The 144,179-nt window shown below is 42.9% G+C and overlaps 4 protein-coding genes, 1 long non-coding RNA gene and 1 pseudogene across 21 annotated transcripts in view; 1 reads left to right on the top strand and 5 right to left on the bottom strand.

Annotated features, from left to right (window-relative positions):
- Lgals12 (galectin 12) overlaps positions 1-7,180 on the bottom strand; it is an 11,433-nt gene extending 4,253 nt beyond the window's left edge. Inside the window, exons 1-7 of one of the 11 annotated variants that reach the window (XM_046445444.2) lie at positions 7,063-7,180; positions 4,898-4,986; positions 4,556-4,769; positions 3,631-3,750; positions 3,071-3,109; positions 2,489-2,515; positions 1,827-1,915 (exon numbers count right to left, since the gene is read on the bottom strand). In XM_046445444.2, the coding sequence (XP_046301400.1) occupies positions 1,827-1,915; positions 2,489-2,515; positions 3,071-3,109; positions 3,631-3,750; positions 4,556-4,769; positions 4,898-4,986; positions 7,063-7,071 (587 nt within the window). In that variant the 5' untranslated portion in view covers positions 7,072-7,180. The other 10 variants (XM_046445436.2, XM_046445437.2, XM_046445439.2 and 7 more) reach the window with 10 other exon arrangements.
- A 22,267-nt stretch (positions 7,181-29,447) lies between these two features.
- On the bottom strand, positions 29,448-40,381 carry LOC124093170 (phospholipase A and acyltransferase 2). Of its 3 annotated transcripts, none has more exons than XM_058579544.1 (6): positions 40,273-40,381; positions 40,014-40,188; positions 37,561-39,566; positions 35,324-35,432; positions 32,194-32,459; positions 29,448-29,733 (listed from the first exon to the last, which is right to left on the bottom strand). In XM_058579544.1, the coding sequence occupies exons 3-6, from the start codon at positions 37,567-37,569 to the stop codon at positions 29,668-29,670; spliced, it is 450 nt and encodes a 149-aa protein (XP_058435527.1). In that variant the 5' UTR covers positions 37,570-39,566; positions 40,014-40,188; positions 40,273-40,381; the 3' UTR covers positions 29,448-29,667. The 3 variants fall into 3 exon arrangements, with proteins under 3 accessions (XP_058435527.1, XP_058435526.1, XP_058435528.1); XM_058579543.1 differs by having other exon boundaries at positions 37,561-37,742; positions 39,459-39,566; positions 40,014-40,380; XM_058579545.1 differs by having other exon boundaries at positions 37,561-37,656; positions 39,459-39,566; positions 40,014-40,380.
- A 7,497-nt stretch (positions 40,382-47,878) lies between these two features.
- Positions 47,879-75,541, bottom strand: LOC124093169 (phospholipase A and acyltransferase 3). 4 transcript variants are annotated; one of them, XM_046445452.2, is made up of 5 exons: positions 75,402-75,541; positions 74,853-74,930; positions 64,259-64,361; positions 61,344-61,612; positions 47,879-49,765 (listed from the first exon to the last, which is right to left on the bottom strand). In XM_046445452.2, exons 2-5 carry the CDS (start codon positions 74,865-74,867, stop codon positions 49,664-49,666), a joined length of 489 nt encoding a protein of 162 aa, XP_046301408.1. In that variant the 5' UTR covers positions 74,868-74,930; positions 75,402-75,541; the 3' UTR covers positions 47,879-49,663. The 4 variants fall into 4 exon arrangements, with proteins under 4 accessions (XP_046301408.1, XP_046301404.1, XP_046301407.1 ...); XM_046445448.2 differs by having other exon boundaries at positions 75,366-75,511; XM_046445451.2 differs by having other exon boundaries at positions 75,284-75,414.
- Positions 75,542-76,206: 665 nt separating this feature from the next.
- On the bottom strand, positions 76,207-80,422 carry LOC124092695 (phosphatidylinositol N-acetylglucosaminyltransferase subunit P-like; annotated as a pseudogene).
- Atl3 (atlastin GTPase 3) lies at positions 80,176-133,796 on the bottom strand. 2 transcript variants are annotated; one of them, XM_046445433.2, is made up of 13 exons: positions 133,642-133,796; positions 118,325-118,539; positions 117,699-117,842; positions 110,948-111,052; positions 110,042-110,092; positions 97,506-97,562; positions 95,849-95,941; positions 94,813-94,951; positions 88,367-88,494; positions 87,738-87,794; positions 86,494-86,565; positions 85,702-86,133; positions 80,176-84,668 (listed from the first exon to the last, which is right to left on the bottom strand). In XM_046445433.2, the coding sequence occupies exons 1-13, from the start codon at positions 133,685-133,687 to the stop codon at positions 84,582-84,584; spliced, it is 1,626 nt and encodes a 541-aa protein (XP_046301389.1). In that variant the 5' UTR covers positions 133,688-133,796; the 3' UTR covers positions 80,176-84,581. The 2 variants fall into 2 exon arrangements, with proteins under 2 accessions (XP_046301389.1, XP_058435525.1); XM_058579542.1 differs by lacking the exon at positions 133,642-133,796 and adding an exon at positions 132,755-133,297.
- Positions 133,797-133,840: 44 nt separating this feature from the next.
- LOC124093172 (uncharacterized) lies at positions 133,841-139,786 on the top strand. Its single transcript, XR_006851864.2, has 3 exons — positions 133,841-134,473; positions 138,957-138,992; positions 139,110-139,786. It is a non-coding gene; the product is annotated as an uncharacterized LOC124093172 (long non-coding RNA).
- The last annotated feature ends 4,393 nt before the right edge of the window (positions 139,787-144,179 follow it).

Genomic DNA, 144,179 nt, shown 5'->3' with positions numbered 1-144,179 from the left:
AAACAAGCAGGAACCCAAAAGGTAATATACCTGAAGACTAGTAAGTCCCTGGAGCACAGTAGGGGTCTTACAGGAGCCAGGGTTTGCCTTTGCCTTAATCCTCACAAACGGCCTGAGCTGAGAGGTTTATGAGCCCACTTCAGTGGTGAGGACAGCAAGCAAGGGGACTGGCTGCTTTACTATGAACAACGGTGCAGCCTCAGACTGCGACGTGAACCAGGATTCATGACTCCAGATTTTGGGGGGCTGGTCTTTCTATGCCTGACATCTTCCTCTCAATAGCACCCCCAGACTCTGTTCCATGACTTCTGAAGGGACCCTCTTTGAAACACCAGCCCTGCAGCTGCTGTGGGCTGGATCCCAGCAGAAGCAGTTGAGAGCAAGAGAGAGGGATGCAGGGGGGTGGGGGGCAGTCCTAGAAGCCTCCTGGGGAGGGCCCCTGGGACTTCCATGGATCCCCACCAAGAAAAGGCCGCCCGTGTTTCCAGCTTTGGAGAGGAGAAGGCAAGGGCTTAGTGTTGGGAAGGAGCCTGAAGCAAGGTGCTGAAGGATGCCCAGGGGCGCAGCTGGAGGACCTGGAGGAAGGTTCTGTGGGGCACAGTACTCTCCAATTTCAAATTCACTCCATATTGAAAAATAGACTTTATGTAAAAGAGGGTTTTCAACTTCTCTTTAGAACTCACCAGAGGATCTGGCATGACTGGGCCCGTGGACATATTCTTCCCACTTCACACCCTTCCCACTCTGGTCCTCCCTACTCATGTGGCCAGTCTGACCTCTGAGGACATGTGCATTCACGGCCATTGGGAAATGGCATTCAGGTTATTTGCTGTGTCACTAATAAAAATGACATGATCTGGAGAAGGATATGAACCTGGCCACATGCTCCAAGGTCTGGGGAGGGAGGTGTGGTCCTGATCTTGGAGCACCTTATCATTTCCCATCACCTTGACATTAACATTCTCCTTTATCTGATAAGGAAACTCAGAGGTGCAGTGACATTCCCAAGCACACACAGTTTACAAGAGTCACTCCTGGCTCTGCAAGGCCTTGCTACCCATGATGTGCTTCATGCCAGCTTCGTAAGTGTGACCAGGAGCACTCAGGGCAGGGTGTAGCACCATCAGCAAGTTAAAAATAAATGAAAATGAAGCTGAGAGCCGAGAGGATGGTGCCCCCACTCCCCTCCTCTGCTTCCCACACTGTGGAGCACTTACCGCGGGTCAGGTACTATTTTAAGAACCAACCTGAGATCAGTTTTATTATTACCCCCTTTACAAATAAGGAAACTGAGGCATGGAGAGGAAAAGTCACTGCCCTAAGTTTGCACAGGTAGTAAGAGTGCTGGCAGTCTGGTTTCCCAAAGCCATAACATCCAATACCTTTCTTCCAGGTAGGCGGGCAGGCCCTTGTCTAGTTAGATTTGAGCAGACTGTCAGGACTTGATCGCCCCCTGGATGACAAGCAAGGAAGCGCAAGTAATGGTCTCCCTCCCAGTCCTGGCTTCCAAGTACTAGCTAGCCCTCCTCTCTGGGGTGTTTTGGCTCTTTCCTAAACCAAGCATGTGTCACTCTGGGAGGCCACCTCCTCTCTCTGGGTCTCTGTCTGTGTTTCCCCTGGGATCCAGATGCAGGGCTGGAGGCTTGACCAGAGGCACCAGGAGGGAAGATGTTACTGCAAGTGGGGCTGCTGGTCCCAGCCTGACCTTCCTAAGCTCTGTGACCTTGGGCTTCTTACCTGCTGCTCCTCCGCCTTCCCATCTGTAAGAAGGGGTGACATGGCAGTGCTGGGAGGTTAAAGGAGGTGATGCTTGGTTGGATACTTACTCCTTTGGCTCTTGCAAGACCAGTCCCCGAACTATGATGACCTGCCCCGGCCAGAGGCCCTGAGGAAGAGCACGTGAGCAGGGCACCTGCTGAAGGAACAAGGGGATGGCTGTGAAGGCTCTGGAAGGGTCTCCTGCCTCTAGGAACACCTGTGAGGGCTACTGTCAGGGGCCAAGGAAGCGCACGGGGACAGGCGAGTTTCTGCCATGGGCTTGCAGCAGGAAGTGCAGCTCTCTTCATTACTAAACCCCTGCTGCTGGCCTGCTGAGAGCTTCCCCTGCCCCCAGGCTGAGCTCAGTGCTCCAGTGTCAGTGCACCATGTGCTTCTCCCATGGCTGTGTCCTGAGCTGCAGTGGCTGCATGGAGGGCTAGGACCAGCTTGTCCCTCTGTCGTAGAGCCTGGCACTGGCCTGGCACACAGGACATCAAATATCTTTTTGCAGAATAAATGGAGAAAAGGTCAAATGAAGGTGGAGTTTCAGCTGCAGCTGCCTGGCTCACCCACAGCCTGCAGGTTCCCATAAAGCAAGGGAAATCCTGAGACCAAGGGCATTTCCCACCACAGGGAGCTCCTCGGCCTCCTATCCAGGTGTCTTCCCAGGCCTGAGGGAGCCCAGAAGAGGCCACACCTCCAGGGGACACAAGGAAGGAGCTTCACTCACCAGCCTGGGACTCTGCAGCAGGAAGGGCTGTCAGGAAAGAAAGGGGCACAAGGAAGCCCTTGGTCATGGGCTGGGAGGGACCCTCTTGCCATTATCCTTCCACACTGGGGTTGCTTTGGTTGTGTCTCTCAGAGCAGCAGGTGAGCGACTGGAGCCCCAGTGGGATCCTCCTGCGTCCGGAGGCCCACCAGCTCTGGGGAAATGGGGGAGAACTGGCCAGTGGGTCAGTCATCCCACACCTTGACCAACTTCTGTCACACAAGGCCAACCCAGCCACCTCTCAGGGTCACTCTGAGGATTGAAAGCTCCAAGCAAAAGTCATCTCCCAGTGGGAATTATGGATCCTGGCCCCTCCTGCCAGCCGCCCATCCCCCCCTCTCCCTAAGCTGGCCCTGGAGAAGGGTTGGGAGAGCCACATCCATGCTGTCCTTGGGCTGACAGGAGCCAGTCCTATCCATGACAACCACAGCAGGAGGGGGGCCAGCTAGGCTCAGTGTAGCTGCAGGTCATGCAGGGGGAGGAGGAGGCTGACCCCATGAGTCTTGACCAACCACAAGGCCAACCTTGCCCCCAGAGACTCACGTATCCAGTGGGATACTCTCTGCTGCCCTCCACAAATGGCTGTCCAGAAAGAGAGGAAAACAATTCTTAAGGCCACCAAAGCCCAGGAGCCACTCATCTGGCCCCCACCTGCCCTGCCCTGCTTCCCACACAGCTCCTCAGTGGCTCCTGAATCTGGTGTGTTGAACCAACCAATTCTAGGCCACCAAAGACTTCCTCAATGAGACTCTCTGGTGACAGGTCACAAAGATCTGCGTTTTTAATAAATCCATCGGGAGAGAATGACAGAGCAGGCGAGCTCAGCCTGTTTGGGCCCCACATGCCGGTTCTTTCCTTCTGTCCTTAGCTCCTAGTGTAAGCCAGACCCCACAGCCAGCATGGACTCCTGCCACCAGCTCCTGGCCTCCCTTTCTACTGTCACCTTCTCATGCACCTCCCTCACATAGGACACCTGGGCTATTTCTGACCTACAGGCCTCCTCTGTCTGCTGCTCTGGGGTAAGTGAGAGGGTCCCAGGTCTGCCCAGGAGTCAGAGGAAGGCAGAGACCAAGACCCCGGGCCTTGGCCCCAAGGGAACTTACACTAATATTCAGGAACCCAACGGCCTTCACCAAGATGTCACCAAATATGCCCAGGGTGTCCACCCGAGACAGTGGGAGCCGGTAGCGGTAGTGGAGAAAGTGCCTTCCGTTTACACTCACCTGGAGAGGCAGACAGCACCAGGCTCAGCAGCAGCTGAGCTAGGCTGGGCTCATAACTGTGTCCCAAGCTCTGCAGGCACCTCTACCTGGAGACTGCCTCTGTGGCTTCACACCAGCTCTGCAGCGTAAGGACACTTACAGATGAGTTTAAGAGAGCTTCCAAGGTCACAAAGCTAGTAGACGGCAGAGCTGGCCCCGTCAGTGCCCGTCCCTGTCCCCGAAGAAGCCCCTCTCCTCTCAGCAGGCAGAGAGCATCATTGCTGTCCCCACTGACAGGGAGGACACCAAGGCTGAAGAGGCCGGTGCTGTCCTATCCTCAGTCCCTCTCGCCCTTCCCGCCTAAGCTGTCTGAAGACCCTCTCATCTTTCTGGCAGGCATCCGTCTCAGAGGCCAAAGTCTAGTGGACAAGTCCCCTCTCCCTGTCCTGTGCAGCTGCTGTAAGATGGGGGTGGATTCCATGAGTGAAGACATCAGTGGGCTTAGAGGGGCAGGGTGTAGCCCAGGGCAGAGCGCCCGCTCAGCACGCACAGGCCCTGGGTTCAGCCCCAGCACCCCCTGCCCCTCCCCTTGAAGGAAAGGCCTTGGAGTCAGCTGGCTTTGATGTGGCAGAGGGGGCCTCTCCACACCCAGACTCCATGGATGTCCAGCAGCCTGTGGGTGCAGGGAGCCTGGAACCAGGTGTGGCAGCTCCTTGGTCCTCTCCTCACAATGCCACCCACCACGGTGACAGGGGGAACTGGCTGAGGGAAGGATGGGTGCAAGGAAACAAGCTCAGGACCCTCGACGCCTGTCCCTTCCATTCACCTTCACCTCCTCATTCCCGAAGAGAAAGAGGATGAGGAAGCTGGCCCCTCTCTGCAGGGCCACGCCAGGCCAGCGGGCCTCCCTTTGCCAGCATCCACTGTGCAGGGTGTTGCAGATGACATGGGGCTTGGTGGTGTGGAAGCGAGGGTTGAAGTGGATGGCGATGTCCGGCTGGGGGTACAGGCTGCAGCCACACTGGAAGTCCACCTGAAACCTGAGGGGGAGGGGCGGCTCTCAAAGTGCTGTCTGGTCAGAGACCCACAGAGATCCCAAAGGCAGACAGGAGCCCCCAGCTCGACGCTGCTGAAGCTGGGCTCCAGCTCCCCTGGTCCCCCCCCTTACCTGTGGGCACGTAGAGGGACCACTCCCTGCAGCATGACCATCTTGCCTGCGTGCAGGCCACCAAAAATGGTTGTGACATACGGAATCACCTGAATGAGGGAAGAGACCCATGCTTTCAGGTTGGAGAAAGACCCGAGGGACCCCATGTCCAGTGCGTGGGGAGGGACAAACAGGACAACTCCACTTCCCTACCCCAAACAGAACCTGTCCTTACAGGAAAAAGTCCTTCCCTCTAAAATCCTCCGCCAACTGCCTGTCATGGACGAGTCTAAGCTACATCACACTGGGGACGCCCCTTCAGTTCCCTTGCAGCCAGCTAGCTGTCCCTAGCTCTTAGGACACAACAGGCTGCTGTGTCCTCAGTGAGACTTGTCATTCACTCAGTGCCACCTGGTGCCCAGAGCCTGGTACTGAAGTTTCTTGGGACAGTTTAATGGCCAGAGAGGGAACTGGAGGCAGAAAGAATGGCAAGTTGGAGCTGAGAGCTGACCCTATGTGGAGCCCTGAAGGGGACCTAACAGTGGCCCTGCTGCCCTCCTGGTCCCTTTCTCCTGGCCTTCCTCCCACCCCCCACACTCTCCCAACCCCCTGCCTCTCCTGGCTATTCCTCCGCCCTCCCTCCACCCTGATGCCTTCTCCAAGCATCATCCTCTTGGTGCCTGAGTTATTCCTTCCCTCCCCTGTCCTCCCAGGGCACTTTGTCCACAGGGCTGCCTTGGCCCTTGGGCCCTGGTGCAGCGGGTCTGGCTGGCTGCTTTCCCTGGGAGGCCACAAGCCCCTCCAGAGCTGAAGCCTGCTCTTTCCCTTGTTGGGCTCAGGCCCAGCCCAGCACAGTGAGGTCTCTGCAGAGCTGTTTGCAGAAGGAGTGTGAATAGCAGAACAGGGCGCCTTCATGCACTGCTGCCAACTCCCAGCAGTGCACAGAAGCCCAAACCAGCCAGAAAGAGCTGAGTCCCCAGCGCTGCCTCCTGGTGACAGGCTCCAGCCTGGGAAGCAAGTAGCCCTGGGGCCCTGTGCAGCTGCTTCAGCCCATTATTCAGGCTTCTGGGAGGAGCCCAGGGCCCCCTCCTGTCAGCATGCCCCTGGCCACCCACAGCTTAGCAGGGCTTCAAGTTCAGTGGTTTCCACTTCCCAGGCCCAGGCAGCGTGTGTAATTAACTGAGCTGCCCTTGGGAGGAGAGGGCCAATTAAGGGAAAGTGATAATTAGTGCTTGCTAGTGGGGGTGTCCCCTGGGGGGTGGGGGGCAGCCTTCTCTAAGCATTGCCTGGCTTCAAGTTCTCATGAACAGGAGGAGGAGGAGAGGGACCCCCCACCCCCATCTCTGACTGGGAGGTTCCCCTGGAACTGTCCCTTCCAGGCTGGAGTGAGGCTACCCTTCCTACTAATCAGCCTCCCCTTCAAAGATCGCACCCACTCCCCATTCCTGCTGGCCTCCCAGCCCAGTAGGGCGCAGCCTCGGCTCCCAGGCTTCACCAAGTTAAAATGTCCATCAGTCACTCACATTCAATTAGCTGCTCAGCCACTGTGCTAAACTCAAGAGAGCCTTCCAGAACCCTGGGCAGGTCCTGGGGAAGCTGGGCCCAAGACTGAGGTCCTCTCACCCCACCCCCCCCACGCAGGAGGAGTCCGCCCAGGAGAAAGGGAAGACCCCTGAGACCCGGGAAGTCCCAGGTGAGGGCAGCTGCTCACCGGGTGGAAGACTGGCGGCTGCAGGATGAAGCAGTCAGGAATCGGGTCCAAGTTTTCCCCAGGTGACATGAGGGGCAGGGCCACTCCTTTTGGGGCTGCGGATCCTGATTCCAGGAGCCCTGCTCCCCTGGATGGGCTCACCTTCCCCTGCCAGGTCCTCAGCGTCCTGGGAGCTCCGCAGCTGTTATTAGTCTCACCTGCGCTCTGCAGGGGCCTAATGCCACCTGGAGCCCATCTGTGGGGCAGCGGGCCACCTGCAGGGCCACACCCGCCCGGTTCTGGTGAAGCAGGACAAAGCCTGCAGCTCTGGCTGGACTGCGGTCGTCCGCGGAAACTCCGTGTCGCGTCCGGGGTGGGACGCTGGCACTAAGCCCCCAAGGAACTGGGCCCCTGGGTCTGAGGCACGTGATCACTTAGAGGGAAGCCAGAGGCTGGCCTCTTTGGGACTGGGAGGATTTGTGTTTTCGGGGCTCACCGGAGTCATCACCGGGTCAGAGCAAGGGCTGGGACACGTGTGCAGGTTCCCGCAGCAGCCCCGCCCCCAGCTTCCTGGACAGCCTGGGGCGGCTTCCCATCCTTCCTCCCCTGGCCACCGAAGGTCTCATCTCTTTCCCTCATTTCCCTGCCCTTTCTCCTCTCTTCTTTTTCCAAGTTTTATAGTCCCCCGTGACTCTATTTCAGCAACAGCTGTACTGCCAAGGAGCAGCTGAGGTCACAAAAAATAAATATATAAATAAGTAAAAGAAAAGAAAGAGCAGCGAGAAAGGGGAGGGAGGCAGGGCCCCCTGAGCTCAGGGAAGGCAGGGAGCTGCAGGGGGGGCAGGTGGCTGCACCTGGGAGACCTGGATTCTTGCTCAGCCGCTGACACATGCACTGTGTGCCCTTGGGCAAGTCTCTTCACCTCTCCGGGCTTCCTTTGTTCACTTGAATACAAACAGGGGACCCCTGCAGTGTCTCACAGCAGCCCTGTGTCTGAGATTGGCCCAGACCTTGGTGTTTTAGGAGGGCCCTTCAGTCCTCTTCAACCTTCAGGAAGACTTGCCCTTTAAACCACAAAGGACAACAAAAATTATGTCCTTTGCAGGAAAATGGATGGAACTGGAGAACATAATTTTGAGCAAAATAAGCCAGACTCTAAGAAATAAGAATTCATATCTTTTTCCCTCACATGTGGAGGCCACAGGAAAAAAACAGGGGAAGGGAGACCAGGATAATGGAAGGGTGACCAGTAGGATAAAGGAGGAGAGCAGGGGAGGGACAAGGGGCGGGTGAAAGGCTACCAGGGAGTCAAACTGATCAAACTGTGTTTCTATGTGTGTGCAAATATACCACAGTGAAACCCGTCATCCTGCATAGTTCAGAGGCACACACACACACACACACACACACAGAGTAGCAAAATTCAACTCTAGGCTGAGTTGGGAGGTCCCTGGATCTGACCACAATGTCTGACTTGGCAGTGTAGAATTCCTGGCAGGACCAGCTGGGCAAAGGGTCAAGTGCATGGGGCAAGAGTCAGCAGTTCCTGGGCTGGAAGTGAGAGTTCACGAGGGTCCTGGAGCCCGTGCTCTTTGGCAGCCTTCACAGCACTTGGAAAGTTGTTGCAAATGCAAAATTTGGGAGTCTCCCCCAGCCCCCCCCCCCCCCCCCCCCCCCCCCCCCCCCCGTGAAGAGGGCTCTCTAGAGACGAGGCCCAGGAGGGAATGTACTTGTTAGCATGGGAAGCTTCGGTTCAGGGCAAAACTGACAGGGCTTTGGGTACTGAGCCCAGGAGTTTGTCCAGATCCTGCAGCAGAAGGTGCTTCTATGGGGAAGTTCCATCAGGGGTGTGTTCAGGAAGAGTATCTACGCACACTGGGAGGAAAAACCAAAGGTGGAGACCAGTTGAGCAAGGACATGGAGCTCTGCATGAAAATCACACCTGGATCCTGGTCCCAGCCTCAGCATCACAGATCTTGTGACCCGTGGTCAGTGGCACCCTTTCCTCCTCCAAGATTCAGTTCTGTTTGCTAAGAAATAAAGAGACAGGATGCATTAATGTGTACGGCTTCCGTAACAAAATAACACCGATTGGTGGATTAAGCAACAGAATTCCATTTCTGAATGTTCTGGAAGCCAGAAGTCCAAGATCAAGGCACAAATGCTATGTAAACAGTTGCTGTATTGTTTAGAGAATAATGACAAGAAATAAAGTCTATAAATATTCAATAAAGACACAATTTTTTGATTTTTGCAATTTGGGGGATCCAATCTGGACCTTGTGCATGATAGGCAAATGCTCTACTACTGAGCACCTACTCAGCACCTAATTTAAAAAAAAAATTTTTTTTCAATCTTTGCTTGACTGAATTCAAGTATGCAGAACCTGCAGAGATGGAGGGCTGACTGTATATCTAAATAATTATAATTGACTAAAGATGAATATCAAGAAAATACAAAGAGCTCCTGAAAATCAATAAGAAGATAATTTCCAAGTATTTTCCAATACTATGTTGTGGATTTTCTCTTAATACAATGTCAAAACAAACATCCCAGATAGACAAATGTGCTTTGGAACCCCATTTTTAGGTGAACGCATTGAAGTCCACTGCTTTGATCTACTAGAATTTATTCAACCATTTCTTATTAGTGTTTCCTATAGAGATATAGCTCAGTGGTACAGCACCCTGTGTTCAATCCCCTGCCGGGAAAAAAAAAACATGGAAAAAGAAAACGAATTAATAAATTACAGTTCTATACAACAATACATGTATATCATGGAAATGACTTTGAAAGAAGAACGTTGCACAAAGCAAGACACAGCATGATACCATTTCTCTTCATCTGTTTGGTATGTTATAAGAGAATAACTTATGAACAACAAGAGATTTATTTCCTGCAGGAGGCTGAGAAGCCCAAGACCCATACAGCACATTCAGTGTCTGGTGTGGATCCAACTCCTGGTTCACAGACAGCCGCCTCTACATTCTCACATGATGGAAGGGCATACCCAGCCTTCTAGGGGCCTCCTTGGTAAGCATACTAATCCTCTTCACCAGGGGCCTGCTTTCATGACCTGGTTTCTTCCCAGAGGCCTCAACTACAAAGACCATCTCCTTGGGGGTTGATGTGTCAGCCTATGAATTTGGGGAAGTCACATTATATCCCACCACACATCATTTTCAATACAGTTCCAAATATGTCAAACAAAACAGCGTATGCAGGATACAAAGAGAGTGTTTAGAAACTTAAAGAGAAAGAGCAAGGCAGGAGCATGAGGACGCACTTGCAGTCCCAGATACTCCAGAGGCTGAGGCAGGAGGATGGCTGGAGCCCAGGAGTTTGAGGCCAGCCTGGGCATCATAGCAAGACCCCATCTCAAAAAACCAAACCAAACCAATGAACCAAAACTGATAAACACAAAACCCATAAACACAAAACTCAGGTGTGGGGGGCAGGGATGTGGGGTACAGAAGGAAGGCAGGTACTATCTGTATTTCCCCCAAATAAGACCTCCCTCGGCCTTCATTTTGCACCAATCATTGATTCCTAATCATTGTTGTAATTAGGAGGAGCAGATAGTGACAAGAGGAAGGACAGCACTTATTTATTCCTTCAAATGCATGCACGATCACCACAGTAAAACCCCAGCAAACCAACCCTGTTCCTGCAGGCTGAATTCCCCCATGCTCACTGGTCCCATCAAGATGACACCTTGCTCTGGCCAGCAGAGACCTGAAGATGACAGCAAAGGCCAGGACCAACGCTGCCACCACTAATGCCATGAGTGTGTTAGTGACCTGCGGCAAAGGAGAAGGGGACAGGGTCACAGTCGACATCCGGAGTCTGAGCAGGGATTCACAGACAAGGAGCCTGCAGCTCAGGAAAGACCCAGGATCCCTGTCCTCTTCACCACATCACAGGGGAACAACTATTAGCAGGAAGTGGGGATCCCAAGAGGTCAGGCCACCAGGAGGGCAGGAGGTGCCTGGTCAGGAAGGAAGGAATGCAGGAAGAGACCCAGGCATGAAATATACCAATCTCAAAGGAGGAAAACTGGACGTTAGATACAGCAATGACAACAGATTTCATTCAGTCACCAATGGCAGTTAGCAGGGCTCTGCTGCAATCTGTGCAGAGGTGACAGGTGCTTCCAAGGGAGATGGAGGAGCAGAGGTGGGCAAGTGGGGGTCCCTAGAGTCAGGGAGGTGAAGAATGATGGGGGTGGTCTCTGTAAGGCAGTGAGGCGGCTAAACGTGCTCCCTGGCAGTCGTTGTATACCCTGAGCTCTGCAGCTCTCCCAAGGTCACTGTTCTACAGAGAGAGAGGACAAGAGCTAGACACATTGGAGTGCCTTTGCCCAGAGACCCATCGGAAGAGAAGAGAAGAACGAGAGGGAGCCGGAAGGGCAAGTTAATGACATACCCGTAGAAAAGGTTCAAAAATAGAGACACCAGGCAAGAAGACAAATAAATAGAACTGTCACCAGTGAAACCACCACCTTGCTTGAGTTCAAACCCCCCAGAAGCACAGCAGAAGGTCAGCCACCCCTTAAAACTGGGGTCTCCCACAATGTTCCCTGGGACTTTGCCCAACCTTTGGAAATGGTTTCAGGTACACGACAAAGCAGCCCACACCACCTCCCAGAATGTCACCACTCGGGCCAAACATATGTCTACCCACCCCCTCAGCTGACAAGAGGCGGGGGGACCCATCAGTAGGGTCACTTCGGGGAACTATGGCCCCAAGCCAGACAGCATCACTGCCCTTGGCACCATCAATAAGGTTGAGATGTGCCAGGACCTGCCCATCCTGCCTGGCTTCGAACTCAAGGATGGGTCAGACCCAAGGCGATCCCTGCGGTGTGTTTTGTTCATGTCTAAAATAAAGGATGTGAGTTCTAAAGGACCCATGAGTTCCCATGTCCCTGATGGAGTCAGCAGAGTGGTTTAGAGTCAGTAGACGGCTGAGTCCCACTCCAGCTTACTAACCTGTGCCCAGAAAAAAACGTCATTCAACCTCTCTAGACAGGACCAATGGGAGCCTCAGCAGGGTTAGGGTCACATGCTGAAATAGTGAGGAAGGGCCAGCAGAAAGACTAAGACCTCATTCAGGACCCCAGGACCCATGGCCCATGCCCAACTCACTCACAGTGTGTCATTAAGAAGGTTCCTTCTGGGCTGGGGCTGGAGCTCAGTGGTAGAGCGCTTGCCTAGCATGTGTGAGGCCCTGGGTTCGAATCTCAACACCACATATAAATAAATAAAATAAAGGTCCATTGACAATTACAAAAAATTTAAAATATAAAAGAAGGTTTCTTCCCATCCTGCGACCCCATGCTCATCATTTAGAAATTGAAGAAATTGGGCCAGGTAGTGGTCACACCCTCCAGCTCTAAATTCTCTGATTTTCTCTATAGAGGTGTTATGATTTGAATGTAGGGTGTCCCCAAAAGTTCATAATATAAGAAATTTCAGAGATGAAATGATTGGATTGTGAGAGCAAATCAGAGGATTAATCCACTGGACTGGATTAACATAGTGGTGACTGTGGGCAGGTGGGGTGTGGCTGGAGGAGGAAGATCCTATTTTGTCCCTGGGGGGTTCATATTTTGTCCATGGTGAGCAGTGTACTCCCTGACCAGGTTTTCTGGTTGCCCATCTTTCCGCCATGATGATCTATCTGCCTCACCTCAGGCCCCGAGCAGTGGAGTCAGACCAACTTTTCCTCCTTCAGTTGTTCTTGTCAGATCTTTTGGTCACAGAACAGAAAAGCTGTCTAAAACGAAAGGAACCTATCCTCTCTCACTCCTGGGAAGTGGCAACAAGACCGTGACAAAAGGATTCAGCTCACAGATGTCACGAAACACTAGAAACCACCCACCCCCTCACCCCTGCTCCTAGAACAGCTCTGGGTGTTCTGGTTCCCAGAGAACAGGTCACAGGCTGAGGTCACACCTGGTGCCGGTGGGTGACTCCACAGCGCAGCTCATTCACACAGTGCTTGCTCCCTGAACTCTTATTTAAACTCCATAAGCCAACCACTCATCTCAGACATGCCTGGGCACCATTTCTTTGGTCCTGTTGTTCATGACAAGGGCAATCCAGCCTTTGTAGGTAAATCCCCCTGATTAGTATTTTGGACTATTGTTGTTACCAGGGATTGAACCCGAATGAACCCAGGGGCGCTTGGCCATTGAGCTAAATCTACAGGCCTTTCTATTTTTTTTTTTTTTTTTTTCCTGAGACAGGGTCTTGCTGAGTCATTTAGCACTCTGCTAAATTGCTGAGGCTGATTTTGAACTTGCAATCCTCCTGCCTCAGCCTCTCAAACCACTGGGATTATAGGTGTGGGCCACCACCCCCAGGTCCCCTAATATTTTGGGGGGATTCACCTGCATTTAGGGGTTTTTGTTTTAGAATAACAGAAACCCCATTTGGGGATTTTTTTTGGAGAAGTACCTTATAGAAGGTACTTCTCCTTATCACCACTTTTGGGGAAACCCCAGCTATGGGTAGAACTGGGCAGATTCTAAGGGAACTTTTCTATTTCTGCATTGTGGTAATGGCTGCATGATTATGAACATTTGTGAGTACTTAGAGAATTGTATACTAAAACACGTATATTTTATGATTTGTAAACTCCTCCTTAACATGTTTAACTTTAAAAAATGAAATTTGAGCTAGTTGTGGTGGCCTATATCTATAGTCCCAGGTATCAGGAGGCTGAGGCAGGAAGATCACAAGCTTCACTCCAGTCTGGGCAGCTTAGCAAGACCCTGCCTCAAAATTTTAAAAAAAATATATTAAAAGGTACTGGAGATGTAGCCTGATGTAGAGCATTTGCCAAGCAGGTGTGAAGCCCTGAGTTTTATCCCTGAACCAAATGGGAAAATCTCACTAAATTTGAACATATGCATTTGAGAAGAAACCATAATGGGGGTCACAGTCACACTATACCCGAAAACAAAGTCCCACAATCATAAAATCAAACCTTAAAACTATCTTGAATTCCACAAAATGTTGCCTTTGATGATGATCCATAAACTACTTTTGCTTCAACTCGACCTTACAGCTTCCTATCCCATGAACTTCAGACAAGTAAGTTCTCGCAGCATTAAGAACTTGAGTGACTACAAGTCTCTAGTAGCCAATCATCACAGACAAATGTCCACTTTCTCATTCATGCTTTAAAAACTGAGCCATAACTGAGGGAAGCTGAGATTCTGCCATCAGTTTGAAGTACCCCCATCCATGAACTGTTCACAAATATCCAAAAGGGTGAGCAACAGACTTTTAAATTTCTCTAACTTGGTATGATTTCATGTTTGACCGTTCTGGTGTCAGAGTGGGATCTGAAGGCTGCATGCCTGCTGGGCCCAGAGGTCAGTGAGTAACCAGGTGCTGTTACCCAAAGAGTCCATGGTGCCCACTGATTTCTTGCTCACTACAGAGTTCTAGGGTCTGGGTCAGACCCAAGATCAACTCTTTTTGCATTTTGACCTCTCTGATTTTTCTGTGTGCATACCTGGGTTTCATTGCAGATTCTTTGGTAAGTCACCATTTGGGGAGAATACGGAGAAACCCCACCATTCCTGTGATTCTAGACCTTGGCAGAAGTATTGAAATTTCTACAGGTATAGTCATTTTAAGGAGTTTAAAGGCAAAGATGGGTTCTACCTGGTTTAAAACACTTGCCCCACTACCTCATATTAAAAAATTCTTCTTGAAGCCTGTGACCCAGGAATCTCTGATATTAACTTGTTCATATGATAGTGGGCACAGGGAATGCTCAAAAATTGCCAGAAGAGTTTAGTGGGATATGCAGCTGGAGCTTCTGATGACCATACTAGGTAGGCTTCCCGAGAAGGAATTAAAAGGCCCAGGAAGTTGTGATAGCATGATTAGAAGATGTTAGTCAGCTTTATGTCACTGTCACCAAAACACCAGACAGGAACAACTCAAAGGAGAAAAGATTTATTTTGGCTCACAATTTCAGAGTTTCAGTCCAGGGTGGGCTGACTCCATTGCTCTGGCCTGAGATGAGGCAGAACATCAGGGACCGTGGTGTGGTGGAGGAAAGCGGCTCTGCTTCTGTCAGATGGGAAGCCAGGAGCAAGAAATGGGAAGGAGCCAGGGGTAGGTCAGGGAAATTACTTATATCCCCAGAGTCCTCCTGCTGTGCAAAGCTGACTATCCCCTGCATGCCCAGCACTTCTCGGCCAGCAAACTAACATTCCAAGAGATCCTGTGCCGGCCCGTCAGTCCTTCATATTCTTTGCTGTAACTCTTCAAACTCCCCTCCCCTCCTGCCTTTACCCAAGGAAGCAGAGATTCGTCACTGTGTTGAACTGATTTCTCAAATTTGACTCCCGCAACAGATTCATAGGAAACCCCATTAGCCGAGCTAACATTACTATTCTATGTTGATGACTTTTACACCAAAACTTCTGAGGAAAAATATCAAATTGGGTATGCTGTGTGAATCATAGGAAAGAGTCCTTCCTCGATTTGTAATTCTGTACAACCTGCAGAGATATTTGCCCTCACTTGAGCCAGTGAATTAGCCAAAGATAAGACGGAAATTATTCTTACTGGTAGTAGGTATGCTTTCAGAGTACTGTATGATTTTCGTATTTTGTGAATAAAGAGGGTATTTTTGGCCTATTTTTTAATTTGTTCTAATTAGTTATACATGATAGTAGAAAGCATTTTGATACACTGTACACAAATGGAACACAACTTCTCCTTTCCCTGGTATACACAGTACAGTCACACCAGTAGTGTAGTCATACATGTATATAGGGTAATAATGTCTGTCTCATTCTACTGTCCTTCATATCCCCACAACCTCACCCCTCTCCTCACTCCCCTCTACACAATCCAAAGTTCCTTCATTCTAATACCCACTCCCCACTATGAATCAGCATCCACTTATCAGAGAAAACTTTCAGCCTTTGGTTTTCTGGAACTGGCTTATTTCACTTAAGCATGATATTCTCTAGTTCCATCCATTTAGCTGCAAATGCCATAATTTCATTCTTCTTTAAGGCTGAGAAATATTCCATTGTATATATGTCCACATTTTCTTCATCCATTCATCTGTTGAAGGGCATCTGGGTTGGTTCCATAGTTGAGCTATTGTGAATTGAGCTGCTATAAACATTGATGTGACTGTGTCATTATAGCATGCTGATTTTAAATATTTTGGGTATAAATTGAAGAGCAGACAGCTGAGTCAAATGGTGATTCCATTCTAAGTTTTCTAAAGAATTTCCATACTGCTTTCCATAGTGGTTGCACCAATTTGCAGTCTCACCAGCAATATATGAGTGTACCTTTTTCCTCACATCCTCGCCAACACTTATTATTGCTTGTATTCTTGATAATTGTCATGATAGTAAAATGCATTTTGATAGATCATACATAAATGGAGTACAATTTCTCATTTTTCTGGTTGTACATGATGTAAGTCACACTGGTCATGTAGTCATATATGTACATAGGGTAATAATGTCCAATTCATTCTACTGTTCTTCCTACCCCATACCCTTCCCCTCCCTTCACTCCCCTCCATTTAACCTAAAGTAACTCTATTTTTCCACAGCCACCACCCCTCCTTATTGTGAATTAGCATCTGTGTATCAGAGAAAACATTCAGCCTTTGGCTCTTTGGGATTGGCTTATTTCATTTAGCATGATATTTCCAGCTCCATCCATTTCCCAGCAAATGCCATAATTTTATTCTTCTTTAAGGCTGAGTGTGGGAGACCAAATTTGCATGTGACTGGGTCACACTCCCCGGCTGGGTGCTGAGGCGCTCAGTCACAGAAATGTGGCAGAGTTTTCCCCACCCTTCTTGGGTTTGAGGATCGGTGTCTCGTGCATGGGTTTGTCTTGCTACACCCCCGTGAGTGAAGCTATGCTCACCTATTCCTTTTTAATATAGCCCCTTGCCCTGTTTAGGATAGAATCTTCCATGGAAGTGCCTTGTGTGTGTCCCCTTCTCTACTGTGCCCTTGGGTGTGGCCTACTCAGGTGTCAGTCAACCTGCTGACAGTGGACATCATGAAGCTAGACTCAGCCCCCTGAAACCTGACCCCTTTCCTCATTTGAATAGCTTCTCCTCAATAAAAGGGGTCAGCACGTGCTCTCACTCTCTCTCTTTCTGCAGACCCTTAAGGTCAGAGGAGCCATCACAGCGACTCCAAAGAAAAATGTATTTGTGTCTCTTGTGTGGTTATTTTGCACAGCCCAGTTAGCCCGGTTCAACTGGAGTGACCCCTGAGCCTTTTAGGCGTGTGAACAGAAACCCGGCAGCTGAGTAATATTTCATTTTCTATATATACCATATTTTCTTTATCCATTCATCTGTTGAAGGGCACCTAGTTTGGTTGCATAGATTAGCTGTTGTGAATTGGGATGCTATAAACATTGATGTTGCTGCATCACTGTATTATGCTGATTTTAAGTTCTTTGAGTATATCTCACAAGGATGAGATAGCTGAGTCAAATGGTGGTTTCATTCCAAGAAAAAAAAGAAGGTATTTTTTTTTTCCCCTTAAACAAATGTTTTAATTGGCCATGTGATTTTGTTTTTCAGGTACCAAAAGCAATGGTTTGCCCAAATTAGAAAAATAATAAACACCACAAGCCAGTGAGCATGCAAACAAAAGCTCTAAATTGGGATTATTTCCTGGTCTGCCTTGTTGATTGTCATTCTCCAAATTCTCTTGGTCCAAGTGGGCCTGTGGCTAGGCAGGTTCTGGTTTTCTCTCCCGCTCTGTGGCTGTCTTCAAGTCAGGTCAGAGTGGTAGTGATCAGCCAGGTCAAGAAGGTATTCTTAACATCAGATATGCCTATAAAAATGAGCATGGAGTTGCTGATTACCTCACTAAACTATTGTTACCCTCACTCTGACATAAAAAATGAAGCTCATTTTCACAAAACAGGTCACAAATCTCAAGGAAATGCTGTCTAAGTTCTGTGCAAAGACTCCTACCCAAGAAATCGACTCAACTCATAAAACTATGTACCCTGAATAAAGTCCATCCAAAGGACATAAAGGAAGTTCAACATTGACAACAAAGATATGCTCCTAAAACTGAAAATAAGTGAATAAATAAATACAAACTAGTCCCAGGACTCTAGGAAGGCCCAGACCACCACTAGGGGTCTCCCAACCCCTGGATTCGCTACTCTTCTGAGCATTCCATTCCCTCTTCATGGCGTCCATAAAATGACTCAAAACTCAGCAAAATACTTTTGGAGGAACCCCACAACATGTCAGTATTTCACTTGTCATATCTATAATCCTGAGAGATCATTGAAGTAGCCCCAGGAACATCTCCCACACTTTCAGGCCCATTCAAACACTTATACATGGCCTTCCTTCAGTTGCTTACCTGTATGAACATATCAACATACACTTGTAAGAAGACACATGTTTCCTGGAAGGATAGAAGTTCTTCCAGGCCAAAAGTACAATGCAGTTACTGTAACTAGAGTTATTTGAAAATGATTTTCCACCTTGAGAAATGAAATTTCAAGTGATAGAGTCTCACCTTATTGGATAAATTGTAGAACAACTAAGATTATTCATTACTATCCTCCTCAATAGTAATAGGCATTCCTATCCTCCTCAATCTTGAATATAGGTTAAAAGCATAAATGGCACTATAAAAATTGACATTGGAAAAATTAAGTGACATCATGAAATTACACTGGCCTACATGGCTGTCTCTAGCTCTATGAAGATGAGATCAACACATTTTGGAAAACATTAAGTTGATACCTTATGAAATCATCACTGGGTGACCCAGGTCCTTATGTTTTGCAAACTCTGATATGATCCAACATTATAAAGCACTAATGCAACATTCGAAAGCTTATTTGCAGCAGAGCAAATGACCTTCAAGGAAAAAAAAAAGAGGGTATAACATCAGATAACATGCCTCTGTAAAAAAGAACATGGAGTTGCTGATTACCTCACTAGACTATTGCCTGGTGAGTATTGCCGCAGTCTGGCTGGGCACAATTCAGGAGCCACTTGTCAAAAGAAACGAACTTTATTTTTAGAACACACACACCACACCACACAGCTCCTCAGGAAAACCTTCAGAGCCCAACTGCCACCACCAGCTTCCCCAAGCCTCTCCACCTCCCCCACTCCTCCTGCTCTTGAGGCTGATTGGCTATGGTCGCATGGGCAGAGCCAAAAACAGTCCCCCAATGAGCAGCTCCGTGGTCTGAAAGGGCGGGGAAACAGCCCAATGAGCATCACCACAGAGGAGCCAATCAGTTGGCAGCTAGAAGTTGCTGGGGCCACTGTGAGCCAATCATCAACTGGCAGCTGGAAGTTTGCTGGCAGCTGGAAGTTTGCTGGGGCCCCTTCGGCTGTGGCTCTCAACAGAGTATTTTGTACTCAATACGTTAGAACCTGGTTACATACTGTTAATTAAAAGCCATCAGTAGAAAGGACCCTAAAGGGTTCTTTTAACCTCTCACACAGAGTCGCATTATATGATATTGAACCTTAGGTCCATGACTCTCAACTAAGAAAAGCTTCTTGGACCCTTGGGCCCTTGGATTGTCAATCCACAAATGACTTAAAGTCAGGATATGCAAGGGAAATTTTTCCCAGAAGTATATAAAAACATGAGGTAGATAGCTCCTGCCGAAGAACTCAGAACCAACTCCCACTGGGCTTTCTTTCTTTGATTTTGTTGTTATTGTTGTTGTTGTTGTTGTTTTATTTGTTGTGCTGGGGATTGAACCCAGAACCTCACACATAGACAACTGAGCTAAGCCCCAAACCTCCCTCTCATTTTTCCAGGACTTCTTCTTACTTCCATAATAATTATTGCAGACCTGCTACTTTGCAAACTAACGCAAAGTGTTTTAACTTGTCTTTCCACTTCTCTTGGAGACCTTGACTACATAAGCTGAATATCCACCAAACTCTCCTATCCAACACGTAGCCTCTCTTAATAACCTAAATGATTGCTACTGCTGGGAGCCATTAGCCAAGTAGGTATGACAATTTCCTTGCCAGGATACCCCATGTTGCAGTGACATTGAATGTAGGTGACCTTGCTCAAGGACCAGGGCGGATTAGGGTGTTCCCGGTTTAGGATAATCGGGTTTAGGGCGTTACAGGTTTAAGATTATTCCTGCTGGGAATAGGGCGTGTCCTGCTGCCTGAGTTCCCCTTGAGTTCTCACGGGATTCAGACAGTATTTTTTGGGAGATAGAAGCCCAGTGGGAGTGGATTTGGGCAGAGAACGAGGATTTCCCCAGAACGTGATTATAGACGGCTGGTGTGAGTTCGGGAATAAAGAGTTGCTGTTTGAATCTACAAGCTGTGTGGTGGCTCGTGATTGTGTGCCCAGCCAGACTGCGGCATTTGTGCCCAGCCAGTAGTCATCTAAGTGAGTGGGAGTTAACATTAGAACCCACTCCCATAGGTGCCTATGGGACCAATTTGGGATGGCGGCCCTTCAGAAATGTTTGGCATCCTCCCCCTGACAGAGTCATTCACATAATGCTCACTGCCAGCTGAGGTGGCTTTGGAAAGAACCGTCGGAAGCCAAGGGCTAGCCCATACGGCTGGAGAGCTTGTTTCTGCCAAGCCATCTGCATGCACAGAAAACCTTGATGGCATGGGACGTGACATACACAAGGTCCTGGACTTGCTCTATAATCCACCTTTTGGTTTGATTCAGATGGTAGAGACAGGACTGTTGCATACAATGATGCAGAAATAAAATTAGAAAGTGACAGTGACACCCTCAAACACACCCGTAAGGAACTCACTGAAACCATTTGTAAGTTCAATGGAAACTGTATGAATTTTTCATAACAGTTTTTCATGCTGTGTAGACCAATATTCAGGGCACATCTGGAATGTGAGCAAATCATATTTAATTGGGGATAGAATTCTTAGAAAATGTTATCAAATTCATAAAAGTGGTTTCATCCTCTATCCTGATTTAAACCACAGTCATTCAAACTGGCAATATGCCAATGACATGACGAATAATTGTCATCATCCTAACACTCCTGATTGGTGGGGGTCCACCTTCTCTCTCTCTCTCTCCCTCTCTATACTGTATACAAAGGTTTTCCATCAAGAGGTCTAGGCGCTGCAGACTGCGGGTATCTCTCACCCCAAATGTCAAAATGCCAAATTTTTAACATAAAATATCCCTCCATCAATGAATTACTCAAGAGCTTCCAAAGCCAATCATGAAAAGGAACACTGGATTTCATTCTTTCCTTGACTGGGAACCTCTAAATTAGAAAAATCCCTGACCAATATTTTTACAAGTCCTGAAAAGAGTTCTGATGCTTTAAATTCTCCTCAAGTAATACAACCTTACAAAAAAGAAGCACAGCGCAGCACTGCCTGCAATCCCAGCAGCTGGGGAGGCTGAGGCAGGAGGATAGTGAGTTCAAAGCCAGTCTCAGCAACTTAGTGAGGCCCTGAGTAACTCAGGGAGACCCTGTCTCTAAATAAAATGTAAAAAAGGGCGGGGAATGTGGCTCAGAGGTTAAGGAACCCTGAGTTCAATCTCTGGTACCAAAAAAAGCAGTTTAGCTTCACTACTCCATTTATTCAGGCCAAGAGGAAACTAAACCCCTACGACCTGGTGTGAAGAGGCTGCTGCTTTGAGGCACCAGTGTGCTACCCCACCCAAGCCCCAATTAAGTCTCTCTCTTCTGACACCCACTTATCGATGTCACATCCTGGGCAGTCCACACAGCATGGGGTGGGAGGGCAGGGGCAGCTCAGCATCCTCACTGTGGGGCTTGGGGAGGAAGCAAGGACCAGCCCGATGCCCTCTTCAGGCTCTTAGGGAGACAGAGCTGTGGGTGAGCACACAGGGGGACTGGAACCAAAACTGGGAGACTCCGTGTTCAGGATCCACAGTGTCACTGCAGACCCGCTACTTCCACAGCCCATGCTGTTCCTGTGGACACGTGGCCTCTCTCAGCATCTCCATGCCAATGTCCTTGGGGTTGCAGAGGGACACTCTTCAAGGTCTTCCTGATCCTCATTCTGGAGGAAGAGAGCAGGGGTGGGCTCAGCTAGTTCCCTCCCATCCCCACTGGCCAGAGCCTCGTGGGCAGCCCCATCTTGGCCACTCTGGACATCTTTGGGTGGCTGACCTTGAACCAGGTGACCTCAGTTGGCCCATGGATACCAGCCCATTTTAACAACATCAGCTCCATTTCTGAACAGGAGGATTTGAAGGGATGGCAGGTGAGGAGGGGACAGGGACTACCTGGAGTGTGAAGGGCAGAGCGGAAAGCAAGGCCACTGTCCTTGTGCTGGGACTTATAGCTCTTCAGCTAATCCAATGTGCTCCAAGTCAGAAACTCAGGCCCAGGAGCCATACGTGAGAGGAGGCAGCAACCAAGGTGGGTCCAGCTGTGCCTTCAAATGCTGAGCAGGCCAGGGGGCCAGTGTGCTCCCCCTGGGCAGAGAACGGGGCAGAGTCAGAGCCCAGGCCCAGCCTGCTGGGAACACTGGGCACCGCATCAACGAGCTGCAGACCCAGCACTTTGTAGTTTTCATTATTTTGAGATACGTTCCTGCTAAATTGCCAAGGCTGGCCTCAAACTTGAGATCTTCCTGTCTCCGTCTCCTAAACTTCTGGAATGACACCTGTGCACCACTGTGTACATTATATTAGCTTGAATGTTGAAAACATAAAAATTCTACTGTTGTATAAGAGTGGATTTTCTGTGGGAGACAATGGGTTCTTTTCAAGGCACATCTCCTTTCTGTGTCCATGGGGCTTGAGTACGGGTCTTGGGCTGGGGAGGGGAGGCACTGAGAGTGGTGTGTGAAGGGAGACAGGTCCCTGGTGTAGAAGGCGTGTATCTGGGCCTTGGGGGCTGGGCTCACACTCCGTCCACACTCAGCCTGCATTCTGGGCTTCTGGTTGGTGAGCTTCTTCCTTGCCTGCCTCTCTGTGAGGAGAGTTTGGGTCTCTCCAAGCCCCAGAGAACACCCCTGTCCCTCTTCTTCCTTCCACAAGCCTTTCCTCCCAGTTCAAGGTGATTCTCGCCTCACCCTGTGATCCCGGAAGTGTCTAACCGTGACTTTCTGTTAGAGAAGTTCTAAGCAGGGCTGAATCCAGCTCTTTCATGGTAATTAGTAAAGGAAGAGGCCAGGTTCATGTAATTATTGGAAATGGAACAGATCCTGGAAGGAATTGCCCTGTCCCCAGGAAAACTCCTGCCCTGTGTCCTCATGGAGGCAGAGGCTCAACCTCAGAGCTCAGCTCCTTTCTGCTCACAGTGCCCTGGCCATGACCTTGGGCAACTCAGGATGGTAGGGAAACTCCCTCCTGCTGTCTCAGTCTTGCTGGGGCTTGATGGACAGGCTGACTCAGGCTGGGGTGCAGGAGGAGGTGGACAGAGGCCTGGCTCTGCTCAAGTCCAAGTCAGGCCCCGAGATGGATCTTGGAGATGCAGGGAGGGAGGCCAAGCCCCTGGGAGATTTTCTCCTGGAGGCTGGAGGGAGCTCAGACAGGCACAGGGAATTGTGGCCCATCCTGTTCCTTGCATGATGGGCTCTGTAACCTGGGTCCCCGAGAGGGCCAGTTGAGCCAGAGGGCAGTGAGGCACCTGGTGGGAAGGGGTGTGGGTGGGAATGGGAAGAGGGGGAGTGGGCATGGGGAGGGGGTTAGGGCAGGGAGACCCAGGAGTGCTGAAGAGCCGAGGCCAGAGGGAGCACTAGGTGAGTGGAGGTCGAGGCCCTGGGTGGACCTGGGGACAGAGCCCAGGGAGGGGAGGAAGTATTGGTGAGGAAGGGCATGTGGGTCTGGGGGACTGGGTATGGGGCAGTAGGGACAGGAGGTGGGGAAGCTGGCAGGAGGCTATGGGGGTCAGAGAAGCAAGAAGGGAACTGCCCTGATTAAGTTAGTAGACAGGAGGTGGAGGAGGAAAGGAATCAGGAGAGACTCCTGGGGTCTGCAGGGACTGGACTTTGGGATTGGAGGTGGTGGCAGTGTAGGCTATGGGGCTGAGGGAGGTGGGTGTGGGGCAGGAGGAGGACTTAGGATGACCCCTCTTTTGGTATTGGGGAGCCTGGAATGAGAGTAGGGAGAGAGATCTCATCCATCAGATTAAGCATGAAGAGAAAAAGAAAAAGTATTGATTCTTGACACTGCGGTGCCCCGCCTGGAATGTTGAGAGTGAGGACAGAGGCAGGGAACAAAAAGCAGAGGGGAACATGTTATGACCAGCTCAGCTGTTTATTCAGAAACCAGAGGGGTAATGGGGGATGAAGAAAGCACAAACAGACACACACAGAGAAAAAGCTGAGGTTCAGTGGTAAAGCCAAGCCCTGGGGAGGCTTGACTGACACCAGAGCTAGCTCAGCTCATTTATCATATAGGTTCTGTCATCACAAGATTATTTGTGAGATAGTTTTAGCAAAGCAGGCAGTCTGAAGTGCTGAGAGCCATAGCCAAGTAAAAATGATGCATGGCATTTTTGGTTGTAAGGTGACGCCAGCAAGCCATTGAGTTGATATGATTATGTTAAGATCTGCATTCAATTGGATATTAGACCCCTGCTGTCCACCTTGGCCTGCTTCGGGACTCCTGGAGAGTTCCCATTGGTTGGGGAAGTGCAGTAGGAGGGAATTCCAGAGGAGGGATTTCCTGTTGGTGTGTGTGTCCCAGGAGAACGCCGCGTGTGTGGGTATATTTCCCGGGAGCATACAGGGTATTGGCGGGAGTTTCAAAAATAAAGTTTGTTCCTGTTTGAGTGGCTCATGAGTTTGTGCCCAGCCAGACTGCAGCACTGAAGGACACAGCAAAACTTGCAAGACATCATGGTCCTCTTGTTATGCCTAGAATTCTCTACCCCCAGGAGTTGGTGTCTGAATCCAAGTTTCCTTACAAATTTAAAAAAAATTAAGATCATCCAACATATATTTTCTCAAAAAAATAGGGTTAAACTAGCATGGTTTTGGTTTTAATTTGTAGAGGACAGCCAGCACTGCAAAAGCAGTTAAACACTGAGAAATGACTTGATGAATATTTTTTACTTGACCAGGAAAATTAGCAAAAGTCACCTGTCAAATATGTAAGGATGATAGTTAGAATCAATGTCGTTGTTCAACTGAAAAGGGTATCATAGTGGAAAAATGCTCAGCTCCCATCAAATGTATGACTTGACCTCTGTCTTAATAATAAGCTGAGCAATAAAATTATGAAATGAAATAAAAGATTTTGGAGGAGAGTGAGCAAGATCGAGCCCCTCAATAATTTCTGAAGACTGTCATATGGCCCCTGTAGGGGTGTGACAAGTAGGAAATATTAACACCTGTATAGACTTCTGTATGTTAATCTTAGTAAGCTGTGTAGTCACAATGGCAGTTTCAACCTTTGCTAATGTAGCCCTTGTTTCTGGAGTGAGCTGTCAAGGAGAGGCCCGAGAGGGATCTCCACATAAGATGTCACATAAAAGGCTCCAATCTGTAGTAGATAATTGTAGGTTAGACCATAACCAGTTAATATCTCCCAGTAATTTTTGAAAATCATTGAGAATATGTAAAGCATTTCTTCTAATTTATAAATTTCATGGACGAATTGTGTGTCCTTTAATGAAACTGTCCAAATATTGGAAAGGAGAGGCTTTTTGTACTTTTGTAAGGCACTAACAGACAAGAGTTATAAGGTTTACAAGGAAAACACAAAATGAAATGAACAAAGAGTAAAAACATATTGAGTTTGAATAATAGCTATGAACCAAGAAATATAATTTTTAAAATACCAAATTTTTATCTTAAACTTTAGTTTGAAGAATACCAGCTTGGTAAATGTTCTTTTAGATCTTATACTTTACAGACTTGTATACTTGGAAGGCATGAATACTCTTAGAATACTAAGAGGCCAGTAACACAATAACTTTTTGTTTTATTTATGTATTTTTATGTGGCATTGAGAATCGAACCCAGCACCTTGAATGTGCTTGGCAAGTGCTCTACTGCTTAACCACAACCCCAGCTCCCCAAGTTTAGTTTTTAAGGAAAAATTTTGACTCTGGAATGTAGGGTAAAACTCTAAAATAACAGTGCTTATTTAACCAGAGTTAGACAAACAATAATTTCTTTAAGACTAGTTTACCTAGAAAAACTTGTGAGTTAGTAATTTTAAAGACATTTTTATTTTTATCTGTTTATTTCATTTAAATTCAACTTCTTTTTTAAATTATGTGAACTAAAATATATTTGGATCCATTTCTTGTTTAAATTTTAATGTATGAGTGCACATTTATCTATATGTCAACTTTAATACTATGTACATCATACATGAACACAAACACATATGTAGAAACAACACAATACTCAGGTGTGCACACATACACAAAACGGACCAGAAACAAAGATTTTGTAACTTTTTTGTAAGTGGAGTTTGACAGGTAGGAGGCAATGTTACTGATGTTTATTAAAGCCTCTATTAGAATTATTTTATTCTAAATAGAAATTAGAGTCTATCAGACTTTTATATTATGACTTAAATATAGGATAGGCTTGTACAGTTGGAAATGACACGTGTAAAAACCTAACAGCCATGACAGACACTGAAAACAAAGATTCAGACAGCTGGCCATTTGTCCTTGATGGCTATCAGATCTACCCCTAACACCACTGTGTCTATGTCCTTTTTTGGATTTAGTAAAAGGGTTTTTTTTAGTGTGAGAGTTGACCCTTGAAAAAATGGCCTCTGAACAAAGACAGAATATTAAAAAAAAAAACTTTATAGTTCAATAAAATAAGACTAATCAGAAAATACAATAATTTAGGCATACAAGATCAAATGTGAATTTACCATAAAATCATCAGCTTAAAAACATAACATTAAAAAAATGAGTTCTAAAAAAATACACAGCTGCATTCCTAGGAAAAGAGCATAAAGAACATCTTTATCAGGTCATATTTAGTTCAGATTAGAGTCAGTTCACAGAGTAAAAGAATGTGGGAGCCTGTGAAATCCTTAGAAAAAGGTTTTTAATAAAAAGAAAGTTTGTACATTTGGAATCTTTCCATTTTTCCTCCCAATGCTGTAACATTAGGGAGCAACTTGTTATGAAAACAGGGTGGTAACGCTGAAAAGATAGCCAGCCAAGCCACAAACAGCTTGAACTTAAACCTAGCACTTTTTTCCTTTTGTCTTAACTGGTTCTCTGTAAGTCTTACCAATCTTGTAGGCTCTGTAGGCCTTCACAATTTACATTTTAAATTTAAGAGTAGCAGAGAGAGAGATATAATAGAAACTAAGGAATAAGGAAAGCCACTTTTATTTTAGTTCGAGAAGCAATACCTCATGCATAGAGCATTTTAACTAACTTTTTTTGTAAAATTATTGTTTAAGGCATGGTGCTATGGTTTATGTTTTTTTCTGGGGAGCCCCTTTCTTCTTTTTTTATTTCTCAATCCTTTAGCATTATTTTAAGCAGGGCACCAATTGCCCATGTTTCTACAGTTACCACTCCATCTTTAGAGAATGAGGGGCAAGTTTCAACAATGAATTTTAATAACTGTGGTAACTGTGCCTTCCTTGGTTTAAGCATAGACTTAAGCAGAAGCATAGCAACATAGAGATCCCTTTCTTTAGATCCAGCATTTCCCATTTTTCAACCTGACTAAGAACACCCTCCTCATCTCTCTTTCACTGCAGTGGCTACTAATTCAGGAGTGCCCCCACATCTGACCAATAAAGAAGATCCCATGTGTCTGCTCCCTGTTTGGGTGCCAACTTCCACCACCAGCAAAGCTGTGAATTCAGAAACAGAAGGGGCCATAAGGGGGTGAAGAACAGAGAAAAGGCTGGGGCTCAGAAGGAAGGGCTGAGTTCTGTGAGGCTTGACTGACACCAGAGCTAGCTGAGCATGTTTTATTATGGTTTTGTCATCAGAAAGTTATTTTTGAGACATTTTTAGCAAAACAGGCAGTCCAAAGGATGTAGTGAATCTTGTGAGACATTGAGGTCATCTTGTTATGCCTAGAATTCTCTGCCCCCAGGAGTTGGTGTCTGAATCCAAGTGTCCTTACAATTAAAAAAAAAATTAAGATCATCCAACATATATTTTCTCACAAAAATAAGATTAAACTAGAACTCAATAACAGAAGAATATGAGAATAATCCCCAATACTTGCAGTTGAACACTATGCTTCTAAATAACCCATCCATCAAATAGGAAGTCTCCATGGGCATTAAAACATATTTGAAGTGACCAGAAGTCACAATACAGAATATCAATATTTGTGAGGCATCGCTAGTACAGTACTGAGAAGGAACTTTATAGAACTCAATGTATATATTAGGAGAGAAGAAAATTGAAATTCAGCATACTGAGTTCCCACTTGAAGAAATTAGAAAAGAGTAAATAAGTCCAAAATATGCAAAAGGAAGAGAATAATGAAGATAAGAGCAGCAATCCATAAGATGAGCAATAGAGAAAATCAGTAAAGCCAAAAGTTGGCTCTTCTAAAAAGAAACAATAAAACTCCAGACAGACTGACAGAGGTAAAAAGGAAAACAACACAAATTCCAATATTAAGAGTGAAGGAGGGGCTTTCAAAAAAGATCTGGAGACATTAAATGAGAATAAAATAATATCATAATAAAATTTAACAACTTGGATTCAATGGACCGATTTCTTAAAAATCATAACTGACCAAAACGCATCTAGATGAAATAGATTCTCTTAATAGTTCTGCAAGTGTTGAATGGATTCTATTTTTAGTTTATAATCTCTTGTAAAGAAAGATACAGTTTAAATGCCTGGCCTGGCAATTAGAGGAGGGAACAGTCCCATTCCATGAAACTTTCTCAGGAAACAGAAAAGGGAACACTTCATCTCATCCATTTACAGTAAGATGCCAATCGGACAACTGAGTATTATAAAATAAAACTAGAGATCAACGTCTCTCATGAACACAGATGTAAAAGTCTTCAACATCAGCAGATCAAATTCAGCTCTTTTCAAAATGAACACTACGCGATGACCCTGTGGACTTCATCACAGTGATGCAAGGGTGACTCTTTGAAAATCAAACATGCAATATGCCATATTAACAGCATAAGGACCAAAAGTCACATGGTCATATCAACTGCTGCAGAAAAAGCCTTTGACAAAATTCAATATCCACTCATAATTTTAAAAAAACTCTCAGCACCAATGGAAATATATATATATGGAAGCCCTGAAGAATAGAGTAAGGGAAACAGGAGGAGGGAGAATACCGAGGAATTATGATTTGTAGGTACATGAATATGTCACAGTGAAAACCCACCCTCTCCCAGCCACTCCTCCAGATTCTGGGGAGACGGTGGGGGACGAACTGGCCTCCCATGCCAGCACAGAGATGCTGAGACAATAGAGGACCTGATGGTCACTCGGGCCAGCAACTGGGCTGTACTGTGGAGGGAGCTCAGCCAACATGAGCACAGCCACCAGCTACCTTTCCCGGTGACCTCTCACGCTGCCTCTTCATATGACCTTAGGGAAACTGTATTAGAACATGGGCTTGGAAGGGACAGACTAAATCGAAGCCACAGCACCTGGGAAATCCAAGATCAAGGTGCTGTACACATGGTGTCTAGAGATCTTCTCCCAGACAGGCAGTGGGCCCCTTCTCACTAGTGCTGCACATGGCAGAGGGAGGGAAAGAGAGCTCTGGTCTCCCTTCTTCTTCTTAGAAGGACACTAACCCCACCCCAGGGGTCCTACCCTCAGCACCTCCTCTAAACCTAGTGACCCCCAATGACACCACCTCCAAACTCCATCACATTGAGGGTTAGGGCATCAACAAATGAATTTGGGGTAGGAGAGAACACAAACATTGAGACCATGGCATTGTGCAACAAGCTCTTTAATAGTATTCCTGCTATGCAGCATTTCACTCAGAAACCAGCTTCCTGTGCTTTGATTCGGCTCCACTAACCCAAGTGCTCATGATTACAAAAGAGAGTGAAATCTGTAAACCAGCTTGCTCAAATCCCCCAGAGTTAACTGGTGCCGCCAACCTAAGGCCTTGGATTTACTGGTTGTTCCGCAGTATTCCGGCCCCCATCCTAAAGAGGAATCTTGGAGCACCAAAAACAAGCCCAATAAAGAGCTGTGATGATTCCACTAAGCACCTGCAACAGAAGAGAAGAGGGTGGGGTGTCACACTCGACCTCAGGAGTCTGAGCAGAGATATGGGGACAAGGAACCTGCAGCTCAGGAAAGACCCATGATCCCTGTCCTCTTCACCACATCCCAGAAGAAACACTATGAGCAGGGAGGTGAGGGGTGTTTCAAAGGGAGATGGGGAATGGAGCAAGGGGGACGAGCAGGGGTCCCTAGAGTCAGGGAGGTAAAAAGTGATGAAGGGTGACCCAGTAAAGGCAATGAGGCCGCTGAGTGATCTCCCTGGCACCACTGAGGTTCAGATTGTACCGTCCAATGGATGCAGCAGGAGGCCCTGGCTTTTCTGATGAATGATTCCAAAGGAATCCCTCTCAGTCTTTGCAGAAAGACACTTCTGAGTTGTAAGGCCTCAGTGTCTATGTGATCTTCCTCCCTCTCAATCTGCATCTCTCAGAGTCAGAGGAAGGATTCCTATTTAAAGTCTGTTTTAGTAAATGCACTGAGACAGGGAGGCCTTGCAACTATCATCTGCTGTTGGTTAGAAAAAAATAGTACATTTTCCTGAGAGACAGAACATTCTCATGCAGGCATTTGAAGGGGATTGTTCCTTGAGACAGAGATTCATGTTCCAGGGGCCCTGCTAGAGGTTAGTGGTCTATCAGAGCAAAGTGTGGGCAGAGTCACTGGGGGCCCAGAGTTCTGCAGGGCTCACAGCACACTGTGTACAGAGAGGGAAGGAGGTCAGAAGAGAAGGAAGGAGGGAGTGGGAAACGACAGGCAAGTCATTGAGAGGTTCAATTCAAGCAAGGCTGGGATACTCAGTGGGCACCTCCCCAAAGAGGTGCCCACTGAGTGCCCCAGCCTTGCTTGAATTGAACTCTCAGAAGCACAGCAGAGAGCCAACCACCCCTAAAATACCCAGGGGTGAGGAATGATCCTTGGGGCTTTTGTACAACTTTGAAGTGGTTTCAGATGCAGGAAAAGGTACCCTCCCAACCCACCCCCAGCACACCTCCCCTGGGTCCAGACACATGTCTACCCTCCCAGCTGACAGGAGAGAAACCCACTCAGCAAGATCACAGCAACAAAGCAGGTCTCACTGCACCCCAGTGCCCAGAGCTGACTGGCAGTTCTCAGTTACCAGCTTGGCTCCAGCCTGGGGCCCTGGCTTCTGGAAGCATGGATTTTCCCCGCCCATCTCCCCTCTTCACCACAGCCCTTCTCCTACCTTACCAAAAAAGAGCCAGTCCCTCCCCTGTCCTGAACCTGTGGGGCACAGGCCAAGATGCAAACATCCCTGGACACCAAGAAGGGAGGATTCAAGACCTCTCCAACAGAGAGGTCTCCAGTGAGGCATGGTGACACCTGCCTGTAATCCCAGCAGCTAGGGAGACTGAGGCAGGAGGATCACAAATTCAAGTTTAGCTTCAACAACTTAGTGCAGTCCTAAATTAAATTAGAGAGACCCTGTCTTTTGGATAAAATATAAAAATGGCTCACTGGTTAAGTACCCCTGGTCGAAGTCTGGTACCAACCCCCACACACAAACCAAAACACATACACACAAAAACCAATCCAACACAGAAACAATGTGAGGTGGTATCATGATGATGGGCATTAATATCAACATGAACTGAAGAATCGTCAGTTTTTGACTAGAAAAAATTGTCTGATTTGACTGACAGTTTTACAATAAAACCGGGCTTGGCTATTTAAATTATGCAGAAGACATTTTTCACTCATTAAATAAGCTGATTGTGTAATTCCAAGGTTGTCAAGAAAAATTGTAATGAAATCATGGGTACAAAATGCACAAAATTACATCATTTGTTAATATTTTACCTTTATGATTTTTTAAATGTTTAATTGTTACTTAAAAATGTATAATGTAATATTTCTTAGGGTTTTTTGGGGGGGTTGTTTGTTTTTGGTTTTAGGGGTTTGTGTGTGTGTGTGTGTGTGTGTGTATGTGTGTATTTGGTGCTGGGAATTGAACTCAGGGTCTCATGCACTCTAGGCAAGTGCCCTGCCACTGAACTACAGCCCCAGTACTTCAAGTTCTTTTAAACCAAGACTTGCTACCCAGCGTCCCGTTGGTCAAATCTCCTATTTCTACAAAAGTAGATAAATGAAAAGAAATAAAGTTTTTTGGAACACAGCCTCACCTCTGGTTTACAGAGTCAATGGCTGCTCCCAGGCTACAGAGCAACCCTGGCAGAGTAAGGAGAGGGACCAGCTGGCCCACAAAAGCTGAAGTGTTCCTGTTGACCTTGTGCAGGAAAAATGGGCACAACATGACCAGGGTCCCCTTCTCCTGGACCCCACTGCTCACTCTGCCAGTTTCCCTGACCCCTGATCATGGGCAATGTCCAACTCAGGTTGCACTGCCAGCCCTCAGCAGGTGCCCAGCCCCTGTGAGCTGGGGAATGGTCTAGTGTCAGGGAAGGGGACACAGGCTGAGGACACACCTGGTCACTGCGGGAAACTCTGTAGCGCAGCGCATTCACAAAGTGCTCACAGTTGTTGCTGGTCACTGAATAGGAGACTTCCTTCCCGACCATTTTCTCTGCCTGCTGGACAATTTTCTGGGGCGGCAGTGGGTCATACTCCTCATCGTTCTTGTTATTGATCCGGTACGCATCTCCTCCAGCCACCACGGACAGCAGCTCCTTTGTCACTATGGCTGTGTCACCGAGGACGGTGAAACTGTTCACGCCACTTCCTGCCACGTCACCTGTGGAAACAGTGGACTCAGGCCTGGGCAGGGCCACAGTGGCTCAGAGCTGGCCCCAAGCCAGAGAGCCTCAGTGCCAAATTGGGAGAGTAAGTGATTTTCAGAAAGTTTTGTCCTCCTCCTCTGGACAGCGTCCTCCCCAGCGCTCATTCCCAGCTGGAGCAGTGCTGTAAGCAGCCCTCCACCCAGGGGTGGCTCAGGGCGGCTGCAATGCTTTCACTGCCTCCCTCTACCTGGGAAATCTTAGTGTCCTGGGACCTGACTTGGGCATGGACATTTACTCTACCATTAATTCCTTTCATATGATTCACATGGGAGGTCCTGGAGTCCTGTGTTGAAGGAATCAGAACTAAAATTAGAAAATGAAAATGAAACCTTCAAATATGCTACTAAGAAACTCGCTGAAACCATCGTTGAAATCAATAGAATCTCTGTGAGTACATGGAGTGTTTCTGTAGTAGCATTATATGAGGCAGAGGGCCGGTGTGCACACGGTACAGACCAATATTCACAGAAAAGGAGTCAATCATATTTATTTGGGGAGAGAATTTGTGAAAATTTTTATCAAATTTATAAAAATGTATTATGCTTTCCCCTGTTTAAAGCACTGTTGATCACCTGACATTGTGCCAATGCCAAGATGACCAGAATAATCACGATATTCCTAACACACTACCTGGGAACACACACTCTCCCTGTATCTTTCACATTGGATTATTCATTATTTGTGGTAATAAGATATACAAAGGTTTCCAATCTAAGGGAGCTGGATGCTGCAACCTGGGATGTCTCTCACCCCCAATAAAAACATATGACTTTTGAAATGTATAAAATATTCCTCCATAAGTGAATTTTTCAAGAAATTCCAAAGCCAATCACGAGAAAAAGTAGATATTATTTTTTGTCAGCACACCCTTTATTTAAGTGGAAAACTCTGAATTAGAAAAATCCATGACCAAAAAAAAAAAAATCCAAGGCCTAAAATAAAGTTCTAACAACACATTAAATTCTCTTCAGGGAAGACAGCCTGACATAAGCAGTTGAGCTTCAAAACTCCATAACAAAAGGGTTTTCAATAGCCTAACTGCTCCACAGGAAGGAACTGAAGCTCTTACTGTGGAAAAGGCTGCTTCTAAGACAATGAACGTGGGGTGGGAACCCAGACTCTTAAGGATCTAAAAAATGGATCCAGGTAATTCGTGGGACCAAGGAGACCTGCTCATTGGACACACCTCCCAAATCAATTGATTAACTCTGGGCTCCTGAAGACCTGGCTTTGGAATGTTCTCCAAGCCCTCGGTATTCTTCTCCACCTAGTTGCACTAACAGCATTCTGTACGAGTGGTTCTTCTCAAGGAGGTGAAGTTTGTCAGAAGCCATGCACTTTTCAGATGACCTCTGTGAGCAGATGATCTGTATGAGCACTAAGACATGAAATCTGTATTCACATGAACCCTATGAAGGATCTGCTGAGTCCTGGTTTACCATCTACAAAGGTCTCCTGAAAAACAAACATCCAGTATCCAAGAGTAATCTTGGGGATTGTTAAACAGAAATGGAAAGGAGGCAGCAGACTGAATGTAGACCAAAACCCCTTAGCCAGCCATGGTGTGGGGCACCTGCCTGTAATCTCAGACACTCGCGAAGCTGAGGCAGGAGGAGGCCAGTCTGAGGCCAGCCCAAGCAATGCAGTGAGACTCTGACTCAAAGGAAAATTTTAAAAGGGCTGGGGTATAGCTCATGGTTAGAGCACCCTGGGTTCAATCCCCAGGGCTTCATCCAAACAAAACAAACCAACAAGAACAAAGGGCCCATCTCATGCAGCCCTAACTGGACACTGTCCTGATTTCCCCAGAGCCAGCTCTAACCCAGACAGACCTCCCTCTCCTGCTGTGAGCAGGACCTTGCTGCTGTCCCAGGGGTTAGACACCAACCACGGAGCACCCGCAGCAGCACAGCCTAAGGAGGCCAGGTTCCTAGTGGCCAGGCTCAGGGACAAATGCACTCCCTCAATGACGCTTTAACAGTTGAGTGTGAGCACTGCTGTGAGCTGAGCTCTTTGTCATTTTCTGTTCAAAGTCTCTGAGTTTGTGAGCTGCCGTAGGTGCCACAGAAGGTCTCAATGTCTCTCACTCGACTGACTTCCTTATGTGCACACAGGTGCATGTCCACACCAGCTCTCCTAGTGACTTGAAGGACTGGACAGTGTTCCTCTGTGTGCAGGTGAGTGGAGTTTCCAGCATGTCCGCGTGTCCCTTAAAGCCATGATGCTGGGACAGAGAGGGAGGAGGCCCACACCTGGCCAGGCCCTGCACAGGCTCTCCCTGCCCTCCTTCATTTCTCTCCCTCACGGCCTGGGAGACAGGAATTCCTATCCCTGCTCTTCTGAGGTAAAGCTGAACTGAGTGAGGTGAAGCCACATGCTCAGGTCACACAGTCAGGAGGCAGAGGAGCAGGATTCCAGGCTGGTCCTGGGGAGGTTGGAGGCCCACACCTGTCCATTGCACTCTGCAGCCAGGTATAAACTCGTGGAAAGATCAACTCCTTCTACTGTTGTTTGACCTTGCAGAACTCCACAGACACAGGGTATTGAATATTTGGAAGGAATATCATCAACTATAGTAGATTCAACAGGGACTGAACTACACTCTAAAATGGACACAGGTGGACTGTCTCTCCTGAACTCACTGGTAAGGAGGACTAGCAGGAGACACAGCCACAGGAGACACAGTCCCAGCATGACTCATTTAGTAATGCTGATTGAGCACCTGCTCTGCCAGCCAGCAGGAGGACCAGCACATAACTCTGTCTGTGTTCTTACTCTTTACCTCAACCCTTGTGTTTAATAGAGAAACCATACTTACTTGGTGAAGCGAGATGCACCACATAACCTTTTCCCACATAGATGGCCCAGTGCTCAAAGCCACCACGAAAAATTTCAATTAGGTCTCCACGTTTTGGTTTTCTTCTGTCCTGCAACAAAAGAATCATACACAGATAGAGGAGGCCTTTGTATGGAATGTTCTAAAACCTGACCTGCAAGGAGCCCCAACCCAGTCCTACAGAATCCCTGTGCTCATCACCTGAGGAATCAGAAAGGAGAGACCTCTCTTCACACGAGTGGGAAGCCTCTCCTCTCCATTTACCATGTGCTTGCTATCCTGGGAATGCACTCAGGACCAAGGAGGAGATGGGAAGGGTGTCTCTGAGGGACCATGGCAGTAGGTCTGCAGCACAGCGTGTGGGGCGGTGATGTGCGCCAGCTGCAGAGAGCATATTTTATGCACAGAGAATGTTTGAATCAGCAAATGTCGATATGATTCCCAAGAAGGTCCAAAACGCATCGTTAAAGGTCACCAGCCATGAGCCTGGGCTTCAGTGATGCTTATGAGGTACAGAGCACCCACGTGTAGACCCCAACCTGCCAAACACTGCAGAACAGTTGACCCCACTGTCCATCATCCTTCGAGCAAGAACTACCATCACCCTCCTCGACAGATGAGAAGACTAGGTCTCAGGATGGTTAGGTGACTTGCCTAGAGAGCAGAAGAGCCAGAGGAAACCAAGATCTCAGGGTTTCCCAGAAGGTTTCAGACAAGCTGGGGCAGCTGGAGTCTGGGCTCCAGGCCAAAATCAAGAAAAAGAAAGACAGGATGTGTTTGGGAGTCAGAGGGGGAGGGGTTCTCTTCTGAAGTTCGCATGAGTGAGTTGCATTTCTGGGACACTCTGAGGCAACCATCCCTCCCCCACTCAGCTGAGCCCAGCCTCTGGCCCAGTGCACCCTGCCAGGGAGCTGAGCTGCTGCAGAGACAGGTGAGGGTGCAGCGGCCTGGAGGAGGTGGGAGATCTCCTGGGAGTTCAAGTCCTTGGCAGCAAGGATCAGGAGTCAGCTTGACCCAAGGTGGGCCGATTGGAGCATCAGAAAGATACTAACTGCCAGCAGTGGTCAGGCATGGCTGTAGTCCCAGTGATATGGGAGCCGTGGCAGGAGGATAAAAAGTTTGAGGTCAGCCTGGGCAACTAGGAGACCTGGCCTCATAATGAAGATTAAAATGGGCTGGGGGTGTAGCTTAATGGTAGAGCACTTGCCTAGCTTGCACGAGGTCCTGCTTTCAATCCCTAGTACTGAAAAAATAATAACCACACATGTATTGAAGCACATCGAACTGGTTCTAGTAAACACAATTAAGCAAAGGAAAAGATTCAAGTATGTCTTAGATGAACTGTTCTCAGGGAACCCAATTAAAAGCTACCATAAAACCTAAAGCTACAAATCAATATTTACAAGGTAGCTATATACATGTGCAAATGCATAGAAATATATATCGCGGGGCAGGCCCCAAGCTGCTTCAGGGAAAGGAGACAGAGCAGGGAGCCTGGGAGAAGGGCTGCCATCCTTCACGCTCTTGGCTTTGACTTTAATTTTGGTCTTTCTTTCGCTTTTTTAAATTCTCTTTCCACGTTTTATTGGTGCTTTATACTTGTGCATAATGGTGAGCGTTTTGTTGAATATACACACATGCACCCCATATAGCAATATATTTTGGCAAATAGCACTCCCCAACACCTCCCCATCCCTCCCCTCCTCCCACCCCTTGGTCCCTTTCCTCTCTTGATCTCCCTTGGATTTTCTGCTTTGGGTTTCTTAAATAAGGCAAATACATTCACATTTTTTGTGGAATTAATTAAATTAAACACAAAACTAAAGGCTTTGGAATCAAAACCCTCCTCCACCTTTGGACACTCCCCACTCTGATCCTCACTGGAATCTCATTCTCCGTTTCCTCCTTTACAACCTGTTTCTTGAAGGCTGGTTTGGGTAAAGTAAAGCCTTCAGTGAGGTGCCAGGAGGCAGCCAGCACTCAGGAGACCAAACTCCACACAGCAGCTGAGGCAGGGAAGCCTCTGGGCTCTTGGACCCAAACCATGGTTCCTTTCCTGCTGTTCAAGAGCCCCATACCTGCAGCCCACCTGCCCCGCCCCATCCCTGTCCCCTCTACACCTGAGCTGTACCCAACAAGTACAAAAGACATATTCCTGCTAACAGACTGTCATTGTTGCTTTTTAAATGAAAGCTTTAAAACCCTTTCTGAAGACTCACCTGAGCCATCCTTCTGTCCAGAAGTATTGTGTGGTGCTGACTAGATGTCCAGACTTCTTTTATTTAGCTTTTAAGTTTCATTTTTCTGTAACTCCTCTGTATTGTTATGCAAGCATAACAATACGGGAAAACATAGATCAAAGTTTGTGGAGAGAAGATGAGCCCCCAGCCATAGCCTGATCCTGTGGGTGTCAGCAAAAGCCAAGCCTGAGAAACATTCCTTGCCAAGAGCTGAAGATGTTATCAGCCTTGACTACTCAGCTCTGATGCTAACAGTTATCAGACTTCCAGTAGATTTGGACGTCCTGGGTGCAGCAGGATGTTCCCAGCACTGGAACAGTAGGATAACTGCACAAGTGTTTCTAGCTCTGTAACTTTTTAGTCCACAAAGAAGCCTCTTGATAACTCACAACCTTGAAATTTACAGTGCCCTGGAGTTTCACTGCCTGATGATGAGACCCTACGTAATAAACTTGCAGAGCTAGTTCTGGGTCACTGTTCCTCCAACAGAGTGCTGTGTCCCACCTGGCCCCAGGTTTGCTTAAAAATGTCTCTGCATTTTTCTCCATCCCCAGTCTCTCCTGCTTGAGATCCTTTGTTGATGCTGCACAGGTCGTGACAAAATTCACATAAAATATTTAATCATCCAACAAGTGCAAGGCACACATCCAGGACACAGTCAGGTATGGAAATCAGTGGGGGAGGGGGGAAATCAGAGCTCAATGTGCATTCAGGAGGATTCAGTGGCATCTCTGGTCCGGGGGACATTCCAAAATCTCCAGGTTTCAGGGAGAGAGGAGAGCAAGTAAAACAAGCAAGTTGGGTGGGTGTGGGGAAGGCAGGACGGAGGAACAGAGCCACAGGGTAGGGTTTCAAGGGCGAGAGAGGGGCTCTGAGGACACAGACACACCCCACAATGAGGACCCAGAATCACCAGAACACTTGAACATTTCCACCCACTTCAACGCCAACCACAGGCCTACCAGGGACAGGCCACCAGAGATGCATTCCCCACACCCTGGAAACCCAGGGAAACTGCGTGGCCAGAGGATGGAAAGAAACACTCCCTTCCTCTCACCCCCAGATCAGAAGCGCATTCATTCTAGCCCAAGAGAAACCCAAACCCTTATTAATTGGTGAAGAGGCTCCTGCTTTGAAGCACCAGAGTGCTACCCCACCCAAGCCCCAAATAAGTCTCTCTCTTCTGACACCCACTTATCGATGTCACATCCTGGGCAGTCCACACAGCAAGGGGTGGGAGGGACTGGGGGCAGCTCAACATCCTCACTGTGGGGCTTGGGGAGGAAGCAAGGACCACCTCAATCCCTCTTCAGGCTCTTGGGGAGACAGAGCTGTGGGGTGAACACAAGGGAACTGGAACTGAAAGTGGGAAACTCCGTGTTCAGGACCCACAGTGTCACTGCAGACATGCTACTCCCGCAACCCATGTTGCTCCTGTGGACATGTGGCCTCTCTCAGCCTCTCCACCCTGATGTCCTGTAGATTTCAGATGAACCCTCCTCAAGGTCTTCTCCATCCTCATTATGGAGAGAAAAACTGGGGATGGGCTCAGATAATTCCCTTACTTCCCCACTGGATCCCACTGGATATCTTTGGGTGGCTGACCTTCAACCAGGTGATCTTAGTTTATTCTGCTATAACCAGGATGCCCAGATCTACTGGAAGTCTGGTAACTGTTAGCATCAGAGCTGAGTTGTCAAGACCGATAACATCCTCAGCTCTCAGCAAAGAATGTTTCCCAGGCTTGGTTTTTGCTGACACCACAGGATCAGCATTGGTACCCTTAGTACCCACATTACAGTCCCATCTATTGAGCAGGAGGACTTGGTGGGCCTGCTGGCTGAAGGGATGACAGGTGAGGCGGGCACAGGGACTACCTGGAGTGTGCAGGTTGGAGGAGGAAGCAAGGTCACAGTCCTCGTATCAGATCTTGTATCTCTTCAGCTAATCCAATGTGCTCAGTGCCAGAAACTCAGTCTCAGGAGCTACATGAGAGGAGTTAGCAAAGAAGGTGGGTCCAGCTGGAATGCTGCCTGTCCTGAGCTAGAGAGGCTTCTCACCTGCGTCAAGAGAGGCCTCTCCTCTCTGATTCCTACAGGTGATGAGCAGAGAACTCTGTAGGCCTAGGTTTGGGTTTCTTGCAGGCCAGATTCTAGAACAAAGGCCACCCCCAATCTGTGGTCTTATTTTTCTGTTACAGGACAGAACACAACCAAACCTTGGAGAACAAATTGAAATTTCTTGGTACCCTTAATGCACACTGGGCCATCTATATAGGGAAAGCCAATGTGGTCCATATGACTCCACCAAGTAAGCCTGGTTTCTCTATTAAACACAAGGGTGAGATCACAAGTATGAATGCAGGCAGAGGTATGGGCTGGTCCTCACGCTGGCTGGCACAGCAGGCACTCAATCACTCAATCAGCACTTACTGAATGAATCACGCTCTTTCCCTGTGGCTGTGTCTCCTGCTAGTCCTCCTTATCAGTGAGTTCAGGGAGAGACAGTCCACCTGTGTCCATTTTAGAGTGCAATTCAGACCCAGTTAATCCTGCTGTAGTTGATGAGCATCCCTCCAAAGGTCCAGTCCCCTGTGTCTGTGGAGTTCTGCAAGGTCAAACAACAGTAGCAGGAGTTGATCCTTCCAAGAGTTTATAGTCAATTTTGACCAGCTTGATCTTAAACACCTACCAAAAACAGTTAATCCAAAACACAGTCATTCCTGGGAGTAATGAAGGACAAGAACAGCTAGAAAAGATGTTGAGAGCCACAGCCAAAGGGGCCCCAGCAAACTTCCAGCTGCCAGCAAACTTCCAGCTGCTGGCTGATGATTGGCTCACAGCGGCCCCAGCAACATCTAGCTGATTGGCTCCTCGGCCCCAGCAACATCTAGCTGATTGGCTCCTCTGCGGTGATGCTCATTGGACTGTTTCCCTGCCCTTTCAGACCACGGAGCTGCTCATTGGGGGACTTTTTTGGCTCCGCCCACGTGACCCAGCCAATCGGCCTCAAGAGCAGGAGGATTGTGGGAGGTGGGGAGAAGCTTGTGTGGGAGAGAGAGGCTTGGGGAAAGCCGGTGGTGGCAGTTGAGGCTCTGAGGGTTTTTCCTGAGAGACTATTTTGTTTGTCCTGTGTGGTTCTAAAAATAAAGTTAGTTTCTTTTGACAAGTGGCTCCTGATTGTGCCCAGCCAGACTGCGGCAAAAGAGGAGACAGCAACTAGCCAACAGTCTTCATGGGGAATGTTCAGTCAAGTATGGCCTTGGCTCCTCCCCCTCGCAGGACCCCTATTAGTCCTCTTTATGTTTCTCCTAATAGGACCATGTCTAATAAATTGCCTACAGAAGTTCCTGCAAGATCAGATACACAAATTCACCAACCAGTCAATCAACTACTTCTTTAAGATTACCAGCCCCTGATGCCCAAGACGGAGACCTATGACTCATGACCAACTCCTCTAGCTCCAGAGACTCTGCCCCCACCTAAAACCCTCTCTAACCCCTTTTCCAGATTTTACAATCCCTCTTTCACTTCCTAGGAATGAGAACACTCTCCAGCAGGTCCACTCTGCTTATTCTTTCTGCTCTACAGTATCCCCACAAGGAAGCATCAAACCTAAACTCCCCACACCTCAGATGAGGAGCCACTAGCCAGGCAAAGACTGGTACATCAACTTCACTCATGTGCCTAGACACAAAAAGCTTCACTACCTACTTACTTTGGTTGATACTTTTTCAGGTTGGATAGAAGCCTTCCCTATCTCCAGGGAAATTGCTGACACCATTGCTTCCATCCTCATTGAGGAGATCATTCCCAGGTTCAGACTTCCCACCTCCACCCAGTCAGACAGCGGTCCAGTCCTCACTTCCCAGGGAACACGCAGACCAATGCCTTCCTGTGCCATTCATTGCCTCAATCCCGGGACAACCACAAACTGAATTGGACCCTCTTCAACTGGGTGACTCAGTCTTACTTCAGGAACTGCATTCTCAATCATTGGACGAGACCCCAAACAGTCATACTTACTATCCCAATGGTAACCAAGCATTTAGATACTCTCTCTGGTACCATGTCTCCTACCTTAAAAAGGTACCTGTTCCAAATGTCCAGTCCTGGACTTCCACCACGCCCACCAAACTCAAAATTTCTCACCAACCCTCGTCTTCTTTTACTAATCATTAATCTCTCTCAAGTTTCTATCCCAACCACAGATGGCGCTTTAACATCCAAGCGACATGGCACCAGGATGACACCACCCACTCTCAGTTTATGGGTCAAGGTGATTGTCCTTCCACTGGCTGCAATCGGGCTGTCACCCTTACCATTACCGGATTCAACCAAGCCACCTCCAATACTTCCTAGAGTCCCTACAACAGGACCAATGGCTGATACCAAGAATCTCCTCCATCCAGAACTGGTTTGATGCCATCGACGACTTGTGGCTTCAAGGAACTTTTATGGACTTTACCCCTACCAAAGTAGTTATCTATAGCCACTGAGTGTCATTTTGGGCTGCCCTGGTGTTCTCAGACCTGCCCCCTGAACATTCTTCCACTTTCCCTCCTAGGTCCTATGCCACCCACCATTAAGCAGGAAGTAGCCAGAGGACTTTACGCTGTTCCCCATGTCACTTAGAAAAACAAAAAGGGAAAAATGTTAGGTGAAGGACAGGCTGAGTAAGCTGTCTGCAGGGCATACCAAACAAAGTCAGCTGCAGGATGACCTGGCCACTCAAACCCTCTGTCTGGTTCTTTATCAACTATCGCTTCAAACCCAAATGCCCAAGCCCCGGCTCTTGGCTGAACACTCAACCCGCTGCTCAAGGCCGAACACGTAACCCCCCCTTGTGCCAACAAGGCAGCTTGCAGACCCAGAGACCTCATTAGATTTGGGCTATAAAAACTCCCTCCTGCCGGGCCCCTCTCTCTCTTGCTTTCTCTGTCTCTCTCCTGCACGCGCTTCCTCTCTCTCTCTCTCTCTCTCTCTCTCTTCTCCTCTGTTGCACTGCTGCAATAAAGAGCTCTTGGTTGCTCTGAGTGTTGTGGTCACTTTTCTTTCATTTTTTATTTTTGTTTTTGTTTTAAATCTTGTAATAGCATTAAATAGGGCTGAGCATGAGTGATGATTCGTTGTGGATTGGAAGGAGTAGGATTGCAAGTAGTAGGTGACCACAAGAAGCTCTAGGACACTTGCTCATTTTTGCCTCCTCTGCCCCATACTGGGGAGGCCTCTTGCCTAAGGCCATACTGAAAGAGAGAGTACCATAACATTAGCACCGGTATCCAGTATCCCTGTAATTGGGTGCTCATTTAAGCAAAGAGTTAATTTAGGTCTACCTTCAGTAATTAGTAAACATGCTCCAATGACAGCAGAGCCAAACCTTGTATTTCCCCTTTCATTTAAAGGTTGTTGAGCAGAAACATAGGGAATCACAATCAACTGAGCAATAGAGGAGCCTTTGGAGAGGCTTAAGGGCATATGGGACCACATTTAGACATATATTGTACCGGTATAATCAAAATTAGTTACTCCCAGAACAACAAATTCTCCTCTTTAGCATTATGAGAACAAGACACAAGTAATCCAAAAGTATTGGGGCTGGGGATGTGGCTCAAGCGGTAGCATGCTCGCCTGGCATGCGTGCGGCCCGGGTTCGATCCTCAGCTCCTCAGCACCACATACAAACAAAGATGTTGTGTCCGCCGATAACTAAAAAATAAAAATATTAAAAAAAAAAAACAAAAGTATTGGATAAGGGTTTCTGATTCTGAGTAATAATTTTTATATATCTCCCTAGGAAGTTGCACTTGGGCATTTGCAATAGTAATTAAAGTTAGAACTCCCTCTAGTGGCATGAAAGGATTTCTGCAAGGATGTTTTCTTTGAACTGGAAACATCTGTGTCAGAGGCTGAAAAAAACGGATCCCCTCCTTTTGCCCTGGGGTTGGTACATTGTAATTCGTTAAATACAACAAAAGGTAATTGTTCATGCTCCAGTTGACAAGCGGTATTTAGCCTAATAGGAAAAACAGCTAAACTATGAGATTTTCATTCCTCCTGTATTTGCTGCATACTTTCAGTTAAAGGGGATTTATGTGGGGGCGGGGTGATTGGTTGCTGCTAGGGCAGGAGCAGTGGTGGATGATTTAAAGGGGCCACGCATTCGACCACTGAGTCACATCCCCAGCCCTATTTTGTATTATATTTAGAGACAGGGTCTCACTGAGTTGCTTAGCACCTTGCTTTTGCTGAGGCTGACTTTAAATTCGAAATCCTCATGCCTCAGTCTCCTGAGCCACTGGGATTACAGGCATACATCACCACACCCAACCCAATATCATTGACTTTTTAAGTGTATAAATTTCACCAAAATTTTCCAATTTCTTGTCATGAAGTTATTTATTGATATTTCATGTTGGTTCCAGCTCATCGGCATCTGTACTTAACACCCTCTCTTTTATTCCTAAAATGTTAATGTTCTCTATTTTATATTCTTGATTGGATTCATTTGATTTTGTTGTAGTCTTTTTACTTTATTTCTGCTAATTATTAATTTGCACTTTTTTCCTTAATGTGAAGATTGATACTACAAATATCTTCCTGAGCATCCCTTTGCTGCATGGGTAAAATACTGATATCCAGTATTTGTATGATCATTTATTTCTAAATATTACCCAATTTCTATTGTTTCCTTCTTTGATTCCTAGTTTACCTAGCAGTATGTTGTAAATTTTCTGAAAGTGTGAGCTCTTCCCAGCTATGTCTTTGTTACGGATCCCAACGTAACTGCACTACACTTGGAAAAGATTATCTCAATGAACTAATCCCACAAAATGTGTTGAGACTTCTTTAAGGCTCAGGATACAATTTTCCTAAATATTCCTTCATGTGAAGTTTAAAAAGAATCCGTATTCCACAATCATACTACATGTATCCATTAAATCAGCTTGTTGGTAAAATTTTTCAGATTTTCTATATCTTTGCATGTCTTTATTTAGTTCCTAAGAGAAGGGTTGTGGGGAGCCACTCTGAATGATTCATGTCATTAATCTTGGAGCAGAGAGGCTTCGACTGTCACTACAGTGACTTGGACATTGGACTTGTAGTGACTTGGACATTGCCCTATCCCAGAAGTTTGAGGACAAGTCTTCAGATGTAGGCATCGCTCTACAGCCCTTGGGTCGAATTACACTCACCTTTCAGTGTAATTCCACCTCTTCTTACCTTTTTTGGATGGAACTTTGTAAGAATGAGGGTCCTTTCAATAAAAGCCCACTTCCAAACCTGTTCTCTCCCCCTCTCTCCGTCTCCCTCTCTCCGTCTCCCTCTCTCCCTCTCCCTCTCTCCAGCCTCTGTGACTTTCCCTTGCTCTCCCATTTGGGGAGCTTGAGGCCGAGATAGGAGGAGCCATCCTGAAACCTGTTTAAAGGTAAAGTTTGTGTCTGTGTTTTATTTGGTGTCCCTGGAAATTCACACGAGTGACCTTAAGTTCAGCTGCCTCTGCAGGTCAGGAGCAGCAAAGGTATTTAGTTCCCCAGTATGATGGTATGATTTGCCAGTTTCCCTTGTAATCTGCGAAGATTTTCGTTATGTATTTTAAGACTATTAGATACAAACAGAGAGTTGACATATATTGATCCTGAGTTGGAACTTTAATCAGAACACTTTTATCCTAATAACTTTTGCCATAAATGCTATATTTTCTGGTATCATTATACTAGCTTTTGGTTAGTTTGTATACTAAATTTTTCAATAAAGTAAATTTATTTTTCCTTTCAGTGATAACCTTTAGCCTATACTCTTTTTTATTATTGGTACAAATTATTTACACAGAATGGTGAGTTTCATTGTGGTTTATTTGTATAGACATAAAAACACAACTTGATGGATTTACTCCCTGGCACCTCCCCCAACCTCCACCACCCCTCCTCCTCCTCCCCCCCACCTGCTTCCCCTAACCCAGTGGTCTCCCTTCTACTTTTCTGGCAATCCTTTCCCCCTGCTTTTTCCTTCAAGCTTAGGAGAGAAAACATGAGGGTTTTCTGAGTTTAACTTATTTTGCTCAAATTCATGGTCTCTGTTTTGGTTCATTTTCCTGAAAATAACAATTATTTTTCTCTTTATGGCTGAATAAAACTCCTTTGTATACAGATTTTCTTTATCCATTCATCTGCTGGTGGGCACCTAGGCTGATTTCATAACCCGGCTACTGTGAATTGCGCCAATATACGTGGGTATGCATGCACCTCTGACGTATGCTGACTTTAATTCTTTTGGATAAACATCAAGGAGTGGTAAAGCTAGATCATATGATAGATCTATTTTAGATTGTTGAGAAACCTCTGTACCAGTTTCCATAGTGGCTGTACCAATTTACAATGACAACAACAGTGTACAAGAAAGGTCTTGAAATGTGGCTCAGTGGGTAAGTGCCCCTGAGTTCAATCCCTGGTACCCAAACCCCCCCAAAAAAAATTCTTTCCCCCATCCCCCACTCCTCCCCAGGTTCACCAGTGTTTATTGTCATGCGTATTCTTGAGTAAGATGGAATCTCAGTATAGTTTTGATTTGCATTTCCCTGATGACTAAAGATGTTGAACATTTTTTCATGTATTTCTTTTTCATTTGTATTTCTTCTTTGAGAATTACCTGTTCAGTTCATTTACACATTTATTGATTAGGTTTGGGGGGGGGGGTTGTTGTTGTTGTTTTGTTTTGGTTTTGCTTTTGGTTTTGGGTTTTTTTGGTGTTGAGTTTTTGAGTTCTTTGTGTTTTCTGGACAGTAATCTTCTGTTGGAAGAGTAGCTGCAAAGAGTGTCTCCCATTCTGTAGATCACCTCTTCACTGTTGTTTCCTTTGCTGTGCAGAAGCTTTTTAGTTTGATGCTCTCCTATTTATTGATTCTTGCTCTTATTTTCTGAGTTGTATGGGTCCTATTCAGAAGTCTTTACCTGCACCTGTATGTTGAAGTGTTCTCCATTTTTCCTTCTAACAGTTCCAAAGACATCACAATACCCAATTTCAAATAATATTTCAAAGCCGTAGTAACAAAAACAGATACATGGACCAAAGGAGCAGAACAGAAGATGCAAACACATACAGCTACAGTCATCTGACTTTTGCAAAAGTGACAAAAACATTCATTGGAGGAAAAATAAAGCACTTTTAACAAATGGTGTTGGGAAAACTGGATATACATATAGACTGAATAAAATTAAAAACCTCTCTCCCACCCATACAAAAGTCAACTCAAATGGACCAAAGTCCTAAGTATCCTAATTTTTTAGTATTTGCTTAGCATATCTCTTTTATCCTTTTAATTTTTAAATAGTTATAATTTATCTAAATAAATTTGTCTTATTTTATTTAATTTTAAATTTTAGATATTATTGAAGACGTTTGCTAATTTAAAATATTTAACATAAAAAAATACTAGAAAATTTACTATAGTTACTATCCACGCACCATACTACTGCCTCAATTTAAAACTTTATTTTTTAAAAAATAAAATAAAAACTAAGCAAAACCACCCAGCACAAGGCCACACGCCTGTAATCCCAGAAGCTCAGAGGCTGAGACAGGAGAATCGCAAGATCAAAGCCCAGCCTCAGCAAGAGTGAACTGCTAAGCAACTCAGTGAGACCCTGTCTCTAAATAAAATACAAAATAGAGCTGGGGATGTGGCTCAGTGGTCAAGTGCCCCTGAGTTTAATACCCGCTACAAAAAAAGAAAAAGCAAATTAAATAAAACATTATTTTACCATATTTGCTTTATCTCTTTTCTTAAATTAGGACATATGTTAACATAAGCTTAATACTATTATCACACAATAAAATTAATAATTCCTTAGTATTCTTTAATACCCAGAATAAATTTGAATTTTCCAATTATCTCAAATTGCTTTTATAGTTTTTGTTTTTTTATAGTTGTTTTTGACATTTGCTTTTTGTCAACTATTTCTTTCAGCACAGAACAGCATTCACACACCCCAAATTTTTCTCCTCAATAGCATTAACTTTATTAAGACATCAGACCAGTTGCCATGTAAAGTTTAAACCAGGGTCTGAGACAAAACTCGATTCTGTTTCTGGAGGTGGAGTCAGCATACGCTACAGCCTCTGCAGCTGAGAAAGCACTTTGGTGTTGGCAGCTAATCACAGCAGGGCATGCCTGCCAGCTCCCCTCCAGGAGGACCCAGGGTGGCAGGTGGCAAAGCCAGATTCTTCTCCACTACTATCAAGCAATTTCTTTGCAGGTTCTTGTCTCACAAATTCAAAAAAAGGACAACAACAGAAGGCAGAGTGAAAAAGAGTAAGATTTATTAAAACGTGAAGAAAAGAGACTGAACTCTCGCAGGACAAGAGAGTACCCGATAGCGAGTTGCCATTGGAGTATACTAGTCCAGGGGTTTATATAGCTCTTGGCCAACACTGTTGGTCCAAATTTATGCTAAGCAGGCCTTGGAAAAGTACCAATGCTATTGGCTGGCCCTTGAGTCTGAACTTTCCTGTAACCTCCATTCAGGCTCACCCCCACTCTGTGCACCGGGCCTTCAGGGGAATGTAGAGTGCCTATCTTATCCAAAATGACCATCCTTTTCATCTCAGTCATTGTGTTCTTATATTTTAAGTGTGTCTATTATGAACTGTATTTGTAGACTCATCTCTAAATCCAGTGTAATGTTTGTCTTTTACTTTGCAAGTTTAGTTCACTTGCAAAATACTTACTGTGATTATCAATATATTTGCAATTAGTTCCTCCATTTTATCCAGTTATTTCCATACACCACTTTTTGTATGTAAATTTTCCTCCTTTATTTTTCACTTTTTAAAGATTGAAGAGCATATGTTCTGTTTTGCTTGAGTTTGTCCTCATTCTTTTTCCATCCATCCCCTCATTATTAGTTTGGAAGTTACACTCTGTGTTTCCCTTTTATCTTAAGCCAGAGGAAAAAGGGTTTAAGAAGACCCACTTTTTGAGTTTGGCCTGTCTCTTAGGTTTGGGGAGCTTGTGAGCTCTAATGAGACACATCAACAGGGCTGAGTCAGAAAGGAAACTGGACTGGAAACAAAGTATTCTCTCAACACTGGTCCTTGAGAGTACTGCTTATCTTGCACCAGATGTGGGCAAGGCAGGAGGGCCATCTGTAAATCCTGTCCAGACTTGCTATGGACAGGATGGTCCCCAGATAACCAGGGGCAAAGAAGGAAACATTCCAAGCAAGTAAAAGGAAGCATGCCCTTAAGAAGGAAGGACAGTCCGCCCCAGCAGTATTTCCAAAGAACCCACAACAGCCCCTTCAGAGAACAGGTCACTCTGAACATCTACAAAATCCATTAAGCCATAACAGATGTCAAATGACCAACAATGGAAGGTGATACCTTATCCCAGCCCTTCCCATGAGGACTTGGCAGCAGGGAGGGGTAGGGGGCCAGGACCAGCCACTCCCCAAGCTCTAAGACTGCCTTTGTACCGTGTGACCCTGAGCCATCCTGCATGGCTGATTGGCCTGATGGAAGTTACCTGACCCAAAGGCAGCCAATGGGTAGGCTGAGCTGTGTGGTGACGAGCCAATCAGATTCTCAGGAACTTGCGCTTGGGAGCATAGAGCTGCCCGAAGTGGGCAAAGAGGATGCTAAGCTGAGGTGGGAAGAGAAGGCGGGTGGGAATATGGGACGCCAGGCTTGGAGGTCATGGCAAGCAGAAGTGGAGAGGAAGCCAAAGCACTGAGGAGGCAGAAGAGACAAGGCAGTGTGTCCTGACTCCCAGAACTCCCCTTTGGGAGATCACCGGAGTGAGCCTCTGATTTCTGCAATGAAGAACACAATCTTCAGAGAGAGAGAAAATCATAGAAGGGAGTCTCCTGGAACACAGTCCAGCTCGTCCCTACATGGACTTCACACCAAGTGTCAGTGCTGCATTTCCCCCCAAAAAAATCCTCTCTTATTGTGCTCTATTTTATTCTGTGAAAATAAGCCTTATTATAAATCAGAATGAAATCCACAAACCAAACCCGAAACTCTCTAGCAAAACAAGACCTTCTGGACTATAAAGGCATTCCTGACAGGACAGTCACTTCAACTTATTGCTTTTGCTTCTTGTTTCTTGAGAACATGACTCCAATGAGGCCCACGGCTGCCAAGCCCACTCCTGCGATGCCAGCTGCCATGATGACATCTCTGACCTGCAACAGAGAAGGGGTGAGTCAGACTCTAGTGGCAGGAATCCAGAGCAAGCTGTATGTTCAACAGGATCGTGCAGCTCAGGGCACCTCCATGCCCTTGGTCTCCCTTCACCAAACTCAGGAACCAACCAACAAATGTTGGAAGAGCAGAGGAGAGAGTTGGATGGGAAAAGAATCAGTGGGTGTAGCCAGCTGGCCTGGACTTCACAGAAACCCGAAAGTGAGAAACTCAATTCATCCTGTGGCTATTTAAAGAATATAAATCCTCAGCGGGTGACAGTGGATGACGTCAGAATGGTCAAAATACTGGCCAGCTACTGGGAAGCTCTTGAAGCCAGTGTGAAGTCAGGAACTTGTTATTGACAACGCAATAAAATATGACCTGCATGAGAACAGTGACCTCACCCCTCACTGGACCAGCACCTGGTCCAGTCAGGCATGGAGATGCTCTTTGTGTTTCTTTTTTTTTTTTAAGGAAAAAAAAAACTTTATGTTTAAATTCTGATCTATGCATAAAAAATCATTTTTATTTCATGGTTAAACTTAGTACAAAAACGACAATAATGTTAACTCGGAAGATTTCAACAGAAATCTATTCAGATTCATTTACTCCTGTAAGGCTAATATATAAAGAAACAAACATTCACACATTTTACTAAAATTTTCAGTAAATAATTCTAGCCATAATACTTATTGCAAAATTAAAAGTTCAAAAATTGTGTGTGGTTTTATAGCAATTACAACTTGTAATGAAAACACTAAGCCAAATTTCTCTGATCTAACCAGAACAACCCAAGTTAAAGACAAACCCACATAAATCCAGTTAACTCATACTAGACTCAGGTTCCAAAAACCACATTGGAGAAAAGATAGCATATTCAACAGATGGTGCTGGGAAAACTGGAAATCCATATGTAGTAGAATAAAATTTAACCCCTATCTCTCACCCTGCACAAAACTCAAGGCCTAGGAATTAGACTAATAACCCTGCACATACTAGGGAAAATGTAGGTCCAACAGCCCATGATGTGAGCTCAGGAACCAACTTCTCAACAAGACTCTTAAAGCACAAGAAGTAAAATCAAAAATCAACAAATGGGATGGCATCGAAATAAAAGGCTTCTTCACAGCAAAGGAAACAATCAAGAGCATGGAGAGAGAACCTACAGAATAGGAGACAATCTTTACCACCTGCACCTCAGGTAGGTGTTAATTTCCAGGATATACAACGAATTCAAAAACTTAACACAAAAAAAACCAAAAAATCCATAAATGGGCAAAGGAAGTAAACAGACATATCTCAAAAGAAGAAACATGAACAGTCAACAAATAAATTTAAAAATGTTCAACATTGCTAGCAATTAGAGAAATGCAAATTAAAACTACGCTGAGATTTCGTCTCACTCCAAGAAGAATGGCGGTTATCAAGAATACATAACAGGGGCTGGGGATGTGGCTCAAGCGGTAGCGCGCTCGCCTGGCGTGCGTGCAGCCCGGGCTCGATCCTCAGCACCACATACCAACAAAGATGTTGTGTCCGCCGAAAACTAAAAAATAAATATTAAAATTCTCTCTCTCTCTCTCTCTCTCTCTCTCTCTCTCTTAAAAAAAAAAGAATACATAACAGTAAATGTTGGTGAGAAAGCAGGGGAAATGGTGCACTTATACATTGTTGGTGGGACTGCAAATTGATGCAACCACTCTGAAAAGCAGTGTGGAGATTCCTCAAAAAACTAGGAATGGAACCACCATTTGTTCCAGTTATCCCACTTCTCGGTACATATCCAAAGGACTTAAAATGGGCATAATATAGTGACACAGCCACATCAATGATTATAGAAGCTCAATTCACAATAGCTAAGCTATGGCGCAAAACTAGGTTTCCCTTTAAGAGATGAGTGGATAAAGAAATTGTAGTAGAGCAAAAGATAGCAATACTGGAAGCTCTCAAAAAGCCCACAAGGATCTCATTCATCACAATGAAACTCAAAATTAATGAAGTACTTCCCACCCCCATTCACTGAGAGCTTCTGTTAGGTAGCAATCATCCACCCTTAATCATAAGAAGGAAGGTTCAACGGAAGTACCACACATCTAAAATTAAAGACAGAGAGGAAAACAAACATTTTAAAACGTCATCTGGCTGGGCACGGTAGTGCAGGACTGTAATCCCAGCGGCTCAGAAAGCAGGGGCAGGAATATCACAAGTTCAAAGCCAGTCTCAGCAATGGTGAGGAGCTAAGCAACTCAGTGAGGACCTGTCTCTAAATAAAATATAAAATAAGGCTGAAGAATGTGGCTCAGTGGTCAAGTAACCCTGAGTTCAATCCCTGGTACTCACCCCCCCCCCCAAAAAAAAAGTCATCTGGAGAAATAAATCATATCTAGAAAAGAAACCACTTTTTAAAAACTATTAATAGAGAACACAGGACATATTGCATTCAATAAATAAGTACACAGTACTATAAAAATAATAGAAATTGAGAAAACAAACAGTTCATAGAAAATAAAAATATGATAGAAGCGACAAACTCAGTAGGAAAGTTGAAAGATGAGAAATTTCTCAGAATAGAAGCCAAAGATTTAAAAAATATAGAGAATAATCCAACCAGCCCAAAATCTGAATAATACAAATTCCAGAAAAAGAAACAGGGAAGAAAAAAATTAAAAATTAAATAATTCATGCTGGGCACTGTGGCACACTCCTGTAATCCCACTGACTCAGGCAGCTGAGACAGGACGATCATGAGTTCAAAGCCAGCCTCAGCAATTTAGCAAGGTGCTGAGCAACCCAGTGAGACCCTGTCTCTAAATAAAATACAAAATAGGGCTGGGATGTGGCTCGGTGGTTGAGTGCCCCTGAGTTCAATCCCCAATGAGCTCCACGCCCCCACCAACAAAAAATATATATATATATATGTATATTATGAATTAAAAAAATAGGGCCAGGCATGGTGGTGCACACCTGTAATCCCAGCAGCTCTGGAGGCTGAGGCAGGAGAATCTCGAGTTCAAAGCCAGCCTCAGCAACATTGAGGCACTATATAACTCAGTGATGTCTCTAAATAAAATACAAAATGGGGCTGGGGATGTGGTTCAGTGGTTGAGTGCCCCTAGGTTCAATCTGTGATACAAAAAAAAAAAAATTAATTTAAAAACTTTTCCAGAAAAAAAAAAGAAATAAAGAGGCCCAGGAATTTGATACAATACTTTATCATAGTAAAACTTCAAACATGAACATTATGTCTACAATACTAGAAAGGCAAGAAAAGCGATGATGAAATCATCACACAATTAATGCAAAAACAACCCATCTCAGAAGACAAGCACTTAAGCATCCTAGGAAAGGGCCACAAGAAAACGTTGCTAAGTTTTTGACATGTCTGTCATGCCGGAAATCAAACCCAGGGCCTCTAGCAAGCTTGGCAAGTGCTCTACCATCGAACTACATCCCCAGCCCATTTGTTGCTAATTCATAACACAGACAGCTGTGCTGATGCAGACACAGAAGCAATTGATTACGGCTCTGGTACCTTGGCTTTGTCCAGTAATGGGTCATTGCTTTAAGAGGATGGACACATACACACACACACACACACACACACACACCTCAGACTCCTCCTCTGTTTAAAACATTCCCATTTACCTTTTTCTTTTGTGTGTGTGGTGCTAAGCATTGAATCCAGGGCCTTGTGCATGCAAGACAAGCACTCTACCAACTGAGCTATATGCCCAGACTCCCATTTACCTTTGACCTCTGATCTTCAATCTGGTTTAACTCCAGTGCCTAAACATCCACTCAACATGTGATTGACATGTCAGACTTCAGAAGTCTGTCTATTCAGTAACCGAATTTAGTACAGCTGTTCTTTCACCTCAGCATTCAAATATGTTTGGTGTACAAAACACTGTGAAGGTGACACTGGAGGACGGTCTGTCTGCTGCTGACTGAACCGTGGCAGCAGGACATGAGCCCAGTAGCACTCAGAGCTTCAGACTCAATGCAGATCAAGAGCCTCTACGTGTGAGTGCCTAGGATATGATCTGAAGCTTGGAAACCAGTGCCAGGCAGAGGTCTGCTGCCCTCATTTACAGTTTGGCTAGAGGTTCAGTGTATCTGGTGGCCCTTTCCCCGACTTTCTTCCAGTCTCTGAGCCATAGTGTCCTCCCATCCATGTCAGCCCTTGGTGTTGTATAGCACAGCAGCAACACGGAAAGCAAGAAAACTGAATAGAAATGATCCAGATCAATGAGCCACAGTGAGAGAGTCCAGGCTCCCTACTTCTGGCATTATCCAAGGTCCAATTCCAGGGCAGCCCCTGAGACAATGCAAAGGGACAGCAAAGGGTCCCCATATAGACCAACTGTCCCCAGTGAAGGCTCCGCGTCCCAAGTCAACAAAACTGTTGTCTCTCCCACCAAAGGCATGAAAGAGTGTCACAAACGGATCAAGAAAACTCACCCTAAAACCAAGCCAGTCTCTTAAGCAGAATCCGAGCTGCCATGGAAAACATTGTATCTTTCATGCCAAGAAGTTCAATGAAGACAGCACACCAAGAAACTCAGAAACAAAAAGGATGAAAATGTGCACCTGGCACACAAAACCTGCACCCCAACATGACATGGCCAATGGTCTTATTGCCACTCGAAGCAGAGAGCTTACCCAGATGGATGGATGGATGGATGCATGGATGGATATAAATATGGATTAAAAAAAAATTCCTATATAACCAATGTAGAGACGGATTTGAGGGCTGCAGTAGTTTTTTTGTTTTTTTGTTTGTTTGTTTCATGCTGCTCAGACTTATCTGGGCCATAAACATGTCCATCATAGCCGTGTGCACATCAGCAAACACCAGTGAAATCAACAACACAAAGTGCCTAAAACTAGGTTCTCAGCAGCCAGAACTCATGTTAGAAGGGTCTGATGGAGCTACCAACCAGAGGTGTGACTGCTGGTCTTTCTTTCTTTTCTTTCTTTCTCTTTCTTTCTTTCTTTCTTTCTTTCTTTCTTGTTCATGGACCTTTGTTTTATTCATTTATTTATATACAGTGCTGAGATTTGAACCCAGTGCCTCACACATGCTAGACAAGTGTCTACCACTGAGCCACAACCCAGCCCCTCACACTTCTTCTAAGATATGGTTTTGTGGCAGCTGTGGTTCTGCGGGGTTACCTTGCCAGGAAGCCTGCATACTGTCACTTGCGTCCAGTGCTTTCCTTGCTGAGCTCTTGTGTCAGGGGGGGAGAAATGACCTGCAGATGATGCCGGAGGAACAATATGGCCCCAGTTCTTTACAGAACCTCATGGTCTGAGAGCAAACGCCAGTGCAGCTGATTCATACAAAAGACACGTTGTCAGGGAAAACAACAATATCCTCATTGTTTGTGCTCCAGCTTTGTACATAGTCAAAAAGTGTGATTAAATACAAGAAAGCGGTATCTAGTGGCCCTGATAGTGCAGACATTTTGGGGAAAACAATCTGTCCACGAATCAGCGCCACCTGCAGATGCCATTGATAATGTGCACTGCAGAGGGGTCCGCCCAGACCTGGCTGATGCTACAGGGATTCTGATGGGGAAAGGGCTACATGAGGTGGATCACAGGTCTTTAACTCAGAATCTTGTCAAAGAGAAAATTGTCTCTCTTTAGAAATGTTAAGAAATCTTATCTTTTTTTTTCCCCAAGTGGGCAAACCGAGATTCTGTCATTACTGACAGCTGTTTATGTGACATAGCTCTTCTGAGTTGAATCCAGATTTAGTGATGTCTAAATCGTTTCTTTTTAATGATTTTTTTTTAGAGAGAGAGAGAGAGAGAGAGAGAATTTTAATATTTATTTTTTAGTTTTCGTCAGACACAACATCTTTGTTTGTATGTGGTGCTGAGGATCGAACCCGGGCCGCACGCATGCCAGGCAAGCGCGCTACCTCTTGAGCCACATCCCCAGCCCCTCTAAATCGTTTTTTGAAAAGGAAATTCTACTGTGCTTCCTTCACATTGAGCAATGTTTGAAGTGGATTTAAAAAGAAGCGGAGGGAATGGGGTTGTGGCTCAGTGGTGGAGCACTTGCCAAGAAAGGATGAGGCACCGGGGTCCATCCTCAGCACTATATCAAATAAATAGTATAAAAAATACAATAACATTTTTTAAAAAAAGAAAAGAAAAAGCAGAAAAGAGTAGTGCTATTCTAAAAGCAACCTGATATAGACTTAGAGTTTATAAAACAAAAAGTTATAAAATATATGTATAGAAATTGTCCTTTCTTCAATCATCAAGAATACAGGCAACAATAAATAAATGTTGGTGAAGATGTGGGGAAAAGGTACACTCACACATTGCTGGTGGGACTGCAAATTAGTGCAACCACGATGGAAAGCAGTATGGAGATTCCTCAGAAAACTTGGAATGGAACCAACATTTGACCCAGTTACCCACTCCTCAGTTTATACCCAAAGGACTTAAAATCAGCATAGTACAGTAATGCAGCCACATCAATGTTTATAGCAGCTCAATTCACAATATCTAAACTATGGAACCAACCTAGGTGTCCTTCAATAGATGAATGGATAAAGAAAATGTGGTATGTCTACTCAATGGAATATTACTCAGCTTTAAAGAAGAGTGAAATTATGGCCTTTGCCAGTAAATGGATGGAGTTGGAGAATATCAGGCTAAGCAAAATAAGCCAATCCAAAAAAAAAAAAAAAAAAAGGCCAAATGTTTTCTCTAACATGCAGATGCTAATTCATAATAAAGTGGTAGGGGAGACTAGAGAAGAATAGTATTACCTTAGATTAGGTAGAGAGAAGTGATGAGAGGGAAGGGGAAGGGATATGGGGACAGGAAAGACGGTGGAATGAAACAGACATTATTACTTTGGGTATATATGTGACTACATGACCAATATGATTCTACAATATGTACACTCAGAAAAGTGAGAAATTATATCCCATCTATGAATGATATATCAAAGTGCATAAATGCATTCTACTGTCATGTATAACTAATTAAAACAAATTTTAAAATTAATAAAAAAGAAAAAAGTTTTAAAAAGAGAAATTGGCCTTTCTTTACAGTAACATTAAAGTACTACCTCACAGTTTATCCAGATGGACTGTCCACATTTTCAATCTTAATATTTTATCTAATTCAGACTAGACTTCACTGTAAGTGCAGCTCCGAGTTGGTGGAGGTATTTTTTCGTTTGTTTGTTTTGGGGTTTTTTGTTTGTTTGTTTGTTTGTTTGTTTTTAGTATAACTCAATGCAAAGGCTTCTCTACAGAGATTTACTAAAATACACTTTGTGAAGCCCAAGTATTTTTAAGTGGATAGAAAGTAGAAAAACCTGTTCCTAGAATGCTCTTAGGCATGTAAGGCACAGATTGCATTTTAATTTAAATCCATTGCTTCACTTTTTTTTTTTTTCTGAGAAGTTAGATAAGTCCTAAGTACTCTGTTGATAGAAATCTGACCTGCTGCAAAGAGCCAGTGCAGACAATGATTCATCAGATTCTTAAAAACAAAAATGCCTTCATGAGTCAATGACAGGGACAGTCATGGCTTTTGACAGCATTTGTGAAGAAAAATGCGGCTGGACTTTTTCCCATTTTTACTAATTTGGCCATCTTTAGTGAGAGGGACACCTGGGGAGGTTACATTTTAATTTGGCTCACCAGCAGGTATTATAGTTGCCGCAGTCTGGCTGGGCACAATCAGGAGCCACTTGTCAAAAGAAACTAACTTTATTTTTAGAACCACACACGCCAAACAAAACAGCCTCTCAGGAAAAACCCTCAGAGCCTCAACTGCCACCACCGGCTTTCCACAAGCCTCTCTCTCCCACCCAAGCTTCTCTCCACCTCCCACAATCCTCCTGCTCTTGAGGCCGATTGGCTGGGTCACGTGGGCGGAGCCAAAAAAGTCCCCCAATGAGCAGCTCCGTGGTCTGAAAGGGCAGGGAAACAGCCCAATGAGCATCACCGCAGAGGAGCCAATCAGCTAGATGTTGCTGGGGCCGCTGTGATCCAATCATCAGCCGGCAGCTGGAAGTTTGCTGGGGCCCCTTCGGCTGTGGCTCTCAACAATAGTCATGACTCCCCTGGGCTGGGGGTCCTCAAATGGGAACAATTTTGCCCCAGGAAGAAATGTAGCAATGCCTACGGACATTGTTGGTCTGGGGTGGGATGCTCCTGGTGTCACAGTCACGAAGAATTATCTGGCCCAAAATTGTCAACAGCCACTGAGGTTCCGAAACCTACATCCTAGATCAAAAGAGTAAAGAGGAAATCTTTGCAACAAAACAGGTGGCACTTCTCTTGGTTTTATATTATATTCTGGTTTCACTTTCTGTGATGGGTGGATTAAGTGGATTGGTTTGTTGCACCGTCATTATGTTGGATGGATCAGTTGAGGCTAAAGCCACATGAAGAAAAGGGTGTCGTGTGCAGTTCGTGTTGTTTCATTTCACAACAAGAGTAGAATTATCGTTTATAAAAAGAAGAAATGGTAGAAAATGTTTCCTGGTTATTTCACTATCTCAAGATTTGAAATTTCATTTAAATGTTCTAAATATCATTTGTGCCTAATGATATACATATTTTACTAAACTGTGTAACAATTTGGCAGTAAGAAAAATGTTCTACTTACAGAAACTTGTGGATCTGTCCATTATTCTATTAATAGAACCCAAGAATAGATAAAAATGAGATGAATAGGATTTATTTTGCAAATCTTCCTAATGTACACCCTTGATTTTATGGAAAATCTTGCTGTTTCCCAAGGTTGTATTGTAATCTATATTTGGAGTTTATTGCTATATAGATATAGGGAAATTTACCTGAAGAGGAAATCATACATGATTGACTTTTATGCAATATCAGTAATGATAACACTGAATCTTTTAAGTGTGAAGTTTCTCTTTTTCATGCTGATAATCACTACTAAATTTTAAGATGAAACTTTCATTATACCTAAATCTGCCAATGAATGTTAGTTTTCTAATCCAAAAAGATCAACAAATGAAAAACAGGAAAAAGAAGATAAAATAATCAGGAGAGCAATCCAGGGTCCAACATCCCAAGAGCAGGAGTCCCAGAGAAGTCAAAATGGAAAATTTCCCAGAATTAAAAGAAATGAGTCTCTAGATTTAAAGGAATCACCAAGTATTCAGCACAATAGATGAAACAGACCCACCCAAGGCACATCATAGTGAAAAAAAGATAAGATTCCATAGCTCTGGGGAAAAAAAAATTGAGCCACATTTAAAGGCTCAAAAATAGAATGGTTTCAGTGACACCCACCTGTAATCCCAGTGGCTTGAGAGGCTGAGACAGGAGGATCGTGAGTTCAAAGCCAGCCTCAGCAAAATCGAGGTGCTAAGCAACTCAGTGAGACCCTGTCTCTAAATAGAATACAAAATAGGGCTGGGGATGTGGCTCAGTAGTCCAGTGCCCCTGAGTTCATTCCCCAGTACCAAAAAAAAAAATTTTTTTGCATGGTTTCTGACTCCATCGCCACCATAACAAAATCTAGACAGTGAATCAATGCCTTCAAAAAAAAATTGATTTGCAACCTAGAGTTCTACACTTAGCCAAACTGTCAATCAAATGTGAGGGCAAACCAAAGACATTTTTAGGCACCCGAGCTCTTTTCACAATGCACTATTTTTCAATAAACTATTAGGGAAACTAGTCCAACGAAAACAAGGAAGTAAACCAAGAGAGAGAAAGATGTGAGCTTCAGAGGATAAAAACATCAGTGCAGGAGAGAAGTGCCTGGGATCTTTAGGAGGCTAGCGAAGAAATGACAGCCGTGTTACTTAGAAGTCAAATGGTTTTTTCTTGCCCCACCTCCCCCCCCAAACTCACACTGGGGATGGAACCCTGGCCTCACACATGCTAGCCAAGCACTCTACCACCGAGTTACCTCCTCAGCCCAGGACACTGTTTTGAAGACCATTAGCCCCAATAAACAGATGTGCTGAGTGCCATCTCCCCCAGACCCCTTCTTGCTTTGCATCATCTTTTGAACCTGCCACATCCAGGTCCTAGTGAAGTTCCTCGCATGGTCCTGCACACTGACGTCTTTTATCAACTCTCAGGGAAGTGGAAGCCAGACTGCAACCCAGGGACCTAGGAGTCCACCCCACACACAAGCAGCAATCTACTTAGCATGCACTTGCCACTCGATTTCTGTATGAATCAGCCTTAACAGTCATATGTATAAACAGCTGACAGACAATAATAACCCAACAAGTTGAGAAAAACAATATGAAGATACCCACTGGAAGACATCTAAAATCTCATGATAGACAGAACATGAAGCTACCAACCACTTTGGGGGTCAATGCAGCAAGTACAGATGTTGGCAGCGTCTGAGGGAAAGCTGAGACTGATCCTTGTAGGTGGCGCTGGTGAGTGCCTCCCCATCCGAGTCACTGTGGCCCCGATAGGCCAGTGGACAAGGCACAGGGGAACCAGGCAAATAAGAACAAGATGAGGACCAGCAGGACCACTCCACTAGTACAACAGTTTACTGAGCCAGCTCTGCACTAAGCAGAAAGACCTTCTAAGCTAATTCCTATGGAAATCCTCCAGGAACAGTTATCACTTGTTCTTTACTCAAGTTGGGGGACTTGGCTAAATCTCTCAAGGTCAAACAAATCTCCCAAGGTCAGACAGCTGACAAAAGGCAGGCCTCAGATCCAGCCCAGGTCGGCCTGACTTCAGGAGCCCATGCTGTTGACCACCACCCTGACCAAAAACAAAGGAATGGATCTCAAAAAATAAAAATGAACCACCAGACTGATTTTAACCTCATCATTCATTGAAGGAAAAAAATCATATTTTTCTGCATCAACAATCATATAAGAACTTTTTCCAAGAATGTGCTCATCAAAAAGCGGGGCGGGAAGTAGCAATCAAAGTGGGGCACAGGGAGAACAGGAAGGAGAAAAAGAGACCCAAGAGAGCGGGCAGGGCCAAAAGCAGACCAAGTAAAGGAACATAACTGCATCCCCTGGGAGGCCCTGGGGCCTCCTGGACTCCCTCTTGGACTTCAGCTGGGCTGAGGAGAGTGCCACTGGTAAGCCCGAGGAGCCTGGTCACACAGATCTCGGCCACCTCTGCTATTCATTGGTGTAGGCACATTTGACTCCAAGGAAAAGACAGGTGCAGGTCTGGAGACCCAACAGAGCTTTGTCGGATGAAATGAACGGCCACAGACAGTTACAGAAACACTGGAAGCCTCCGTTTTCCCATCTGTTAAGTGGGAATAATAGAACCTCCAGGCTCCAGAGGTTCATCCCAGGGCCAGACACCAGGGAGGGCTCAGGAAAGAGGCTGATCACCATGGCCATGACTTCCTTTCTTGGCCATCACGTCCCTAACAGCACTGACCTGCGTTGCCACCATGTCTGACTGTCCTCCCACCCCGACTGTGACACCCTTGAGGACAGGAAGCACATCTCTGCTGTGTTGTTTTGTTCGGCCCTTTCTCTCCCCCCACACTGATGCCCAGCCACTGTCAGCTGGGAATGGTCTGGTTCCTGGGATGGGGACACAGGCTGAGGACACACCTGGTCACTGCGGGCAACTCCGTAGCGCAGCTCATTCACAAAGTGCTCGCAGTTCTCGCTGGTCAGCTTGTAGAGGACCTCCTGCCCCACCAGCTCCTCCGCCCGCTGGATGATTTTGCTGGGGGGCAGCGGGGAGTACTTGTCGTCGTGCTTGTTATTGACCTGGTACTTGTCTCTCCCCGCCACGTCGTACAGCAGCTCCTTCTTCACTAGGGCCTTGTCCGTCAGGGCGGACATGATGCTGGCCGCACCCGCTCCTGCCACTTCACCTGAGGATCCACAAAGGGGAAACAGAGAAGGGGTCCAGGAAAGGGCCCCAGAGTCTCAGAACTGTCCCCAGCTGAGCATCTGCCCTTGGCACCAGAAGGGTACAGACATGACTGTGTGGCTTTGGAGAGGGCGTGTGGTCTCTGTGTCCTGGTTTTCTTACCTAAAGTAAGGACTAGTGAAGTTCCAGGATTTATTATAATTTTTGTTAGCCTAGAGAAGCTGGTTTTCTGTGCCCTTGACAACTACCTTGCCCTCTTAATTATGCAAATATGAACTTTGAACACACCTTTTCTTCTTAGAGAATACTGTGAATCTTTTGTGATTCCATCAGGGCTACAACTCTTGGACCTCAGGACACTGAGGACAGAGAAAAGTTGACTGATTTCAGGAGCAGTCCCCACCTTCTGGGAGCAAAGGGACCAAAGCCCTATAACTGCTTCCTAGGTGTGATGCTAAGGAGGGCCCCTAGGGACACCAGCAGTCCTGGCCAAGGCCCAGAGGCTACAGCTGATGCCAGCACAGACCCAGCAGCTCCCAATCCAGCCACCTGCATCGTGGGCAGGGGCATGCACTAGGTATAGTCACTGAAAAAGTATGTGTGCACCCAAGAGGTGGACGCAGGAGCCCGGGAGCACCCCAAGAGGAAGCCCACTGGTAAAGAGCCTCTGTAGCCCTGCCAGAATCAGGCCCCCCAGGTGCAGCAATAGCAACCCCCCTCAACTGGGCAGGACAGCCTTCAACTGTGACACCATGTGACAGCAACAAGCAGTGGCAGCAAGGGCTAATCAGATTCCAGATCCTGCTCTGCTCGGCTTTCCAGAAAGGACAACAGCCCTCTGCCCTGAGTACAATCCTGAGATCTTTAGAAAGTCAGGGGAATTCAGAGTTAGTGGTCAGAGGAGGTGATGCTGGAGAGTCGCTGAAGTAAATGAGAGCCAGGTGGCCTCGTTCGAGGCCTGAGTGTGTAGACAGGCTGCGCCCTTGAGGCTCAGCCACCCACCCGCAGCCCACAGGTCGGGTGGGGAACAGGGCTGGGACTAGGTGAGGCAAGCAACGTGATGTGGCACAATATTTAGCAGGTACCAGCTCTCAGCGACATGCACGACAGCAGCAACACCTAGGTAAGGGCTTCCTTAAACCCTGTCCCCTCGGTGCCACCCTGGCGTGTGACACACTGCACCTGGGCTGACCCTCAGAGGCTCTGGGTTCTGATTCTGGCTCCATGACTGACGGCCTGAGTGGTCTGCACATGTGACTTTGCTTTGCTGGGCCAATGCTGAGCAAACACACATTTTCTATTAAAGAAAACAGTAAGAAAGGGCATGTGGGTTAGCAAACAACCCATGACTGGACACAGAAACGTCCAAGTGGGCAGCAGAGCATGGTGCTTAAAGGCACAGAAGCCACAGCTGGGCTGCCAGGCCCTAAGTCCCAGTGGCTGAAAGGCAAGAGTCAGCTGTTATTTTTATGTATTAAGAACCAGGAAGAGGACGCCAAGCAAGAGGGACAGCAAAAGCCAAAAGACCCCACCAAGGGAAGAGCGTGGCAGGCCCGAGGGGCAGCAAGGAAGCCACCATGGCTGCCACCTAGAGGCCCAGGAAGAGAGACCAGAGGATGAGGCCCAGAGAGGCAGGCCCCACGTCTACAGGACAGACTATGGTTTCTAAGTTAACCAGAATCTGTTTCTACATATAAGGGAAAGGCCAATGGAGATTTTTTCTTTTGGGGTGCCAGGGATGGCACCCTGGGCCTTCCTCATGCTAAACATGTGCACTACCACTGAGCTACACCTGAGTCACTGGGTGAGAATTTTAAAGAGAGAGTTGCATGACTGATGTATCCTTTAGAACCATCCAGTTGGATGCAGATTCTGCTCATGCAGATCCTGGTGGTTTGGTTAATCAGGGGTGGGGAAGAGGACATCCACTCTGGCTACTCCATTAATTAAGGCCATTAGTTAAGAGTAAAGAGATGAACAAAAGACACATTCAGGAATGTCCACACCAGCTCTGTTCAAAGCGGCCAAAAACTGGGCCCACTCTGATGGCAGATGGTTCTTTCCAGTTCACTGACTTACCCTCTACTGCATCTGTGTGCTTGGCTATATTTGTGCTGTTTTCCAGTTTAAGTAAAAAGCTTAAGAAAGGGGATGGGGAATTCTCATTACCATACTCCACGGTAAGTGTTTCTTAGCCTCAGTTTACAAATAAACCAACCAAGGCTGGAAAGCCCAAATGAACTCATAACCAAGTCTGTCTGCCTGACACCTGCGTTCTTTCCAGGAGTCTTTGCTTAAAAGCAGAGCTGCCAGGCTGGGGATTTAGCTCAGTTAGTAGAGTGCTTGCCTCCCACGCCCAAGGCCATGGGTTCAATCCCCAGCACCCCACATACAAAAAAAAGCAGAGCTGCCTCCTTGGATGCTTCTTCAGCCCCTTTCCAAGAACCCCTGGGACTGCAAGGAGCAGAGTTTGAAAACCACTGCCCCACTCCAAACGGCCTAACTGCCTCCTGGTAACAGGAACAAAACCCCAGTTGGGGAGCAAGAAGGAATTTGGAGCTGCCTGTTATGTGCAGTTCTCCCATCCCCCTCTCCTAGCCCCTAGGCCCAGCACAGCCCAGCACAGCGGAGGCCTGGGTGCCCTTACTTGGGGGTGCCAGGTGGACCACATATCCATCGCCAATGTAGATCACCCAGTGTCTGTAGAAAGGACGGAAAATCTCAATCAGGTCTCCAGGCTTGGGCTCTGGCTGGAAAAAGCAAGAAGAGGGATGTTAGTGGTGGCATGAGACCTTGGAACCAGGGGTGGGGCGCCATCAGGAGGGTTCAGTCAGCAGTTCCCAGCATCAGGTCAGCAGGACATGTGTCCCAAGCCCTGCCCTGCTAGTCTGATGCAGGTCCACCTCACAAGCCTGAGCTCCAGTCCTGCAGGGACCACAGACCTGCCTCCCCACAAAACCCACCCTGACCTTACAAATTACAAACTGCAAATCAGAAAGGTTTGTTATCTGGATCTCTGTCTCATTGTGACTCTTTCTAGGAATATTCTAAACGAACTGTTACTCTGAGCCGAGCATTTTATTTCACACGCATGCCTCAATAAATCCACGCACCCATCCTATAAGGTGAGTACTGTCTATCCTGAACCCCATCTATAAGGGAGGAAATCTCCTATAAGGCTCAGAGATGTGCGTGAATTTGCACAAAGCCACACAGCTCGTGAGTGACATGGCCAGGACTCAACATCAGGCAGGCTAATCCCCAGGTCCATGTCTTGACTACACACAGACTGTCAGGCTACCGTCACTGGTTGTTTTGACTAGAACTGCCACCTGAGGCTGTCCAGTATACAGGGTATCCCCACAGGCACCCCAACCTGGCCAAGGGCCCTACAGAGAACCGGGATGGGCCTAAGGTAATGAGGTGCTCCTGGCTGCTCAGCACAAAGAGAAGGGCCATGAGTGCTCAGGTGAGTGTGTGGAGCCTAGGCAGTGGGAGAGAGCACGCCTGAGTGGACATGTGTGTGAACACGTGAACATGAGTATGTGTGTTTGTGTGTGTGTGTGTGTGTGTGTGTGAAGAAGGTGGGAAGGGTGCTGTAGATGCTCCCAAGTCCCTGCCTGTTAGGGGAACATGGGGTAGAATTTGAGAAAACTTCAGAGAGGTTCAAGATCACACCCACCCACAACACTGACACCCCAGGGTCAGACCTGTGCTGTGCACTGGGGGTGGGGAGTTTCCCACTCTGACCAGAGTTGGGGTGGGGTAGCCTCTGCGGCCCAGGCCAATCATAGACTCTAATGATCAAGGAAACCTACCCCCAGGACGTCTGGAGACAGGCCCATGCACCTGGTTCCAACCACTCTGTCCTTTGCTAAGGCCCCATCTGCAGGCAGGACCAGCACCGCCTTCCACACAGTGAAGACACGGAGAGGGGCTCCGACCTGCTTTCTCCTAGGAGTACAGGGGCTGCCCACATTCCATGCCAGCACCCCCAAAATAAATAAGAAGTAAAAAGTAGAGGACTCATGGGCTGGGGTTGTGGCTCAGCGATACAGCACTTGCCTTGCATGTGTGAGGCACTGGGTTCGATTCTCAGCACCACATATAAATAAACGAATAAAATAAAGGTCCATCAACAATCAAAAAAAATATTGAAAAAAAAAAAAAAGTAGAGGACTCCCATATGGAGTCCTATGCCCTAGTTAAAAGTAGGGAGTTGATGTCTACAGGGCAACATGGGGGGTCTCAAGGTGCTAGGGATGGAGCCCAGGGCCTCAAACATGCTAAGCACGTGCACTACCCCTGAGGTGCACCCCAGCCCCAGAGGGACTTTAAAACAGTGCCTACTGGGAAAATGAAGGTGCACTCGGTCACACAACATCACTTAAGTAAACTAAAGGCCCACAGACCCACAGCAACACCGAGGCACTAAGCAACTCAGTGAGACCCTGTCTCTAAATAAAATACAAAATAGGCCTGGGGATGTGGCTCAGCGGTCGAGTGCCCCTAAGTTCAATCCCCAGGACCCCCCCCAAAAAAGAAGGGACCCAAGAAGACAGGGTGCCATAAACTAAGGATATGCATAATTTACCCTCTTCCACCAAAATCCAATCAGAAAAGCAATTACCTAATGACACACATACGCCTGCCCTGCTGAGTCATAATTAAGAATTCAAAACCTCATGTGCTCAATATAAAGGTACAAAAATTACCGTCCAGAGCCAAATTTGGCCCTCTGCTTTTGTATGGCCAGCCGGAAAGCTCAAAATGTTTCTTACAGTTTTAAGTAGCTGAGGAAGAGTCCAAAGAGAATATCTTTTCACACAGGAAATTCAAATTTCATCGTCTGTGAGGTGTTCTGGGAACGTGAATGCACTCACACATTCACCTTCTGTCTGCGGCTGCTTGCTCTCTGCGACAGCAGGGTTGAGACGTTGTGGCAGCCACCATCTCAACTGTAAAACCTACAATGTTTACTACCTGGGCCTTTAGGGAAAATGTTTGCCAACCTCTGTCATGAAAGGACCCGCAGCTCTCCCAGGGATCCAGGCAAGTGACAAAAGGCTTGGCTCAGCAGAGCACCGCCAGACACGGGAACAGGCTGCCTCCTCGAGGGAAGGGCTCAGGGGACCCCCAGCTGCACAGACCCTCCTACGCAGCACACTCGGTAACAATGGCCAGCTGAGACTCTGCTCACCCATGGGATTTCACCACAAAAAGCCTTTCTCTCCCCACAAAAGCAGAGTGACAAAGGCTGTGTGACAGGCATTTTCCTTAGCAAGCAAACTGAGGGGCAATCTCTGGCCTCTGAAATTCATAATGGAAACAACCCAAACGAGGGTTAAGGGAGAAGGTGGGTCACAGCAGCAGACATGGAAATCATCAAAATCAGCAAGTTGGAAGGCATTATTATTCCATCTTTGCTTAAAGTGCATTTATAATTAAAATGTATTATACACTATTATGATCCGAGGAAACATACCAAACTATCGCAAATTGTACACAGTAAGTGACTGAGATTCAAGGAGTTTTAAACTTTATGTTCTATAATTTGATTTGTTTGAACTTTTCAAGTATAATTACTTTGATAATGAAAAATTTTTAAGATTTTTAAATAGGAAAAATACCCTCATGCTGATGAACTTGTATTTTTTAGTTGGATAATATAGATTGTATGTTACTAAACCTCATGAAACTTTGTCCCAATTAGAGGCATTAATTTTCTTTTGAATTATTTTCTACTTTTAAAAAATGTTTAAATAAGCATGAATTCATTTTAGAATTGGAAAAAAAAAACAGGATTGAACAAACACCAGTGTGTTTGTTCAATCAATCAAAATTTGATTTTGGGTAATTCATCCAAACACTGTCATGCCAAAAAATTAGAAATACATAGCCAGGTATAGTGTAATCCCAGCAACTTGGGAGGCTACGACAGGAGGATCCCAAGTTCAAGGCCAGCCTGGACAACTTAGAGAGGCCCTAAGCAACTTAATGAGAACCTGTCTCAAAATTAAAAAATAAAAGGTCTGGGAATGTAGTTCAGTGGGTTCAATCCCCAGTACCAAAAGATAACGCACACACGCACATGAGCACACACACACACATGCAAAGCAAAAATATTAGAAAGATATAGGTATTTAGATAGATCAAATATATATGTGCACATATATACATAAATATATACATATGTTTATATATTTTTAATATATTTGTTGAAATTTATTTGCTGAAATATATAAATATCTCTCTCAACATCCTAAAAGACATTCACTCTGGAGAGAGCTAAGGGTGATCCTTCATTTCTCCAAAAATTTCTAGATTTTATGTCACATTTTCAAGTATATAACACACTTCCCAACATTTTATTATAAAAAAAATTTTCAAACATACGATTTGAGTTTTCAAATGTTTAAAAGTGAAAGAAGATTTTAAATGAACATCTATAGACCTGATACTATATTTGCTTTATCACACAACATACGTCCATCTTTTTGTTTCTGTTGTACTGTATCTTCAAATTTTATTGTTGTTGTCGTTGTTGTTTTAAGTCATTTAAGAGCTCAAGCAATGAGGGAGTCCAAGGTAATGACAAGAGCGAGAAGATGCACCTGTGATGTGCTCTGACCATAAGCTTTACAGCTCCCTATAAATTACCATCCATAGCCATACCCTGGGTTCCTGCCTCCTCCTCCCCAGCATGAATGACAGGAGAACGGATTGCTAACATGCAAAATCACCTTTGGGTTTTTTTTGTTTTGTTTTTATTATTTTGTTACCAGGGATTGAACCTGTGGGGCACTTTTCCACTGAGCCATATCCCCAGCCCTTTTTAATTTTTATTTTGAGACAGGGTCCCACTAAATTGCTGAGACTGCCTCAATCTTGGGATCCTCTTGCCTCAGCCTCCAGAATTGCTGGGATTACAGCAATTACAGCACCACCATGCTCAGCTCATCCCACATTTTTAACAAATCCCAATGAATTAAGTGGCCAATAATATCCCTGAGAATCCCCTCACTTTGAGGGTGTCCACCTCTGCCTTGGAGGATCAAGGGACTCATGCATTTACTCATTCACTCCCCAGGTACTCTCTGAGCCGTGTACCAGGCACCAGGCACCTGGGCTTTGTCTATGAGCAAAAGCAAAGATGCCTGCCTTCATGGAGCTGTCATTCAGGGACAGGAAGAAAGACAGTGGAAAAAAAAAAAAACTTAGTAAATAAGCAAATCATCAGCTGGGCCCTGTGGTGCATGCTTGTGATCCCAGCAGCTCTGGAGGCTGAGGCAGGAGGATCTTGAGTTCAGCAACTTAGCAAGGCCCTGTCACTAAATAAAAAAATAAAATAGAGTTGGGGATGCAGCTCAGTGGTTAAGGCCCCTGAGTTCAATCCCTGATACCAAAAAAGAAAAGAAAAGAAGGCCAGCAATGGGGGTGGAGGGCAAGAGTGGCAGCGTAGAGGGTCACAGGGCCACAGAGGTGGCAGTGCAGCACCTGCCACCGCTCTAAGGCCTTTGACCCTGACTGATAGGGGCCCCTTCAAGGTGTGGAACACGGAGAGACAGGACCCACCACAGGGTCCCTCTGGCTGCTGCCCTTGAAAGAGACCACACAGGGCATGAGGAGGAAGAAGGAGACCAGGGCGACAGCTCAGACAGGCTGGGCGGAAGTACTGGACGCTGCATCCACTTTGAAGGTACAGCCGATGAGGAGGGGTATGGAGGAAAGAGGAGTCAGATGACCCCAAGGCACTTGGCCAGAGCAGCTGGGGGCAGATAAGCCGGCTCAGGGAGGCTGGGCTGAAAGGCCTGTTAGGAGCCACTGAAGAGGCCAGGGCAGCTGCTGCATGGAAAGTCTGGCCCACAGGAAGTGTGCTGGGACGAGGGCCCCCGACCTTCACGAGAGTTGGAGGTGAAAGCCTGGCTGATGTGGGCTTCAGCGCCAGTGAGGGAGAAGAACTGGAAGTGAAGCAGCCCCTGGGATTTCTGCTGCCGTCTTAAAAGAGGAAGGGGAACTTGTAGGTGGTAAAACAGAATTCGAACCCAGATCTAGAGATACCCAAGTCCTACACACTGCACTGCCCTCAGAGAAGGCAGTGGACAGGAAGTGGCCCGTAGAGAGGCAAGTCCACGAGGGTGGGGCAGACTGGGAGGCAGGGCAGCGGGATCCAGAGGAGCCCCGTGCTGTGGTGGGGGGAAACTCAGAGGCTCTTGGGGTGTGGCCAGAGCAGGATCCCGGGGTCAGAGCCCAGGCCTGATACGTCGCTCAAGTTCCCGGATGATTCCCCTGTGCACCTCAGAGTGAGACTCAGAACAGGTGATGTCTGAAGGGGACAGCGGGTCAGACTAGAAGTTAGGCGGAGACGGTGCACAGGCCTCATTTCACAGGCGGGGTAATAAGGCGGGGTGGGGGGAGTCACCCCAAAGTGGCAAGGCTGGAATATGCACCCCAGCCTATTCCCACCTCCTGCAAGAAGAAAGGAGACAGCCTGGCAGACTTTACCCCCTGCAGTCCCAGTCCCTGCAGAATGACCCCCATTCACTCTGTGACTCTGACTCAGTACAAGACCCCAGCTGTGGGCACCAGCAGGCCAGGGTGGAACGTGAGGGCGCTTCTAGAACAATTTCCAAGCCAAGGGGTGAAGCAAAACAAAAAGAATGTTTTTCTTTCACTCAAGGCCATTTTCAGGAAGCATCCTAACCCACCCAGGCACCAAAGTCTTCTCAGGGTTTGGGGGTTTTGTTTCTTTTTTTTTTTTTTTTTTGCTACTAGGGGTTGAACTCAGGGGCACTCAACCACTGGGCCACATCCCCAGCCCTATTTTGTATTTTACTTAGAGACAGGGTCTCAGTGAGTTGCTTAGAGCCTTGCTGTTGCGGAGGCTGGCTTTGACCTCAAGATCCTCCTGCCTCAGCCTCCCGAGCTGCTAGGATTACAGGCGTGTGCCACTGCTCCCGGCTGCTTGTGTTTCTTTATGAAATATTTCAAGAGTATGAAAACTAGAGAAAGTAGGAAAATGTTTAAACTTCTATGTTTTTTTCTAGATGGATTAAATTTTCAGAAACAGCAAGTGATTATAATTAGGGCTCCCAGATCACCAGGCTCCGCTACTTACTAGCAGTACAGCCCTGGGCCCGCTCACCGGCTTCTCCCAGCCGGTGTCCTCAGCCGTTAACCAGGGACACTGACAGCACCTGATTCTTGGGATCGTCCTGAGCATCAAATGAGGCAATAGCTGTAAGACGCTCAGCTCAGGCAGGACGCTCACTGCAAATGGCAGCTTCCGCTGCCACCGGGTCTGAGGGTGTGGTTGTTTGTTCTTTTTGCTTAGAAAAGTCAGCTCAGGAAGCAGCTAGAGGTTGTGAGGCTCAGAGGCACTCCCCAACTTTCTGCTCAACCACAATCTGGGGTGAACGTGGAAATCCCTCACCATGCCTCTTTCACTTTTGACACTCTGGGGGAAATGTCTAGAATTTTATGATAAAGAGGGAAGTCTGAGTGGAACATAGAATGGACTTTCCAGCAGAGAGCTGGGAGTTTTTTGCCAAGGTTTTTGGGAAAAGAAACCCATGGGGAGCTTAGTTAGCATCAGTCAGTCTGAGGCTGCATCCAGAGAAGCAGAACCCAGACCACCCTTGGAAGGCCTCCTCTGAGCCCCTCTGTGCTCTATTGCTGTGTGACTTTCAGGAATCACTTAACCTCTCTGAGCTTTCTAGTTAAACAGGACGATCCATCCAGCAGAGTCTGTGTAAGGAATAACTGAGATAATGGGGTGAACACTATAATGCCACTTAAACCAACAAGAGGCAGACTCGGTGACTCTGGCTGTGTTGAAACAGGAGAGGTGGGTGAAGGGGAACAAGAAAGGGGCCTGATTGCCTGGACTTGTCAGCATCAGGCCCAGAGAAAATATGGATGAGAGTTAAACAAGAGCTGGCCAGACACATGGTCCCTTCCCTCACTGCCCTGTGCCCAGGCCTCCCAGGGTCAGGGTAGAACAGTGGCATCTGCAACAGGCGCCAGGCCCAAGCTCAGCAGCCAAAGGTCACAGGCTTCCTAGAAAAAGAAGGCAAAACTCATCTTCCCTCCCAGGCTCTCCACACTCACCCCCAGGCTGTTCCCAAGAGGGCAACCCTCACCCCTTCCATGTCAGGGTGCCTGGCTCTCACCACCACCACCAGGCCCTGCTGGGGTCTTCACATAAGGAATCCTTACAACAGCCCTATTGTACATACCGGGAAACTGAGCCCAGAGACGGGAACTAACTTATCCCAGGTCTCTCAGCTTCCTAGGAAGCAGTGCCGGAAGTCACTGCAGCTCTCATACAATGGACAGCAAGCTTGGTATTTAGGAATATAAAAAAGGAAACAAAAAGTAAAGTCTTCTTTTGGAAATTAAATCTGCAAACAGGGAAACTGTATACCAGGTGGTCCGATTATTTGGAACCTAACTCAGGAAGATGGGAAAACTCCTCCAATGTGCCTTCGCTAGGCTACACGGTTCAATGGAAAGCCCACGGCTTTGAAAGCCTGGAGACCCACAAATTGTGCAGGATATTTTACATAAATTTTATTAAGAATTCACAATATTTTAGAGAGTAAGTGGTATTCTTCATTTTATGCCTGAAAACCAATATATGGATAACACGTAATAGGTGGATCATAAGAAAAGGCCAGGCATGGTGGCGCACACCTGTAATCCCAGCAGCTCTGGAGGCTGAGGCAGGAGGATCACGAGTTCAAAATTAGTCTCAGTGATGGCGAGGCCCTAAGCAACTCAGTGAGACCCCGTCTCTAAATAAAATATAAAACAGGGCTGGGGATGTGGTTCAGTGGTCAAGTGCCCCTTGGTTCAATTCCCAGTATCAGGAAAAAAAAAAAAAAAAAAAAGGCCGAGTTCTTCACGTGTAGCTAATTCACAGGGAGGTGCCGACATCCCAGAACAGCTCGGCTCCCATGAGGGGCCTCACCTCTGCACTGCTGCTCTCTAGACCTGCCCTTTGCCAATCACCTGGCAAAATCCCATTCCCCCCTCCAGATGGCTCCCGTCTCTACTCCCGCACGCCTCCCAGACTCCCCAGAAGAGCAGCATGTGTATGGGATGACTGGAACTGGCTGGACTGCGCCAGGGGAAGGCATGAGCAGCTCCATGCCCAGCCCGACAACTAGGCTTAAGCAGCACGCTGGCAGCCAGGGCTCCGCCTAATTCACCAGCCTCCACCTGGCACAGAAGACATTCTCAGCAGAGGTTTATGGCCTGGAGGGACATGTGGCTATCCCTGAGCCTCTCTCAGCCCCTCTGGAGTGCACAGAAAGCCCTGCAAGGACCTGAAGCCCCAAATCAACTGGAGAAGTCCCCTCTTCTTCCTTCTCCCCTTTGCACCTTAACTAGGTCTGCAGAGATTCTCCAGAACACCTGGCAAACTTAGGCGGTACAGCAGCGAAAAGGGGAGTCTGGATTCGGGCAATGGAATCACTTCTTCACATTAAAAGGCCTCGGTTGGGTTTCAGTTTCAATTTGGGCTTTTGTTTCCTTGCAGCGGCTGGGTCAACAAGCCAGACTCCAGGATGGAGTGGGTGGAGGAGAAAGGAAAAGACCCACACCTTCTAGCAGATTTGGAACACACAGAGATGGGCCTCAAGTCTCCACTCTTCAGCATCTCCCCATGCCCTGGAACAGTGATTTGCTGCTGGCTCCACCGCCCTGTTGTGGGATGGCTAGAATCGTTGGGCTGGGCCTAAGGGAAGGGGTGATCAGTTTCCATTCTCCACTCGAGAGGAGAGTTGAGTTACTGTTGAGATTTAATCGTCATCATCATCATCATCACCTCCAGTTGGCACATTTTAATTTCTTAATCTTTAAAAATTGTTCCACCAACGTGGAAGTTAAATCAGAGAACACACAGTTATGTCGTCAGCCCCCAACACACACAGACTCGGCACACATGTCTGTTTCGATGGTTTCCTAACAGCTCAGCAGAGTTCAAGTTCACTTCATACACAGATTATGTCACCAACCCCTACAGTTGTTTAAATCTCCCTATGTTCAAACAGAAAACAAAACAGTCTGGTCTCCAGAAGAAACTAAGAGTGACCAAGAACTAGACTCTCATTCTAGAGTTAGAGATGAAAGAAATGTCGAGGTTCCTGAGCATTTAGTCATTTTCCCTGATTTTTGTACAAGAAGAAAAATTGGGGGAATTTTGCCACATAAAAGAAAAACGTATGGTGAATTTTCTGGTTTAGATGTTTTAGTGAATATGTTTTGAATGTGGGGACATTAAATTATAGCATTATAATTTTTCATTACTGTGATCAACCTTCATATAAGAATAAATTTTCCCTTTTTTCAGTTTTTAGTAACTAAAAACTACTAATCCATTACTTTTTTCTGGGTTTTTTTTTTTTTTTTTTTTTTTGCTATTACCTTTATTTTTCATTTTTTAACCTCATGCTTCCATACACAAAGTCCGATAAAAGAAAATGTTCACTGTCCACATTTCTTTTCTGGCTGCTATTATCATTCATTTTATGACTATTGCTGAAAGTAATGTTGTCAGAGGAGAGGGATATTAAAAAGTGTCACACATGCCAGGTATGCCCAGCTCTTTACTTGGATTGAAATAATAATGATGACGACTCGGGCATTCAATATGTGTGCCAAGTATTGTTCAGAGCACTTCCTAAATTTTAAGTGATATTCATTCTGGGGTACAGAGTGAATTTGAACTGGATCGAAATCCCAGTGAGGTACTTGATGACCTATCACAAAAATCTGTTCTCTAACTACTCTGCTGGTTTGCCTAGATGACGGGAAGCCTCTGCAAAGCCCCCTATCCCACATCACAGGTTAGAAAGACCAACAGCGGGACTGGGAATGTGCTAGCAGAGCTGGTCACCACGCAGTCAGCTGACTGGGGGAGGCCCCTGCGCAGCAGGTCCAGCCTCAGACACTGAGGCCCAGGAGCTCGGTCGACAGGCTCTGTCGACCAGAAAGGCAGCCCTTGTCTTTAATGGAGAGACCTCTCCCTTTACTGCCTCCCTGTTCCCGAGGGTCCTGCCTTCCACTAGGGCTGACTCAGGCAGGGCAGCCCCCAACCTGACCACGCGTTGCACGAGAAGTCCTGAGAAAATTCCAACAGTCCCCAGGCACGAGGATCCTCCCTCCAGGCAAGAGGACTCAACAAATTACCATTAAGACACGACCCGGCCCCCATGCTCCCGGGCCCCCACACTTACAATGGGCGCGCGCATCTTCTTTCGCGACGTGGACCCTCGATGTCAGGCTCGATTTCACTTTATCAGTGGCCGTAATGCCTGAGGAAAGGGGAGCAGGAATGCATTAGGTCACCAACAAGAAACAGCGTCCTCAAGACCCCAGAAGCCAGCGGCTTCTAGCCTGGAGCCCTTGCGAGGTTCGTCGCTGACCCCTCGGAATAACCACCTGACTCCCCACCCCCCGAGACTGCGGTGGGCCCCCCCAAGCCCTGCACTGGACTTGTCCCTTGCAGGGGTCTGGATGGTTCACCTGAATGGTCCGCTCGGGGTTGGAAAGTCAGCGGCGACTGTCACGCCAACGGGGCCACTGCACCCGCCCTCGGTGCTCCCCCTCCTCCGCGCTCGCGGTCCCCGCCCGCGTCCCCGGCGGCCGCAGCTGCTCGGCTGCTCACCTAACTTGTTTACTCCCGCTCCACTCAACTGCTGTCTCCCAGGCAGCCCTCGGGGACCGCGAGAGGCACCCAAGCTTCTCACCTTTCCTGACGTCCCAGAAACAATCGCTCCACCCACCTGGCGGACTTGGGAGGCAGGCCAGCGGCCGCAGCAAAGGAACCAGCTTAATGGCCGCAGAGCCCTGGCCAGCGCGAGGTCACCCCGCCCCTCCCCCGTGACTGGCTAATGACAGCCTGACCGAGCTCCTGACCCAACCCCTACAGACAGCTGGAAGCCTCCCGCTCCGGCGGCCGGCAGGGCGGTCTCTCTCCACGCCCTCCTCTGACCGGAGGCTGCAAGTATTTAACCACAGGTTGTGTTGCATTTGATCTTTGTATACACAGCACACTGAAGTGTTGGGATCGATTTACTTATCTCCTCTAGAGAAGTATAGTTTAAAAAGTGACAGTGTAAATAAAATAAATATATGTGTGTGTGTGTGTGTGTATAGATCCTGTTCTTCTCTATTTTAACTTAAAGGCACTTAAAACAACAGGTGCAAGAAGATCATTCTAACCTCTTTTTTTTGGGGGGGGGGAATAATATTTTATTTAATCTATTATTAATGAATATTTGAAAACATTTACAATATTAATTAAAATTTACCTGGGCTGGGGGTTGTGGCTCAGTGGTAGAGCGCTTGCCTAGCACAGGTGAGGCGCTGGGTTTGATCCTCAGCACCACATATAAATAAATTAATGAAATAAACTTGTCCATCTACAACTAAATATATATATATATATATATATATATATATATATATATATATATATATATATATATATATAAAATTTGCCTAAGAGAAGGAAAACTTCCTTTTTTACATTTCAATATTAATAATAAGATATCAATATAACTATGGTCAGAATCATTGTCAAAAACATCATGCTTGACACAATTCAGTTTTTGTATAATGTTCCTTGCCTGCAAGAAAGTACATTTGATTTACTTCTCTCTTAGGAATATCTCTTAATGCTAGGATGGCCCCTTCTTGGTACTTCTTCAGCTGTTGATTTTTTAGCATAGTAATCTGTGATTGTATGAATGGAGTTGAGTGGAGAAGTACTTATCCTGTTAATTCCAAATAAGAGTACATAATCAGTTACTATAGTAATAAGAAGATAGAGAGATAATTCGACCGCCCGCTATTTTTGAGGCAACTAGATTGAGCCTAAAGAGTTTAGCCAAGATTCAGGAATAGGAGCCCACATAAGATAAAGCAAGAGGCCAAACTGGGAGCTTAAGAAAAGAACAAAGCCATAAATTGCATGGCAACAGTGAATTTTCCACCATTTTTCCTGGGGCTTTGGACAATCTCAGAGCCCACTTCTCTGCATAAGCATTGGCTAGGGAGTTACAGTTGGGGAGGAAGAGACCAACTCCAAGGTCTTTTAAGTTTCTTAGAAGCAGATGAGCAGGGCACAGTGGCACATACCTCCAGAGACCCTGGAGGCTCAGGCAGGAGGATCAGGTTGGAAGCCAGCTTCAGCAACTTAGTGAGACCACATCTCAAAATAGAAAGGGCTGGTGTAGTAGCTCAGCAGTAGAGAGCCTGTGGGTTCAATTGCCAGCACAGCAAGGAAGAAAAGAAGAGAGGAAGGGAGAAAGGAAGGGAGCAAGGAGATGAAATTCCTACGTCAAAGCATTCTCCCTGTACTAGAAGGAAGAGCAACACCTTTCCTCAAGAAAGAAAGAGAATTCAAATGGAAAAGAATTCTGTATAGACCTTGTAAAATAAGACTTCAGGGCTGAGGATGGGCTCAGCCATAGAGCAATACCCTGGATTTGATCCCCAGCACTGAAAAAAAAAAAAAAAGCAACTAATGATGATGATAATAACGCTTTTATATTTTAAGTCTCCCCACTTAATTTAGGTGCTTCTTTGTCTGAGTCAGTGTGTAAGGAACTGACTCTGCTTTGGGGGTCTTCATTTCTTTATGAAATCTCCTGTGCCACAGAAAACTGTATTAAAGACATTTTGTATGCTTTTCCCCCGCTATCCTATCTTGTGTCAGTTTTATTCTCAAGTCCAGCCAGGACCCTGAGGGTGGAGGTGGAGTTTTGCTCCTTCCTATAAAACTGTATTAAATGTAAAGCTACTGAAAGACAAGAAAGGAATCAGATGTGGCACACACCTGTAGTCCCTGCTGCTAGGAGGCTGAGGCAGGAAGACCACTTAATCCCGGGAGTCTGGGGCCACCCTGAGCAACATAGCAATACCCCCACTCACTGGGTCTTAAGCCATAGGATACCATTACCCTCCACAGAACCTGACACAACAGCAGGTAAACGAGTGATTGAAAAGATGAACAGCCACACACAGGCCTTTCCTCTGCACTGAATTCTGACTCCCTAAAAGTAGAGCCAGCTTCTTTTGTCTCTCTACTCCTGCCATTGCATGCCAGCACTGAGCCTTGGAGTCAGGATGCTTGGGACAAATCCTGCCCCTGACCCTTGGTGATTGTAGGGCCCAAGGCAGAGTTCCCTCTTAGTCTGTTTGCTAATCTGTAAAATGGGGTGATATTAGATAACACATAAGAATACATTCCCCAAAGGGAGAGCCACACGTGAAATGATGCTTATAAAGTGCTGAGCCTGATGACTGGCATGTGGAAAATTCTTGGAAAATCCTTGATTGGGACACACAGGCTATTATTAACATGAGAAGAGTCACATGCTCATCATCACATGATATTCACCAGCTTCCTGGGAAGAAGAGTCAGAGGTAATATAAATAAATGTTAGTTTTATGTATATTATTACTCAACCAACCCATTGCTGAGCACATTGAGCTAGTGACTGTCAGATCAGCCCAGGCGGCAGTGACCAAAGGAGGCAGATTTAAAAGGGCCGCCGAATGAGGCTTTATTGAGACATCATTCCAGGGCGGAACTCTATCAGACCCACAGAGTGGACAGGAGAAGGGTCTGAGGAGAAACCGCGCAGAAGCTTGACAGGACTGGACTTTTATGGGGCTTACAGCAGGAAGGGAAGGGCTTGGGACAGGAAAAGGTGTTTTTAGGGCCCCTTGTCCCTTTGGAGTTGGTCAGGGGAGTTGGCTGAACTCCAGGATTGGCCAGGGGGTCCTGCTGATTGACAGGCGTTTCCGAGGGCGCCTGATTGATGTTCCTTTCCCGCAGCTGCTTTATTCTAATTCGCCTCTTAAGTCGCCACCACCGACCTAACAGTGCCCTTTTGTTGTTGCTTTTGCAAGTGCTGGGGATGGGCCCCAGGGCCTCATGCATGCAAGGCAAGTGCTGTACCTCCAAGCTACATCCCCAGCCCGAGAAGTTCTGTCTTAAGGAAACCAAACAGACTCTGCCTCTCCTCACCCTCTGCTTCCAGAAGGGTCTAAATGTTACCTCCCTTACCCTTTGTCCTATTGCTGTGCCAGACAAAAGCAAATAAAGACAAAAGGCTGGGAGTGCAGCTTGGGGCTATAAATTTTTACTTTTTTTACAGCTTAAAAGAGGAACTCTTGGGCCGGGGTTGTGGCTCATTGGTAGAGCGCTTGCCTGGCACGTGTGAGGCACTGGGTTCAATCCTCAACACCACATAAAAATAAAGGTATTGTATCCATCTACAACTAAATATTAAAAAAAAAAAGGAGCTCTGTAAGAAGGCCCCAGATCTTAGTGAGAAACTGCTACTTGATGCTATCACCATCACTAGCGAGACTATCCACTTTAATCTGTTTTGTATTGCTTATAATAGATACCTGAGAATGGATAATTTATGCAGGAAAAGTTTATTTGGCCTACAGTTCTGGAGACTCATAAGTCCAAGACCATAATACCAGCTTCTGCTTGGCATCTGGCAATGGACTTATACTGCATCATAACATGGTAAGGACATTACATGGCAAGAGACAGCAAGAATCTAAAGAACCCATTAATCCATGAAGGGGCTGATCCATTCATGGAGCTTCTGCCCAGTCACCTCCCAAAGCTTCCACATTTCAAATACCATTAACATCTGACTTCGGGGATTCAGTTTCCAAAATATGAAATTTGGGGAACATTTTTAAACCTTAATACCCCTACACCAAGGGAAGTGAACAGAATAGAACCAATATCTGACCCTAAAGCTTCAACATAGCTCAGCTAGGGAGCCCCATTCTTCTGAAAAGGGAAATACTAGTTTTTAAGTGTTTGCTGTCTTCTCCACGCTTATGTCCTAAAGAGGATGGATTCAAGAATCCACTGTTCTTAGTCTGAATGAGTAACTGAGCAAGGGGAAAACAGCTCAAGGCTAAATTGATGTGCAGGCAAGAAACATTCCTTGGGGCAGGGTAGAGAGGAAGGCCAAGACAAAGGAGGGAAAAGGGAGAGGGTGAGGAGAGAGCAAAAGCAGGTAAGATGCATTTAAGGGGAGGCTTGAATGTTCCAGATGCTTCTTTACACACTAGGAACAGATTCTGTGGTGACATGAGGGACTCTATTGATTAACAACTCAAAACGGAAATACTCCTTAGGGAAAAAGCATTCATCAGCCAAATGAATCAGCCAGAAGGGAAACCTTTCAGCAGAGCTTTGCCTCCCACCCTCCCCATATCCAAAAAGGAACCATTTAAGCTGTTGCCTCCAAACAGGGCAACCAAATCAAAGTGCTACATATCCAAAGGTTCTCACAAGTCCACGTTACTGTACATAAAGTTTCCCTTCACTTTTAAGCTGCTGTGCCAACAGTACTATGATAATAAACACCAGATCATGATGACTGTGGGACTGAGAAAGCTGGCTGACAAGAACCACACACAACCCCTCGACAGATCTCTCCCACCGAGATTCTACTCCCTTTGCCAATCTCACACTCACAGGTCCTTACATGCTACAGAACAAGAAAAACAAGCAACAAGGTACTGTGATCTTTATTCCATTAAATGACTGGGAGTAAAACAGAAACATGCTTTTAATATACTAATAGCATAATCTCATTCCATTGCACTTTTTAAAAACTATATTAAAATTTGAAGCCATCCAAAGGCAAGGATCTAGCAGAACGTAATTTTAACAAGTCATTTTTTAAAGAAAAGAAAAACAAAACTGAGGAACATTTGTATATGTTCAAGATTTAACCCCTTTAAGGTTTACATCCATGATAGCTTTTGTCCATCTGAATTAGAAAGCTTTGGGAATCACTACAACCTTCCTTTCATCTTAAAAACATTACATTTAAATTTTATTTGTCACATGAAATTCCTTCACAAAGAAACATTTTTTGTTTTTCAAAACCCTTCTGCCTCTTGATCTTAGAAAGTTCCTGATATGGGGTACTTCAGCTGCTAATTATCTGTTTTAATCCCATCCTCCTTTTTTTGTTCATTATTTTTATTTGTAGTTTGTTTTCTGTGTGATTTAGGAATTTGAGTCACAGTGCTGAATTTGGCTTTTTAAAAGAAAAACGGTTATCAAAATTACATTTAAAAAAATCCTAATTATACTGTTAGTATATAGGATACTTGTTACATTCGTTTCTCTTAGAAGGCACTATGACGATTTTGAAGAACAATCCTCTGGATTAAGGCACCCTTATTATTCTGAACACAGTAAACCCTTGGTGATTGTAGCTGACAGGAGACCGCTGATCCTGAACCTCAAGTTAAGAGCTGTCCACCTGCCTCCAGACAACACCAAATTTTCCTTTATTGGTACTTTCCACCCTCTGGGTTAGTCTCCTTGTGGTCTCTGAATCACAATGTTTATAAAAGTGAAGATTCCATGGACATAGCCCAGACCAACAGAGGCAATCCCTGGGTATAAAGCTGAGGATCACAAAGTCTTAAATGCACTCCAAGGTAGATGAGAACCACTACCCAAAATACAGCTACAATGAGACTTTTCATAACAGGAGGAAAATTGCTCAAGTGCAATCTTTTACAATGGGCTTCTAAATGTCATTTAAAAAAATTACAGATAGTTTGTACTTTTAATAACTGAAGCTTATCTTCATTATGCCCTTATGCCTTGACTAAAATTTTGTTGGATCCAAATGTAAACTGAAATGACACAGCCCATGTTGGCTACCTTCAGTGGAAACATCAAATCATCCTGAGCTACATTCCAATAGTTCTACAAAGGAAAAAAAAAAAAAAAAAAGATCAGTTCTATGAAGAAGACTTACATATGTTTCATCTTTTTTTTTTTTTTTTAATCCTGGGGGAGGGCTATTTTATTGTTTTTGTCTGGGTGAAATCAACCTACCTAATTTCTCTAGAACTCTCATACATATCTGTGCTCAACCAAACATACCCTATCCAAGGCACCATTTTCATAAGCCAGGTTAGAAACATTGTGTTGACTTGCTAGAGAAAGTACTCCAAGTACAAGGCAGTGTTTTTGTTTTTTTGCCCAAAGTAAGAGGAAAAAAATAGAATAAATAAAACAAACAATAAGCAATTTTGTTAAAACATAAACCACCATGGAATAAGCAGATTTTTTTGGTATACTGCTTTAAAAAAAAAGTGACAACTGTGAAGATTTTTATCACCATACAGTATAACAGTTTGCCCTGTCTACAAACTTATCTAGAAATATTTCTCAGTGAAAGACTCAAAACTTCGATTCTACTATTTTAACTATAAGCAAATTGGAAGTATTAAAACTGGCATGCCGGGTGCGGTGGCTCAAGCCTATAATCCCAGCGGCTCGGGAGGCTGAGGCAGGAGGACTGCAAGTTCAAAACCAGCCTCAGCAATAGCAAGGTGCTAAGCAACTCAGTGAGACTCTGTCTCTAAATAAAATACAAAATAGAGCTGGGGATGGGACTCAGTGGTTGAGTGCCCTTGAGTTCAATCCCTAGCACCCCCCCACAAAAAAAAAAATTGGCAATTTCTCCTGAAATGAGTTATTTTAATGGAATTTTTAAAAAAATTTCCACGTACAGTTTAATAAAAATGTGCTCCACATATTGTTAAGAAAGTGCAAATTAACGATGTGTGCATGAATGTCCACCAGCAGTGACAGAGCAGTGAACACTGACTCTTACACAATAGCCCAAAGCAAAGCAAAGACTGGAGGGGGAAAAAAATGGAAAAGACATTTTCAACCTGGTTATAAGCAATGAGAAGACATCATTCATGAAAAGGTTGATATAAAATCATCAATTTACTGTTAAAAGAGAAAAGAGGCCAAAAAAAGAGGCCAAAGAACTGTCACACAAAACTTTACATAAACACTTTCCAGAGGCAGAGTAAGGTAACTAAAAACAATGAAAAAAACTCAGAGTAATTCTTGTAAAGGTTGTTCCTGTAGAAGACCAAAACAGAAATGGTGAATTAAACAGGAACAAAATCCTAAGACATTATTAAATCATATACTTTTTAAAAAAGAAACAAAATACTTCTGTATTAGAATAAAGAGATGCATCATCATCCTTTGTCACTTTTAAATGTAGAACCACTTTGGACAATTATTCTGAAATCTGTAAATTTACTTAGATGTAAATTTACTTATAGAATTTATTAAAATTTTAGTTATCAGCAAGGCCTATAAGTATGAACCTTCAGAGAGATGAGAAGTCACCTCAAAATGCACCAAAATTTCTAAAGTGAGCTTTCAATTTATTAGTCAAAGCTTGGTTATCACTCAGATGCAAGTGTAACAGCTTTTAGAACAAGCTGAAATTTTTCTAAAATGTTAACAGAAAATGAATAAAATAGCAAGAACTTCAAGACAAGATGGTATGTAAATATGAAAATATGTAAAAGACTTGGAATTAATTCAGGATTTATAAAAATACTTGAGAGGTAAAGTGTTTTGTCAAAAGAAAATTCCCTGACAGCAACTGAATGCTATACTTTCTTTTTTCTCCTTTCCATTCATACTTCATGTATATAAAATTTTCAGTCAGGTGTTGCCTAAGCCCTCCAACCTCCCTCCCACAACAAAAATCAAATTATCTTAAAAATTAAGGTTCATATACCTGAATGTTTATATAAATACTTGTAGGCAAGTTTTAAAATCTGCAATTCACCATTATAAATCAAAGAAAACAAAGCAACCAACAGATAAAACTTTTTCATCTCATAAAGTAAATTTTTTAAAAAATTCATAGATAATTCTAGATATTATCTATATTTGGGTAGGACTTTGGTCCTTCCTAAGCCAAAGTTATTCTAAAGCTACCAGACTAATGAACACTAAAAGTAAATACAGGAAGACTCATGAAGTGAAATTAACAATTTTAGCTTCGTTATTAAGCACATTAGTGCATAGAAGAATATAAATAAACAGTTTGGGCAAAGACTTTAAGTCAGGTAATTCAATTATTAATTACTGTTAAGTCACTTGAAAAAGGACATTAAAGGCATTAATATTTGGTAGTCTTTCCTCTAATCCTTAGTATAAAGTTCTATGCTCATGCAAAACTCAAAAACAAAATATCTCAAATGACAATTTTGTTTGAGAGCTACGTATAACATATATATGTTATAAAAAAAACGAAGGCACAAGTTCAAGTGACTGACAAACGTTCACAGGTTCATTCAAACTCAGCTTTTTCATTAAAGTATCCATTCTCATTCCTCTTATTATGGGCTACTCCGGCTTTTCAGGCATGTTTACCTCTGTACTAAAAGCCATAGGAACAAAAAATAAAGCAGATTCAACAAAACTACCAAGCTATCAAGTAAAAGACCTTATATTCTAAAGTATGTATATTTAAATATGATATGGTTTTCCCATGGCATATGGCAAACAGAATCTTAAAATTATAAATAAGATTTTAAAAGTGTAGTGGCATCATTTTCAGTTAGTCTTTAGTTCTGAAGCTTCTCCAAGTTTTGTAAACTTTTTAAAAAAGGAAACTGTCTCAAATGAGTAAGGTATGCAAGAATTGACAAGTTTCACCCACAATAGCACATTTTCATGAGGTTATCCTCCATCTCTTCCCCTTTGTGTCCACAAAAGCATGGATTCAATCTTAAAAGGCACTAGAGTGGCACATAAAAGACTTAAAAGCTGCATTTCCACATTTTTCTTTAGCTTCCCCCACTGCCTATAAAGTGCACAAAGCAGAGAATAACAAGAGAGATATGGACTTGGATCTAAGAGCAAGAAAAGGAATGCTTCCAACAGAAATGGAAATGTGTTTAAGAATTTGAAACCACAGAAGAGGTCAGTTCATTTATTGCAGTTCCCTGTTGCAGCTCTTGTCAGATGGTTTCCGATCTGCCCTTCCTCTGGACCTGGATCCAGGGCCATGAAGAGATCCAAGAATCCAGGAACTGGTCGGGCTCCTGCTGGATCTGTTAAGATGCTATTGAGTTTTTTTATCCATAGGTGGTCTCCCAACAACTGCATCCCTCACAGCAGCTTGAGTAGAATTACCAATATGAGAAGAAACCTGCAAAAGTCCATTTATTCAATATGTAAGTTAATGAAATACAACACAGAACCCAAGACAGTCCTTAGAAATAAACTTTCCTCATCAGTATGCTGCCAAAAGAAGGAAAATGAGAATGCAGGGTGAGGGGAGGCTATGGCAGCAGCTAACTCCCAAGAGTCAGTGGAGCATCTGCCCCCATAGCTGGGGAAGTGTGGGTGGCTTGCCTGGCTTCATATGCTACTTGACCTAACTGATCTGTTCATGTTACTCAGGAAAAGAAACAAGCCAGGCTCAAAGATCTATAAGATTTGGGGCTAGGATTGTGGCTCAGTGGTAGAGCACTTGCCTCACACGTGTGAGGCACTGGGTTTGATCCTCAGCACCAAGTAAAAGTAAAAATAAATAAAGATACTGTATCCATCTATAATAAAAAAATAAAAATAAAAAAGATCTATAAAATTGGAGAACATGCCAATGCCAAAAGCCACTGGCTTTTTTTTTTTTTGGTTGTAGTTGGACACAATATCTTTATGTGGTGCTGAGGATCGAACCCAGTGCCTCACACATGCAAGGTGGGCGCTCTACCAATGAGGTTCAGCCCCAGCCCAAGGCTCTGGCTTTTTGCAAGATTTTTTAAATGAAGGAGAGGCCATTTTCTAACCCAATAGGATTCAAAACAGAACATTTTGTTGAGTTCTTATTTTTTTCAAAGCTCTTGATTTTTCATGAAACAAATTAATCAGGGGAGTGGGCATAGAAGAGAATTACACTGGAATTGTGCTTAAAGAGCATGTAATTTTAAAAGTGTCCCACGAGGAACAAATACATCCAAGTTCAAAACTTTTTGCATCAAAGACTAATTTTAGGCAAGGAAACAAAATATTAGGAACATTAATATTCTAAAGAAAAATAATATATAAAATCCATCATAAAAAAATGAACAAGGTAAGTTTCTCATGCTTCGTTTCACTATGAAATTCTCCCAAACTGAGATATAACAGAAACACAAATATCTGTCCATTATCAACTCTCAGCCAGCAAAAACACTTACCTGCTCTAACACATATGCAGCACAAAAGTCAATAGCTCCGCCCAGCTCTCGATATTGACCAGAATACCTGATGTACCCCCAAGTAAGGAGCGCTATTAACAGCAGTCCAACCATACAGTTGAACAGTTGGGCCACAATCTCAAGACCAATGAAGCCGGTGAGGCCTGAGGCTATGTACAAAATCACAATGACTGTGAACAGCACTGCAGGGGTTCGGAGAGTACTAAAGACATTCTTGCTACCATTGTGCCTGCAGAAGTTTTCATAGAGTTCCTTGATTTCTGCCTCCAGCTCCTGCTGGTAGCGAAAGCTAAAATCCTTCCCACCCATCTTCTTGGTCTTCTTAAATTGGTCCAGAGCCAGTTGTCTGAATTCACAGTGCTTCTCCTCTAAAATGTCAGGAGACATATAAGGTTTCTCTCCCCCACAAACCTAAAAAGAATAAAAATGGCATACTGAAAATCCCTTCAAAAACAAGTGCTGAATAAAACAAGTGAAAAGACATAGAAGATGTTTTAAAATATTAGAACTTAATGTTAGAGAGACGATGATCAAGGCTAATAAAGTCACTTAAACCACCAGAGTACTAGTAATTGGAAAGAGCAGCTGCACTGTAATAAAACCTTGGTTAGAAATGTTAATAATCAGAAGGCCCCGATCACCAGGTGGACCTGAAAACAGCTCTGCTGCCTCATCAGAAGATGCACTAAGCAGGATCGAGTTTGGACTTTTCAATTAAGCAACAATGCACAGGGTACACATATTTCAGAAAAAGGAATATGCAGCACATACCTTCTCCATGCTATTATAATAAATGTCCTTGGCAGAGGCTGCAGCTGCTAAATTGTTGGCTTCAGCAGTGGCCTTTTAAGAAATGAAAGCATAAATTACAAATCCTTCCATTTTACCAAGTAAAAACCATCCCTTACCTTCTTTTTACCAAGTAAAAACCATCCCTTACCTTCTTCCCCATTCGTTTTTTTTACTGACCTTTTGCTGTTTTTTAATTGACCTTCTGCTATTTTTCAGGTCTTCATATATCATCAATTAATGAATAAATTACACCTTTTCTACCAAACTTTCTACCAAAACATGTTTCTTTGATCTAAAATCTTTAGCATGAATTAAAGTCAAGGAAAACATCATTTCCTTTGCTTCAACTTTAAATGTAAAAAAAATAGATGAAAGCTGTAATCCTAGCAGCTCAGGAGGCTGAGGCAGGACTGCAAGTTCAAAGCCAGCCTCAGCAACTTAGCAAGGCTCTAAGCAACTCAGTGAGAACCTGTCTCTAAATAAAATGTAAAAAAACAGCTGAAGATGTGGCTTAGTGGTTAAGTACCCCTGGTACCAAAAAAAGAAAGGCTTGAGCTATGAATATAGCTTAGTGGTACAGAATTTGTCTAGCTTTGATAATGCCCTAGGTTCAATCCCCAGCACCACAAAAAAAAAAAGAAAGAAAAGAAAAGAAATAGATGCAAATAAACACACACACACACACACACACACACATATCTTTATGATGTCAATCACAGGCTCTACCTACCTTTTTGAAAATGTTTTGCTACTAAAGAAATCAGTATTTGGCAATAAATGCCCTTATGTTCAGCAAATGAAGTCAGAAAGTGTTTCAAACAAATGATTTTTTTCTACTTGAAAATAAAAAACCTGAACAGTGTGCATCGTAAGTAGACAAGTCAAGACATGTCCTACTGAAGTAAACCCCAGATGACTAGAAGTCACTTGTCTAGTACAGTGGGTATGCTTCGCCTGGGGATAATGAAGCAATGTTTCCCAAAGTTTATGTGGGAGGAAGAACAGGAAGGAGAGGTCAACCTGTTTTAACTGCACCACTGTGAATGAAGACAAGAAAACCAAAAGGCACCCACAATGCAGCAAGGTGTGCTAAACATCAACATATCTAGCATTATGGGAAAGGCGAGTTGTTTCATTCTCTTCTTACAGGATTCTGTTTTACTGTAACTGCAACAACTTGAGCAATTAAAGGATACCATTTAAGATATCAAAGGACTGATTACCTGAAGCATGGATTTGGGGTGAGGCAGATCTTCTCCTTGATAAATTTTAATATATGCCTTAGAATATAAACATAAGAATTATTATGAGAAAAGTCATTCTGTCATAGTTTAATCATGCTCTAATTTTTTGAAATGGGGACCGTACAACTGCAATTTCCTAAAGACCTACATCAACAACCAGGAATTAGCAAAAACACAACACACCTTTGAGCGCATGTTAGCATTTTTATCTAAAAATGTTCTCAAGCAGCAAAAGCCTAGCAATCCTTTCCCAGACTCCCCATGCACACTGGTCTCACCACAACCTGGGCAGAGAGACCATCCGCCTGGAGGTAGTCGGGTCACAACTTCCTACCCATCTCCTGTCCACACCATCTTCCTTGAAGAACCATCTTCCTTATGCAACTGTAAACACTCCTCAAAGAGAGTGCAAAGAACATCCATTTGGTTCCTAGACCCAGACTGCCACCCAGCGGCCCATTCTGGGAAGGGCACTGAGGTCTCAAAATGCATTTCACCATCTCCTCCAGGAAATTTTGAAGTTTCAGAATATTAAAATTCAGGATGGTTTACAACCTAGATTCGTTTTATCAAAAATCAAACAGTTTAAATATAAAACCCATGTTTACCTTAAAATATTCCAACAGTCCGCGGCAGGTAACTTTTGAGCCATTGATCTCCTTTTCCATTAACTTAGATGGATTTAATACATATGGTATCAGCGCCTGCAACTGCTCTTTGAATTCACCAGCAATATCTGTTCACAGAACCATGAAGAAGGAGACAAGAATCCAAACAGCCTTATTCAACCAAAGTGAGCATAAACACAAACTTCATAGTGTATCCAATTATTTTAACATTTGCTTGCTGAAAAGTAGTGAGAGGAATCCCAGATTATATGCATGTTTGATACTTCCTGGATAGTACCAGGATGCTGACAGATCTCTGTTCAAATGCACCTCTATTTGTCTCCTTCCCTTCTGGCATGTGAAGTCCTCTCTAGTTCAGAAAAGAATATATAAAATATTCTTATCCTGGTTTCCATTCTGGGATATTCAGTCTACTTCCTAACTGTTCAAGAAATTTCAATTTTTAAAACAATGTTACTAATAAGATCTCAGAAACTAATAAACAGCCAGGCAAAGTGGCGCACACCTGTAACCTCAGTGACTCAGGAGGTTGAGATAGGAGGATAGCAAGTTCAAGGTCAGGCTCAATTTCTTGGTGAGACCCAGTCTCAAAATTAAAAAAAAGGGGGGGGGGCTGTGGATGTGGTTCAGTGGTAAAGTGCCCTGGGTTCAATCACCAGCACCCCACCCCCCCCAAAAAAAAAAACTAACCCACATAAACAACCTTTCAAGTTGTCTCAGGCTTTTGCTGCACCCTCTCACTAGCCCTTGATATCAACCGGAAATCACTGTTCATTAATATGCTTTATTTTTGTTAACATTTAAGAGATAGAAGAGGTAGAAGCCCCTATGCCTCATGCTGTTATTTCCTATTATCTCCTCAGATAACTCTCTGGGCTACCTCAAGATGAAAAAAACCATTGTGTCAGGAAAGGTGACAGACGCTTTACAGGTTCTACAAAGTTCCCACAGAGGATTCAGGAAGGTGATCAAACAAGAGCTAGTTCCTTAAAGTGAAAATTAGCCTCTCCAACAGTAAAGAAGCAAAACTAAAAGACAAATCTTATTTGTATAATCTTCTAACATCTTCCTGAGTTCCCAACTTCCAGCTGAAAATAAAGTAGGCTGGAATTCATAACAAGGTAAGAATTCTTTAACACCCCACAAACCTAACTATAATATTAAAATTTAAAGCACAAAATTTCAAGAAAAGAAATGAGACAAATTTCTTATAAACTTGCATTAAAAAAGTATCTGCCATTCATAATAATGGTACACACCTGTAATTCCAGCAACTAGGGAGGTTGAGGCAGGAGGATCCCAAGTTCAAGGTCAACCTGGGCAAATTAGTGAGACCGTGTCTCAAAGTAAAATTTTTAAAAAGGCTGGGGATATAGCTCAGTGGCAGAGCATTTGCCTAGTATGCACAAAGCCATGGGTTCATTTCCCAGTAAAACAAAAAATAAAAGATAAATCCTATGTAAATTCATATTTGCTTGCACATACTAAAGAAACTCTGGAAGCTTATAAAAAATGGGAGACTTTTCACCAAAAGCTTAACTCTTTTTGGAATTTTAAACATAGGAATGTATTATCTATTTAAATTGTTTTATGGTTTCAATTTTTATCATACTGAAAGACTGTTCCAAAAAAAATTTCATGCAGGGAACTGGCAGGATACAGGTACTACAGATTGCATTTTACCAACATTTACAGATCCTAAGCCATTCATGTTTCTATGAATGTTATACCATTATTTCAAATCAGAACAGACAAAAACTATATACCAACAGAGATAAGCTCTGTCTCTCATGATGTCAAAGATTGTGCTCTACAAACCTTTCTGTTTAATTTCTAACTAAACAGTAACTAAATTCATCTCCCTACTACAGTAGTTAGGAAAAGACATTTTTCTTTATACTAATGACAAAGTCAAATTGGGTCTGATGAAATGGGGTCTTAAAAAGCAGCTAAATCTCCTAGCTAATTAATACAAGCAGGCAGCAGCAGCTCAGTTTCTATTACACCACAAATGAAGGTGGTATTTGGTAGCTGTTTAAGTAGTCAAATCTTTAAAAGTATAGTAAAATAAAACCACTAAAACAATTCCTAAAAGATTTGAGGAAACATCTGTAGAAATGGCTTCTTACGAAATTTAAATTTTCTATAGAAACTACATTAAGGTTCTCCAAAGAATTACCCCTAACCATTCTAAGGTTGGCTTTTCCAACTTATATGGAATTAAGACTATGAACACTAAATCAAATAATTACACAAGTAAACTTCAGATAATACAACATACAGGGGTTTTTTGGTTTTGTTTTGTTTTGTTTTGGTGCTGGGGATTTGAATCCAGGGTCTTGTGCATGAGAGGCAAGCACCCAACCAACTAAGCTATATCCCCAACCCCAACATCCAGGTTTTTTAACTCTTGAGAAATACATCAGCTCTACTTACAGGCGTCTTGTGAAAAAGGCTGTGGGTCTTAGGCCAGCACAGGCCAAACACTCAAAAAAGTCACCTGTTGTTTGCAATGTAGCATCTACTCTAGACTCAAAATGCTTCAATGTGGTTAAAAGGTTTCCTAAAATTACAAAATATCCATCTCCGATTCTAAAAAGTACAGTCATGCATCACTTAACAGCAGGGAGACAATCTGAAAACTTTTTTTTTTTTTTAAGTTGAAGGTGGACACAATACCTTTATTTTATTTATTTATTTTTACTTGGTGCTGAGGATCAAACCCAGTGCTTCACATGTGCTAGGCGAGTGCTCTACCACTGAGTCACAATCCCAGCCCCTGAGAACTGTTTCATTAAGCAATTTCCTCTTGTGAGCTCATGGATCGTTCTTACACAAGTCTGCATGGGATAGCCTACTACATATGTAGGCTATATAAAAATATATATGGAACCATGTATATTTTGGGACCACTGGGTATACAGTCTGTCACTGACTGAAATGTCATTATGTGGCACATGACTATACATAAACTTTCGAAGAACTAAAACAATTCTTTTTTTTTTTTTTTTTTTGGTACTGGGGATTGAACTCAAGGGCTTGACCACTGAGACACATTCCCAGCCCTATTTTGTATTTTATTTAGAGACAGGGTCTCACAGAGTTGCTTAGTGCCTGGACTTTGCTGAGGCTGGCTTTGAACTCTCGATCCTCCTACCACAGCCCCGGATTACAGACGTGCGCCACCACGCCCAGCCCTAAAAGAATTCTTCACAAGCAATCCTCATAGACACAGAGGACTATTTAACTAATGACATTTTTTAAATAAAGCAAAAAAAGGAAATCATTTTTCAAATCTTTCTATTGAAAAAGTACTTAAAAAAACATATGTATATTAAAACAGGATCATACTACATATGGTACTGAGCAATCTTTTTACATTTAATAATTTATCATGAAAATCTTTCTTTGTAAATACATATAGATCTACCTATATACCTTATCCTTTTTTTTTTTTTAGTTGTAGTTGGACACAAAACTTTTATTTCACTTATTTATTTTTATGTGGCACTGAGGATGGAATCCAGGGTCTCACTCAACTGCTGAGCCACAACCCCAGTCCAATATCTTATCCTTTTTAAGGATCACATTTTATTCCTCTGTACCGAGGTACTTTAATTTAACCAATTCCTGATAAACATACATTTGGGTTGTTTCTAACTACTCTCCATAATTATAATACTAGTGAAGTTTTAGCCTTGGACATACATTTTTTTCCACTGATTTGGAAAACTCCTTGGATAAATTCCTAAAAGGAGAATACTGGATATCAAAGAATACAGACATTTTAAATTTTGATACTGCCCCAGTACTACAAAGTTTATAGCTCATACCAACACATTTGTGCTTTGATTATTGTGATGCTGCCCGTGTTTTCATTAACATATTCTGACCATTTTTTGTTTTGCTTTTTGCAGTGCTGGGGATCAAACCCAAGTCCTCACGCTAGGCAAACATTCTATCACTGAGCTCTATACCTCCAGCCCTATATTTATTCATTTATTTATTTAAAGTTGTAAATGGACACAATACCTTTATTTACTTACATGTGGTGTTGAGGATCGAACCCAGTGCCTCACATGTGCTAGGCAAGCACTCTACCACTGAGCCACAACCCCAGTCCCCCTATATTTATTCCTGAACTTACTCTCTCATGTAATAAAGAAAGACCTAGCTGGGCACGGTGGGGCACACCAGGAATCCCAGCAGCTCGGGAGGCTGAGGCAGAAGAATTGGGAGTTCCAAGCCAGCCTCAGCAAAAAACTAAGCAACGGAAACCCTGTCTCTAAGTAAAATATAAAACAGAGCTGGGGATGTGGCTCAGTGGTTGAGTGTCCTTGAGTTCAATCCCAAGTACTCCCAAAAATTTTTTTTAAATTAAAAAAGGGCTAAGATGTAGCTCAGTGGTAAAGTGCTCCTGGGTTTAATCCCCCAATACCAAAACAAAAATACACACACACATACATATATATAACCTACACACAGATACATGCAAATTCACGCTCAACTTTTTCTCCCTACCTAACTCTGAAAATTCCTTCACAACTGCTTTTATTAGGTAAGAGATTTCTAACTCATGTTTGCCTAAGCAGATTTCTCTCCCAAAGCCAGATCTTTTTTAATATTTATTTTTTAGTTGTAATTGGACACAACACCTTTTTTTTGTTGTTGTTTATTTTTTTAATGTGGTGCTAAGGATCTAACCCAGGGTTTCGCACTTGTGAGGCGAGAGCTCTACAACTGAGCCACAATCCCAACCCCAAAGCCAGATCTTAATCATGGATTTTTCAATCACAATATAACAGTCTGCAAGTTTCCTCTTCAAGAATGCTGCCAACAACTTAAAATTATCATATAAATAACAAATAGAAGGTCAAGATTAACCTCTAAAAGTGGGTTCCTTTTGCAATACTAAGATCAGCTAGACTGTAAGTCTTGAATTGGTTAAGTACATTCATTTTCTTGGATCCACTAAATCAAATAAAGTGAAAAATGATGCATTTTATATTTAATATGAAGCTATGAAAACCTTCTACTTTGAAAGGCAAGTTCCTCTGGTAACTAAATAGTACATATCCTCTGAAAAACTTCCCATAAACAACAAAGAATTTCTATTTCTGGACAGTACAGCTTTGGGACATCAGAATCTGGAATGTGAATCTGCCCTACACTTTCACTGAGCACTTTGAATTACTTAACATGCCTAATTTTTACCAATTTCTTCATCTGTAAGTTAAGGGAAATGACATCAACTTCATTAAATTATTGGGAGCCTCAGTATGAAAGCACCTTGCATAGCAATGGCAACTCAGCTAGGTCTCCAAAACTAGTAGCTATTATTATCAACACTTTACCAGGAACTGAGCAGCTTATAAACAAACTACTCAGCTTAGCACATGCAAACTGTGGGCCAGCCACTAAATGACTTAATGAATGAGGAACAAAATGCCTTGATGAATAAGGAACAAAAATAAGATAATGGAACCTAAGAGTCCCAATTTTTAATTCCTCTATCCTGCCATCCACTTCCTGATATTAAAACTTGACCTGGCAGGTTTTGTTATAATCACAACATGAAAACAACACGCATCATGGTACCTTTACTTGGGAAGATAACTTCACTTGATAAATAGCCTTCCTTTATTTAGCACTTCCATATCTATTTTTTCATTGTTTTTTGTAATAGCAGATTAAGAGCATTTATTTATTTTATTTGTTAATTTTTAAGTGGTGCTAAGGATCAAACCCAGTGCCTCACACACGCTAGGCAAGCAGTCTGCCACTGAACTATAGCCCCAGCCCCTCACTTCCATCTCTTGTAAATCAATAATTATAACATCTCTTAGAAAGATCATTGATGGATATAACCATCACAATTTCAGATGAAGAAATTAGGGTAAACTAATTCTTTTTTTTCAGTTGTAGTTGGACATAATACCTTTATTTATTTATATGTGGTGCTGAGGATTGAACCCAGAGCCTAGGCGGGCGCTCTACCGCTAAGCCACAACCCCAGCCACGGTAAACTAATTCTGATGGTCACATTAAGTCAAGAGCAAAATGTGAACTGGACTCTAAATACTATTTTTTCTAATAGACTATTCTATTTCTCTTAAGCATTCACTACTTGATCGCTTTTGGTATCAGGGATTGAACTCGGAGGCATTTAACCACTGAGCCACATCCCTAGCACTTTTTATATTCTGAGAGAGGGTCTCACTAAATTTCTTAGGACCTTGCTAAATTGCTGAGGCTGGCTTTAAACTTGCAATCCTCCTGCCTCACCCTCCCAAGCCATTGGGATTACAGGCTTGAGCCACCACACCTGGCCAACTATTCACTTGATTTTTAATTGACATTTATTGGTCATTACTTAATTCCAAAGATCAAGTCACATGTTTAGAGTAACAACATCTGTAACACACCTTGCAATTTCCCATCAAAATCAGGACTTGTGGCCACCTGGAGTCCTGGATGTGGTAAGAGAAAACAGGTAACATCGGAGAAACATGAGTGGATGTGATTTCGAACATTCTGAATTTCTTCATGTTGATGTTCCTTCACCTGCCAATGAAGAACAACTATTTATCAACCAAAGACTATTTGGTTTTCTTCACTAAGAACCATTAGAATGGAGACAAAGGAAAGATTTCCCAGCTGTGATGGATTACATACACCAATAAAAAAAAACCTGAGAACCCCAAGAAGCAGTAAATGCATGAATGTGATTAACCATGCTTGACTCTCCCATAGCTAACTAAGAAGAGGTACTAAAGAAAAACATGAGTACACAGGCCTGGGGTTGTGGCTCAGTGGAAGAGCGCTTACCTAACATTTGTGAGGCATTGGGTTCAAACCTCAGCACCCATTAAATAAATAAATAAATAATTTAAAAAGAGTACTGTGCAGTGCTTAAGAACAGAGATTCTATAGGATGGAAGGAGGATCTAACCAGTTAATAGTGATTAAAGACTCCTGTGCTTTGGTTTTGGGGGAACAGGCTAGGTCTGTTTATATCTATGTCAAAACAAATATGAATTTTGAATAAAATAACAGAACTAAAATTCTGAATATAACATTCTAAAGACACATATAGAACCTGGTTTAAAATGTGAAATGGAGATTATAAACACACTTGGGTTTTTGCTCAAAGTTCTTCTCTACATATCTCTGTGCATTTCATACCCAGGTTCTTTTGATTTTTTTGGTGGTGCTGGGGATTGAACCCAGGGCCTTGTGCATACACGGCAAGTACTCTACCAACTGAGCTATATCCCCAGCCCCCACCCAGGTTCTTTTATATCATGAATAAATTATGTTAGTTTGTGCTGAGATTCACACATATATTAATACATTTAGTATCATTTTCAATTATCTGTTTTAAATACAAAGAGCCAAAGGCAAATAAGAAAGCTGTCAATACTTTTAGAAAATTCCCCAGGAGATTTTCTTTCCAATTACCTGTAAACGCTTATCCAAAAATGCCATTCCTCCTTGTAGTCCATAGCTGTATTCATAGGGGAAACTCCAGTCTCGAACCAAAAACATCAGTGTCTATTTAGAAAAAAGAGAACATATAACATGGCATAAATGCATTTTCAAGATAATAATGGCAGTAGTTCTTTGCTTAATGCTGACTTCTACAAAGGAGGCAAGGACATATACTGAACGATTTTTCTGTTCTACAAATGACACGTTTAAGCCAAATGTGAGGTCAATGTATCCCATCTGTTATTTTCATTCCTACAGATTAACAGAAATAAAAAAGACTGCCAAGAAAACATTAAATTTGGGCTGAAGGTAGGGCTGAGTGATAGAGCATTTGACTAGCATGTGTGAGAACCTGCGTTTAATTCCCAGCACAGAAAAAAAAAAAGGAAACATTAAATTCAAATCTTTGCCCTAAAGGCAAGTAGGAGGCATGTAGTAAAGAAAGAACAAAAAAAAAAAAAAATGACATGGCACCAGCTAATCATAAGATCAGATCTGTTACTTACATTAGAAAAGGAAAAGAAACAGCCAGGCTTGGAACACATCTGTAGTCTCAGCACTCCTGAGACTGAGGCAGGATGATCTCTTGAGCCCATAAGTTTTATCACCAGCCTGGGCAACATTAGCAAAACCCTCAACCAAAAAAAAAAGGCCAGGTACACTGGCACATGTCTGTAATCCCAGTTACTCAGGAAACTGAGACAGGAGAATCACAAGTTTGAGGCCAGCCTCAGCAACTAAGCAAGACCCTGTCTCAAAAGAAAAAAGAAAAAGGACTTGGAATGTAGGCTCAATGGTAAAGCAGTAAAGCATCCCTGAGTTTAATCCCCAGTACCAAAACAAAGAAGGAAGGAAAAGAAATAATGTTCACATATTAAGGCACCTCTAGTCTTACTGAGGTTACTGTGCTTTCTCAAGAAACAATTAGCTAATGCAGAGGTCAGCAAATGATTTCTATAAAAGGCAAGAGAGTAAATATTTTAAATAGCTCCTCAACTCTGCTACTGTAACAGGAAAGCAGCCATAGCTGACACATAAACATGTGCTATGTCCCACTAACACTTCAGCTATTGCTGATGTCTGAACTTCAGATAATTTACATGTCTTAAATATTATTCCTATTTTCATTTTTTTTCCCAACCATTAAAATATATAAAAACAAGGGCTGGGAGCCAGGTGCAATGGCACATGCCTGTAATCTCAGCAGCTTGGAAAGCTAAGGCAGGAGGATCACAAGTTCAAAGCCAGCCTCAGCAAAAATGAAGCACTAAGCAACTCAGTGAGACCCTGTCTATAAATAAAATACAAAATAGGGCTGGAGATGCTGCTCAGTGGTCAAGTACCCCTGAGTTCAATCCCTAGTACCAAAAATAAAAAATAAAACCAGGACTGGGGATGTAGCTCTGTGGTAGAACATTGGCCTACCATGCATAAGGCTGTGTGTTCAATCCCCAGCACTGCAAAAAATTAAAATGTGTGTGTGTGTGTGTGTGTGTGTGTCTGTGTGTATGGCTCACAGGTCATATAAAAACAGGCAACAGGCCACATTTAGCCTGTGAGCTATCATTTGCTGATTTATTTTAACTAAAAACAAAGATACATATTACATTCATAGTTAATAATTTACCTGGAAGGGTTTTTGGGAAATTTCATCCATTGCCAGACGACCGTATTCTGTGAAGAGCTTTAAAAAAAGAAGAGCTTTGGTTTGTAAAGCAAAATAACTTAAAATAATTCTATGTTATTCTTTAGAAAAGTATTTATTTAACAGACTGGATACTACTAATATTAAAACCAAAGTTCTATAGTTTTAAAAGACCACAGAAGCTATGAACCTTAAAATAATCTTGGTGATTCCCCTCTCTCTCATATCCCAATTCATTAGTCAAACCAGAATCCAACCACTGAGTACTTCCACATGGGCTAGAATACTGCAACAGCCTTCTAACTGGTCTCCCCACCTCAGCCCTTGCCTCCCCATGGACTATTCTCAAGACAGCAGTCACAGTAGCTCTGCTATACATAATGTTAGAACATAGCATGACTCTGCTCACAACTCTGTCAACCTCACTTAGTATTAAAACTAGTATTAGTATATTAAATTAGTATATTAAAACTATATTGTGATCCAGACACATTGGTTCCTCTCACACTATGCCTCAAACACACTGGGCACAAAGCTCCCTCAGGGACTTTATTCTGGTTCCTCCTTCTGCTGCAGTGTTCTTGCCCCCATACATATCCTTGGGTTCCAAGTACAGTGGCACACATGTGTAATCCCAGCAACTTGTGAGGCTGACACAGGAAGATCATGAGTTAAAAGCCAGACTCATGAGACCCTGTCTCAAAATAAAATATAAAAAAGGGCTGGGCATGCGGCTCATGGTTAAGCACCCCTGGGTTCGCTCCGAGGTACAAAAAAAAAATTATTGGGATTGGCTCCCTTGATTCTTAAGGTCTTTACTCAAATAGTCCTTCTGAACAAACTTTCCATAACCATATACCTAAAAAGATTACAACTCTCCACACAGTATTTCCTAATCCATGTCCTTTTTATTTTTCTAACATTAACCATTATCTAATATACTACATCTCAATACTTGTCTTGAATAGTGTCAATCTTCACAACAAACATTTAAACCACAGGAGGGCAAGAACATCTGCCAGTTCTGTATTTTGTAACAAGAAGCAGCAAGAAAAGTACAGGGCCATAGTATTCATGACATTCAAATGACTGAATCAATGATTCAAGTTGAGAGTTTACATTTACCCGTTGTTTTTTTTTGTGAAGTCTCACTAAAAGTATAACAAAATGATATTTAAAAGTATAACAAAGTGATATTTAAAAGTTAGAAATTGGGGTCTGTCACATGACTGTAATTTCAGTGGCTCAGGAGTCTGAGACAGGAGGATCATGAGTTCATGCCAGCCTCAGCAAAAGCGAGGCATTACACAACTCAGTGAAACCCTCTGTCTAAATAAAATACAAAATAGGGTTGGGGAGGTGGTTCAGTGGTCCAGTGCCCCCCGAGTTCAATCTCCAGTACCAAAACAAAACAAAGCTATAAACTGGGGCGGGGGATAGCTCAGCAATAGAACACTTGCTTAGCATGTGTGAGGACCTTGGTTCTTTCCTCAGCACTCCAAAATAAATAAATAGAAATTATAAACTCAGAGACAGACAGAGTGTCTGTAATGTCAGACAGACCCTGTAATGTCAGCAACTTGGGAGGCTAAGACAGGAGGATAGCAAGTTTGAGGCCAGTCTCAACAATTTTAGCAAGACCCAATCTCAAAAAATAAAAAGGGCTGGGCTGGAGAATCTAGCTCAGTGGTAGAGCACCCTTGAGTTCAAAATTCCTACTACCAAAAAAAAAAAAAATCATAAACTCACAGGATAAAAGGGATGGGAAATAACATGACAGCAAATAGAACTATCAAAACACTCTGAAAGAAAGAGACAGATAACTGTCAAATGTTAGCTTTCTATGCCCTGTAAGAATTCTGTGAGAGGAAAGAACCAATAAGAAATAAGCAGATTCTCTTAGGAGAATCCCTTAAAGGCTCAGAAATTATCAATGTGCAGTTACCTTGCAGAAGAGATGTGAAGAATGGGGCTGACAACTATAGAAATGTTTGCAAATCTCTTCAGAGAGCACCTAAACCCCCAGATTCCCATCCACTCAGCCCCATGTTCTCCGGACTACCACAGATGATGAAAGGTATACTGTCTAGAGAGCATAAATAAACAAAAATCCTAGCCTTGGACACCAAGCTCAGATGGGCTTAGGAATGAGTCCACTACCTTACTGGACACCAGTACTTAAGTCAAAGTGAGTGAGTCAGAGACTCCCATGGAAAGCAGCACCCTTTAGTAAAGCAAAAGTTCTGAGGGGGGTAACAAGACAGTTCCTACCCTCTCCAGGGAGTTCAACTCATAGCCTATCAGCAATTAAAGGCGTGGTATGTGCCTTACTCATCCACATACAACCTTACTAGCTTCAGAAACCACATGCATCATTAGGGCAGGATGATCCCACCAGCCTGTCCCAGGCAAACAAAGGATAAAACTATTGAGGAATCCCCAAAGTCGCATATTCACAAGAAGTGTTACTTGTCATGATTTGTGTTCTTTTCCATTTCCTACCTATGTGCTCTTTTAACAGCTACAGCAACTCATCCCTATCACAGGGCAAAGATGTTTATGTAGGGCATAGAATTAGTGTGACAGATAACATTTGGCACCTGGATGACTGGCTGACTATCCCTTCCTCAAGGTTAAAGTGCTCACCAAGGAAAAGAAAAACACCTTCTAAAATTCATATAAAGGCAATTAATATTCCTAAACTCAAACCCACCCATTCCATGAGAATAAGACTGGCTCTCTCCTCTTGTCTGGAAAGCCAGCTTGACACTCTCTTGGTCAGTGCTGTGTCTCTCACTGGAACAAAACATCCCAATGAAGAGTCTGATTTCTGCTGCAGCTGTGCCTTTATCTGAGTCTTCTGATGGGGAGTACAAGAACCTGCCCAGCTGGTTAAAAAAAAAAAAAAAAAAAAAACGCACATGCTGAGATGGGACTCCTTAGCCCTCTCATTCTACTGGAAGATCAAAGAAATCTCTGGGGAAAATGACAGCCCAAGAATAAACTTCTGCAAAGACAAATATTTAGGAGTTGTCAACAAAATAGTTAGTAATCTTACCCAATCACTATGATCCACACCAATACATAAGACCTGCCCTCTTACCAAGTTCCCACTCTTAAATACAGACACCCAAAGACCATCACACATTTGAGAAAATCCTAAAGCAGCAAAGACAAAATCATGTCATTTTCAAATTTCTTTCTTTTCAGGGATAGGGTTGTGGCTCAGCCGTAGAGCGCTCGCCTAGCACATGTGAGGCCCTGGGTACGGATCTTCAGAACCATATATAAAAAAAATAAGTTCACCTACAACTAAAAAAAAAAAAAAAATTTAATTTCTTTCTTTTCATTTTCTGTTCTTTAACACCTATTATTAACATGCTAAAATTCTCCTGAATTGATCCTTTTTCTGTTGTGTGCCCTCCCTGCTCCTTCACATTCCTCACTCTAGCTCCTTCCATCCTCACTCCCCCACTCTAAGTTTTTCTCTCCTCTCTCTCCTTCACTCCCTCCTCCCCTTTCTCCTTCACTCCCTCCCTCCTTCCTGGTTTCTACTCTTTGTATATTTATTCAACCTACTGGGAAATTTTTCTCCAATTTATATTCTAACTCCTCCCCTACTGAATCTTTCATTTTTATTCTTATAGTTCTAATTTCCAGATCTTTTTTTTATTTCTGAATGTTGCTTTTTAATATCATTCTGTTATTTTTCAGTTGCAACATCTTATCTCTTTGAGGATACAAATTTACCAGATAAGAAAAAACCCACACTGGGGCTGGGGCAGTAGCTCATTGGTAGAGCGCCCACCTCCCACTAGTGAGGCACTGGGTTCGATTCTCAGCACCACATAAAAATAAATAAAGATATTAAAAAAAGAAAAAGAGGGCTGGGGATGTGGCTCAAGCGGTAGCACGCTTGCCTGGCATGCTTGCGGCCCGGGTTCGATCCTCAGCACCACATACAAACAAAGATGTTGTGTCTGCCGAAAAACTAAAAATAAATAAATAAATAAATATTTTAAGAAAGAAAGAAAAAGAAAAAGCCAACACTAAGTCACTTTACCATGAATGCATACCAAGAATTCAGACCTTACAAACTCCAGAAAGAAAACACGTCACATACAAAGAAACAGGAATGAGATAACTCAAGACTTAGCAGCAACAGTGGATACTGGAAGACAATGAAACCATACCTTCACAATTCTAAGAGAAAATAATTCCATTCTATAAGTTTAGGATAAAATTAAAATATTCTTAGAAGACCTCAAAAAAAGTTTCCTCTTTTAGAGAATGGATAGTTAGGAGTGAATAATCCAAAGATTAAACAGGACCCAACTGAGTAAAGTGAAATGAAATTGCCAGGATGGTGGCAAAGGAAGACTGTTGGATGAGAGCTATCCACCAGGCAAGCAAGCAGCAGTCCAGACTCCAGCACCACTCAACTCCTAGATGTAAGGCCTCCCCAGGAATGATAAAACAACCCAGAAGTATTTAGATCATGCTGAAAAGTTTAAATGAGTTTGAGATTGGTTGAATCCATGGATGCAGTACTTAAACAGAGACATGGATGCATATATACCAACAAAATGACAAATAATGGGCTTTTTAAACATTTTTTAATCTATTCTTTTTAGTTACATGACAGTAGAATGCATTTTGACATATCATACATGTATGAAGTATAGCTTCCTGTTTTTATGGTTTGTACATGATGTGGAGTTACACTGGTAATGTATTCATATATGAACATAGGAAAGTTATATCTGATTTATTCTACTGTCCTTCCTAATCCTATCCCTCCTCCCTTCCATTCATTCCCCTTTGTCTAATCCAGTGAACTTTTATTCTTCCCTCCTCCCCGGCCCCTGCCCTTATTATGTGTTAGCATCCACATATCAGAACGTTCAGCCTTTGGTTAATTGGGAATAGCTTATTTCACTTAGCATGACAGTCTCCCATTCCATCCATTTACCAGCAAAGGTCATAAAATCATTCTTCTTTTTGGCTGAGTAATATTCCTTGTGTATACATACCACATTTTCTTTATCTATTCATCTATTGAAGGGCACCTAGGTTGCCTCATAGCTTGGCTATTATGAAGTGTGCTGCTATTGATATTGATGTGGTCGTGTCACTAGAGTATGCTGATTTTAAATCCTTTGGTTTATACCAAGGAGTGGAATAACTGGGTCAAATGGTGGTTCCATTCCAAGTTCTCTGAGGAATCTCCATACTCCTTTCCAGAGCGGTTGCCTCAATTTGCAGTCCCACCAGCAATGTATGAGTGTACCTTTTCCCCCACATACTTGCCAACATTTATTGTTATTCGTATTCTTAATAATTGGTATTCTGCCTGGAGTGTGATGAAATCTCAGTGTAGTTTTAATTTGCATTTCTCTATCTGCTAGAGATGTTGAATATTTTTTCATATATTTGTTGACCAATCGTATTTCTTCTTCTGCAAAGTGCCTATTCAGTTCCTTTGCCAATTTATTTATTAGGTTATGGGGGGGAGGTTGGTGTTAAATGTTTGAATTCTTTATATGTCCTAGAGATTAATGCTCTATCTGAGGTGCGGGTGGCAAAGATTTTGTCCCATTCTGTAGGCACTCTCTTCATATTTTTGATTGTTTTCTTTGCTGTTAAATTTTTTAGTTTCATTCCATCCCATTTATTAATTCTTGGTTTTACTTCTTGTATTTTAGGAATCTTATTGAGGAATTCAGTTCCTAAGCTGACATGATGGAGATTTGGGCTTACTTTTTTTTTTTTTTTTAATATTTTTTTAGTTGTTGATGGACTTTTTTTTTTTTCACTTATTTGTATGTGATATTGAGAATCGAACCCAGTGCCTCACACATGCTAGGCAAGCGCGCTACCGCTGAACCACAACCCCCAATCCCATGGGCTTACTTTTTCTTCTGGTAGGTGCAGGGTCTCTGATAATACCTAAGGTTCTTGATCTACTTTGAGTTTTGTGCAGGTTGAGAGACAGGAGTCTAATTTCATTTTGCTAGATATGAGTTTCCAGTTTTCCAGCACCATTTGTTGAAGAAGCTAACTTTTCTCCAATGTGTGTTTATGATGCCTTTGTCTAATATGAGATAACTATTTATGTGGGTTTGATTCTGTGTCTTCTATTCTGTACCATTGGTCTACATGACTGGTTTTGTGCCAATACCAGGCCGTTTTTGTTACTATAGCTCTGTAGTATAATTTATGGTCTGGAATTGATATTCCAGCTTCACTTTTCTCACTAAGGATTGCTTTGCCTAGGGCTGGGGATACAGCTCAGTTGGTAAAGTGCTTGCCTCACATTCACTGGGTTCAATCCCCAGCACCACAAAAAAAATAAAATAAAAAAGGATTGCTCTGGCTATTCTGGGCCTCTTATTTTTCCAAATGAATTTTGTGACGGCTTTTCTTATTTCTATGGAGAATGTCACTGGAATATAATAGGAATTGCATTAAATCTGTTTAGGACTTTCGGTAGTATGAACATTTTGACAATATTAACTCTGAATAATGGTCATTTTTTAACCAAAAATTATGATATAATTATTAGGATAATAAAAGGAGGGAAACTGGGGGTAAAGAGTGAAAGGAATAACCAGACATGGTGATACGTATCTATAATCCCAGTGGCTCAGGAGGCGGAGGCAAAGGGATTAAGAGCTCAAAGCCAGCAATTTAGCGAGGCCCTAAGCAACTCAGCGAGACCCTGTCTCTAAATAAAATATAAAAAAGGAGGCGGGCACAGTGGCACACGCCTGTAATTCCAGTAGTTCAGGAGGCTGAGGCAGGAGGATTGTTAAGTTCAAGGCTAGCCTCAGCAATGGCGAGGCACTAAGCAACTCAGTGAGAACCTTGACTCAAAAAAAAATACAAAATATGGCTGAGGATGCAGTGAGTGCCCCTGAGTTCAATCCCAGGTACCAAAAAAAAAAAAGTTAAAGATCAGCCTAAGCAACTTAGTGAGACTCTGTCTCACTATGGAGATGTGGCTCAGTGGTTAAATGCCCCTGGGTTCAATCTCAATACCAAAAAAAAAAAAAAAAGCTGAGCACAGTGGCAAACACCTGTAAACCCATCAGCTTGGGAGGCTGAGGCAGGAAGATCACAAGTTCAAAGCCAGCAAGGCACTCGATGAGCAACTCGGTGAGACCCTGTCTCTAAATAAACATATAAAATAGGGCTGGGAATGAGGCTCAGTGGTCAAGTGTACCTGAGTTCAATCCCCAGTATCTCCAAAAAATAAAAAAAATAAAGAGTGGAGGGAATAAAGAAAACTGAATCTTAATTTTATGTATTATTAATATTTAAATTTTTAAAATACAAAATGAGGGGCTAAGGCTGTAGCTGAGTGGTAGAGTGCTTGCCTGACCTGCCTGTGGCCCTGGGTTCCATCAACAGCACAATCAATCAATCAATAAATAAAAATTTTAAAGCAGCGGTATAATCATGTTCTTATCTAGAAGCATGCCAGGCGCAGTGGTGCACACCTATAATCCCAGGGGCTTGGGAGACTGAGGAAGGAGAATTGCAAGTTCAAAGCCAGCCTCAGCAACTTAGTAAGGCTCTGAGAAACTCAGCAAGATCCTGTCTCAAAATAAAAAATAAAAAGGGCTAGGATGTGTCAATGGTTAAGCATCCTTGGGTTTAATGCTCCATACAAAAGAAAAAAAAAAAAAAACTCAAAGCAGAAAACAACCAAAAGCACTACAAGAGGTTGCCTCTGAAAAGACAGCCTTGTCAGAAAACAGTAGGGAGGTTCCTCAAAAAATTTAAAAAAGAGGCTGGGCATGGTGGCCTATGCCTATAATCCCAGCAACCTGGAAGGTTGAGCCTGGAGGATCTCAAGTTCAAGGCCAGCCTGGGCAACTTAGGAAAACAAATATCCTCAGCAATTTAATGAGACCCTGTCCCTTCTACCCACCAAAATAAAAGAGACTAGGGATGGAGCTCAGTGGTAAAGTGCTCCTGAGTTCAATCAGCCATACCAAAAAAAAAAGAAAACATAACTACCACATGCTCTAGAAATATCCAAAGGAAATGAAATCAGTATGTTGAAAGTAATGTATTCCTGCATCTGGTTAAATCTTTTTTGTGTCTCATACTGTTGTTTTATTTTGTGTGTGTGTGTCTGGTATTGAGAATGAGAATCAAATCCAGGACCTCACATGTGCTAGGCAAATGCTCTACCGCCGAGCCACAACCCCAACCCATCTCGCACTGTTCTGAAATGCTTCCTACAGATCTCATTAAGTTTATTCCATGACTTAAATATTTTGTTGCTACAGTAAGTGTTTTCCATTACTTTTTTAAATGGGCTACAGTTGGCAGACAGGAAAGTCAAGATGCTAGTTTTTTGTAATGGGTACTCTATTTAATTTCTTAAGCTGTAAATTGTTTTCCAGTTGATTTTTGTGTATTTCCAGGCACACAACATTATTATATTCTCCTTCTTAACATTTATATTTATATAATTAGCTAAATCTACCACCAACCTTTTAAGTTGAAAAAGACCTCTAGCCATTGTCTAGTGGCCTAATGTGAGTGCTGTGGTTTATCCCCCAAGGGTTCATGTGTTGAAGGCTTGGTCTTCAGTGTTATTAGTGTTGAGGCAGTGGGACTTTAAGAGCAGCAGCCATGTGGTAGGTCTATAGGTCACTGGAAACATGAAAGGGATTAATGCAATTCTCCTGGGACCCTAGTTAGTTCCTGTTTGTTCTTTGGCTTCTTTTCTTGAAACATGATCTCACTCCCAGACACTCCTGCCACTGTGATGCCATCCACCAGTAGGCCTTCACCAGAGCTTAGCTGATGCTGACAACATCCCCTTAAATTTCCAGAACTGTGAGCTAAATTTATATCTTCTTTATAAAGATATTCAGGTTTAGGTATTTTATTATAGTAATAGAAAAATGGACTGATACAGTAAATGAACCTATAATGAGTAAATCCATCATGCCTATCATACCTATTTTCACCTATCCATTGATTTGATGACCTAAAGGCAGCCACATCCCCTCACCCCAGCTTCGTAGTTTATGGCAGTGGCATCCCACTGGAAATAATACTCCAGATCCCCCTTCTTTCACCATGCAGATACTTCCACTGAATAATCTGTAAGTTCTGAACCCCAAAGACCAAATCCCCCTAAATTTGAGCTGCTTCTCTGCCTCCTTACTTTAACTAAAATCTGAGGGCCCTGTTTTCCCCACAGACATCTGAAACAATGACTATTACTCTCTTTCACAAAAGGTGAGGTTGGTGACTTCCTTCCTTCTCTGTGTCACTTCTAAATCATATTGCCCATTGTGTTGCAAAAGCCCTATTCCTTTTGCATCTGTTCATTCTGCATACTTACTTACCTCTTTCCTTCATTCTTTACTGCTGTCCATCTACCAATCATCTCATCATTTCCTTCTCATTCACTGAGGACTTTGATATCTGTCTAAGGCTTTTCTTCCAACAAAGTAGGCATTTACATTCAATCCCTGCCTCAAAATCCCTTGCTATTTGACCTCCAATGATCTTTTTCACTCCAGTATATCCACAGCTTGGACTCTGTCACCCATAACTGTTTCACTACCAAAGTCAAACAAATTCAAACATTCTGCTCTGGCTCCTTGACCTTGTTTCAGCTACTGAATCATTCCTATTGCTATTCTTTGCCCTCACCAAGGTTTCCATTCCAAAGACCCCTCTGCTTTATCTTACAAACACAGATCCTTTTCCAAAATTCCCTCTCTTATTCCCAAAATTTACAAGTTATCCATAATATATGCTTCTATCTCAGCCCAAAAATCCTTCCACAACAAACCCATTATTGTACCATAAAAGATAAAAGGTACTTTCATGAGAATATTTACTGTAGAGAAAATAAAAATTGCATATCACTGGGAAAAATCTCCAAACTTTAATGTCTCCAACACTTAAAACTACTCAAGAATATAAAGTAATAGTGCTCAGCACTAGTTTACAAAAGTCTTAAAGAAAATGTGATTTTTTTTAAAAATTGAGTTCAAAGAAAGAGAATGTGGCCAAAAGGAAAGATACCAGAACAAAAAACAAATACCTTATTTCAAAAATTACAAGAATTAAGCAATTTGAATTTTGTAGGAACTATGAGCATTTGCATTACTAGGGAAGAATGAATGAAATTAGCTAGGCGCAGTGCCACACACTTGTAATCCCAGCAGCTTGGGAGGCTGAGGGAGGAGGATCACGAGTTCAAAGCCAGTCTCAGCAAAAAAAAAAAAAAAAGTGAGATGCTGAGCAACTCAGTGAGACCCTGTCTCTAAATAAAATACAAAATAGGGCTGGGGATGTGGCTCAGAGGTGGAGTACCCCTGAGTTCAATCCCCAGTATCCACAAAAAGAGAAATGAATGAAACTTAAAACATCATAATTGATAATGAAAACCATGTTAAATAGACTGTATAGACTGTGCTGAAGAACAAAGTAAAGCTTGGATGTAATACAATAATCCGGAAAATAATACAGATGTCTAAGAATTACATTAACACTTTAAAAAGATGATTCAGCAGTGTGTAACAGTTCTCCCATAAAAGAAACAGCAACAGGAAAGTCAGCTGGAGAGCTGTTGTGAGACCTCACACAAGATAAGATCAGTATAGGAGTTGCAAGACTGTGTAAGACAAAAAGCAGAAGATTTATGCTGAAATGATTAGAGAAAGACATACTTAAACATATCTTGAGTTTGAAGAATCAGCACATGATGAAGCTCTTGAGAATAGTTATCATAGGAAAATTATGGAACTGTATCTTATTTTCCTTAACTATCTGTTATGGGTCAAATTGTGTCCCTCAAAATAGCATGTTGAAGTCCTAACACCCAGCACCTATGAGTGTGACCTTATTTGGAAACAGGTCTTCATAGATGCAACCAAGTGAAGACAAGGTCATTGGGATGGGCCCTAATCCAATATGAAAAACAAACCTACACAGAGAATGCCACATAAAGACACAGACATACAAGGAAGATATAGCCATGTGAAGACAAGAGACAAAGACTGACGTGTTACAAGAGACTGAATGTCCAGGGACACCAAGGATCATGAGTAAACCACCAGAAGCTAGAAAGAAGCAAAAAGAGATTCTACCCACCAATCTTCAATTTCTTTGGAACGACCTGCCAACATCTTGATTTCCAACTTCTGGCCTCCAGAAATATAAGACATTTAATTCTATTTGTTTTAAGCAACCTGGTTTGTGGTCTTGAACATCTTAACACACCACCCTAACTATTCATTCACATCTCTCTCACTGACTTGGCTACAAAATCTAAAAAGATAAGAACCGGGGGGGGGGGGGGGGGGGGGGGGGGCTGGGCCCACTCTCAACTGTTAGAGTGCTTGCCTCATATGCACAAGATCCTGGGTTCAATCCCCAGCACCACACACACACACACAAAAAAAAAAAAGGTCTATATCAAACACTGTTATATCTATAGTGCTTGGCCCTATACACTGCACAGGCAAGCATTTGAAAAACCTGTGAAAGGAAGGAGTAAATTTCAGATAATATGGTGACAAACTTAAGTTTTGATAGAAATGTTACACAGAGCCACAGCTCTCAACCACTCATACATAAGTAGAATACCATCAATTAAACAGTACAAATAATTGCCATTTAGTCATTAAGGGCCAATATTTAACAATGATCTTGTTTTATTAAAAAGACTAGACAATATATATAATTCAAGGGAATCCCTCTCATAACTGATACACTCACTCACTTGAATTGTCACTGGGGGAGGTAAAAGTAGAGAAGCATGCTAAGAATTGCATCCAACCCTAGAATACCCAACAAAAAAGTGTTTTACAGGAAAAACAGATAAGAACTGCTATGAAGAAGTCACTGAATAATAATTGTAGTAACAGTAATAATAATAGTGGTTAACAACTGTTAAACATTAGAAAACACTACTTTCTTGGCACATAATTCTATGCATTTAACAAATACTAATTTATTTAACCTCACCTGCATTACTGCAGTAACTCCATAACCGTTCTCACTGAATGCATTCTTGCACCCCTAAACATTCTGAACCCAGCAGCCAGTGATCCTTTTACAATGTCAGATAACACCACTCCTCTGCTCAAAACTCCCTATGGCTCCCATCTCCCCGACAAGAAATACCCAAGGCCTGGTGTGAACCTGATCTCACTGCCTCTCTGACTTCATCACTCAGCTCCTCCCATCACACCCTGAAACCCCTTCTTCCTGCTCCCTCTCCTTTAACATCTCACCCAACATATACTTGAAGCTCTTACTCATCCATTTTCTTTCATTCTCTTCCCCAATCTGTAACACCTTTCCTGCTGACCACCATTTGCTCCACCTCAGCTACAGACATCAGTGTAGGATTACTAAGAACCAAATGCTTCAGGTTTCAATCATTTGCTAAAAAACTATTCAGTTCTCATAGTTTTCTTACTCTTAAAACTTTAAGTGATGGATTATGATGTTAAAATATTTATAATACATACCTGCAGCTGTTGAAGATCATCTTCCTGAATGTTCTGGGACAAATTATAAATCTAGAAAACAAAACCCAACTTGATCTATTCTGACTTACTTCAAACAAATCCCAAATAAGCCTAAAGCATTCAAAAAGAAGTTTGGACACAGACTGGGTTGTGGCTCAGCGGTAGAGTGCTCACCTAGCATGTGCAAGGCCTTGGGTTTGATCCTCAGCACCACATAAAAATAAATAAATAAAATAAAGGTATTATGTCCAACTACAATTAAAAAGTGAATAAGAAAAAAAGAAGTGTGGACAATTAAAGGCTTGTGTATAAGAAAGTGAAGCCCATTCAAACAGTAGTATTATCTGTCTTTGAGAAAAAAAAAAATACAAGGTTGGAATAAAAAATTCTTCCTTTACATTATAAAATATAATTTTCTTAAGTTCTTACCAAATCTACATTTCCTACATAAAAGATATAATTTCAATTTCCAAATTTTGGACCTTTCCTAGAACATATTACATATGATTATCACCAAAGAGGAAATATAGTTTAGCCCCCTTCTTGAGCTAAGAGTTTTTCTTACATCTGTAGTCTAAAAAGAACATTTACATATCATCACAGGAATTTTTTTTAATAGAACAGTAACTAAAACTAGATAGACTGGGCACGCTGGTGCACACTTATAATCCCAGCAGCTCGAGAGGCTGAGACAGAAAGATCATGAGTTCAAAGCCAGTCTCAGCAAAAGCAAGGTGCTAAGCAACTCAGTGAGATCCCGTCACTAAATAAAATACAAAATAGGGCTGAGGATGAGGACCAGTGATTGCGTGCCCCCCGAGTTCAATCCCCCGTACCCAAAAGAAAAAAAAATTGATGGCCTCCCTTTATCCTATTTCCTCTTATTTTAAGTTAAGTGGTTTTTACCTGAACAGAACTAGTCATGGTGCTTAGAGCGAAAATGGTGGCACAGTCTTTCACAGTTGACTGGCTGTCAAAAGCCCCTTGTGTGTCCATCAGAATAACTGCAACCTAAAAAAATAAATACAAATAAAATATGTTGAAGAGAGAAGAGAGAAAACGTAAAGGACAGATTTGTTTACATGAGCCTCAAGCACCCACTTAGTGTCTATTAGAAAAGAACAATTATTCAGGTACCTTGCTTTGACCAGAGCACTTTGCTGGAGAACATCTGTTCTGACCCGGTGAGATGCCACAAAACAGAGGCACACAAGGCAACACAGGAGGAAAATTGCCCCACCAATCAAAACAGCCAACACTGAAATCAATCACCTCACTACCCCATCCCCCATCAGTCATTCAATGGTTTTTCATTGTTAAAAAATAAATTTTAAAAACTAGGTAAGTGTGGTGATGCACGCCTGTAATCCCAGATACTTGGGAGGCTGAAGCAGGAAATTCACAAGCTAAAAGTCCAGCCCGGGCAACTTAGCAGGACCCTATCTTTTAAAGTTTTTTTGTTTGCTTGTTTGTTTAGTTGTAGATGGACACAATATCTTTATTTAGTATTTTTTATGGGGTGCTGGGGATTGAACCCAGTGCTTCTTCACGCATGATAAGCAAGCACTCTACCACTGAGCCACAACCCCAGCCCAAATCTCCTTTTTTAAAGGCCTATGGATGTAGTGCAGTAATATTGCCTCCGGGTTCAATAACCAGAACTGGGAAGGAGGGGGGGCCAGGGACAACTTTTGTAGTTATTAGGGCACTATTAAAGTGAGGGGCTGGGGTTGTGGCTCAGTGGTAAAGCACCAGCCTAGCATGTATGAGGCACTGGGTTTAATCCTCAGCATCACATAAAAATAAATAAAAGATATTGTGTTCATTTATAAATAAAAAATTTAAAAAAATTAAAAAGAAAAAAAAGAAAGTGAAAAGGCAGGCTGGGGCTGTAGCTCAGTGATAGAGTGCTTGCCTCACAGGGGTGAGGCACTGGGTTCCATCCTCAGCACCATATAACAATAAATACATAAAAGATATTGTGTCCATTTACAGCTAAAAAAAATAAAAGTGAAAAGGCAACACACACACACAAACACACAACGAGAAGGACTAGTATCTAGAATAAATAAGAAACTGTACAACTTAAAAATAAAGATTACACAATTAAAACAGATTTTTTTTTTTTCAGGACTGATGATGAAACCCACAGCCTCAGTCGGGAATTGTGGCTCATGCTTGTATTCCCAGCAGCTTGGGAGGCTGAGACAGGAGGATCGTGAGTTCAAAGCCAGCCTCTGCAAAAGCTAGGCACTAAGCAACTAAGTGAGACCGTCTCTAAATTAAATACCAAATATGGCTAGGGATGTGACTCAGTGGTTGAGTGCCCCTGAATTCAATTCTCAGTACCCCCCAAAAAAGATATATAGCATCAGGTGTTGTCAAGGATATGAAAACTAAAGCCTCCTGTATTGCTAGTGAGAAAAATAGGTTGGTACAGCTACCTTGTACACAACTGTTCAAGGCAGCATTATTCACAATAGCCAGAAAGTATAAACAACCCAAATTTCCATCAACTGATGACAGAGAATGTGGCATATTCATAAAATGGATTATTACTTAGCCATGGAAGGGAGTAAAATATTGATGCATACTACATCATATATGAGCCATGAGGGCACTGAGCCTAGTATAAGAGGGAAGACATGAAAAAACACATAACACTTCATTCATGTGAAATGTCACAGAGTCATGAAGAAAGCAGAGTAGTAGTGGCCAGTGGTTGACAGAAGAGGGAAATGGGGACTGACTGCTAATGGATACTGAGGTTTCTTTTTTTCTTTTTCTTTTTTTTATATATATTTTTAATTGTTGATGGACCTTTATTTTATTTGCTTATTTATATTTGGTGCCGTCTCACACATACAAGGCAGTGTCTCACACGTACAAGGCAAGCGCTCTACCACTGAGCTACAACTCCAGCTCCCTGGGTTTCTTTTTGATGTAATGAAAAGGTTCCAGAATTGTATGGTAGTGATACCTGCACAGCTTAGAAGTATATTAAAAAACACAAAATAGGGGCTGGGGATATTCTCAGTTGGTAGAGTGCTTGCATGCACAAGGTCCTGGGTTCAATCTCCAGCACCACAAATAAATAAATAAATAAAATGCTTCTAGATGATTAATTTTCTAGTGTTAATTGTATCTCAATAAAAAAGAGTTAATCCTGGGATGCATTTGCTAACTAGGAAAACCAGACTGAAAAAAGCAAACAAGGGGAAATACTAAAGAAAATTTCTTTGAGGGGAAGGAGTTGGAAGAAATGGTATTCTCATACCATATAATGGAATAGTAAATAGCCATAACCACTATCAAGAACATCTGTCAGTAGCTATAAAGGGTATTCTCAAGAAAGGGGAAATGAGCCTTCCACTCCCAGCAATTCCACTTCACAGTGGCTTTCTAATGTTTTGGGCTGGAAACCACTGTGAGAAATATACTTTATACCATAATCAAATAAATACACCTGTACAAAAAGCTGAAACCAGATTTTTATGCACACTCCACTATGAAAAATTCTATTCTGTTCTAGTTCTTTAAAATGTTTTAAATACTGGTTATGAGCCAATAGATTGATTTTTCTACCTCTAACAGAATACTAACAGTTTAAAAAGCTGTGGCTTCAGCCAGGCATGGTAATGCACACCTATAATCCCAGCAGCTTGGGAGGCTGAGGCAGGAGGATTGAGAGTTTGAAGCCAGCCTCAGCAACTTAGCAAGGCATTTAGCAACTCAGCAAGACCCTGTCTCTAAATAAAATACAAAAAGGGCTGAGGATGTGGCCCAGTAGTTAAGTGCCCGTGGCTTCAATCCCCAGTACCAAAAAAAATTTTTAAAAAGCTGTGGCCTCAAGACACAATTGCAATTTTACTCAACAAGATATTTTCAGGATGTTCACTTTAACAAAGATTATAAAAAAGGAAAAGGAAGCAATGACAATTATGAAATGTAGTATATTCTTAGGCTGTTTAATATGTAAGTTCCAGATCTTAATAATTACTGATGTTGACTCTTAGTTAAAATGCAAAAGCAAATAAAAAGAATTCTCCACTTTTTAAATCACTTAAGTTTCCAGGCTATAATCTCCCTGAGTATTTAAAAAAAAGAAAAGAAAAAGAAAATCATACTAAACTTTATTTTTGTTAACATATAAAGAATTGTTATCGGGCTGGGATTGTAGCTTAGTTGCTCAGTCGCAGTATGCTTGCCTCGAATGTGTGAGGCACTGGGTTCAATACTCAGGGCCACATAAAAATAAATAAATAAATAAATGTATTGTATCCATCTACAACTAAAAAAAATTCAAAAAAAAAAAAAAGAATTGTCATCAATATGGCATATATCCAATATAAAGCATTCCTGATCCTGCTGAAAGTTTTAACAGAATGTTTTTTAAGAGAAGGAAACATAATGGTGAGATAGTACTACATATCTGTTAGAATAATGAAAACCCAAAACACTGACATCAGATGCTGGTGAAGATGAGGAGTAAAAGGAACCCTTCATTCATTGTTGGTGGAAATGCAAAATGGTACAGCCACTCTTGAAAGTAGTTTGGCAGGTTCTTACAACACTAAACACATTCTCTATTAATAATTCAGCAATCATAGGAGAGAGGGAGAGAGGGAAAGGGGGGGGGAGAGGGAGAGAGGGAGAGAGGGAGAGAGAGAGAGGGAGAGAGAGAGAGAGAGAGAGAAATAGATATTGGTTGATTGATTTAACTGCCAAAATTTGGAAATAACCAAGATGTTCTTCAGCAGGTGAACACATAAACAAATGATGATACCTCCATACAATGAAATATTCAACAATAAAAATAAGCTATCAAGAAATACAAAGATACAGAGGAACCTTTTTAAAAGCACATTGCTGAGTGAAAGAATTCATTCTGAAATGGCAACATGCTGTTTGAGTCCAACTATATGACATTCTGGAAAAGACAAAACTATAAGTAAAAATATAGCTGGGAGTGGTGGCGCACACCTATAATCCCAGTGACTTGGGAGGGTGAAGCAGGAGGATCACAAGTTCAGAACCAGCCTCAGCAATTTTAGCAGGTCCCAAACAACTTAGTGAGACCCTATCTCAAAAATAAAAAAGGACTGGAGAGTAGTTCAGTGGTTAAGCACCCCCAGGTTCAATTTCCAGCACCAAAAAATAAATAAAAAATAAAATATCAGTGGATGTCTGAAATCTGGGGAGACAAAAGAAGAGAGAGAAAAAAACAGGTAAGTCAGAGAATCTTTAGGGCAATTTTTATTCTATATGGTCCAAATGGTAGAAAAACACCATTATCCATTTGTCAAAATCCACACAATGTCCAACACAATGAGTAAACCCTAATGTAAACTCTGAGCTTTAATTAATGACAAGAGATAAAGACTGGTTCATTAAAGTGTAATCAATATATCATACACATCAGTGGGTAACTGACAGAGAATTGTAAGTGTGGGAACTCTACTTTCCAAACCATTTTCCTGTAAACCTAAAACTGCTTTTAAAAAATTAAGTTTAGTCATGTATAAGAATAAAAAAGTTTCTAGAAATTTAAATAAATTTTTAAAAATTTAAAATTTTTAAAAAAATAAGTTTACTGCTGGCACAGTGGTTTATGCCTAGAATCTCAACTATTCAGGAGGCTAAGGCAGGGGAATCACAAGATTGAGGCAACCCTGGGAAACTTCAAGAAATTTTGTCTCAAAATTTAAAATTAAGGGTTGGGGATGTGGTTCAGTGGTTAAATGCCCCTGAGTTTAATCCCCAGTACAAAAAAAAAAAAATTTAAGTTAAAAAAAAAAGGGTGGCTGGTGATATAGCTCAGTGGTAGAATGCCCCTGGAGTTCAATCCTTAGTTAAAAAAAAAAAAAAAAAAAAGGGGCACGAGTTATAAAACTATTAATATTTTTAAAAGGCAAAAAACAAAATAACAAAAAACATGGAGCTTCATAAAAGAGTCAATTCAGGGGCTGGGGATGTGGCTCAAGCGGTAGCGCGCTCGCCTGGCATGCGTGCGGCCCAGGTTCGATCCTCAGCACCACGTACAAACAAAGATGTTGTGTCCGCCAATAACTAAAAAATAAATATTAAAATTTATAAAAAAAAAAAAAAAAAAAGAGTCAATTCAACAGGATTTTAAAAAAAAAGAAGGACCTACAAATATCAAAAATTAAAAACAAAACTTCCTTACTACTAACTTCCTAGAAATGTCCCAAAATGTTAAGAATCAATAGTCACGGGGCTGAGACTGTAGCTCAGTGGTAAAGTGCTTGCCTCACATGTGTGAGGCACTGGGTTCAATGCTCAACACCACATAAAAATAAAACAAAGGTATTCTGTGTCCATTTACTATTAATTTTTTTTTTTTTAAAGAATTGTGGCCAGGCACAGTGGCACATGCCTGTAATCCCAGCAGCTTGGAAGGCTGAGGCAGGAGGATCGCAAGTTCAAAGCCAGCCTCAACAATGGCAAGGCACTAAGCAACTAAGTGAGACCCTGTCTCAAAATAAAATACCAAATAGGGCTGGGGATGTGGCTCAGAGGTCAAGTGCTCCTGAGTTCAATCCTTGGTACAAAAAAAAAAAAAAAGTCAACAAATAAAATTTACATAAATTTCTTAAAAAAAAAAAAAAAAAAGAATTGTGTATCACCTGGGCAAAGTGTTACATACCTGTAATCCCAGCAACTCAAGAAAGAAACTAAGGCAGAAGGATCACAAATTCAAGGATAGCCTCAGCAACTTAGCAAAGCCCTAAGCAACTTACTTAGTGAGACGCTGTATGAAAATTAAAAAAAAAAAAAAAAAAATTTAAAGTCTAGGAATGGGGGGTTGGGAATATAGCTAAGCTGGTAACATGCTTGACTTTCATACACAAGGCCCTGGGTTCAATCCCTAGTACCACCAAAAAAAATAAGGCTAGGAATGTAGCTCAGTAGTAAAGCATAACTGGGTCCAACCCCCAGTACCCAAAAACAAAAACAAAAAAATTGTGTATCAACTCTTCAGCTCCCAATCCTATATTAGAACTTAGATTAGGGAAAGGTTGAAACTGAACAACCAGAAAGGGGATGTGAAATCTTCTGAGGCTGGAAAGACTCAGGCACAAACAGCTACGAAGGCATAGGGCTAAAAACAAGGAATGGTATAAAGTCAGTGTAAGAAATACAAGACCTGCTCTCCCAATCATATAAGTTGTGAAGAGGCTCTGCAACTGCAGCTTATTAGATATGGATGCCACCAGATGGGAAGCTTACTAGGGCTGGGGAGTGAATGCCCACCTTCTCCATAGTGAGATAGCCTACTGCCCTCTCTCTAATCAGTTCTCACAACAATGATAGTAGGTATGTGCCACTCATGACGTGAACAGGGACAAGAAGTAAAAAACAGAGGTAACATTCTTAACACTGAAAGCAAAGCCTCTAGAAAGTGAAAACTGGGAAAGGGAAGAACAACACATTGACAGCTACTTCCTGTTAGAAGCCTTATAGAAGAATCATGTAGTTGAACTTTTACACATTATGTCCACATGTTATTTTTAAACCATACACTTACAACACTTTGATTAAAAATAGTATTTTTTAAATGAATTAACACAGTATACTTAAAGTTCACTTTTTTGTTGTTTTTCTTTTCTTTTTGTTTTTTTGTTTTCATCCTTACCTTCTTCCCACCTGGCTTCTCCACAGTGAAAACATCACTCCAGATCTGAATCCCAGTGGTTTCTGGGTCAGAGCCTCCTCGCCATGAAAATCCTGTTAATGGTTCTTCTGGGTCACCCAACCAATTTGAATGGCCACCTTCCTTCTAAAGGAGAAATAAAACATTTCCATTAATTTGCCATTTTTTCCCCATTCATTACTGGAGATCAAACCCAAGACCTTACCTCATAGATACAAGGCAAACACTCTATTACTGAGCTATACCCCAGACCCCTCCACTAAATCTTTTTTTTTTGGGGGGGGGAGGGGGACGGGAGTAACCAGAGATTGAACTCAGGAACCCTTTACCACTGAGTCACAGTCCCGGACGTTTTTTTTTTTGTATGTGTGTGAAACAAGATCTAAGCAACTTAAGACTAAATTGCTGAGGCTGACCTAGAACTTGTGATCCTCAGCCTCAGCCTCCAGAGTTGCTGGGATTACAAGCATAGCCTGTAGCACAGCCTGGGCCTCAATTAAATCGAAAACAAGTAATTTTACACATCAAGGATAATTCAAGAGCTTATTTTGCTTTTTTGGACATAAAAGTCTCATTTCTCACCATGAGATAAACTAATTATCCCTTACCTGAGAATATAAGTATCGCAGCATAAAATCCAGAATGAAGGATTTGCCCTTTCGGAAGGCACCAGCCACTGACACAACCACCACATCGAGATCTCGGATATGGTCCTGCAGAAGAATGCTAGCCAACGCTTTTTCTTCTAGCTCAAAGGAATGCTGCTCTTTCTGAACCAAAACAACTTGCACTGGACCAGGCTTTCCACTTTCCATGGCATCACCTACGTTAACGTTGTGAAAAAATATTAGTTTTAAACTCTTTTAAACACACATACATACACAAATATAAACATACATATAGACAACATGTATACATATAAGTTATTATTTACTGTACTACGGATTGAACCCAGTGGTATTCTACTACCTAGCTACATCCCCATCCCCAGTCCTTTTTTTTTTTTTTTTTTAAAGAGAGAGTGAGAGTGAGTGAGAGAGAGAGAGAGAGAGAATTTTTTAATATTTTTTAGTTTTCGGCGGACACAACATCTTTGTTTGTATGTGGTGCTGAGGATTGAACCCGGGCCGCACGCATGCCAGGGGAGCGCGCTACCGCTTGAGCCACATCCCCAGCCCCCCCCCCAACTTTTTTTTTTTTTTTTTTGAGATAAAGTTTCACTAAGTTGCTTAGGCTCGACTCGAACTTGGGATCTCCTCCTATCCTAGCCTCCGTGCTCACTGAGATTCCAGGTTTGCACCACCACACGGAGCTTAATACATTTTAACATGGAAAGAGCAAAAACTTCTTAAACAGGGCACAAATACACTAACCATAAAAAGTGAAAAACAAGCCAGGCGTGGTGGTGCACACCTACAATCCCAGAGGTTTGGGACACTGAGGCAGCAAGATCTTGAATTCAAAGTTAGCCTCAGCAACAGTGTGGTATTAAGCAACTCAGTGAGACCCTGTCTCAAAATAAAATACCAAATAGGGCTGGGGATATGGCTCAGTGGTCGAGTACCCGAGTTCAATCCCCAGTACCCAAAAAAACTAAAAATAAAAAACAACAAATTTAGACTTCATTAAAATGAAGAATGTCCATTAAAAAATTCCAATAAACGAGTAAAAGCCATAGACAAGGAGAAAATATTCACAATATCTATTTTCAAAGGACTCACATCCAGAATCAGTAACTCTATAAGAAAAAGACAGTCCATTTGTTTAAAATAATAATAATGGGGAAAGACTATGAACAGGAATTTCACCAAAAAAAAGGGATACCCAATAGTCAAAATCATTACTTATCAAGGAGATGAAAATTAAAACTCTTGCCCACGTCCTGCGCAGGGAAGGAAAGGGTTTCCTTCCAGAGGGATGGGCTGGCTGAGAAATAGAAGCTAAGAAAAGTACTACCATAGAGCACTTGCCTAGCATGTGTGAAGCACTGAGTTCGATCCTTGGCACCACGTAAAAATAAACAAGTAAAACAAAAGTATTGTGTCCATCTATAACTAAAAATTAAAAAAAAAAAAAGAAAAGTAGTACCATAAAATAACCACAGAACACAGAAAAGTACAGTTTCAAAGCCAGGACAGTGATAGGCAAAGCTGACCAGATGGGTCCAGCTTGTAACAAAGAAGGGAGCCTATGCTTACTTTATTTATATCAGGACACATCAAAGAAATTCTATAGAAAGTTCTTCACCAAAACAGGTGGGGGCAAGTATGCTGCTGGGTCCCTAGCAGGTCACGCCCATCTCCCATACTGCATGAGATCTCTTAGCAGAGCTTGGGGGAGAGGACGGTTTGCTTGCTTACATTTGGGCAATCTTACCCAATGGGACTGCCACAGGACATTCCCAATACCCAGATCTACCCACTCAGTGGCCACCATGCTGAAATAGGTCTTCACACATTTCACGATGGCTTCCCGCATAAAACCACATCCTGCCTAGCAGAACAGCTAAAAATTTTCAAGTATGACAATATCAACTAAGGGAAAGGATATGGAACAACTGGAATTCTCATGCATTCTAATGGGAGTATAAAATAGTACAGGCATTTTGCCAGTGCATACTAAAATTAAACATATCCTAGGATCCAGAATTCAAGCCTAGAAAGCTTGAATAAGAATGTTCACATCAGCCTAACTCAGAGTTGTCCAAAAGTGGAAATAACACAAATGTCCATCAAAGGGTGTCATCTGCCACTGCAAAACCTTCTATATATGTCATTTAATCTTCAGAACAACCCTATGAGGTAAATAATATGTCCCATTATAAAAACAAGGAAACTAAGGCTTAAAAAAGCTTTAGTATCTTGCACAACAGGTCCCGGAGATAAGTTGGAAAAGATCTTTTCAGATCTATGTTTTGCAGATGATTTTTTGGGAGGGGGTACAGTAGTGGGGATTCCAGTGGCACTCTACTACTGAGCTACATTCTAGACTTTTTATTTTGAGACGGGGTCTCACTAAGTTGCCCAGGCTGTCCTGGAACTTGCCACCTTCCTGCCTCAGCCTCCAGAGTCACCAGGATTACAGGCATGTGATACCTCATCCAACTTGCAGATCATTCTCAATAACTGTCAACATTTCGGGGGCTATTAATTCTATAGTTGAAAAGTAAGAATTAACAAGTACTTTCTCTACCAGAGTTGAAAGCACAAAGAAATTTGCTTTGAAATTCAAAGCCATTTAGTAATTGTGGATTTATGGAAAGTTTACAAAAATTGCCAGTGAGGGGTGGGATGGTGGCTCAGTGGTAGAGCGATTGCCTGGCATTGTGTGAGGCATTGGGTTCAATCCTCAGCACCACATAAAAATAAATTACAATAAAACAAAGGTATTGTGTCATCTACAACTAAAAAAAAAAAAAAAAACTTCCAGTGAGGCTAGAGAATAGGCAAAGCCCAACCTAGTTCTCTATACTTGCCTCTTATATTAAAGATTTTTTTAGGTAGTTCAAAAGGACATTCGCTAATAATTATATATCTTAATGTATATTAGAAAACACCACACCAGCAATTCAATAGATTGTTGCTTAGAGGGAGGCTAAGTCTAAAGAATAGATCAATTCAGATTTAAGGACACATTTTAAGTAAAGCATATTAGATAGGCAGGTATGACCCAAATCACAAATATGTTCCAAATGGCTTTCATCTGAAAGGCACTGAAGGTCGCATGGTTAGAGCATGCAAAGCATACAAATCAGCTTGAATCTCAGGCTCTACCCTTTAAGCTACTAGAACCGCTAACTCACTTTTTATACTAGCAATATCAGCAACAAAAAGGTTCTTCTCACTTTTTATTTCTTTGTAGACTCTGAGAAAACAATTTATAAATATAGATAAAAATATAAAAATATGCTATAGTGATAAGAAAGATATATTAATACTTGTCCTCCCTAGATAGAATTTCTGTGGATAACCTTTTAGGGTTCATAATGCCAAGTAACAGATAAATCCAAAACCTAAAAGAAATCAAGAATTTTTCAGTCAGGCACAGTGGCACTTGCCTGTAATCCCAGTGACTCAGGCAGAGGCAAGAGGATCACAAGTTTAAGGCCAACCTGGACAATTTAGAGGGTCCCTGTCTCAAAATAAAGAAGGATGGAGGATGCAACTCAAAGGTAGAGTAGTTCAATCCCCAGTACCACCAAAAAAATAATTATTAAAATAAGAATAAATTATTTATACCTTATGGATAAGGCACAGTGCTAAGTACCATGCAGTATTCAAAGAAGTACAAAACTAAGTTCTGATTGTGGCAGAGATGGCTGGTCATTCCCCCAATATTCATATCCTCCTTCTACTTTGTAACAGATTTTTAGCCAGGCATATAACTACCCAAAAGAAACAAATTTCTAAGCAACCTTGTAGCTGGAATATGACCATGTGACTTAAGTTCTGGCCAATGGGAAATGACATAGGCAACTTCCAGGGCAGGCTTTTTCCCCCTTTAGCTGTCTGAATGTACAAGTAGGAGTGAGTCATCCTGGGCCAGTAGATGTAAGCAACACCCTAAAATACTGAAGTAATAGGACAGGCAGGGCCTAGGACTTTGTACAGTGGAGCTGCCATACTGGTTCACTCTTAAAAGAATGAAAAACAAATGTCTGTCTTACTTAAATCAATTATTTGGTGGCTCCTTCAGGTACAAACCTAGAAACCAGCCACTAAGTAGCTGGGACTAAAGGTGTATACCACCATGCCCAGCTGAAGACAGTCTTTCCTCTCTTGCTTCATACAATACCCAAGAATAAAGGAGCACAGGCTGTGTTTAGTTCAGGGAGCTGGAATGATCCTCACTTTTCAACACACCATCTCTCCCTCTTGCTTTCTATAGACAACAAAACTATATTACTAATCTTCCAAGTAAAAACTTCATTTCCACTCATCTCTTTTCAAATATCAGATAAAGGTCCTTTGCTAATCCTCATATTTCAGATGCCCCAATCTCTTAGAGCCTTTATCAAACCCTCTCCCCTACAACATGTCACCTTCCAACTTTGCTGTTCAGTTGATTATCCAAGTCACAGTTCTCAGGTGTTCCTTTGATGATGTCATCACATTCCTTAGGACTGAATCTTCTACTTCATTACAATACATATATAACATATACAATAGCAACTGTGGATGGATGGCTCAAAACTAAAATCTCCATCCTTCAAGTTGAAGCTTTTCACCATTCTTTTTTGTTTCTTTTAATTTTGATGGAATTTTTTTTTATTTATTATATGTGGTGCTGAGAATTGAACCCAGTGCCTCACACATGCTAGGCAAGCACCCCACCACTGAGCTATAACACCCCTGCCCAGCCTTTCACCATTCTCCCACTGTCTTCTTATTTCCTCTAATTCTTCAATCTCCTTGTCCTCCCAGGAAAATTTATTCTCTTTGGTCTTCCTATTATTAGGAGAAAGTCAAGGATTAAAGCTGGGCATGATGGTGCACACCTGTAATCTCAGTAATTCAGGAGGCTGAGGCAAGGGGATCACAAGCTCAAGTCCAACCTGGGCAATTTAGCAGAGGCTGTCTCAAAAAGAAAGGGCTGGGAGTGTAGCTGAATGGGAGATTGCTTGCTTAGCACATGTAAGACCCTGGGTTAATCCACAGTTACCACAAAAGACAGTCGGTCCATCCATCCTCAGGTACCAACCAGCCCTGCTTCCAAGTTTCAAATGAACAACCTATTTAATCATTTGTTTTAATGGCCTGAAATGCTCCTTCCCCCTTGACAGCAAGTAAATACTTGCTCATCCTTCAATACTCACCTTCAGAAGAAGCCTTCCCTTTTGTCCTGATCACCCTACCCTATCCTCTCAGACCCTAACAATTAACATAGTATATTAAAAAGAAAAAACAAGATTCTGGAATTAAGACAGGAAAAGGCTGAATCTTGAATTTCTCCTTTCTAGAATGTAGCCCTATTGGGCCAGAATTTTTATCTCTTTTGTTAAATGCTATATCCCCCAAGTTCTCAGAACAGTTCCCACATGCAGTGGGCCATCTATAAATATTTGTGGAATAAACAAACTCTACCACTTAGAATGTAAGTATATGAATATGGAGAAATTTCTAATCAATTTTTATCCATTTATAAATCTAATACCCATCTCAAAGCACAGTGCCTGACACATAATAGGAACTCAATAAACAGTTTCTTCTTTCCACATTCCTGTTTCCACTGAAATATTGCACATACTACTATTCTACTCATTATAGTATTACAATATTGTAATGAAGATTTATCAAACAAACTGGGAGCTCTTAGGGAATCAGAGAAATTGTCATTCGGCCCCATTATCTAACATAGGAAAAATGTTTCCCAGGAGTGTGAACATAAACCCAATAATACATGTAAAGCACTTCAATAAAAATCGGTGTCTTTCCTTGTCCCTCCCATTCTCCTTGCCTTTGTGGTCAAAGTCCTTGAAGGTATGCCTTCATCCACTTGTTATCTACCCATTCCCTTAACACCTTGCAATATAACTTTCCTCTCAATCTTTTGATACTATTCTCTAGTTTTCAATGACCTCTCTTGCAAAAGCCAATGGCCCTCCTGATTCTCAGCCAATTCTACCCCTCTATGACAAAACACAAACGCCACCAGTTCTATAACTTAAAACCTTTGGATTCAGTTACGACCATATCCCTAGTTTTCTTCCAGACTCCTCATCTTCTTTCACGAGTTCTTTTCCTTGTTCAGCCTCCAGTGGATATACACCAACCCTCTGATCATCTCTTGAAATTCTCATTCATTCCCTTAATGAGTTTTTTTTGTTTGTTTGTTTTTTTGGTAGATTGACACAAGACCTTTATTTTATTTATCTATTTTTATGTAGTGCTGAGGATGGATCCCAGTGCCTCACACATGATAGGCAAGCACTTTACCATTGAGCCACAACCCCAGCCCTCAATGAGCTCTTTATTCTTATAATTTCAACTATACCCTCTATTTTGATGACACAACTTCATTAGCTCTCTAACTTCCATGTAGTACAAATGCACAATTGCCTAAAGTATGATTACCTGGATGTTCCACTCACCTCATTCTCAGGAGGAATATGAGGAAATACATGGACCTAAGAATCGGAAACAAGTTCCTGTTCCAGTTCTTCTACTAACAGCTTATGTGATCCTGGGCATGACTGGTCTTCAATCTCATCAATAAAATGAGTCAAATGCTTCAACTTTCAAAACTTTTTCAGTGCTAACATTTCACCAGACTACATTTAGTACTGTCAGAATGAATTCTCAGTTACTCCACTTCTCTCAAATTTCCCAAAGCCTGTGTATTTTCCCAGTTCTATCTCCCTATAGGTAATCCATCACCAAATCCCAATATTTTTTCCATGATTTTAGTTCAGTTTTAGCAAAAGATATTATTCTAATGAGGCAGTAGGTACGGAGAGAAAAGCCTTCCCTAACAGTAAGAACAGAATTCTGGACCTTGTTCTACACTGACTGTAGCAATATGAGGAAATCACTTAACTTCTCTGTCTGCATTTCCACTACGAAATCAAGCAGAAGATATTTTTTGGCTCTAAAATTCAGTGACCTGATCAACTGAAAATTTCCCGAATAACTAAATTGGCCAAGCTTGCTAGGAAACCTATTGATTCTTCCACTTAATTTAAATTTTACAGGACTAGCTAAACAGCAACCCAAAATTTATGTTCCCGAAAACATTAAAGTAACCTGCTCAGTAATTTACAGAAGGTTTTAGAGTTGTGGGTTTTGTTCTGGCATTTGGGGGAGGGCCCCACTTAGTGCAGTTAAATTACTCTCACTTCTCAAGAATTTTAATATCTGGAGATTTCATCTAATCTCCAGAGACAGTATCTTTCAGTAGCAACCTATGTGCCTTCTCCCTTTAGAGAAGCAATTATTTCCAAAGTCTACATCTGCACACTGAGACAACAGTTAATACTACACTACATGCACTTACAAGATTATGGATAACAAGTGTGACCTTTTTGTGTGTGTGGTGGTGGTGCTGGGGATTGAACCCAGGGCCTTATGCATGCAAGGCAAGTACTCTACCAACTGAGCTATATCGCCAACCCCCAAATGTGACATTTTTACAACTATAAAGATCTGTCTTTCCTATAGTCACACCTTTCATCCGTATACATATAACACAACTTAAAACCTACATTTTATGGGACAGGATGTGGTTCTGTGGTAAAGTACTTGCCTGGCATGCACAAAGCCCTAGGTTCAATCCCCAGCACCATCAAAAACAAAAACAAAACAAAAAAATGTTTTAGGAATCTTTTTGTAGGCTTCTGTCCTGGATCCGGAGCCCAGGTGTCTGTGCTATGCAGAATCTGAAAACAAATCACAGGGAGAACGCTGAGAACCCTGAAAGCCAGGAAATGGTACTGTTAACATTCAGGGATATAGCATTGATTTTACTGAAGAAGAGTGGGAATGCCTTCAGCCTGCCCAGAAAAACTTATATAACGATGTGATGTTGCTCTTCCTCATGTGCTTGAGCACAGAGCTCCAAGATGCAGGTGGTTGCAACAGGAGCTGAGATGATGTCCCAACCACTAAAGGCCTCATCACCAAAATGGAATCCAGCTACCAAAAACTGTTGACACACAGAGACATGCTACATGTGCAAGATGCAGAAAAACTGAAGGGAAGTAGTAATGTGGAATGAGCATGCAAACTTACATCCACAAAGTGAGAAGGGACTTAGTTTTGATTTTTTCATCTCTCTACCACCTTTGATTGAGGAGACAGACCAGCACAGAGCAAGAGATGCCAGTCACTTCTAATGTAGGGCTGCTCACACATCATGTGCACCCAGACATCTGATATAATCAACAACCAAAGCAGGAGGGCAATAAGTAAATCTGTCAAGGGACACCGAGGCCCCCTCTGCCACCATTCCAGGCCTTCCACCCCATGAGTGCATTTGTGGTGAGAGCAACAAGTTGTCCTTTGCCTTCCCAGTCATGGGCTTTGTTGACAGATCAGTTTGACAAGGACACATTCAAACTGGGGTCATGAAATACTATTACTCTCAATGCTTACACTGGGGTCTGACTCTTTCTTACTGAAAATATTAAAATCATTTTAATGTTCTTTCAAAAAAAATGTTTTAGAAAATGTTGAACAGCAGAAATACTATATTATATTGCCAATTCTGATTGCTTTAAATAACTCATGTCAATACTGTATCAGAGCCTGGAGTTGTGGCTCAATGGTAGAGCGCTTGCCTAATATGTGTGAGGCAGTGGGTTCAATTCTCAGCACCACAAAAAAATAAATAAAGGTATTGTGTCCATTTACAACTAAATTTTAGAAATTTTTAAAAAATACTGTATCAGACATCATTTCAAATACATTGAAAATATTTGAATAATTAGAAAGCATTCTAACAACTTAAGTAAAAATTACTGCCACAGTCTGGCTGGGCACAAATGCCGCAGTCTGGCTGGGCACACAATCACGAGCCACTACACAGCTTGTAGATTCAAACAGCAACTCTTTATTCCCGAACTCACACCAGCCGTCTACAATCACGTTCTGGGGAAATCCACGTTCTCTGCCCAAATCCACCTCCACTGGGCTTCTATCTCCCAAAAAATACTGTCTGAATCCCGTGAGAACTCAGGGGAACTCAGGCAGCAGGATACGCCCTATTCCCAGCAGGAATAATCTTAAACCTGGAACGCCCTAAACCTGATTATCCTAAACCGGGAACACCCTAATCCCGGATCCACCCTGGTCCTTGAGCAAGGTCACCTAACTGCAATGTCACTGCAAAATGTCCTATTTCCACGAGTCCTTCCACTAAGCAACATGGGGTACGCTGGCAAGGAAATTGTCATACCTACTTGGCTAATGGCTCCCAGCAAATTACAACCTTTTTCCTATTTATATAATACTAATTTGTCCTTTAATTTTGGCACAATACCTTAATCCAGACTAATAAATAAGTTTCATACACCTGTTCAAATAATCTCTATAATAATTACACACCATTATACATATGAAAGGATAACTTTTCCTAAAATTATAGTCCTTTAAAAAAAAAAAAAAAGGAGGGCTGGAGGTATAGCTAAGTGGTAGTGTAACACTCTGTGTTTAATCCCATACGCACATACGCACATACAAAGGAGCTGCACAGGTTGAAAAAAAGTGACTACTAAATCATGGGTGAACTTTTCAGTCTCACAAAATACATAAATTCTAGGAGATAAGTTCTATGACAAAAACTTTATGGGGAAAGGTTTAAATGCCCCTCAAATACTTAAGAAGCCCCTCTGACAAACTGAATTAAATTAGTTAATTGAAAGCAGTTACTATTGCTATGAGAAAAGTCACGGCTGGGGGAATGCCTCTGTGGTAGAACACTTGCTTAACTTGTCCAAGGCCCCAGGTTTGATCCCCAACATACATACACACATACACACACACACACACACAGAATTTAGTCAATTAATTCAACAGTGAAGAGACAGCGTATATCAAGATTTCTCAACCTCAGCACTACTGACATTTGGGGCTGGGTAATTCTTTGCTGGAGCGGGGGCACACATCCAATACCCTATAGAATACTTAGCATTCCTTACTTGTACCCACTAGAAACCAGCAGTGTTCCTATTTGTGAGACCCAAAAGTATCTCCAGCCATTTTTTAAAGTTCCATGGGATCAAAAATCACCCTGGTTTAAGAATCACTAGTATAAAACCAGCCTCAGTACTCATCTTTACTGTCCAGAGAATTTTTTTTTTTTTAATTTTTTTTAGTTGTAGGTGGACATAATACCTTTTTACTTTATTTATGTGGTGCTGAAAATATTAAAATCATTTTAATGTTCTTTCAAAAAAAAATGTTTTAGAAAATGTTGAACAGCAGAAATGTGAAACAAGTGTTCTACCGCTGAACCACAGCCACAGCCCTGTCCAGAGAATTCTTAAAAGCAAAGGAACCAAAGCTACAGAACACTTTACTGAGCATATTGTATGACTCACGGTTGAGTTATGACCTGAGTTTTCCAGTCTCTTTTTAAAATACCACATTCTCTAAAGGGCAAGAGCAACACACCCAAAAACAGAGGCATACCATTTTTTTTTTTTTGCCTTGTCTTTACTGGCAGTTGTTAAAAGTTCCTGATTCACAAAGCCAAAGAAAACATATCATATGCAAGGATAAGTATACTAAGCCCTCTCCCAACTTTAGAACTGGTGCTAGGGCAACGGGTGGGGCAATATATTCCACTGGCTTAAGGCAATGAATGTGATAGTAGATACATATATAAGGTTGTTTCTGTGAAATACTAGTAAAAACCCAATAGCCAAAATAATGGGAAAATTTTATATTCTAATTAACTAAACGGCTAAGAAGGTTTTTTTTTCCAATTCTTCTGTTGTAGAAAACCTTTGTGCCCCAGGGGAAGGAAGAATGGAAGGAAAAGGGTATTAAACGGACCAAATTACACTATTATAGTGTATGCATATCTGAATATGTAACAACAAATCTGTTATGTATAGTTATAAAGCACCAATAAAAAAACTTTGTGCCTTAGTATAGAATGCTGAAGATAACCAGATTTTCTTTTCTTTTTTTTTTTTTGGGGGGGGGGCAGGCACTCCACTACTGAGCCACATACCAAGCCCTATTTTGTACTTTATTTAGAGACAGGGTCTCACTGAGTTGCTTAGTGCCTTGCTTTTGCTCAGATCAGCTTTGAACTCATGATCCTCCTGCCTCAGCCTCCCAAGTCATTGGGATTATAGGCATGTAGCACCACACCTGGCCCAGATTTTTTTTGGTGGTGCTGGAGATCAAACCCAAGGCCTAGTGAATACAAGGCAAGCACTCTACCAACTGAGCTATATCCCCACCCCAGATTTTCTTTTGATTAAGAATCTGTATGAAAAATTGTAGTGTATCTGTGTATTAAGAATTGTAATGCAAAAAAAAAGTACATGTATAATGGCATAAATTGACGTGAACATACTTTATATACAGACATACGAAAAATTGTGCTCTATATGCGTAATAAGGATTGTAATGCATTCTGTTGTCATGTATTTTAAAAATAATAATAAAATCAATTAAAAAAAAGAATCTCTAAAAGGGCTGTGGTTTTGGCTCAGTGGTACAGTGCTCACCTAGCATGTGTGAAGCACTGGGTTCGGTCCTCAACACCACATAAAAATAAATAAAATAAAATAAAATGTGTCCATATACAACTAAAAGGATTTTTTTTTAAAAAAAGAATTCTAAGTTGTTTTTTTTTTCTTTTTTTTTTTTTTGAGACAAGGTCTGGCTAAATTGCCCAGGCTGGCCTTAAACTTGTAATCTTCCTGCCTCAATGTCCCTCGTAGTTGGAATTGCAAGCATTTACCATCGTCCTGCCCAAGGAATTCTGTAGTGCTTCAAGGATTTATGAAGATCAACTATGATTAAACATTATTGACATGGAGAATGCAGGAATAGGGCTAAATCTAAAAATGATGGCAGAAGCTGGGTGAGATGATGCTGAGGACACTGAGGCAAGAGGATCACATCGATTCAGAATTTCATGGCCAGCCTGGGCAACATGGAAAGACTCCTGTCTGAGGATTGCAGGTTCAAAGCCGGTCTCAGCAATTGCAAGGCACTAAGCAACTCAGTGACACCCTATCTCTAAATAAAATACAAAAGAGGGCTGGGGATGTGGCTCAGTGGTTGAGTGCCCATGAGTTCAATCCCTAGTACCCCCCCCAAAAAATAAGAAAGACTCCTGTCTCAAAATATTAAAAATAAATAAATAAATAAATAGGCTAACAGGCTATACCACAGGTGGAGAAAAAACATTTCAACAGAATAAATTCAAAAGTAATTTTGTCTCTTTCCTAAACATAGGAACAGCACCAAAATCAATCTAGTTACCCAAAGGTTTTAATTAGCAATGTTCCAGTTAACAAGGCTTTCTTAATTAATTGACAGTACTTAGTTGGCTCATATTTATCATGTTAGGGCATAAATATGCTTACTCCACTGCTCTGTTTAACAGCCTACTATACCAGTAATGACAATCTTTTTTTTTTTTTAGAGAGAGAGAGAGAGAGAGAGATTTCTTAATATTTATTTTTTAGTTTTCGGCGGACACAACATCTTTGTTTGTATGTAGTGCTGAGGATAGAACCCGGACCGCACACATGCCAGGCGAGTACGCTACCGCTTGAGCCACATCCCCAGCCCAACAATTTTTTAATTCATAATATACTTCAGCTGTCAAATACATCTAACGATGTTCTAACAATCAAAATGCACGCAAGTAGGGGCTGGGGTTGTGGCTCAGTGGCAGAGCGCTTGTGAGGCACTGGGTTCGATCCTCAGCACCACATACAAATAAGTAAATTTAATAAAGATATTTTTTAAAAATGCATGCAAGTAAAAAGCATTTTTTAGAAATTTGAACAGAAAACAACTTTTCAAAATACATATTGACAATTAATCAACTCTGTTTTCTAAAAAAATAACGAAATAATTCAAATGTAAGTAACCACCTATAGGAAAACTTGATTAAACACGACTATGCAACTGGCACAGTAGCATACATCTGCAATCCAAGCAACTTGGGAGACTGAGGTGGGACGATATCAAGTTCAAAGCAACCTCAGCAACTTAAGAGACACTCAAAATAAAAAAGAGCTGGGAATGTAGCTCAATGGTTGAGTGCCCCTGAGTTCAATCCCAGTACCAAAAAATAAAAATAAAGTACTATGCAAAATAGAATTACTGGAGAAATTTTAACTGTTGCCTGGTCCCTGAATGAATTAAATCAGAATTTATGAGTGGTACTCAAGAATTGGAAGATTTTGTTTTTGATTGATTGTTTGTTTTAAGCCACTGGATAATTCTAGTATACAGAAGGGCTGTAAGGCAACTCAAAGATTTTTTTAAATAAAAGATTTCTAAGGGGAGGGGTGGGGTTGTGGGGATGGGAAGAACAGTAGAAAGTGACAGACATTATTATCCTATATACATGTATGATTACACCCTGGAGTGACTCTGAACCATGTACAGCCAAAGGAATGAGAAGTTTTGCTCCATTTGTGTACAATATGTCAAAATGTATTGTACTGTAAAATAAATAAAGTGATTTTTAAAAATGAAAAATAAAGAGATTTCTCTCACTTTTCCTCTTGGTGTTTAGATAATATGCTCCAAGAATATCAAAGACAACTCAGAAAAATGTTTTAAAATTCAGGCAAACTTTAAATTCAGTTGTGTTACTTGAATACTTTCTCAATACAGAATACAAGGTCATAAAGAACTTTAACAGGCATGCCAATCATTATAGGTCAGTTCTAAACCAGCTCTCAAACAAGTTCACACACAACTAGGGTTGCCTAGGGTAGTCTATAAAAATCTGAAAAAAGAATGTGTGACTAGACTGTTCATATGTTGGGGAACTGGGGAAGTGCAGAGAACTTCATATTTCTTGTTCACCCAATTCTCTATTATTTCATTTTAAATAATTAGTGAGTATAACTTTTTCCCTATGATTGGCATCTAAAATAGAAGGGGAGGGGAAAAAAAAGAACTTAAATGTTTAAACTATTTAAAATTTATTTTTGCTTTAAGCCTAGTTTAAGCCCTAGGGGCTAGAGTAGGCTTGCCTCACATAGGCAAAACCCTGGGTTCCTAGTACAGCAAAAGAAAATAAATAAGCCTTATTTTCTGAAAACTAAGAAACATGCTAGTACACAACATCACATCTACCCTCTATTATTTTTCTTAATTTTATGAAAATTACATGAGATAAACCATAGCTAATAAGATAAAGTGCTGGCCCAGCATAATACTTTGTTATGCAGAGAGCCCCTCCAACCAAATATTTCCTTTGCTGGTGTTAAAACCACACGAATTCCCAGTATGTATTTTACAATGCTAAATACTTGACACATATTAGAACACCATAGATTCTACTTCTTAAATCTGCTTCTTAATTCTAAAATTAGCCAAAATGGGGAATCGCACCGTTTTAGTCCGTTTCTCGTTGCCTTTCACAAAACATTCCACTTCCTATTCAAATTTGAGGAATGGAACTTATTAAAAGATGCTTCACTGTTCTTGACGCTTTTGCCTTTAGATTTCGCAACTGAAACTTCTGGCGATTTCAGGAGCACGCACATTAAACAGGAGCAAAGCCAGGTATGATGACAGGCGAAACTGCAGTCGTGAGTCTGGGCTGACACCCTATTTGGTTTTAATTCCGTCGCCGAGTTCTGCGTCTTCGGGAAGCACAAGGACAGCGCACGGTACCCAACGTACTCAAAGAACTTACTGAGTCAATTTAGGCCCTTTCTTTTATCTCCTTTACGGCGATAAGAGGGTTGAAAACCAACTTTTCCCAATACTTGTCAGTGCCTCAAGGTCGTTAGGATAAAAACAAAACGTCCAATTCTAAGGACACTTGGCAGCCCTCCGCTTTAAGAAACCCCGAACCCTCCCGGCCCGTTAACCGGGCCAGAGCCTCTCGGCCCCGGAGTCCCGGCCCGGGAGCCTGCAGGCGCCCAGGCACCGAGCGGGTAGCCGCCCCGAGCGCGCGGCCCAGCGCAGCGCAGGGCTCGGCAGGCCGGAGCCTACGGACGCCGCCCTGGGACCCCCGGAATCGGCAGGCCGCCGCGCCAGCGCCGAGGGGCAGCAGACGACCCGCGCCAGGGCGGCCACTCCTAGGACAAGGCTGAGGAAGGCGCCGCCCCACGGGCCACGCAAGGAGCCCCGGGCGCCAAACGCGCGAAGCGGAGGGACGACGGCAGGCGCGAGGTCGCAGCCCCGGGACTAGAAAGCAGTCTCCTCCGAGCCTTAGGAGGGAGGGCGGCGGGGTGACCACAGGGCGGGTCGGGGGCAAGTGGCGGCCTCACCTGCTCCTCTCGAGGCAGCCGCTACCGCTCGCTGAGGGGACAACATGGAGCCTCAGCCTTCAGCAGAAAATCAGCAGGGGGGGCAGAGGCGAGGAGCGGGGAGGGGCGGGCTGGGGCCGCGCGAACCAGGCCCGGTAGGCGGGATACGGGCGGGGCCTGGGCTCTAGAAGAAAACTGAGGTGAAGGAGGGGCGCGTGGAGGCGCGAGGAAGCCAACACAGAGCGTGTGGGCGATGCCCGACGAGCGGCGGGAGGCGTGGCGAGCCCCGGCGGGAAAGCGCACGCGGCCGAATCCCGCCACCTCCCGGCTCGTGTGCGCGTGCGCAGGGACGCGGAGCGCGCCGCCGACTACCTGTGACTGCGTGCTCGAAGCTTCGGTCGGTTGGAAATTGTGGTCCCGCGCTCTCTGGGTCCGGCCCGCGGTCCCCATTCTGCTCACTCATCCGGGGCCAAGAGGAAGCCGAGGAGAGAGGCGGGGCGACTGAACTACAATTCCCAGCAGGCCTTGCGGGGAGGCCGGGGCCGCCTGCGAGCCCCACTGGGAGACCAGACCCTGGGCGGCGGCCTTGAGGGTCACGCCTCGGGCCCTGGGATAGTTTGGGGGTTTAACACTGGCGGGGCCCCCAGATGCACCGCAGAAGAGAAGCCTCAACGCCATGTGACGTGAACGTCGTTGAGTTTTTAATGATTTTGACTTCACAAGGAGAGGAAGCCATGACTTAATTACCACCATTATCATCGCCACCCTCTCTTCTAGTCGCCAGAGTTTGATGTGCACCGTCACCGCCCTAACGTCTGTCTGCCACCGCCTTGTCCAGCTTACAGGATCATGGGTAGAAGCTGCCTTTCCAAGCACACTTAAACTGTATAGTAGATAGTACAATACGAGGTTCTCCGAAATTGCTTTTTTTTTTAATTTTTTAGTTGTAGATGAACACACAGTATCTTTCTTTATTCTTATGTGGTGCTGAGGACCGAACCCAGTGCCTCACACAAGCGAGGCAAGCGCTTTACCACTGAGCTTCAGCCCCAGCCCCAGCCCCAGCCCCCAAAATGCTTTTTCAATATCTGACATCGTGATTGAAAAAAAACCGTTAGCCCCAATTGAAGAATAGTTTGGTTTGGCGTGGGGGGGGGGGTGTTTGTTTGTTGTTTTTTGTCTTTTGGGGGAGGAGGGGCGAGATAACTGATGGAGTTTATGAGAAGCTAAAGTATTCATCCCCCCCACACACACACACACGGCCACCAGTAATTGCACTGTCTTCCTTCTTCTGCTTCAGCTGTTATAATCTACCCAGGATCTCCTTCCACCTGCCTCTAGGCGCTGCCAAGCTTTTGAGCTGTTTTCTACTTCCTGAGTAATTAGGCCAGAGGTGAAGAGGTAAAGGTAATTCTACGTTATCCTATCTAAAGAAGTCCTGTTTTGACTTTTCCCCTACCCCTTCTAATTCTCCCCAAACTCTCAAGATTGTTGGAATGCCTTCTTCCAGGCTTTAGATTTAAATCTAGATTTTATCTAGTCCAACTTGGATCACCAAGAAAGTAGAAATGAACTTCAGAACAAGAATTACTAAGGTTTCACATGATGTTTGGAAATTTGAACCAACAGGATGTTAACACAAATGCAGGGCAGTGTGTGTCATACTCAGAAAGGAAGGGCCAAAAGCCAGTGATTTGTCATAATTGCAACACACTGTGTAAAAAGTTTAAATTGCACACACATCCCAGTATTCTCTATTCCCCTTACTTTGTCCATAAGACTTTTTATCATCTGACCTACATTTTACATTTCATTTTGTGCTTTCCACTATAATAGAAATTCCAATGCAGAGGAATTTTTATCTCTTTTGTTCTCTGGTATATCCCCAACCCCTCACACAGGTCTGGCAGAGAGTAGAGATTTAAGTCTTCATTGAAGAAGGTATATGTTACACCTAATGCTGCTCACTAACTTTCTGGCTCCTTTAATATTCAATACCTAACTTTCGCTGTTGAACCAAAAAAAAAAAATGTTCTATTTTAAGGATTCTCAATAAAGATGCATTGAAGTCTAACCTGTCAGGAAGCAAGTAGCAAATGCAGGCATTATCTGTCTCAAGACAACATCATCAAGGTCAAATGTGAACACATCAACCTTCCTCATACCTTGTAGACATACTAGAATTTGAAACAACACAGTATAAATTATAGGTGAGTTTAGGATTAGTCACAGCATAGAAAGCAGCCCCTATACATGAGAAATGTATTTTGTTGTTTTAGTCTCAAATATCCAGGGTCATTAAAACAATGGGCTGAAATGCTGAATTTGATGATACTAATATACAGCCAGCCTTCAGCAATCTTACTCTGAATTGAGACACAGGGTATGAACAGAGGTTGAGCTTTCCTTCTGCATTTCTAGAAGTAGGTAACAGGTAGATATGTTTGAATAGTTAAGGCCACTGGCTTTGAATTTTGGCTTTGATGCTCACTAGCTGTACAAACTTGGGTGAGTTCCTTAACTTCTCTGAAACTTTCATCACCCACAAAATAATTCCAGTACCCACACAGTTGTAGGTTAAATGAAATATGTTTGACAATGATGACTAATGAATGTGTAGTTAGTACTTAAAAAGTGGTATTCATCATATTCATTCTGGAAAAGCAAAAGCAAAGTCGTAAATACTCAAAATACTCAAGTATGTGAAGCACAAAAATAGTAAAATTGTTTTCTACAAAGATATCCACTGTGATTCAGGTTTCAAAACTTTACAAAAATAGGGCTTCGTTATGTTTCAGGCACTCTTCTAGGAAGTAATGATGCATAAGACACATTCTTGTCCTCCAGAAAATCACAGTCTTATGGGATAAACAGCCAAGTAAATATCACTCCTGTGACTATACTGTGACATAGTTCAGACTCCTAACATTTATTGCAGGAGCTATCGATTGATTGATTGATTTTTGGTACCAGGCATTGAACCCAGGGGTGCTTAACTGCTGAGCCACATCCCCAGTCATTTTTATTTTTTATTTGAGACAGGTTATCACTAATTTGCAGAGGCTGGCCTCAAATTTGCAATTCTACTGATTCAGCCTCCCAAATTTCTCGTATTGCAGGTGTGAGCCGCCAAGTTCAGCAAGGGTCAATAGTTAAGAAATTTGGAAGGGACAGGTTGGAATGCTACATCCCAGGACATCTTGGAATATCTGTCCCTGGGCTGAGGATGTAGCTCCTTGGTAAAGTGCATGATTAACATGTGCAAAGTCTTGAGTTCAATCCCCAGAATCACAAAAAGTAATCATAAACCAGGCACAGTGTTATACACCTATAGTCCCAGCTACTAAAGAGGTTAAGGCAGGAGACTCCCTTGAGTCCAGGAGTTTGGGGGCAGCCTGGACATTCTACTGAGACCCCATTCTCTTCTTATTTAAAAAAAAATATTTTTTAATTGTTGTTGGACATAATACATTTATTTTATTTATTTTTATGTGGTGCTGAGGATGGAACCCAGGGCCTCACACATGCTAGGTCAGTGCTCTACCACTGAGCCACAACCCCAGCCCAAGACCCCATTTCTTATAAAAGTGAAATTTTAAAGTTGAATATTATGGGCTGAGGCTGCAGCTCAATGGTAGAACGCTCGCCTAGCATGTGTGAGGCACTGGGTTCAATCTTCAGTACCACATTAAAAAAAAAAACCAGTAAAATAAGGGTGTCATGTCCATCTAGAACTAAAAACAACTTTTAAAAACATTGAATATGGGGCTGAGGTTGTGGCTTAGTGGTAGAGCACTCATCTAGCACATGTGAGACACTGGGTTCGATCCTCAGCACCACATAAAAATAAAATAAAGGCATTGTCTCCAACTACTGTCCACCTACTACTAAAAAAAAATTTTAAAAAATGTTGAATATTAGGATGTAAATATGGTAACATTGTAAAAGCTTAAGACCTTTTCAGTTGCTTCATTATTAGTATTTCAGTCAACAACACAGCTGTCTGACTCTTCATAAAGATGGCTGAAAGAACTGGGTGCGGTGTCACTCATCTGTAATCCCAGCAGCTCAGGAGGCTGAGGCAGTAGGATCACAAGTTCAAAGCCAGCCTAAGGAACTTATCGAAGCCCTAAGCAATTTAGTGAGACCTTGTCTCTAAATAAAATATAAAAAGAGGGCTGGTGATGTGACTCAGTGGTTAAGCACCCCTGAGTTCCCTAGTACAACAACAACAACAAAAAAAAAAAAAAAACTAAAAGATCACTAGAAGGAAATAAAGGAATGTACACAACAATGTGTGTATCATGCTATCCTTTATGATAGAGTAGATGAGGATACATATTTGCTATATTCATCTTTGCTTGAGTTTGCCACTGGAATATTCTAACAGTGATTATATGTGTGTAGAATGGAGAAGATTAGAGATAAAAGAAAACTTTACAGTTATGTACCACATGATGAAATTTTGGCCAATGACAGACTGCATATACCACAATGATCCCATAATGAAGCTGAAAAATCCCTATTAGCCAGTGATATTAGTACCTTCCTAACATTTTGGGGCAATGCACTACTCATGGAGATACTGATGTAAAGAAACCTACTGGCTGTCAATCATATAAAAGCAGAGTACATACAAGTACATGCAGTACATAATACTGGATAATGACAATAAACAATTATGTGGCTGGTTTACATATTTACTATACTGTATTTTATCAGTATTATACCATGCATTCCTACTACTTATGAAGCAAAAAATTTACTATAAAACAATATGCCTTGTTATACCTGCAGCACCTTCACACATCTTGTGTTTACCACATTTTGATTGCATCAAGGGGCCACAGGGAATATACCATGTAGGTTTATGACAGTGTACTCTGTGATGTTTCCACAGGATGGCTGAGAATGAAATTGATTAATGATGCAGTTCTCAGAAGGTATCCCTGTCTAAGAAATCATGACTGAGCATACATCTGAGCAGGCTGGTAATCCCAGGGAGGCTGAGGTAGGAGCATCACAAATTCAAGACCAACCTCAGCAACTTAGAAAGACCCTTTCTCAGAATTAAAAAAATAATTTTTTTTTTTAAAGAAGCCAAGTGCACTGCTGCATACCTATAATCCCAGAGACTCAGGAGGCTGAGGCAAGGGGATCACAAGTTCCAGGCCAGCCTCAGCAACTTAGTAAGGCCTTAAGCTACTTAGTAGAACATGTCTCAAAATAAGAAGAGCTGGTGGAGATGTAGCTCAGTGGTAATGTACACCTGGGTTCGATCCCCAGTACCCAAAACAAAACAATGCATGATTATGTGTATCTTTTTTTCCTTGCAGTGCTGGGAATCAAGTCCAGGACCTTATGCATTCTGGGTAAGCTTGCCGTGTGTGTGTGTGTGTGTGTGTGTGTGTGTGTATGTGCACATGTGCACACATGAGAATAACATGAATGTATTTAAATTTTTCAAATTTACTTTTATTTATTTTCAGGTGTTGGGGGTGCTCAGGACTGAACCCAGGGCCTTACATGCATACTAAGCATTCACTTTACCACTAAGATACATCCACAGACAATTCAACATTTTAAAATTGAAGTATATCTTGTCCTGATATTCAAGAAAAAAAAAATAAGGACAGGTGGGAGTGTAGCTCAGTGGTAAAGTACATGCTCAGCATGCTGAAGGATATGCGTTCAATCTCCAGCATGAAGAAGAAGGAGAAGGAGAAGAAGCTGAGATGGGAATTTGGGGCAGGGGAAGACTGAGACTGCTTTACCATTAGCCAAGTAGGTATGACAATTTCCTTGCCAGCGTACCCCATATTGCAGTGACATTGAATGTAGGTGACCTTGCTCAAGGACCAAGGCGGATTAGGGCGTTCCGGTTTAGGTTCCAGGTTTAAGGTTTAAGATTATTCCTGCTGGGAATAGGGCGTATCCTGCTGCCTGAGTTCCCCTTGAGTTCTCACGGGATTCAGACAGTATATTTTGGAGATAGAAGCCCAGTGGAGGTGGATTTGGGCAGAGAACGTGGATTTCCCCAGAACGTGATTGTAGACGGCTGGTGTGAGTTCGGGAATAAAGAGTTGCTGTTTGAATCTACAAGCTGTGTGGTGGCTCGTGATTGTGTGCCCAGCCAGACTGCGGCATTTGTGCCCAGCCAGACTGCGGCAAGTACTTTTTATTTTTTTATTTTGAGAAAGTATATTTATCAGTATTTTACTGTATATTTTATTTTTGCACTAAATTGCTGAGATTCTTGTTAAATTGCTGAAGCTGGCTTTGAATTTGTGATCCTACTGCCTCAGCCTCCCAAATCACCAGGATTACAGGTGTGCACCACCACACCTCTTTTGAGATGGGAAATTACTGGTGGTAATACTCCCATAAGACAGGGACGGGAAAGAAGAGGTCTAACCTCAGCAGTAAAAGTTGCTTGGTGGAACTCTTAGGAAATGCCTATGTTCCAGTGAGTTCTTTAAAATTTCATCTGAACTTACACTATAGTCAGAATAATCTCTTTAACATTGTGCTGTAATAAAACTAGGTCCCTTCCTCTCACTATATACAAAAATCAACTCAAAATGGATCAAAAACCTAAAGGTAAAACCTGAATCTAAGAATTTACAACAAGAAAACATGAGGAAACACTTTAGGACATTGGTGTAGGCAAAGATTTTTTGGATAGGACCCCAAAGATACAGGAAACAAAAGTGAAAATAGACAAATGGAATCATATCAAAGAAAGAACTTTCTGCACAGCAAAGGAAACAATCAACAGTTAAGAGATAACCTACAGAATGGAAAATATTTTTGCATACTATTCATCTGACAAAGGATTAATATCCAGAATATATCAGAAAGTCAAAAAATTAAACACACAAAAACGCAAATGATCCAATTAAAAAATGGGCTAAAGATCTTAATAGGGGCTTCTCAAGAGGAGACATACAAATGGCTTACGAATGAAAAAAATGTTCAATGTCACTAATCATTAGGAAAGCACAAATCAAAAACCACAATGAGATGTCATCTTACCCTAGTTAGAATGGCTATTATCAAAAAAGACACAAAAAAATGACAGACTGATAAGGATTCAGATAAAAGGAGTTTTTTTAGTTTGTTTTTTTTTTTTTTTTTGGTGCTGGGAATTGAACCCAGAGCTCTCTGCATGTAAGGCGGACAGTCTTCCAATGGAGCTACATCCCCAGCCCAAGGAGAATTCTTATACACAATTGGTAGGAATATATACTGGTATATCCATATGGAAAACACTACAGAGATTCCTATTAAAACTAAAAGTAGAACTACCATAAGATCCAGCAATCTCACTACTGGGTGTACATCCAAAGGAGATGAAATCAGTGTATTGAAGAGACATCTCCACTTCCATGTTTTCTGAAGCATTATTTTCAGTAGCTAAGATGTAGAATCAAGCAAGATGTCCATCAACAGATGGAAAGTTGGGAAGGAAATGAGGAAAATAATGTATATATACACAGTGGAGTATTATTCAGCCATAAAATAGAATGAAATCCTGTTATTGGCAATAATATGGATGGAATTGGAGGTCATGATATGAAATAGCTCAGACTCAGAAAGAAAAACATCACATGTTCTCACTCATTTGTAGAAACTAAAAAGCCCATCTCACAGAAGAACCAAGTAGATGAGACAGGAGGATCACGAGTTCAAAGCCAGTCTCAGCAAAGGCAAGGTGCTAAGCAGCTCAGTGAGACCCTGTCTCTAAATAAATAGGGCTGGGGATGAGGCTCAGTGGTCAAGTGCCCCCTGAGTTCAATCCCTGGTACTCCCCTCCCCACTAAAAAAGAACCAAGTAGAGTAATGGTCACTAGAGTCTGGAAAGGGTGGGAGGGAGAAGGGATAGAAAGAAGTTACACAGGGGGCATCAACATGCAGCGGAGGAGGCATAAGTTTTGGTTTTCTATAGCATAGTAGAGTAACTATTGGTTAAAATAATCTGCAATATGTGTCAAAATAATTAGAAGGGAGCAAAATTCCCAAGAGATGTAGATGAATAATGTTTGAGGAGATGGAAGTACGTAATACTGAGATTTGTCCATTACATAATGTATGAATATATTGAATTAGGATATAAAGATGTACAAATGTCTGAATAAAAAAAGAAGAAGAAAAAAAATTGTCAAAAATTCATCTGATGGGCTGGGGATGTGGCTCAAGCGGTAGCGTGTGCACCTGGCATGCATGCGACCAGGGTTCAATCCTCAGCACCACATACAAAGATGTTGTGTCCGCCCAAAATTAAAAAATAAATAAATAAATATTTAAAAATTTAAAAAAAATTCATCTGAGGGGCTGGGTTATGGTAGAGTACTTGCCTAGTATGCGTGAGGCACTGGGCTCGATCCTCAGTACCACATACAAACAAAGATGTTGTGTCCGCCGAAAAGTAAAAAATAAATATTAAAATTCTCTCTCTCTCAAAAAATTTCATCTGAGTGGGCTGGGGTTGTGGCTTAGTGGTAGAGCACTTGACTAGCATGTGTGAGGCACTGGGTTTGATTCTCAGTACTGCATATAAATAAGTACATACATACATACATACCTAAAGACCCATCGACAACTAAAAAATGTATATTAACAAAAAAAAATAGAGGGTTGGGATGTAACTCTGTGGAAGAGCACTTGCATGGCATGTGTGAAGCACTGGGTTCAATTCTCAGCACCACTTACAAATAAATAAAATAAAGGTCCATGAGCAACTAAAAAAAAGAAAAACTCATCTGAGCCATTCCCTGTCCCAAAACTTTCACTGAATCCCCATTGGCCTTAAGCTTTAAGACAAAGCCTTGTGGTTTTTTTTTTTTGTTTGTTTGTTTGTTTGTTTTTGTTTTTGTTTTTGAGAGATGGTCTTGCTAAGTTGCTTAGGTCCTCACTTAGTTGCTGAGGCTGGCCTGGAACTTATGATGGATCCTCCTGAGGAGCTGGGAATTGCAGCCATAGAATGCCTCACCATACCCCACTATGCCTGGAAAAGCCTCAATTCTTTAGTGAAATACTATTGCTTCTCCAAACTCTGGTCCAAAAATTTCTTCCCCCTTTATATCTTGACCCAGAACTCAAAAGATCTCACACACATCACACTTCTGAGCCTCCAGCTGCCATGTGTGGTTGTGCAGTCTGTATATCCCACCATGGCAGTCATACAGGGGAGGGGCAAGAGGGGATCAAATCTAGGCCATGTTCTGTTGAGCAAGTCAGCATGGAACTGCACTGTGGGCTGGACTGGGAGGAAATGGTTCTTTTATGTGATTTGTCTGCCCAGAAGGGTGCCTTTTTTGTATGCATGCACAAAAGTAACCCCTATGTTTGCTTCAAACCATCCTTCTTTGCCTTTAATGACATTCTTACAACTCTAAACTCCTATCCAACTTTGGACTTTTTCATAAACCCTTTCTAAACTGCCACTCCACAGGGTGTGTCTGTCTGTCTGCATGCCTGACTTCCTGTCTCCCACCCCACCCCCCTTGAAATGGTAGGGATCCAATCCAGGGCCTTGCACATAAAAGGCAAGCACCACTCTACTGAGCTACATCCCCAGCCCTTCTCTATGTTAAATTCAATACAGTCCACTTGCCACCTCTTCAAAGCACTATGGCTTTGTGTTGTTTAGGGTTGGTGTTGATTGCTATTTAACTGGTATTATTTAACTTTATGTATGTTCTATACCCTAGCTTGTTAGCTCATTGAAGACTGGATAAACATAGTTTGGGGTCCCTACAAAGATCCCAGGATAGTGTCACACAACAGGTGATCAGTAAACATCTATGAAACAAATCACATATACAAATATCCCAAGGAAATATCAGTCTCAGGGAAGTTGGCATAGCAGGAAAGAGAAAACACAGCCTCAGGAGTTGGACTTAGCACAAATGCTTCTTTTGTTTTGCTTTGTTTTGTTATCAATACAAAGAAAATATGTTTATTTTCAAAGACTCTAAGAAATGATGATATAATGTCAAGACACAAAAAGTTTGAAAAGCTATAGATGATTAACCACTGTTTCATTCAACCTCCCTTTGATTATTTTAGAGAGCATGTCTGTTACTCCCAACTGAATCTTAAGCATGATGTGTCTAAGTAACAGAATTAGGATTCTTTCCCAGTAGTCCTCATTATTGTCTGTCTTTCTTGTCCTCCTCCTTCTTCTTCTCTGGATTAGGAATTGTGCTGGTGTATGGCCCTTCTCCAGAAAGCAGTTCTGCCTTAATATGTTTCTTTCTTCTCCTTTTTATTTATTTATTTATTTATTTTTGGTGTGTGTGTGTATGTGGTGCTGGGGATTGAACCCAAGGCTTAGTGCATGTGAGGCAAGCACTCTACCAACTGAGCTATATCCCCAGCCCCTTAATGTGTTTCTTTTTATACTTTTTCCTCTTCTTCCCAGTGCCCCCTCTTCTACTATTACTACTTTTTCTTCTTCCTCTTCAACTTTAACCACTAAGACTTCTTGTTTAAAAAAAAATCTCTGAGGTGCTTAAAGAGTCTACTTCTGGGACTGGGTTTGTGGCTCACTGGCA

Source organism: Marmota monax, unplaced genomic scaffold, assembly GCF_021218885.2.
Source record: "Marmota monax isolate L192 unplaced genomic scaffold, Marmota_monax_Labrador192_F-V1.1 WCK01_AAM20220418_F8-fsc00038, whole genome shotgun sequence".
NCBI classification, from domain to species: Eukaryota; Metazoa; Chordata; class Mammalia; order Rodentia; family Sciuridae; genus Marmota; species Marmota monax.
Note: the sequence above shows the minus strand (reverse complement) of the source record. Positions and strands in the feature narration are given on the sequence as shown.

Coding starts and splice junctions, on each gene's coding strand:
- LOC124093170 (XM_058579544.1), bottom strand. Junction 32,460..35,323: donor GGTGCATCTCGCTTCACCAA/GTAAGTATGGTT, acceptor CTGTTTCCACAG/GTGACGTGGCAGGAAGTGGC. Junction 29,734..32,193: donor GAGTTTCCCGCAGTGACCAG/GTGTGTCCTCAG, acceptor CTTCTGTTGCAG/GTGCTTAGTGGAATCATCAC.
- LOC124093169 (XM_046445452.2), bottom strand. Junction 61,613..64,258: donor GGTCCACCTGGCACCCCCAA/GTAAGGGCACCC, acceptor GTGGATCCTCAG/GTGAAGTGGCAGGAGCGGGT. Junction 49,766..61,343: donor GAGTTGCCCGCAGTGACCAG/GTGTGTCCTCAG, acceptor TCTCTGTTGCAG/GTCAGAGATGTCATCATGGC.
- Atl3 (XM_046445433.2), bottom strand. CDS start 133,687: ATGTTGTCCCCTCAGCGAGCGGTAGCGGCTGCCTCGAGAGGAGCAG. Junction 117,843..118,324: donor TGCGATACTTATATTCTCAG/GTAAGGGATAAT, acceptor TTTCTCCTTTAG/AAGGAAGGTGGCCATTCAAA. Junction 111,053..117,698: donor AGAAGCCAGGTGGGAAGAAG/GTAAGGATGAAA, acceptor TTATTTTTTTAG/GTTGCAGTTATTCTGATGGA.